General features: G+C 49.6%; 11 protein-coding genes, 1 long non-coding RNA gene and 2 pseudogenes across 31 annotated transcripts; 10 read left to right on the forward strand and 4 right to left on the reverse strand.

Moving 5' to 3' along the window:
* Positions 1-2,903: 2,903 nt before the first annotated feature.
* Positions 2,904-3,428, reverse strand: LOC119037183 (40S ribosomal protein S15-like; annotated as a pseudogene).
* A 4,404-nt stretch (positions 3,429-7,832) lies between these two features.
* On the forward strand, positions 7,833-14,074 carry YBX2 (Y-box binding protein 2). Its single transcript, XM_037129226.1, has 9 exons — positions 7,833-8,124; positions 8,757-8,820; positions 10,375-10,408; positions 11,265-11,354; positions 11,926-12,210; positions 12,396-12,499; positions 12,885-13,062; positions 13,497-13,580; positions 13,703-14,074. The coding sequence occupies exons 1-8, from the start codon at positions 7,848-7,850 to the stop codon at positions 13,545-13,547; spliced, it is 1,083 nt and encodes a 360-aa protein (XP_036985121.1). The 5' UTR covers positions 7,833-7,847; the 3' UTR covers positions 13,548-13,580; positions 13,703-14,074.
* A 452-nt stretch (positions 14,075-14,526) lies between these two features.
* Positions 14,527-20,608, reverse strand: SLC2A4 (solute carrier family 2 member 4). Its single transcript, XM_037129225.2, has 11 exons — positions 20,366-20,608; positions 18,873-18,989; positions 18,585-18,757; positions 18,370-18,494; positions 18,143-18,258; positions 17,711-17,873; positions 17,437-17,624; positions 17,159-17,263; positions 16,932-17,033; positions 16,136-16,339; positions 14,527-15,631 (listed from the first exon to the last, which is right to left on the reverse strand). The coding sequence occupies exons 1-11, from the start codon at positions 20,396-20,398 to the stop codon at positions 15,428-15,430; spliced, it is 1,530 nt and encodes a 509-aa protein (XP_036985120.2). The 5' UTR covers positions 20,399-20,608; the 3' UTR covers positions 14,527-15,427.
* Positions 20,609-28,208: 7,600 nt separating this feature from the next.
* LOC128628487 (uncharacterized) lies at positions 28,209-28,730 on the forward strand. The gene is made up of 2 exons (XR_008392888.1): positions 28,209-28,294; positions 28,644-28,730. It is a non-coding gene; the product is annotated as an uncharacterized LOC128628487 (long non-coding RNA).
* A 5,355-nt stretch (positions 28,731-34,085) lies between these two features.
* On the forward strand, positions 34,086-36,638 carry CLDN7 (claudin 7). The gene is made up of 4 exons (XM_037129194.2): positions 34,086-35,058; positions 35,828-35,992; positions 36,094-36,178; positions 36,268-36,638. The coding sequence occupies exons 1-4, from the start codon at positions 34,836-34,838 to the stop codon at positions 36,428-36,430; spliced, it is 636 nt and encodes a 211-aa protein (XP_036985089.2). The 5' UTR covers positions 34,086-34,835; the 3' UTR covers positions 36,431-36,638.
* ELP5 (elongator acetyltransferase complex subunit 5) lies at positions 35,959-44,434 on the reverse strand. Of its 4 annotated transcripts, none has more exons than XM_037129196.2 (8): positions 42,846-42,953; positions 42,627-42,687; positions 42,461-42,541; positions 40,405-40,625; positions 38,828-39,009; positions 38,140-38,235; positions 37,911-38,011; positions 35,959-37,262 (listed from the first exon to the last, which is right to left on the reverse strand). In XM_037129196.2, the coding sequence occupies exons 1-8, from the start codon at positions 42,889-42,891 to the stop codon at positions 37,148-37,150; spliced, it is 903 nt and encodes a 300-aa protein (XP_036985091.2). In that variant the 5' UTR covers positions 42,892-42,953; the 3' UTR covers positions 35,959-37,147. The 4 variants fall into 4 exon arrangements, with proteins under 4 accessions (XP_036985091.2, XP_053528622.1, XP_053528620.1 ...); XM_053672647.1 differs by having other exon boundaries at positions 38,987-39,009; positions 42,846-42,929; XM_053672645.1 differs by lacking the exon at positions 42,846-42,953 and adding an exon at positions 44,201-44,434 and having other exon boundaries at positions 42,461-42,687.
* CTDNEP1 (CTD nuclear envelope phosphatase 1) lies at positions 43,434-51,365 on the forward strand. 4 transcript variants are annotated; one of them, XR_008392887.1, is made up of 9 exons: positions 43,436-44,224; positions 46,777-46,843; positions 46,940-47,058; positions 47,264-47,335; positions 47,936-48,052; positions 48,279-48,390; positions 49,093-49,177; positions 49,476-49,620; positions 50,130-51,365. XR_008392887.1 is itself a non-coding variant. In XM_037129192.2 (8 exons), exons 1-8 carry the CDS (start codon positions 44,123-44,125, stop codon positions 49,534-49,536), a joined length of 735 nt encoding a protein of 244 aa, XP_036985087.1. In that variant the 5' UTR covers positions 43,436-44,122; the 3' UTR covers positions 49,537-50,128. The 4 variants fall into 4 exon arrangements, 2 of the variants coding, with proteins under 2 accessions (XP_036985088.1, XP_036985087.1); XR_008392886.1 differs by lacking the exon at positions 50,130-51,365 and adding an exon at positions 50,044-50,128; XM_037129192.2 differs by lacking the exon at positions 50,130-51,365 and having other exon boundaries at positions 49,476-50,128.
* Positions 51,257-53,267, forward strand: GABARAP (GABA type A receptor-associated protein). Its single transcript, XM_037129195.2, has 4 exons — positions 51,257-51,441; positions 52,018-52,096; positions 52,217-52,335; positions 52,807-53,267. The coding sequence occupies exons 1-4, from the start codon at positions 51,352-51,354 to the stop codon at positions 52,870-52,872; spliced, it is 354 nt and encodes a 117-aa protein (XP_036985090.1). The 5' UTR covers positions 51,257-51,351; the 3' UTR covers positions 52,873-53,267.
* An 876-nt stretch (positions 53,268-54,143) lies between these two features.
* Positions 54,144-58,881, forward strand: PHF23 (PHD finger protein 23). Its single transcript, XM_037129242.2, has 5 exons — positions 54,144-54,380; positions 55,977-56,008; positions 56,170-56,262; positions 57,167-58,001; positions 58,101-58,881. The coding sequence occupies exons 1-5, from the start codon at positions 54,347-54,349 to the stop codon at positions 58,313-58,315; spliced, it is 1,209 nt and encodes a 402-aa protein (XP_036985137.2). The 5' UTR covers positions 54,144-54,346; the 3' UTR covers positions 58,316-58,881.
* A 472-nt stretch (positions 58,882-59,353) lies between these two features.
* DVL2 (dishevelled segment polarity protein 2) lies at positions 59,354-68,682 on the forward strand. Of its 2 annotated transcripts, none has more exons than XM_037129176.2 (15): positions 59,354-59,763; positions 62,981-63,050; positions 63,365-63,510; positions 63,640-63,749; positions 63,872-64,007; positions 64,136-64,226; positions 64,371-64,440; positions 64,542-64,681; positions 64,760-64,836; positions 65,464-65,531; positions 65,697-65,825; positions 65,940-66,071; positions 66,211-66,390; positions 66,789-67,007; positions 67,152-68,682. In XM_037129176.2, the coding sequence occupies exons 1-15, from the start codon at positions 59,570-59,572 to the stop codon at positions 67,598-67,600; spliced, it is 2,211 nt and encodes a 736-aa protein (XP_036985071.1). In that variant the 5' UTR covers positions 59,354-59,569; the 3' UTR covers positions 67,601-68,682. The 2 variants fall into 2 exon arrangements, with proteins under 2 accessions (XP_036985071.1, XP_036985072.1); XM_037129177.2 differs by having other exon boundaries at positions 63,640-63,737.
* On the forward strand, positions 61,434-62,871 carry LOC119037147 (40S ribosomal protein S3a-like; annotated as a pseudogene).
* On the reverse strand, positions 68,225-73,597 carry ACADVL (acyl-CoA dehydrogenase very long chain). Its single transcript, XM_037129178.2, has 20 exons — positions 73,446-73,597; positions 73,279-73,354; positions 72,931-72,996; positions 72,771-72,843; positions 72,609-72,673; positions 72,365-72,499; positions 71,813-71,957; positions 71,401-71,530; positions 71,182-71,307; positions 70,631-70,829; positions 70,281-70,385; positions 69,759-69,845; positions 69,613-69,675; positions 69,409-69,510; positions 69,238-69,335; positions 69,095-69,167; positions 68,927-68,999; positions 68,768-68,840; positions 68,603-68,678; positions 68,225-68,529 (listed from the first exon to the last, which is right to left on the reverse strand). Exons 1-20 carry the CDS (start codon positions 73,490-73,492, stop codon positions 68,389-68,391), a joined length of 1,953 nt encoding a protein of 650 aa, XP_036985073.1. The 5' UTR covers positions 73,493-73,597; the 3' UTR covers positions 68,225-68,388.
* Positions 73,598-74,592: 995 nt separating this feature from the next.
* Positions 74,593-98,179, forward strand: DLG4 (discs large MAGUK scaffold protein 4). Of its 11 annotated transcripts, none has more exons than XM_037129165.2 (22): positions 74,593-74,626; positions 74,816-74,914; positions 75,193-75,233; positions 83,845-84,009; positions 87,416-87,469; positions 87,607-87,666; positions 87,860-87,984; positions 88,081-88,250; positions 88,343-88,479; positions 88,626-88,770; positions 91,842-92,137; positions 92,270-92,372; positions 92,514-92,628; positions 93,968-94,144; positions 94,442-94,478; positions 94,570-94,597; positions 94,718-94,765; positions 94,847-94,948; positions 95,274-95,446; positions 96,415-96,524; positions 97,077-97,168; positions 97,430-98,179. In XM_037129165.2, the coding sequence occupies exons 1-22, from the start codon at positions 74,608-74,610 to the stop codon at positions 97,534-97,536; spliced, it is 2,403 nt and encodes an 800-aa protein (XP_036985060.1). In that variant the 5' UTR covers positions 74,593-74,607; the 3' UTR covers positions 97,537-98,179. The 11 variants fall into 11 exon arrangements, with proteins under 11 accessions (XP_036985060.1, XP_036985061.1, XP_036985063.1 ...); XM_037129166.2 differs by having other exon boundaries at positions 87,616-87,666; XM_037129168.2 differs by having other exon boundaries at positions 83,845-83,910.
* Positions 98,180-110,414: 12,235 nt separating this feature from the next.
* On the forward strand, positions 110,415-113,852 carry LOC119037180 (asialoglycoprotein receptor 1-like). Of its 3 annotated transcripts, none has more exons than XM_037129245.2 (9): positions 110,415-110,611; positions 110,849-110,949; positions 112,035-112,151; positions 112,266-112,361; positions 112,441-112,512; positions 112,805-112,891; positions 112,992-113,143; positions 113,217-113,323; positions 113,456-113,852. In XM_037129245.2, exons 1-9 carry the CDS (start codon positions 110,478-110,480, stop codon positions 113,628-113,630), a joined length of 1,041 nt encoding a protein of 346 aa, XP_036985140.2. In that variant the 5' UTR covers positions 110,415-110,477; the 3' UTR covers positions 113,631-113,852. The 3 variants fall into 3 exon arrangements, with proteins under 3 accessions (XP_036985140.2, XP_036985139.2, XP_053528619.1); XM_037129244.2 differs by having other exon boundaries at positions 110,521-110,611; positions 110,860-110,949; XM_053672644.1 differs by having other exon boundaries at positions 110,531-110,611; positions 110,866-110,949.
* The last annotated feature ends 21,005 nt before the right edge of the window (positions 113,853-134,857 follow it).

Raw genomic sequence — 134,857 nt, forward strand, 5'->3', positions numbered from 1 at the left:
TTCCTGAAGGTAAATGCAGTCATACAGGAACTGGGAAATCCTTTTAAGGTTCTGGAATTCTGAGAGTCAAGCTCAGCATTGGATAGGGTGAGCACATTAGTCTCAGAGCAAAGCTGGGCTCAGGAAGGTAGGCAAGAATGGGCTAAGGACAAACCAGCTATTTTTTTTAACTTGTCCCTTACCTGGAAGGTAAAGGGTTCCAGTTTATCAAGAACAATGGTTTTACACGATTAAAAACATTCTGCCAAAATTTCTTTATTATGAAAACAGGAGTCCATTGTAGAAAAATTTTGAAAAACATAAAAAAAAAACCTAACCATAAACCCCACACCCAGATGCAACTGCTATTAATGTTTAACCATATTTCCCCCCAAACTTTTTCTATGCCTTTAAAAAAATACATCTGAGATCATAGTGAACTGTCTCTGTGTTGCATGTGAAGGTAAATTAAGTTACCTGATGGAAAGAATTCCCAGGTAGAAAAAGAATAGGCATAGGTTGGGGTCGAGGTGGGAGTTCTCTGTGGTACAAATATTTCACAGTGAATTGATCCTTATCTAAGGGACCTAGACACGGGCTATTCTTCCTTTCACCCTTGAGGGCTTGCATAAAAGTCAAACACATCAAATGGACCTTGAGAATAAGCAAATAGATGACTCTTGGAGGAAGTGGAGGTCTTAAACCTGCTCTCACAGCACTCAGCTGCTGGGATCGTATCAGAAATCTAGACTGCACTCATCCATTCATTCAGCTAATATTTACTGAGTCTAAGTACTAGATATTTGGGCTATAAAGAGGGTAAACTAGACAGTATAATCTGTGCCCTATGGTTGGGGAGGGTTGGGGGGAATTTTCAGATAATAAATAAATATCCAATGTTGGCCTGTGTGCTCAGGCCAGTACCTAGCTACCACCAATGAATGATGGGTTTATAAATGAGTTGACAGAAGAGGAGGAGGACCACCCTGAGGATGCCTGAGGATCTTTGTGATTTTGACTTTGCTTCTTTGGAAGTTAAAGTGAAAAAAGATGGTGTGGGTGAGGAAGAAAGAGACTTCTTATCCCAGAGGAAAAACCTTATCCAAAAGTCCTCCCTACCCTCCACTCCCAGTGGTCTTGTTCAACCTGGATGGTACAAAGAAGTCAGACAGTTTCTTAGAAACTGGACCAAGTAAGTAGGAATAAGGCTGAGGGAAGACTATAGACCCAGCTCATAGAGAAAGGAAACTCAATAAGCCAATCACAAATGACTATATAACGTTGACTATGATGATTCATTTGCTCATTCATTCACTCATTCTCCAGATGGTCACAGAAAGCTTGCTCTGTGCCAGGCCATATGGCCAGTTGAGGGAATTCAGACCTAGTCAGGCAATTGCAGAAAAGTGTGATGTAGCCCACCACAGAGAATGTGGGTTTGCGTGAACACCACAATGGGGCCAAAGCCAGCCTGGAAGCCTGGCAGATCTTTTAGCAGTGGAGACATCGAAGCTGAGGATTTCTGAAGAAGGATCAGCTCTCAACAGGGTAAGGAAGGGTCTAGGACTTCTGTGGGCAAGAGACAAACATCAACTAGCCCCTGGCCAGGTAGTTCAGTTGATAACAGCATTGTCCCCATATGCTAAGGTTGTGGCTTGGATCCACACAAGAAACAACCAATGAATGCATAAATATGTAGAACAAATCAATGTTTCTTTCTCCCCCTTCCTCTCTCTATCTAAAAACCAATCAATAAATTTTTAAAAGTGTTTTCCATAAGATTTTTTTATGATTTTATGTGGGGGCGACTACTTCATGAGAGGTCCCCCCAGTGCCACGGACACGCGTGAATGAGTAAATATGTGGCTGAGAGATGATGAGATCTGTTTAGGGGATGGTGGCGTGGGCTGTGGCCAGTTTCTCTGGGGAGAAAAAGGCCCTGAGCGCCCTCTTCCATAGTTTTTTATTGGGTTGTAATACATAGGAATACAGGGCGACAAGGATCAAACAGTAGATAACATTATAAAGAGATCTGAGGGCTTCAGAGTCAGTGTCTGTCAGGAAGAGAGTTGCAGAAACTTTGGGAGACATACTTATTTCCTCTCGGACCCTTATATGAATGAAAGCACTCTTAGCAGAGCAGATTTCACAGGTTTATCAGCAAGTCTTTGTGGTGCCAGATTTTTCCCCAGGGCAAGGAGCTGCACCTCTCCCCATCAGGTATTCAGGCTTAAGAGGATTAGAGCCAGGAAGTGCTTCTCCCAGAGGACATGGGGACTCAGGCTTTGACAAAGCTGTGGGGCAAGAGTCCATTGCTCTCTGTTGCAGCCCCCAGAGTCCTTCCATGAAGGCCTCCCAGGTGATCAAGTCTGTCTTAGGTTGCCCCCCCCCCCCCCCCCCCCCCCCCCGCGCTGTGAGGGGTCTTACCCATCACTGACTTCCAACCAAGCTCTGGGGGCAGGGAGAGGAACTGAGGCAGCATTTGCTACCAGAGACAGGCTTTGTCTCCTGTGGCTGGCATTCCAAAGGTCATCTCTTGCCCTTATCCACAAGGAGTAGAGATACAATTCCTAAAATCAGGCAGAGCGGTCTACTACAATTTTATTTATTCACTTTCAAAGAGAGGGGAAGAGAAGGAGAGAAACATAAGTGTGTAGTTGACTTTTGCATGCCCCTTACTGGGAACCCAGCCAGCAACCCAGACATGTGCCCTGACTGGGAATTGAACTGGTGACCCTTTGATTCACAGCTTGTGCTCAATCCACTGAACTACACCAGCCAGGGCTAAATAAATATTTTTTTAAAAGGAAGAAACATTAGTTGGTATCAACCCTGCACTGTGGGCTCTCCTATAGGGAGATGAAAGCTCAGATTGTTGTTGGTTTTTAAAAAAATTTTTTTAAGTCAGTCTGTGCTTTTATTGGCTACTTGAGAGGGATGAAGTGGGAAGAGTGGGTGGCCCCAATGCGGGGGTGGGGCATGCTTTACTGGCTTATAGGTGAGGGAGAACTCACCCAGGTAGTGGCCAATCATCTCTGGCTGTGGGAGGTGAAGAATGGACCAGTGTTAGGTGACCATGGGTGGAAGGGCCCACACCCACCCAAGCAGCACAGCCTCACAAACACCTTGATTTCCACCTGGTTGAAGGTCTTCCCATTGTACACACCCACCATGCTGCCCACTATCTCTGGCAGGCTGATAAAGTCCTGCAGGTGTGTCTTCACCACTTCGGGCTTCTCCTTGGGGGGCGCTTCCTTCCTGACCTTGCGCAGGCGCTTTAGCAGTGAGTGCTGCTTCCTCCACAGGCTGTGGTTCAGCCGCCACCACTGTCTGGCACTCTAGAGCCGCATCAGCTGCTGATAGGACATGTCAAGTAGTTGATCGAGATCCACACTGTGGTAGGTGAACTTGCGGAAGTTCCGCTTCTTCTTCTGCTCCACTTCCGCCATCTTGGTTCTTCGGAAAGGATCACCCACTCTGCGTCTGCCAAAGCTCAGATTGTTTATGCATCAGTTTGACAACCAATGATACATAGGAGAACTAGTAATTACTGTTTTGTTTTAGAAGGTCCAGACACGTAATAAAAGTCTATTTGAGAAACCACTTCTGGGAAGCCTAGTCTACACTTGGACCGGATTTAGAGGATGAAGTCTGAAACTCCCGATGCCATATGGATTGAGACTTTGGAGTTCTTAGGGAGGGTATAGTACATTTTGCATATGGAAATGATGTAATTGTTGTGGTCAGATGGCAGACTATGTTACCCTATATTATCCAAATATTGTCACAGTAGCATTTCTCATTTCACATGCTCTTATCCTGTGTTTGCCATTCCCCATCAAAAGGTCTGATGGATCTGGGCAGGCTTGTGTCTGCTTTGGCCAAGGGATTGTTGAAAAAGATGGGAAAGTGTAGTCCTAGCACAGTGGATGGAAGTTGGTGACTTGGAAATTAGGCTCTGATGTTAGGTTGATCTGCATTTGAATCCCAGCTTAGCATGTTCCACAGTGGTGTGAGTTTAGGCTGGTTGCTTCACTTGACTATACCTCAGTTTCCTTATCTGAAAAACTGGGATAATTAACATACTATCCACTTCCCAGGGTTGTTGTAAGGACTAAATGACTGAAAGCATCTAATATACATAGAATGGTATATGGCACATGGTAAATGCTCAACAAATATTAGATCCTACTGTGGTATTTTGTTACAGTAGGTTAAAAAAACAAGGAAAGATGTTTCAAGAAGGAGGTAGTAAGTAATAGTCCTATGGTAGATAGGACAAGGAGGTAGAGGGTGGAAAAGGATCAAGGATTCAGCAGAGTGCTAGCAGAGCCTGGAAAGGGGAGGACCGAGGTAAGTAATGGTAGCTAAAGAGTAGATGGGAGAAGAGAAGATGGAGGCTGTAGGTATCAACACTCTCTCTCCAGCAGTTGAGAAATGACAGAGCAGGAATTCAGAGAAGTAGTAAACTCCAATTTGAGCTGCAAGAAGAAAGTCAGAGGGGAAAGTTGTTGGGAATATGTGGTACTAGTGGACAGAGGGGACACCACCTTTTAAATCTTTCAAATATCACCTCAGTTTGATACCATAAATCTCCACTTTTGCTGTGCTAAGCCTGGACATCCAGGAGAAACTGTTCTACAAATGAGAAATGGGCACTAAAGAATGATCCCTTGTGGGAATGTGGTGATAAACTCAGGAAGAAAGGGGTGGGAGGAGAAAAAATAGAGCTAAGATGCGAGCCTGTCACACTTCAGAAAGCCTTCAGAACAACTGGCTAGAGAGTCTGATAGAGGTGGGAATACCCTGGCTGGCATGTGGATTGAGTGCTGGCCTGCAAACCAAAAGGTAACCAGTTTGATTCCCAATCAGGACACATGCCTGGGTTGTGGGGTGGGTCACCAGTTGGGGGCATGAGAGAGGCAACCGATTGATGTTTTCCTTGCACACCGATGTTTCTCTCCCTTTCTCCTTCCCTTCTGCTCTCTCTAAAAGTAAATAAATAAAATATTTTTTTTTAAAAAAAGAGGAAGGACTCAGGGCTGGAAACATGAGTTTAAGAGCCAGTCATCAGCCCTGGGTGGTGTGGCTCAGTGAATTGAGTGCCAGCCTGCAAACCAAAGGGTCGCTGGTTGGATTCCTAGTCAGGGCACATGCCTGGGTTGCCAGCCAGGTCCCCAGTGGGAGGCACGTGAGAGGCAATCACACAATGATGTTTCTCTCCCTCTTTCCCTTCCCCATTTCTCTAAAAAATAAATCCTAAAAAAAAGAAGGGACATTAATAAAGAGAGAAGAGAGAGTGAAGGGGTTGTAGACCATTGCTGAAGCCAACTCAGTGGAGTTGGTGAGGTGTGAAAGAAAGATGAGGGAGTAGAGACAGTCAAGATTGATTTAAGGAAGTTCGGTGTTAAATTAATAGAGATGTACTACTGGGCAATACTTAAGGAGGCAGGGTGGGGCTTTCTGTTACAGTGACAGGAGAGAGAGACAACTTCAGGTGGGCAGGAGCAAATGAAAAGACAGTGACAGGGAAAGCAGGAAACCTTTTCCCATAGAGTGCCTGGAGCCCATAAAAATATTTAAATAACCAGAAAATTATATGCACCCTTCAACTGAACAGGAAAATTAATCGCATCTTTCTGTGGCATCTGCTAATTCTTACCCACGGGAACAGAGAACATGTAACTGTTGTACATACACATGTGTTGTTTCATGGTTCAGAGGCCTTGGTGGGAGTACTTTTCCCTGCAGCACCCCACCCCTGGTCTCCTAGCCAATTTTAATCTTACTACAAACAGGGCTCACCTTTCCCTTGAGCTTCCTCTCATTTCACTCGCAAAACTTACAATTAAACTTAGTCTACACCTGAGCTCTTTCTGTACCTTCCATGAGATTTTTTGTTGCCAGGGATACGTTGTAAAGTATCTTGCTTGCCTTTCTGCCAGCCTTGGTCTCCTGCTTCTGGCATCCCTTGAGCTTAGGTGTGGACACAGGTAAATCGGTCCTTAACAGGCTAAAGGAGGGTAGTCAGTTCTGTATCTTTCACAGCCTCGCCTCTTGATTTAGCTGTTTCCTCATCTTTTCTTTTCTTTTTTCCTGGGAAACAGAACTCTGAAACTGTGGGATGAGAGGGGCACACGATTAAATAACCGCAAGGAAGCCAGTGCAGGCGGCCCCCCCCGCCCCGAAAACGGCCAGGAGAGGGCGCTCCAGGACAGGGATTGGCGACGGCTGCCGCTGCGATTTGTGGAGAGCTAAGGGTTGGGTCTGGCAGGGGGACACCTGGACTAGGGAAGCGCACGTGGAGAGGAGCGGCGCGTGGAGGCACGTGTGCTGCCCCGGGCACTCCGTCCTGGCTAAAAATACGAACTGCCCAGAGCTGACCACATCCTCCATGGGTCGCGCAGGCGGCCCTCTGGAGGAGCGACTTCTAGAGCCGCGTTATTCTGGAAAAGAGATTGCGCCTCCCAGGACGGACCTCCCGGGCTCCTGAGAACCCGAGGCAGGCTTCCCACCAGGCCCCAGTCTTCTCAGCTGTGGAATGGGGACCATTCTTTCTTTTCCTTTTTGAAGAAATATGGAGAGCCTTTGTTGCGTCTGACACTGTTCCAGGCATCAGAACTGTTATTGCTGTGGAATTAACAGTCTAATGTTGCGGAGGGGACGGAGGGGGGGGCGGTTAGGGAGGCTGGGGAATAGAATAAAGAAGCAGAAGAACAAACAGATGTTCTCATATTTTCAAAAATGCCATGAGAAAAAAAAAGGATGATGTAATAGAAGTGATATGTAAGCTTGTATTTGAAGAAGTCACCCTGAGAGACACAGAGGGCATGTCTAGGCAGAGGAAACTACCTGTGCAAAGGTCTCGAGTGTCTCGAGTCTGGCTAATTGGAGAAAAGAAGAGAAGGGAACGGCCAGGGTGAGGGAGGCCCTGCCTCACCGGAGATTACAGCGCCCAGCACGACTGACCCTGAAACTGCTCTAGGGTGATAGACATCAGAGAGCGAGGGAAGAATAGCTTGATTAGAGTACCGACTACCTGGATTAACGTTTTTCAAACTCAGGGAAGAGTTGTGCATTTTGTTTACATGTAAATTTTACCTTAAAAACAAAAGGTGAGAGTCCCCAGCTTGTGACAGCTACCATGAGCTAGGAAAGTCGTTCTGTGTCTTCCAGCTTGCAGCGGGCAAATACCGCAGTCGGGGCTGTGTAGGCATACTCTAGAGAGAGGGTGGGGGCGGGCAGGGGGAAGGCATTCTCACCCAAGCAGCGTACGAGCAGGGCGGTCTCGAGGGTGGAGGGGGTCCGTGAGCTCGAGGCCAGACAGAGACTGCAGAGTCCCGGCCCCGACTCAGGTCGTTAGGGGCAACCTTGGAGGGGCCAACCCCACCCCGCCCTTCGCGCTGAGGCCAGGTGGCAGTTGGGGCGCCACCAGCCCGTTTGATTTCCCGCGGCCGGTGGAAAGGGGCGGGGGGAGGGGGGAAAAGGGGCTGTGGACCAATGGGTGTGGCTGCGTACAGTCACGTGACAACCTCGGGGCGGGGCCCAGGTGTACTTACGGGGCGGTGGGCGAGGGCCTCAGCCTCGACGCGCAGTCCGGGAGGCGGGGCGGGCGTGTGGGTCGGGGGGTGGGCTGCTCCGCTAGGATTGGCCTGTGGCCAGCAGGCGGGGCCTGCGCGCGCCGCGGCTGCAGGCTGCGATTGGCCTGGGTTCAGGGCCCGCTGCCGGCTTGCGGGCGAGCCTCGGGGCGCGAGGACCTGGTGGGGTGGTGGGTTCGCGAGCCGGGGGGAGAGGCTGGGGCGGTGGTGGCGGCGGTGGCGGCGGAGGAGGAGGTGGTGGCGGCGGGGGCCGGTACTGGACCCGGCGGGATGAGCGAGGTGGAGGCTGCAGCGGTGGCGTCAGTGGCCCCCGCGGCCACGGTGCCCACGACGGCGGCAGGGGTAGTAGCGGTGGTGGTACCGGTGCCGGCGGGGGAGCCACAGAAAGCAGGCAGCGGGGCGGGGGGCTTCGGGGTCGGAGCCGCCTCGGGCCCAGCTGCTGGGACCCCATCAGCGCCGGGCCCCCACACCCCTGGCAACCCGGCGACGGCGGCCTCGGGAACCCCCGCGCCCTCAGCCCGGAGTCAGGCGGACAAGCCGGTGCTGGGTGAGGGGGGGACGCGTGCCAGGGCGGTTCTAAGGGGGTGGGCGGGCTGGGTGAGGGGCGTTGTGGAGCCTGGTGGGGTCCAGAAAACCGAAGGCGGGCCTGGCCCGGAGGCTCAAAGGACTAGCTGGACTGGGGGCAGAGGACTTTACTGGGTTCCTCTAGTGGGAAGTGTTGACGTGCCTTCCTGGGTGGGAGGGCGTGGTAAGCAAGTCCTGCTAAGGCCTTGGGGTGGAGAATGAGCCTCAGGGTCTGGCCACGCCCCCGAGGTGGGAGACTTGGCCTAGGTGATTCAGGTTAGTACCAGGTAAATCTCTAAGCTGCGAAGCAGGTGCACTGGGGACCCTTACTTTAAGAAGGCTAGAAAACTCCTCAGGTATGACCTGAGGGCCCCCTTTTGTAGACTAGGTGAGTATGCGATCCTCGGTGAAGGGCCTGGATTTGTAGGCTATGAGGATCATGTCTTAGAGTTGGAAGGGTTTTGAAAGCCTGAGCTTGGCTGTGTGGGCACTTCCATTTGAAGTTAAGCTTATTAGACAATAGGGAGGTAGGTTAGATTTTGGAGTTTCTCAAGACTGAGTCCAACTCCATCTCTTCCCCCATCTTACTGTCCCTACTGCATCTCTGCCTGGCAGCAATCCAGGTCCTGGGCACTGTCAAATGGTTCAACGTCCGGAATGGTTACGGATTCATCAACAGGTATCTGAGGAACTCAGGGAGGGTGTGGAATGGGTGTCTTCCAAACTGGCCTGTGGGACTGGACACCTTCCCAATCTCATTTCTACCCTGGCCAAGGCACATGGTTGCAATCTCCAGCTGACACTGATTGAAAGTCTTTAAATCGTAGCACAAATGTGGGCAAGAAGATGTTCCTCATCTTCAAGGGCAGAAGAGGGTTGATTTAGGAAGTTGGCAAACCTGGCTCTGACCCTCCCAGCTTGTTTGTCTCACCTTCTAGTTTAGTTTGCCTCACCTTTGGGGCCGAATGTACCTGCTCTGTACTCCAAAGCTCAGGCCTCACTCATTTCCTCTTTAGGGCAGCACACATAGCATTCTTATAACTCATCTTCCTTAGAAAGTTATTGGCTCATTTGAATCCTCCCACCTAATGGGACTGAGGCTGGTGGGGGTTGGGGAAGGAACCAGCCTAGCCAGAGGCTGCTGCTTTGCTTCTCTTTGGCAGCCTTACTCCCTCCGGGCACTGGGAGGGGCCCTAGTGGCAGATTCTGAGCAAAGCCAGGTCTTTCCCTATGGCCCCTTCCCCAGCCAGGGCACCTTGCCCAACGCAGACCTCCTGGGAGACATTAGTTCCCTCTTAGCAGGCTGACCTTTGTGCAGATCCAAGTGCTTTACAGCTAGAATATTTGTTCTAAGGAAAGGCTCTTCTCTAATTCTGAAAACTGAGGACTCCTGGGAGGTTCTGAAGGAAAGCTTCTCCCCTCCTCCACATTGGGGTGGGATAAACTGGGGTAATAGGCTAGTAGTAATAGAGAATGATCGGATATTATCTTCTCTCTCACCCTTGGTCCCTTGGTGTGTTGAAAGAGGGCCTCACTGTGGGCTTCATCTCCTGGTTGAGGCTGAGAATAAAGTTTGGGGGCTGTTTAGAGCTAGTTCTTGACACATTGTCCCCATCTCAAGCTTTTTCTGCACCTTTTCCCCATCCCCACTTTCTTGCTCCTTGACTCTAGAAGGAAGGAGTCAGTGGAATTTTTTTAAAGATTTTATTTATTTAGAGAAAAGGGAAGGAGAAAGAGAGACAAAAATATCAATGTGTGGTTGCTCCTCATGCACCCCTACTGGAGACCTGGCCCACAACCCAGGCATGTGCCCTGACTGGAAATGGAATCAGCAACCCTTTGGTTCACAGCCCACACTCAATCCACTGAGCTACACCAGTGGGGGCAGGAGCGGAATTTTCCAACAGTGTTGGGGGTTGGGGGAAAGGAGGTGTTGACCAGGGGCAGTTACACCCATCACTACCAGGTTCTAAGTGGTAGACGGTGGAGTGCTCAGTGCCTGCAAGGTGAATTTGCCTTCGCTCTGCACCCCTCACGAAGCCCAGGTTTCCTTCCAGGGTCTTAAGTATACTTCTTTTCGTATCAGCTTCTGGGGGTCTTGCCAACCTCCAAGCTGCCATAGAAGGCTGGAGAGGATGAGCCTACTGATTTTAGGACTAGGCAGCTAGGGAGCCCTTGGGGGAGGTGAGTAACTCAACAAGGCCACCTCCTAACAATGCATCCTGTTCTGCAGGAATGACACCAAGGAGGATGTCTTTGTTCACCAGGTAAGAGTTAGGTTGGCTTTCTGAGGGGAGGAAGCTGCCCTCTCTTTAAAGACTTTTGCCATAATTCTTAGCAGCACAGATCGTGCTTCTCCAGCTTTGACCTCAACAGCATGCCCACCAGGAAATAGTTTCCCTCCCTGTCCACATCAGATGCCTGAATTACTGCCATTGGCTCCACTTGTGTTGGGTTGTTTCTCTAAGAAATATATGTGCTGCCCTCTGGGCATGGCGAGCTCAGTACCTACTGGAATGTGTTAACACCAGGGGAGTGGATCACAAACATTGTTCAGAGGAAAGGATACAGGCTTCAGACATTTGAGTGCAGTGGTTCTCAAAGTGTGGCCCCCGCACCGGCAGCATCACCTGACATCCAAAATCTCTGGCCCCCGACCTACTGAATCAGTCAGACCTACTGAATCAATCAGATCAGGGGCCAGCGATCTGTTTTAACTAGCTCTGCAGGTGATTCTGATGCAGGCCACAGTTTGAGAACCACTATTTTGGTGGAAAGAGCTCTCAGTGGGTTTGAGGTTAGCAGTACAGTACATTTTACCCATTTTGCAACTTAAGACTGTCTCGTGTTTCATGTCTCCCTTTTTAAAATCCCTGAGGGGTAAAGGGAGGAGGGCGTGTGTCCTGGAGACAGACCCCCTCCTCCGGGAGGTAACTGTACAATCATTCTTGAGGCCCCTAGTTTATGGCTTTTCCCCTATTAACTCTTGACTACCTTCTCCTTGCTCCACCCTCCAGCCCTAGCCCACAAGTAAAATGGTGAAAAGAATAAAGTTGGGTGGTGGGCCCAACAGGGGTGAGAGAGACTAGTCCTCACCTTTCTCATGGCCTTTCCCCTAACCAGACAGCTATTAAAAGAAACAACCCCAGGAAGTTTCTGCGCAGCGTTGGAGATGGGGAGACTGTGGAGTTTGATGTCGTGGAAGGAGAGAAGGTTTGGGGGCTGTGATGGGATATAGAGTGGGAGGGTGGCCTGGATGTCATCCCAGGCTTTGCCCCTCCTGAGGCCAGCTCCTTCCTCAGGCTTGTCAACCCAGACTGTGTTCTCAGGCAGCTGTTGTCATTTTTAACACTTTGGCTGATCTAAGGGATATTCTAAAGAACAAGTCCCTGTTATCACTTAGTAATTAATATTAGGTTTCTTTGTAGTTCAAGCACATGTCTGTTCTCCACATGGGACCCTGTCCGAGGGCTCTGAGTCAGCCCTCTAGTAAGATGGACAGTTGCTGCCAGACCTTTCTCCATCCACACCCCCCACCTCCCATCTTAAGCTCAAGAGGGCCCGGTAGCAGCTATTTCAAAAGGACAAATTGCAGAGGTAGACCCTCCTAGAAGGGTCCAAACACACCATTGCCCCCCCTGGGGGAGGGTGAGAAGAAGTTAGAGGGGCTGAAGAAAGCTGAAGAGAGGATTTAGCTGGAAGAAGGAGGATACTAATGATTCGAGCCACTTTGGGAATGTTGTGTGTTTGTTGTTGGAGCAAGTTCTCTCCACCCCTTTTCCAGGGTGCAGAAGCTGCTAATGTAACTGGGCCTGGGGGTGTGCCAGTGAAGGGCAGCCGCTATGCCCCCAATCGACGTAGGTTCCGCCGATTCATCCCCCGTCCTCGCCCAGCTGCCCCACCGCCCATGGTGGCGGAGGCCCCATCAGGTGGGACAGAACCAGGCATCGAAGGGGAGCGAGCTGAAGACCCTGGGCAAAGGCCCAGACGACGGCGCCCACCACCCTTCTTCTACCGGCGTCGCTTTGTGCGAGGCCCAAGGCCCCCCAACCAGCAGCAGCCTATAGAGGTGAGAGGGGAACTGGGAATGTAGAACCAGCTACTCACATCTTAGGGAAGGCCTGGGAGTTGGGGAAGAGAGAGAGCACAGGGTCCCCAGAGGAAGTGGAACCCAGGGTTGGGAAGAACTGTGGGCACCTGGGTCCTAGGCAGCCGCTGTTACCCCAGCTCACCAGGGCCGCTGTATGTTGCCAGGGCACTGATGGGGTAGAACCTAAAGAGACAGCCCCATTGGAGGGGGACCAACAGCAGGGAGATGAGCGGGTCCCCCCACCCAGATTCCGGCCCAGATACCGCAGGTAAGACTTCCTCTACAGGGTCCTCTTTTCCAGGGTTCTACCTTTTCCTTTGCTGTCCAGTACTGGACAGGGGTGATAGGTATAGGGATATAGGAAGGGTAAGGAGGATGGGAAGGGGAAGAGCTAAGCTCTCAAGACAAGCCTGAAGCTAGTGATGCAGGAGATGGGGAGGGGAGCTGAGAGGTCACTGCATTGGTGCTCTGGGGAAGCAGCGCCTGGGGCTGAAAGCTTGGCTCCTGGGGGTGGAGTGGGGGGATGGAATGGGGAAGCTGGCTGGTCCCCACCCCACATATATTCCTCTCCTAGGGAGGTCCTGGGAGGAAGGGAGGGAGGTAGTCTGCACGGGGCTTCCCACACTCTTTGGTGTTCACACTTCTCTCCCCAGGCCTTTCCGCCCCAGGCCACCCCAGCAGCCTACCACAGAAGGTGGGGATGGCAAGACCAAGCCCAGCCAAGGACCCTCTGATGGTTCCCGGCCTGAGCCCCAGCGCCCACGAAACCGCCCCTACTTCCAGCGGCGACGGCAGCAGCCCCCTGGACCCAGGCAGCCCACAGCCCAGGAGGTGACCTCAGTTTAACTGTCCATCTGCTGTGGGACCCACTTCCCCCTTTACTTTCTTTCCTCTTTCCCCTTTCCCTTCTCCCCCTCCCCAAATTACTCTATCCTTCTGTTCCCCTATCCCTTGGCCCTGCCCCCACCCCACCCGACCCTACCCCCTTTCATGCAACCTGACACTAGAGTCAGTACTGCTGGGTGCACCTCTGGCAGGCACCCCCCCCCCACCAGGAAGCCCCAGCAGAAGCAGTCTGTCCCATGTCAGTCCCTGCAGACACCCTTCTAAGTTCTGCTTGAGCCACAGCACCAGCTGTGGATGTAAACTGAGGGAGGAATGGGAAGGGGGTGTGGGAATGAACGGGAAGAGAAGAGGTGGAAGAGGGTTGAAGTTGGAGGACTCTGAAGAACAAGAGGGTCTCAACTGACCACTGTCCTGTCTAGACCTCAGCCGCCATCAACAGTGGGGACCCCCCCCCCACCATGCTGGAGTGATTCCAACTCAAGGACACCCAGAACTACCATCTGGTGAGTGGCTGCTTTCCGAGAGGACCCAAGGTGGGGAGCCAAGAGGGCGAGGAGCCAAGAGGGTGGGGAACAGGGTCCGGATAACTTACTAGTCATGACTGTCCTTTCTTCTTCTCTCTCAGGTATCTGCCAGTTTTTCCAACTGACCTGCACCCTACCCAGCACCCCCTGCCCCCTTTCCCGTAATTCATGACATCAAAACACCAGCTTTTCCCCATTTTCCATGAGACTCAGGAGGGCCAAAGCAACAGCCTTTTTTTTTCCTCTCTCTCCCCTACCAAGGGTTGAAGGAAGGGGTTCATCCTTTTTGTTCAGAGGCATCAACTCCCTCCCCTAAGTCAGGCTGAGAAGGAACCAGCCAGCTCTTACCTCCTCCTGGTTGTTTTTCTTTCCCACCCCAGTTTATTTTTTGTTTCCCCTCTGCCCGCTCCCTCTGAAGCCATTTTATGAACTGTCATGTGCCACCTGAGCCTCCAGTAAAACCAAAAACAGGCTTTCTTGTGTCTTGGTCTCTGCCTCATTTCTGTTCTTCGAATTACTGGTAACTTGCTGGTAAACTTGGGGAGGAGGAGAATGTGCCGGGGGAAGTGGGCAGGGCCTGGTCATGAACATTGGCCCCGTGTTTCTATCCATGGAGCTCTGAGCAAGTGCTTTCATCCCTGTGAGAATCACCTTCCCCATCTGTAAAATGGGGATAATGTGTCCCTTGTAGAATGAGTGTTTTGTAAAGTACCGAGAATGCAGTCTGTCCCTTGCAGCTACAGCTTATTAGCATTTACTGCTAATTAAAGCAATGACTAGAAATATAAGCGGGGGGCATGAGTGACAACAGCCAGAGGATCCTTCAACCTAGAGCTGAGGTGGGGCAGAGACGGAGGGAGAGAGGGGAGGGGAAGTTATGGTCCCTGAGCCCAACCTTCAGTGCCTCCACGACAGGACACTCATCTCATACAGTAATTTTATATTCGTATCTGTATATTTACATTTAGTACAACAGACTTGGTTTCTTCTCCCTACCCCTTCTTTTTAAAACAATACAAAAATATCTGAAGATTACTCCCAGCCCAGTGTTTACAGGCAGTCTTTCAAATCTCTTTCCCTTAGTTGGTCAAAAGCCTGTGGGCACAACACCCTCCTAGAATGGGAGAGGAAGGGAGAGCTGGGGCCTTGGAGAGCAGTCAGGGTACAGCCCAGAGCCCTAAGTTTAGAGGCAGGAACTTGCTGTTCCTTTCTCTCACCAGGTATGGGCAGGTGTTCCCTCTTGCCTTAGAAGGTTGAGCAAGAGGACTGAGCCTGCAGTGAGAGAGGTGAGGTTAGACATTGGGAAGGTGCATCCTTTGCCTTGGAGGGGTCCAGAGAGAGCCCTCTTCACCCTGAGTCTATGTGGCAAGAACTCAGAGAAAGTGCCAGAGAGTAGGAGGAGTCCAAGGAGACAGGAAGTTGTTTCCCTTCTCCATTCCTGCTCTGTACCTCAGTTCACCCACACTAAAGTCAGTTGTAGAGCCTCTCCTCCAATCCCTCTTCTCTAGCAGAGGGGCACAAGTAAATTCTGGAGCTGAGGAAGGATGGGGGTGAACTATGGAGAAAGGAGGAGGGGGACAAAAGGGGAGATGGCCCACCCTGATGGCCACAGCCTAACCATAACACATAAATAATTCAAGAGTCACACGAGGGGAAAGAGGGGTGCTCAGACTACACCTGCCCTCCAGCTTCCCAATTTCACCAGGCTGCAGGGGCTTTCTCCACCCCGGAAGTGACGGGGAAGAGAGGGTTAAAGTGCCACAAAGGAAAGGAGGGGGTCTCCAGGGACATAGAGAGGACTGGCTCTCCCACCCCTGCCTGGACCCTCAGTCATTCTCGTCTGGCCCTAAATACTCAAGCTCTGTGCTGGGCTTCACCTCCTGCTCTAAAAGAGAGGGTGTCCGACGGAAGGCAGCTGAGATCTGGTCAAACGTCCGGCCTCGGGTTTCAGGCACTCTTAAGAAGGTGAAAATGAAGAAGCCGAGTAGGAGGACAGCAAATAGAAGGAAGACGTAGGGACCCATAGCATCCTGGGACAGGCAAAGAAAGAGGTGTGACAAAGGGGAGGGGAAGCCAGGAGCTAAAGTCTCTTGCAGGGAGCCCAATACTGCAGAGGGCAGAGGGCTGCTTTTCAGGGCAATGGAAATACCCAGGAGTGAGAATTTAATGAAGAAACAGATCCTTTGAAACCCAATTCTTCTATAGTTTTTCACCCTCTTACCATCCTGAGTTGCTATACTCAGAGTGGACTCCCAGCCATTCACTGTATTAGTATGAAGTTTATAATTTTATTCCTAGTCTAAATAAATTATGCCGCTAGTTTGTTTTGAAGACACCTCTGTTGTTTTGCGATCTAATTCAACTCCCTTCTTTCTTTTGATTCTGGTGGAGCGGGTGGTCTTCAGGGCCCACATCATCCACTAATAGACCAGCAGGGCTAGGGGAGTGCCTGACTAGAAAGCCAACGGGCTAGCCGAGAGTCGTCCCCCTTTGGCCTATGGTTGTGGGAGAATGGACAGGAGCAGACCACCTACCGCAACATACTGAAAACACATGCCAATCAGGAAGTTGCACGTCCAGTTGGAGAAACCGGCCACAGCCATGGCTGCTGGGCGGGGTCCCTGGCTGAAGAGCTCGGCCACAATGAACCAGGGGATGGGGCCAGGGCCAATCTCAAAGAATGCCACAAAGCCGAAGATGGCCACGATGGAGACATAGCTCATGGCTGGAACCCGCTCCTGGGGACCAGGCAGGGAGGGTGGAAATTCATGTCAGATCTTTCTGGATCTTCCTTTGTGCTCAGCCCAGAGACTGAAACCAATCCCTCCCAGCAGCTCATGGGGAGGGAAGCTGCCACCCTCAGTTCAACCAGGCTCTTGAGCACTTCTGAACACTGACACTGAGCTGGCTGCCCCATGCCGACTGGAAGCAGAGGGAATGTTATGGACTTTCAGCTATTAAGAAAATTAATTCCCAAAGACAAGGAAAAAAAAAATAAGAGAATAACAAAAACAGTAGCAGCAACAACAACAAAAAATGTAATCAATTCCCCCTTGGTTCTAAAGCTGGGTCCTTAGGAATTATTGCTCCCAGGGCTGGACAGCGGCTCTCCCTCCTGGCTGCCAGAGTTGTGCTGCACTACTGCTTCCCCCCAAGCATGGGAGGAAGTGCTGCCTGGGTCCTTTGGGAGCACAGACCACAGTCCTAGCACACAGGCTCGCTCCAGGATCAAAGGCACATATGTTGAGGAACAGCCCTGACTGGACACAGCCTCTTGGGGAGGTCCCCGTGGGTTGGGCCACTGGTCACCTTCCCAGTCCCAGGCCTCACCAGCAGAAGCAGAGCCACAGTCATCAAGATGGCACAGCCACACATTCCCGCCAGGCCCAGAAGATGGAGGGTCCGGCGCCCAGCACGCTCCACCAAGAGCACCTGTGGGGAGAGTCAGGGCTTGGCAGGGAGCTTCAGGGCATGGGAGGTGGGAGGGAGTGGGTGGGTGGAGACAACAAAGGGATGTGAAGTCAATGGTGATAGCCATTTCAGAGGCCAGCAGTTACCGAGACCAAGGTGAAGACTGTGTTGACCACACCCGCTCCTATGGTGGCATATGCTGGCTGTCTTACCCCCGCCGTCTCAAAAATGCTGGTTGAATAATAGAAAACCTAGAAGTGGGGGGGGGGGGAAAGAAAGAGGATGGCAGGGATGTCCATCCCTCCCCTGCAGGCACACCAAGACGGACTCACCCTGAGTTTTAAGGGAGGGGGCTTGTTCCCTTCTCCTCTCCTCTAGGGCTGTTCCCTAACCCTGTCCTTCCTGGAGGCTGTGGCATACATACGGCATTGATGCCTGAAAGCTGCTGGCTCAGCTGCAGCACAACTGCAATGACTAGGGGCTGCCGGTGGGTACGGCTGCCCAGGAGCTGCAGCAGGGATAGTGGCCGCTCACACTCCAGCTTCCGCTTCTCCTCCTTCAGCTCAGCTAGCGCTCCAGACACATCGGCCCAGCCTGTCAGGCGCTTCAGACCTGGAGGTGAGGTGGGTCAGGCCTGAGAGGACGAGGAGAAGGTCTGGGAGGGGGGTAGGCACTAGCAAGATGGGGTAGAAGCTCACTCCTTTTGGCAGGCCCCTCCAGGTTCCGGATGATGTAGAGGTAGCGGGGGCTCTCTGGGCAGAAGGGCAGCAGGATCATCTGCAGGAGGGCAGGCAGGATTGTGATGCCCAGGAGCAGTGGCCATAGAGTGGCAGTGCCCAGCATGGACTCCAAGCCCAGCACCTGTGAGAGAAGGAAGGCAGGCCATTCAGCCTGTTTCCCATAGCCCCTCCCCAAACCCCTCCCTTCTCTATCTCTGCCCCAGTCTCCCCTCCCTCTCTAAACCCCAACAAAGGGCAGGGGACCTTTCTGGCTTTTGCCTGGAAGAGCCATGCCCAGGGGAGGGAGCAGGAAAGTGGTGTGAGGGGTGGTGGCTGTGGGGGCCTCTCACTGGAAGCACAGACTGACTCCGAGCATGGGTCCTATCTTCTTATGAGGCCAGTCCCAGTCACCTGGGCAATCAGAATGCCAATGACGATAGCTAGTTGGTTGAGTGTCCCCAAAGCACCCCGCAGGTGAGTGGGGGCGATCTCCCCCACGTACATGGGCACCAGCCCTGACGTCAGCCCTGCACAGAGGGAAGAAGAGAGGGCTGAGGCAGCTGCGCACTCCTTCCCCCCAAACCCGGGATGGTAAAGGAGAGCAGGGCACTGGGCAGGGCCATGGTGCCTGTGGGTACCTGAGTAGGCACCAATGAGGAACCGTCCAAGGATGAGCATCTCATAGGAGGCAGCAGCGTTGGCCAGGCCCATGAGGGTGCCCCCCAGCACTGCCAGGGCGTTGTTGACCAGCATCGCCCTCTTCCTGGCAGGCAGAGAGTGGGGCTGTGAGAGTTAGGGTGCCTGTGCCGTGGCTCCCTTCCTGTCCCCTACCCTTGTCCTCCAGGCCCCATACCTTCCCAGCCACTGAGAGATGATGCCAATGAGGAAGGAGGAGACCATGCCGCCCACAGAAAAGATGGCCACGGAGAGAGCCCAGAGGGTTGTGAGGGTGCCTGGGGGGATGGAGCCAGGTCCCTCTGGCCCCTGTCTCCCCAGCCACGTCTCATTGTAACTCTGTTCGATCACCTGGGAAGACAGCAGAAGAGTGAGTTCCCACAGACCCTCCCCTCTCTTCTCATCCCTATTGTCCCCTACCTTCCTTGTTTGGGCACCCCCACTCTGTCAGCCACAGGACCCTCACCTTCTGTGGAGCATTGATGACCCCAATGTTGTAGCCAAACTGCAGGGAGCCAAGCACAGCAGAGAATACCGCGAGGACCAGGGTCCCAGTGACTCGCTGCCGAGGGGGTTCCCCTTCCTGGGCAGGCAGAAGTAGAGAGGAGGCGTGTCACATGGAAACACAGTTTCTTTCCTTCCTTCAGGGGCCTGGGCTTGTGCCCAGCCAGAGCCTTATGTTACTGGGTTCCATCCAACGTGCTGGGTGAGGGAAACTGGGCCATATTAGGACTTGTGGGAAGATCTGAGTGTAAACAGGAGCAGAAAGAACCCCACAGTAACCAGGGCACAGAGGAGAAACTGAATGTTTGAGTCCAGCCAGCAGAGAAATGTTTGAGGACCTAGGTCTCACAATTCCTCTGTGACCTTGGGACAGGCTTAGCCTGAAGAGACCTGAGTTCAGTTTGTGTGACCTTGGGCAAGTCACTTCCCCACTTTGAACATAGATTTCCTCTAGGTTAGGAGAGGTAGAGGGATTGTTGCTCGCTTTGTCTACCTGTCAATGAAAGTGTGAAAATCAAAATAAAATGTTAACAGCATCCTGGACAGGACTGGTCTTATAAACTGACAGTGCATTATCATCAGCAGCCTCTATTCTCTTCCCTCCCCTCTGGGGGTTCTCTCAGTTAGCTCCTGGAGGCCCCCAACAGGCTCAAAAAGAGCAATTCCAAAAAGGACATTGCGGTCATTTCTTCCGGCCTGTGGCCCTTGTGGTGGCCTTCTCTATCTACACACACACACACACACACACACACACACACACACACACACACACACCCCACCCCTGTCTCTCCTCCTCTCTAAGCCCCAACAAAGGGCAGGGGACCTTGTTGGCTTCTGCCTCCAAGAGCCATGCCCAGGGGATGGGGGCGGGAAAGTGGTGTGAGGGGCGGTGGCTGTGATGGCCTCTCACTGGCGGCACAGACTGTCTCCAAGCAGAAACCTGAGCTGGGGGAGTGGGGGGCAGGGAGGGTGCCGATCCTCTCTGCCCCTCCACCAACCATGGGGCCAAGGGAAAGTTCAGCGTTCTGGAGAACCGCCAGGGGTGGAGGGGGGGGGGCAACGGAGGGCCTCTGGTACTCTAAAACTCCCCAGGAGCCGGAACAGACAGAGAGCTCCTGGAGACCCGCCTGGATCTGCTTTCTCAAACTGGATCGAGGACAAGGTGTCCCTGATTCTGGCGCAATTATCCGTGCCCTAGAGAAGGGGGCGAGCTGTTGTCTCAAAAAACCCAGCTGTGGTCCGTGCCCCTGACCGGTCCCCCAGACCCACTCAGCCTCTTAGAGGGACTGGAATACGACAGTCACGGGTTGTCCAGCCCGAGTATAAATAGCCAGGTTCCCACCCCCACCCAGAGCCTGTGCCGGACCGCGTCCCTTGGCTGATCCCAACTTGCGACCCCAACCCGAGGAAAGCCAGACCCATGCCCCCGTCCCACCATCGCATGCTGAACCCTACTTCTGAGCCGATCTGTTGGAAGCCCGACGGCATCTTGTCTTAGGAGCTGGAGCTGCAGTTAAGGAGAGGGAGGCGACTGGGGTCTGCGGCCCAGCTTGGCAGGCAGAGGGTGCGGGGGCGACGGGGGTCCCGGAGTAAAACGCGGAGGGTGGGCCTAGCGGGACCCACAGCCAAAGCCAAGGAGCCCGAGAGCGGCAGGGCTCCCGGGGATCTGGCGGAGCCGGGCCTGATGGAAGAGACCTGAGGAGCCCCCACAGCCCCCACGGGCCACGCCCTTCACAACACCCATTGGCTAGGAGCCCGCACACCCCAGAAGGCCACGCCCCCCTAAGCCTGGGGTTTAGAATTTGGCTCCAGATAGCGGGTTGCCCAGCCAGGTCACACCCCTCAGTGTGCCCGACGAGACACTCCCCTCAGGTTCCTTCCAGCTTCTTGCTGGGAAGTTTTGAGAAAAATTACTTGGAGCATAGAAGGCCTAGTCTCCGTCGTGTGAAGATTATTCCCATCAGCCAACGTTTTGGGCAGAAGAGGCGACTTAAAACTCCTTTGCCGTGGGTTGGGACGGTGGGGTCCGAGAGGAGGGGATGGGCCAGGTATACTTGCCGGGGGTGGGGTGGGGTGGGGAACTGGGGTGGCCTGAGACAGCGGGTGAGACGGCTCTCGGGGTGCGTGAGGAGCAATGGCCTAAAGTAACCCGCGGTTATTTTTAGCTCACACTTTGGGAGAAGCCAAATGTCAGGTCCCGGGTGTCCCGGCCTGTCCCAGGCTGGGAAAGCCAGGGAGATGGAACCTTAAAGGGTCCGCAACACGTTTCCCACGCGGGGGTGGCCCTGGAGGACAGGAAATTCCGTTCCTAACAGGTCAGGTGACCCTCTTTGTATTCATCCCTGCTCCGGGAACTGCCTAGCTGGCCTTTCACGTACTCCTCCCCTGTTCCTCACGTTGGTTCCTGGAGTAGGTCCCAGGGACAGGTGGTCACACCAATCACGCCACCAGTCCTGAGGTCTCTGAGCCCCCACACATGTGCTGGTCGCGTGGACAACTTGGACACGCTTTCTGGAGGCCACTCCCAGTTTGAATCTCTTGCTAAATCCTGGCAAGTGAGGAGGACGCGACCTAGAGTGGGCTCCTCCAGGGGAAAGCGGAACAAGGAATACAGAAGGCTCTCAGCTCACTAAACAGGGTTCAGAAGCGCGGGACTGTAGTGCCACCTGGAGGGAGAGCGAGGACCCGCTAGCAGATGGGGCCCATCGTCCCTGGCCATTCTACCTCTTTAAGGCTTCTGTTACATCCAACTGAGGCCTTTTCTTGGAGCTCCAGATCCGAATGTTCAGCTACCGCCTGGATGGAATCCAAACTTGCTCCTCCTAATTTTCTCATCTCAGTGAATGGTTTCAATAGCCACCCTGTCACTTCTATCAAAATCCTGGAAATCGTGGTTATTTTCTCCTCTCCCGCAGCCTCCTTTATCCAGTTAGTTACTAACATTGGTGTTTTGACTTCCTAAACTCACAGTCGTCTGATTTTCTTCACCTGTTCTGCTGTCAAGTTGGTCCAGATCAACCTCACTCTGACTAGGGTTCCTGCCCCTCCTTTTCCCTTACATGGAGGGTAGAGTATGATACAAAAGAATTCACCCTCATCACTCTCACCTCAAAAGTCACCGGCTTTTTGTTGCCCCCACTTTCAATTTCAAATCCCTTTTCAGAGTGCACAAAACATCCTGCCTCTCCTCTCCTGTCTCTTCCTCACCTTCTATCTTCTCCACTCAATATCTGACTACTTTCTGTGCCCAGGACACAGTGCTGTTTTATTCTTGGTGTCTTTGTCATATTAATAATCCCTCAGTCTGGAATACCAGAGGACTTCTATTCATTCTTTTAAAAAAAACCTCACCCCTCTGTGAAACCTCCGGAAAGCCATGTGTTCCCAATACAGTATATCATCATCATTTCTTTTCTGTACTTCAACCACTGAGGGCAGAAGGTCACCTTGTTTACTTTTGTATCCCCAGCACCCAGCCTAGGGGCAGGCACTCAGTAAATGTTTGTTGAATGAATAAAATGAAGGTCTGCTCCTAATGGCCAACCAAGAACATAGGTTGGAGAGCAATCACAAAGGAGGGACCCATTTGCTAAATGGCTCCACCTATCTGACGAGGGGGTGTAAAGGAAGAACTAAGGTGTGAACATTAAGCAGAACCAATCATATGTGAGCAAAAATGGAGCAGAAGCAATGGGTGGAAGCAGACAGGACCATTCAGAAAGGTAAAAGGAGAACCAAGGAATGTGGAATATCACAAAGGGAGCAGGAAAAGGAGGGAGAGAAGTGCAAGGGGAAAAAGAAAGAAGGAGGGAGGCACAGGTTGGGGGCAGATGAAAGTGAGTGCAGGTGAAGTACAGGGCTGAGATCCAGCACCCTGGGCTCTGTTCTGCCCCTTGGGTAAAGGTGCATTCCTGCTCTCAGGCAGATGCTTTGTTTTCTGATGCTTCTCAGGGACCAGTCTAAGGGGTTTAACCCCAGGAAAAGCAGAATTTTAAAAAGTCAGAACTAGATATAAGAAGAAGAGTAGTTTAGAGAATGTGGAGAAGCGATAGAAGTAGAAGAGAAGACAAAAATAAGGAGAATATTGGGAGAGAGAAAAATGGCATGGAAGGTGGGGGAAAGATGTTGATTGACAGAGGATTGGAAATGAAGGAGAGACAGTGGGAACTTTGAATTGGAGCTCATGAGTGTGTGTGTGTGTGTGTGTGTGTGTGTGTTGATTTTGCATAGTAATCCTTGGCCCATGTAATTTCAGAACAAGTTGTAGCCCTTCCTAAACTCTGCCCTGTATCATGGGAAGCTAAATCCTGCAGGCTTTTGTTATCCAAGCTCCTACGTTCACTGCTTTCTGGTGGGGTTCAGCCCATGGTTTGGTAAGGAGATTGGCAGGCAGGAGAATGCCAGCATATTCCTTCACAGGACACCCCCCATTCTGCCCCCAGCTACTACCGTACAGGCCCACTTTGCTTCCAGGTTCTGGAGGGGAACCTGGACTCCTGAACTTCAGTAATGCTATCTCCTCCCTTTGTTCTTGCACTGCATTTTCTCTATATATTAGGGTCTCAGGTGTGGAGGATTGAATGCACAACAGAGTTGTTGGTACATTTTCTTCATTGACCTATGCCTTATTTTAGTTTTATGTTTAAAACTATTCCCTTCTACTTACATATCCATTTCTTGTTTGTCCCCTTTCAAAGGCAACCCTTGCAATGGCTTTAATGCTCATTTTTTGTTTGTGCTCCTGTAAACTACAAATTGTTTTGTGTGTGTTTTAAATTCATATAAATAGCATCTTGTTATATCTTTTTCTTTAATTTATTTTTAAAAGATTGTATTTATTTATTTTAGGGAGAGAAGAGGGAGGGAGAAAGAGAAGGAGAGAAACATCAATGCATGGTTGCCTCTTATGTGGCCCCCACTGGGGACCTGGCCCGCAACCCAGGCATGTGCCCCGACTGGGAATCAAACTGATGACCCTTTGGTTCACAACCCATGCTCAATCCACTGAGCTACACTAGTCAGGACTCTTTTGTTCTTTTTCAAAATCCTTTTTAAATTTGTTTTTATTGATTGATTTTAGAGAGAGAGTGAGGAAGAGAGAGAGAGAGAGATTTGTTCTTCCACTTATTTATTAATTCATTGGATGATTCTTGTATGTGCCCTGAGCTGGGATCGAACCCACAACGCTGGCACATTGGGTTGATGCTCCAACCAACTGAACCACCTGACCAGGGCTATTTCTTTCATTCTGATCTTACTTCTTTCCTTTTCTTTTTAATCCTCACTAGAGGACATTTTCTCATTGCTTTAAGAGAGAGAGGAAGGGAGAAAGAGGAACATTGATGTGATAGAGAAATATCACATCATATTCCCCATGTGCCCCGACTTGGGATAAACCTGCAATCTAGGTATATGCTCCAACTGAGAAATGAACTCACAATCCTTTGGTTATTGGACGACACTTCAACCAAATCAGCCACACGGCCAGGAAAAGACCTTGCTTATTTTGAAAAGCACTGTTTTAAAAACTCACTCATGCTCTGTGATTATCAAATTTATTGTTGCATAGTACTCCACAGTATCAGTCACACCACATTTTATAATCCTTTTGATGAGCACCCTTGTCACTTTAGCTCCCAACCACAACAAAAGGATGTGACAATGAACATTTCCATACAAAGTTTATTATGAACTCCTATGAGAACTTCTTTTGGAGAAATATCTCTGCCTTTGCCTGTATCTATATCTTTATTTATCTCTCTCTCCACAAATGGAATTGCTGAGTCATAGGGTATACTTATGTCTAGTATGACTAAGTGCTACCAGCTTGCTGTTAAGAATGACTGTTCCAATCTCCACTTCCATCAGCAATGTGGAAGTGTTCTGTTACCACCACACCCTCTCAGTCACTATCCACCCAGAGGCATAATAGTTAGGAGTATGGACTCTGCTCCGGCTGAGTTGCTCAGTTGGTTGGAGCAGTGTCCCATGCACCAGAAGACTGCAAATTCAGTTCTCAGTCAGGGCACATACCTGGGTTTCAGGTTAGATCCTTGGTCGGGCATGTGTGCAAGGCAACTGATCGAGGTTTCTCTCTCACACTGATGCTCCCCTCTCTCCTTCTCTCTCTCTCTCCCTTTCTCTTTTTCTCTCTCCAAAATCACTCAAGTGAACATATCCTCAAGTAGGAACTGAATGAAGAAGAGTATAAACTCTGGTCCCAACCAGCCTGAGTTTGAGTCCCCACTCTGATGTTTAGCTAGCTTTGTGCCACTGGGAAAGTTACCTAAGCTCTTTGGGCCTTATTTACCTCATCTGTAAAATGAGATGGGAGATAATAATAGTATCTACATTTTAGGGTTTTAATGAAAGCAAATAATGTACTATATAGTACTTAGAATAGATTAAATTGAATGAGGTTTTAAAAATATTTTTTTCTTTTAATGATTCTAGAGAGAGGGGAAGGGAGGGAGAAAGAGAGGGAGAGAATCATCAATGTGTGATAAAAACATCAATCAGGTTGCCTCTTGTATGCCCCTCAGCTGGAGTTCAAACTCACAACCCAGGCATGTACCCTGACTGCGAATCAAACCATTGGCCTTTCCGTTCGCAGGACAATGCCCAACCAACCGAGCCACATTGGCTAGGGCCGAATGAGGTTATTTGTTTCTGTTTTTTAAAAGAGCTTTATTGAGGCATAATTGACAAAAAATAAGCTGCATGTATTTTAAGTGTACGATTTAATTTAAACTTTTAAAATTAATTTTAAAAAGAGAGAGAGAAACACCGATTTGTTGTTCTGCTTACTTATGCATTCCTTAGTTGATTCTTGTATGTGTCCTGACTGTGGATTGAACTCACAACCTTGGTGTGATGGTTTAACTATCATTGGGAAGATGGTTTAACCAACTGAGCTACCCAGCCAGGGCTACAATTTAAGTTTTGGCATGTGTATACACCCATGAAACTGTCTGAATAATCAAAATAATGAACATATTCATCCTTTCCCAAAGTCTTCTTGTACCTCTTTGTAATCCTTTCCTTTAGCCCTTTCTCCACCCCTTAGGTAACCACTAATCTGCTTTGTTATTATGGACTAGTTTGAATTTTTTAGGACTTTATGTAAATGAATAGAATGTACCCTTTTGTCAAGCTTCTTTCACTTATCAATTATTTTGAGATTCATCTATGTTGTTCCACGTATCAATAATTCATTCCTTTGTATTGTTGAATATTATTGATTTGATTGTCAATAGTAATTAGTCTGATTATCCACTCACCTGTTCATGGACATTTGGGTTATTTCCAATGTTAGGCTATTACAAATAAAGCTGTTGGGAACATTCATGCACAAGTGTCTTTGTATGGACATGTGCTTTCGTTTCTCTTGGAAAACACTGAGGAGTAGGATGGCTGGATAGTGTGACAGGTGTCTGTTACTTTTTATGAAAGTGCCAAGCTGTTTTCCAAAGTGGCTGTAGGATTTTACACTACCATTAGTATGAGAGTTCTAATTCCTCTACACCCTCACCGACACGTGAAATGGTTGGTCTTTTTTTAATTAAAAAATTAATTGCATTTATTGGGGTAACATTGGGTAATAATATTATATAAATACCAGGAGGACAACTTTATGATAATACAACATGCGTGTGCTCCATTGTGTGCCCACCACCCAAAGTCCGGTAGCCTCTGTCGCCATATAGCTGACCCTTTCCCCTCAGTCCTCCTTCAATTGCCCTCTGGTAACCATCATTCTCTTGTCTGCATTTATGAATTTATGTGTGTTTTCACTCATTGCTTTTTGTTTCATGTTTCACATATGAGTGAAATCATATGGTTCTTGTCCTTTTCCACCTGGCTATTTCCTTTAGTGTGATACTCTCAAGATCTATTTATGTTGTCACAAAAGTCAATATTTCAAGTTGGTCAGTCTTTTAAGCTCCAGAGTGGACTATGTCAGGTTTTAATCAAATACACGAGAATTGGTCTGGATTTCTAATATTCGTCAGTTCAATAAGTGAAAGATCATATCTTACTGAAGTTCTGATTAGTCGTGGCTTGAAGCATTCCTTTAAATACTTGTGAATACTTTGGCTTTCTTTTTAAATTTTCTCCTTACAGTCTCTGCCTGTTTTCTCTTGGAGTATTTTTCTTGTTGATTGCAACATTAAAAAAATCATATCAGTTCTTCGTCAGATTCAAACGTTGCAAATATTTTCTCTCATTTTATCATCTGCCTATTAAATTTTCCTTGATGAACTCCATTGAATATACACCCTATTTTTGGTGTAATCAAAATGACATTTTTTTCCCTTTATGGTTAATGATTTCGAAAGTTTCCATATGTTCTTTTCCATCTTTGCACAACAAAGATTTAAAAAAATATTTTCTTTCAATAACTTTATAGTTTTACTTATCACGTCTAGGTCATTTTATCATTTATTTACTTTTGATGTGTTTTATTGATTTGAGAGAGAGGGGAACATTGACTGGCTGCCCCCCATACACACCCCAACTGGGGATCAAATCCACAACTTAGGTATGTGCTCTGATGGGGAATCAAACCTGTGACCTTTTGATGTACTAGCAACACTCAACCAACTGAACCACTTGGCCAGGGCATATTTAGGTCTTTTTAATTCATCTGGAGTACATTTTTGTTTTGGGCGTTAGGGACCCAATTAATTTTTCTCTTACTAAGCTACATTTACCACATTTATCAAATGTGGTAAATTTTTGATAAATTTATTACCTTTATCAAAATCTGATATATAAAAGTATCTGTCTCTGAGCTCATTTTGTTTCACTGGTATATATCTCTGTTCTTATATTAACACTGCACTGTTATTTAATTTGATTTATTTACTTTTTTTTTTTTTTTAGAGAGGAGAGAAGGGAGAGATAAATAGAAGGAGAGAAACATCGGTTGCCTCTCATACACCCCCAACCTGGGACCTGGCCCGCGACCCAGGCATGTGCTTCAACTGACGAATCGAACTCATGACTTTTCGGTTAGCAGGATAGCACTCAGTCCACTGAGCCACACCAGCCAGGGCTGTATTGTCATGACAATTACAGCTAATACTGTAATACAAGTTTCTGTTTTTCACAATGTTTTGTAGCAGGTTTAAATTTCTGGAAGGGCAAGACTTCTCTTGTTACTCTTTCTTTTCAATGTCAACTTACCATTTGTGGTCTTTTATTGCAAAAATGTGTTTTGTGGGTAAACTTATCAAGATCTTTTTTAAAAAAATATTTTATTTATTTTTTATTTTTTATTTTTAGAGAGAGAGGGAGAGAGGAAGAGAGGAAAGGAGGGAGAGAAACATCAATAAGTTGCTTCTACACTCTCAACCTACCTGTGATGAACCTGCAACCCAGGTATGTGCCTTGACTGGGAATTGAACCCTTGACTTTTTGCTTTGAGATACAACACCCAACCAACTGTCACACCAATCAGGATTCAAAATCTTTTTTTAATTGGTAATATATCAAATTATAAATTTCTCTGGGAGAAATTGTAATATCTTTGTAATGAACTATTTATTTATTCAGTCCATCTTCTATGCTGTTTATTAGAAAAAAAATTTACACTGAGGTCTTATGAATACTTGGCTAATTCCTAGCTTCTCTATGATTTTGTCACGGATGCAAATTGAATACTACTTTTGATTATATTTTCTAACTTGTTATTACTGGTGTAGTAAAATACTAATTATTTTTTTTGTAGGTTGATCTTGGGTACAGCTACCTTGCTGAACATCCTTGCTGATTCCGTTCACTTTTCCGAATAGATGATTAAATCATCTGTAAATCAGTTTTATGCTGTTCCTTTCAATCTTTGCACTACTTATTTATTTTATTTCCTTGTAGTATTGATCACGACCTTCAGGACTTTGTCAAACAAAAGGGGCAACAGTGAACATCTTTGTCCTTTACCCCCTCATAAAAGAGTTGAGTCTAAAATTTCTTAAGTATAAGAATTTCCTGCCCTGGCTGGTGTAGCTCAGTCAATTGAGCATGGGCTGCAATTTGAAAGATTGCTGGTTCGATTCCCAGTTGGGGCACATGCCTGGGTTGTGGGCCAGGTCCCCAGTGGGGGATACATTGCCCTTGTTTATAATGTATTGCCTTCAAATACACTTTGACATCTGATTAAGTAATATTTGATTAAGGATTTTTGTGTCTATAGTTACAGATAAAATAGGCCTTTAATACTTCTCTCACAGTATCTTTAGGTGATTTCAGAGGTAAGATTATTCTGGCCTCATAAAATGAGCTGGTCACTTTGTCACTCCTTCTCTACAACTGTATCTCAGAAATGCACTCCGGGAAGAACCACAGGAGGTAATTTGGCCTGGACTCCTGTTTCCTAAGCAGGCAAAATATCTCCATTCCTCTTTTATAGATAAGACAGTTGAGGTTCAAGAATATGAGGTGAAATTAGCCCTGGCCAGGTAGCTCACCTGGTTGGAGCATCATCCTGATATCCCAGGGTTGTGGGTTCCATCCTGGGTTGGGCACATATGGGAATCATCAGTGAATGTATGGGTGAGAGGAACAAGTCAATAATTTTCTCCCTCTCAAAAAAAATATCAATAAATAAAAAATTTTAAAAAATAAGTGAGGTAGAATTAGAATTTGTAATGTTTTATCTGCCATGAGACTATCACTTCTTGGCTTAACCAGTAAAATAATAATCAGTGATCGGTATAATAATTAGTTTTTGATTAATAATGCATAATATTAAAATAATATTGCCAAGTTTCCAAAGTTCACTCATTTGTTACTTTTTCAGAACTCAGAACACACTTTCCTATGGAAATGAACAAGTTGGTTGGGTTTCCATACCAGGCTGCTTACCTCATCCTGTCACCTGTCATCCCCATGCTGTGGTGTATGTCCCCTATTCTGACCCAATCCCCTTACCACACTTGATCTTTCAAACCCTTCCTCTGTGACTTTTTGACTCGTCTATGATTATCCTTATATTCCCAGCTTGTCTGGGAAAACTGGCTGTCTTGCAGAACACACATCCCTGGCAGTCCTCTTAGCAGAGGTTTATTTTTGGTCTTATTTCTTAAACTTTAGGGTCTGGAGCTAGAAATATTGCTCCATGATGCTGCTTTTAACATTAGACCTTTTTTTTTTTTAAAGATTTTATTTATCTATCTTCAGAGGGGAAGGGAAGGAGAGAGGGAGAGAAACATCAATGTATGGTTGCCTTTCATGCATCCTCTGCTGGGAACTGGCTTGCAGGGAACCGGCCTGCAACCCCAGTATGTGCCCTGACTGGGAATCGAACCGCGATTGTCTGGTTCGCAGGCCCGCGCTCAATCCACTGAGCTACACCAGCCAGGGCTGATCCTGCTTTTATATAAACCATTATTTTTCCTTCATCCTTCAATATTGTCTGCTCCAAAGGTAGTGTAAATTCACTACCTTTAATTGTTGCTAGGGTCTTTCAGCCTGCTCATTCACTTATATTCACTGATAACTTTAGCATTTGGCTCACCATCTTCCTCTTTACACATATGTTCCTGTCATTATTGCTGTTGACTTAAAAATCCATCAGGGTACTCCATTTCATTGTAGCCTCCAGTCTCCAGTCTCATCTCCAATGATTTTTCTCTGTAGCCCATCCCCAGGCTTTGTCATCTCCAAAAACAACCTCCTTCATTTTATTGAACTCGAGCCTCCCACTTCTAATGATGACCTCCTAGCCTTTCAGCTCATTTACTCATGTCTCTACTCATGTACTCCTTTCACTTTTAAACCATTGACCCTGTTAGTTGTTTACCATCTACTAATCCTTTTTTATGCTTACTCTCCTTCTTACCCTATATATCAATGATCTAACACAGAAAACACTCTCTTGCAAATACCTTAAAGACCCTTCTCTCTCTTTTTTAGCTATCAACCTTGGTTAATTCTAATCATTAAACTACTTGCCCCTTGCACTCATATTTTTATTGTCACACTGGGGTTCAAGGGAAGATTCTACTGGCATCTGACCAGTAAAAGTTAAGGATGCTAAATATCCTATAATGCGCAGGACTGTCACCCACATCAAAGAATTATCTGGCTCCAAATGTCAGTAGTGTGAAGTTTAGCAATCCTGCTTTAAATTAATACAAGTCTTATCGAGCATGGGCTGTGAACCAAAGGGTCACTGGTTCGATTCCCAGTCAGGGAACATGCCTGGGTTTCGGGCCAGGTCCCCAGTGGGGGCCACCTGAGATGCAACCACACATTGGTGTTTCTGTCTCTCTTTCTCCCTCCCTTCCTCTCTGTCTAAAAATAAAAATAAATAAAATCTTTAAAAATAAAAAAAAATACAAGTCTTAAAGGGGCAACCAACACAGGGTCTTAGAACTTGCTGCTTTTTCTGTCTCTAACATGGTTCTTTCACGGCTGGCTCATTATCTGCCCTACCTAGAAAGGTCTTCCTGACCTCACTCTGGAGTGGATCCAAACATATCAAATTAACCTGTTTTATTGCCTTCAAAACATGTGCCATTTTGTTTATGTGTCTTTTTTTTTAGTATTTATTTATTTTTAGAGAGAGGGAGAGAAACACCAATGTGTGAGAGATAGAACAATTGATTGCTTCTTGAATAACCCCAGCTGGGGACCTGGCCCCAGGCTAGACATGTGCCCTGACTGGGAATTGAATCAGCGACCTTTTGGTTTGCAGATCGGTGCTCAGTCCACTGAACCACACCAACCAGGGCTTGTTTATGTCTTTATGGTCTGCTTCCTCTCCCTAGAATCTAAGTTACATGAGTACAGTGTCTTGTTTACAGCTGTATCCTCAGTGTACAGGTGCCTGGCACATTATATAGACACTCAGAAAATACTGGTTGAACAAGTGGATGAAAATATTGTTAGTTTTCAATATTCATTTATTCATCAAATATTTATTGGTGATAAACCCAGACACATCTCTGCCCTCTTGGAACTTAGTACAGTGGGAGACTGACATTGAATAAATAACCACACAAAGTAAATAGTTTCACACTATGATAAGAGCTTTGAAAGCAAAGTGTAAGTAGCGGTCAGAGCATTCGGCAGGTGATCTGACTCAATTCAGGGTGGGTAGTCAGGCCAGGCTTCCTAGGAGAAGTCATTCTTGAGCTGACTGTTGAAGAATTAGTTGGCTAGCTGGGTAGAGGAAGGTGGGTGGGGGTAAATGGAGAACATCTAGGCATAGAGAACAGGGTGTGCAAAGGCACTTTGGCAGGAAGTCTGTTTCAAGAACAGAGAGATACCAGTTTGGCTGAAGCAGAGTCTGGTAAGGCATGGTATGGCATTTGCCAAATCTAGTAGAGCAATAGGAACAAAAGACTGCCACTGGGAGATATTAAAGATTTTCAACAGGAAGTGACAAGATCTAAGTTTTTTTTTTTTTTTTAAAGAAAAGTCATGTCTTCGCTGGTGTAACTCAGTGGATTGAGCACTGGCCTGTGAACCAAAGGGTCACCAGTTAGATTCCTGGTCAGGGTAGGTACTTGGGTTGTGGGCCAGGTCCCCGGTGGGGGGCAAACAAAAGGCAACCACACACTGATGTTTCTCTCCCTCTCTCCTTCCCGTCCCCCTGTCTAAAAATGAATAAATAAAATATTTTTAAAATAAATAAATCTTTTTTAAAATAAAAAAAAAAAGGAAAAAAGTCACTTCCAGAGACTAGATTTTAGGAAGACAAGAAGGGAAACAGGGGGATTGCTTTGGAGGCAGTTACAGTGTCCAGGCAAGAGGTGATGGCAGTGAGCTTGAAGAGAAGTTAAATAGTCTATGGCCATAACACCCTGAATGCACCTGATCTCATTTAAGAGAAGTTAAATATACTTAAGTAATGAAGAACATGGAATTTCAGAGCTGGAAAGCACCTCTGAAAAACACCATTAACCAAAAAGTAGGAAAAAATGAATAAAAGAGTTCATTAAAATCTGCATTTTACAGAAAAAAGGGGTTACTTAGCTTAGTATGAGGGGCCCTTTAATATGTTTATTGAATTCAAGAAGGAAAGTTCTGCAGAGAAAGGTTTGAGAGGAAGGGACAAAAATGGGAAATGCAAGACAGTTGGGGGGAGGGAAGGAGAGAGAAAAATAAAATGAGACAATAAGAAATGTGTGCGAGTCTGGGTGTGTGACAAGGTGGGAGGACAGGAAGATTGGGAAGAAACTGGGCAGGAAGATGAAGAGAAGCTCACTGGCGGTGCTGGTCTAAGGGGCTGGAGATAGGAAGGGAATACAGGTAAAGTAAAAGAGGGAAGTGGAACAGGAAGTGGAAAGGCAGGAAAGGGGAGATGATAAATGATGAGGGAGGAATGAGTGAATGGGGGACGCTGGGAAGAGACATCCAGAGGAAGGATGGGGCAATGGTTTGGAGAGAGTGAAAAACAAAACAAAACAAAACAAAACAAAACTGGAGGAAGAGGCGAGAGTCTGAGCGCTGAATCAAGTCACTTTAGAGCCAGATATTAGGGAGGGCACGGGATGGGAGAACGAACCCAAATAGAAATAAGTTCAAGCTCAGAATGAGAGAGAAATGTGTGCATAGCCGGGGGCAGGGAGGTGAGAAGAGGGAAAGGTGAACGAGTTTCAAAAGACTCCAAGGGAGTGAGTGACGGGTGTGGCCAAGGCTGTAATGGAAGCCTTACCCTGCTCCCCATCCTCTGCTGACTTCTGGTCTCAGTGGTTTCCTCCTTCGGTTATGTTACAAGGACCCTTGCGGGAGGGGATAGTGACCTGGGAGGTGGGGTGCTAAGGGCCCAGGCATTAAGTCATGTCAGGGATTTGAATGGAGGAGAGCAAGAAGGTGGGAAGTCTTGTCTGAAAGCTGGGTGTCTGTTGGAGGGCAGGGTAGAAAGGCGACCGACAGGGGACCGGGAGGGTGCGCCGCAGCGGGGGGGACCCCGGCGGCAACTCCTACTCCGCTGCCTAAGTAAGATTCCAAGGAATTGGAGCCAGGGTCCCTGAAGGTGGAGTCGGCTAGGCTAGGAGACAAGAAAAAGGAGTAGAGGAAGTACCTCCACCCCCACCTTCTTGGTGGGGGTGGAGGTAAAGTAGGGCAGGACAAAGAGCACCTAGAGTTGAAGCTAAGAGTCCCTGCGGGAGGTGGGGGGAGAAGGGCGGCGCAAAGGCTGGCCAGGGGCGTCCCCCGCGCTCTGGCTCCCCAGTGTCCCTGGTACCCCTGTTGGGGAGAAGGGAAGGGGTATGTATCCTGGTGCCCAAGCGAAGTCCGGTCCAGAGGGGCTGACTTCTGAGAAAACTCCGCCTTCTCCCCACCTGCGGTCACAGACGGGCAAGTGAAGGGGCGTGACCCTGGTGCTCAGGTTTCTTCCTCTACACCTGGGGCCAGGACTTCCGGCCCAGGTGAGTGTCCCTTCGGTGACGTCAGGTCACCCTTGGCCGCCCCTCCTGTTCCGCTCCCCCTCGAGTTCCCAGTGCCGGCAGGGGCGCGCCACCAACGCCCTACATATACTCAGGTGCGCCGCACCTGTCTGCCCTCATCTGCCCGCTCGCGGCTGCTTATTTGCACCTTAACCTCGGGGCGGACAGCAGAGGGTACTTTGGGGAATTCCAGCTCCCAGGACCGCCCACAAGGCCCCTCACCTTTTGTTTGGGTAGCGTCTCCGAGAGTGCCGGAGGGAACGGCCTGGCCTTTGAGAGTCGCCTTTGTAGGCTACTAGTCCTCCCGACGTAGTCTGCTCCCTCTGCTGTGAGACCCTCGCCAGGCCGGAGGGGCAATTCGTGTTTACTTCGGGTGGTAAGAAATTTGCAGTCACTTGGCAAAAAATTTTTTTGCTCTTTGGGCAGTTTACAACTCTACCCCAAGTTGTCTTGTGGGGTTGCCCCTCAGTTTGTTTGCTTTACTGCAGAGGGGCCAGCCCGGCGCCCCCAGTCTCTTCTGAGGCGGAATGGCCAATTCGGGCCTGCAGCTGCTGGGCTTTTCCATGGCCCTGCTGGGCTGGGTGGGCCTGGTGGCGAGCACTGCCATTCCGCAGTGGCAGATGAGTTCGTACGCGGGCGACAACATCATCACAGCCCAGGCCATGTACAAGGGGCTGTGGATGGACTGCGTCACGCAGAGCACGGGAGTGATGAGCTGCAAAATGTACGACTCGGTGCTCGCCTTGTCGGGTAAGACCGTGAGACCGACGGGGCGGACGCGCCTAGAGGGCCGAGGTCAACGGGCGGTTGCTGGGCAGAGCCCGGGCCCAGTGGCCCGACACCTGGTGTTGCCCTGGAGGCTAAGGGGAGAGGAGGGAGCGGAAACAGTCAGGACAGGGCAGTGAAGATGTTGGGGTTTCAGCGGCTACACGCGGGCCCGCACCCAGCCCGCTGCATCCTTCTTCCGAGCCCAGCTCCTCAGGGGGTGGCCGGGTCCTGGGCCTGTTCTTCCCTACAGCCCTAAACTGGCAGTGGCCTCACCCACTCCCGATCTTTTCTTTTGGACAAAGGGTGGCTTGGGTATAAGGCCATGGGATCCGGCGGCGGAGAAGGTGTGCGCTCTTGTCAGTTGTGGGTAGATGCCTGCGGTCTCTAATCTTATCCGCCGATTAGACGAAGCCACAAACCCCGTGGCCTCCATAGTGGGGTCAGAACTGGGACTCGGGCCATTGTTTGTGGGCCCTGCGGAGGCTCCGCCGCTGTCCCCTTTCACCCTTCCCCCTACCTGGGGCAGTTTCATCGAAACTTGGGCGCCCCGGGCGGGTCCGAGAGCAGAGATAGGGTGGGGCGGAGCTGGAAGGCCGCGGAGTCGGGATCCACCCCAAACGGGCCGGACGTGGACACCGAGTGTACTGCAGGCCCGCTACAGGCAGCTTGGGCAGTTACACAGCTGAAGGCTGGAGCCAAGGGAGGGCTGCCTGCACTTCCAGCAGTGAAGGTCCTTCCCCCTTCCCCACAGCGGCTATTCAGGCCACTCGAGCCCTAATGGTGGTATCCCTAGTGCTGGGCGTCCTGGCCATGTTTGTGGCCACAATAGGCATGAAGTGTACACGTTGTGGGGGAGACGACAAAGTGAAGAAGGCCCGTATAGCCATGACAGGAGGCATCATTTTCATCGTAGCAGGTGAGTCACAGGTCCAAGGTGACCTCAAGAACTCTTTAAGAGTGAGGGTGGGCGAGGTGCTGGTTTGGGTCTCACAGTATCTAATACTCCTGCCCCTCTAGGTCTTGCCGCATTGACAGCTTGCTCCTGGTATGGTCATATGATTGTCACAGACTTTTATAACCCTTTGGTCCCCACAAATATTAAGTAAGTACGGAACTCCTGTCTCCTAAAGGAACAGGTCTGGGGTTGGGAGGCAAGCCAGGGTTTCTGACCCCAATCCCCTCTCTCCGCAGGTACGAGTTTGGTCCTGCCATCTTCATTGGCTGGGCAGGGTCTGCTCTGACTCTCTTGGGAGGTGCACTACTCTCTTGCTCCTGTCCTGGGAGTGAGGGCAAAGCTGGGTACCGTGCATCTCACTCCTACCCTAAGCCCAACTCTGCCAAAGAGTACGTGTGAGCTGGGAGCCCCTTGCCCCAGCCTCGCAGCCTGTGAGTGTGCCCAAACACTTGAAAAGGACCTGGGGCAGAGAGCTCAGCCTGTGCAGCAGATGCCTTAGGGTCACTGCAGTCCTGCACACCATGTACAGTTCCCTGGGGGCTGGGTTAAGGACACCAAAAGAGGGGTAGGTGTGTTTTTTGTACAGTAATAAAAAATATGTTTTGGAGAGTAGCCTTCTTTCTTCTCCCTTCAGGGCCTATTTCTTCCTACTGAGATCCTTGCAGGGAGTCTGGAACCTAAAATATGCCTAGTTCAGCTAAAACAAAACAAAACAACAAAACAAAACAAAACACTGTGTATCAATGATGTGCCTGGTCACCCTTATTTCACCGTTTCATTATTTGGGCCCACTTAGGTGCCTGGCTCCCCATCCTCAAGTCCCTTCCACTCCCAACTCTTGCGTAAATAGCTGCCACTTTTTTTTAGTTGAACTAAAAACAAAAAAAAACTTTATTAGGCCCAAGGGGCAGATTTCCTAGTCGCTCACCTTCCTCTCTACTCCTATCCTTTTTCTCCTGACTGGATGCTACTCTCTGCTCATGAGTCATAGGAAAGAGCCTCCAGAGATGGAGGAAACAAAGATGGGACAGGGTAAGGCCAACTCAAACAATAGAAGGATGGTTATGGGCCCAAGGTTTCCCTACCCACCCCAGTCTAATCAAATCTCATGGCCAGTCAAATATCTAGGTCGTCATCTGGGTCCTCTTCGTCCATGTCATCGTAAGCATCTGGTTCATAGAAGATTCGGCTGGTAGCCTGGCCGAGACCATGGCACAGGAGAGCCTGCTGTCTGGGAGATAAGAGAAGAATTGGTGTTGGGAAGGGTGGGTAACAGGCCCTGTCTGAATACCCTGTACCTAGTGACTATGACTCCCTCTTTGTCCCCCATGTTTTCTCTGTCCAAGTCCCTTTCTCTGACCTCATGGTTCAGTTGTTACTGAAGTACCATTTGGTACTGGAACAGATACTCTTACACTGCTCCCCTAATAATACTCTTTAAGTTCTTATTCTTAGCAGCTTGAGGACAAGGATCCTGCCAGTCTTGTTTCATCCACCCACACACTGGGCACCTAAAAACAAGCACCTAAGCCCTTACTAACCTGCCTTTGCCCTCCCCAACTAGTTTCCTGTCCTAGCACCATTGCCTGGAGGTCAGGACATCTCCTGAGGGTCTGGTCTGGCTCAGTCTAGACCCACATTGCTCTAGGGACAACTGTGGAGCTGGGACCCAAGGCTGTAATGGAGAGAAGAGACAAAGGCTCTTTGCCATTGTTGGGTTATAGGTGGGTAAAGAACCACTCCCCAGACTTGGCTCTGGAGATGGACTTCAACCTCTATAAAGTCTGATATGTTAATCAATAACTAGTTGTTGCCCCACCTCTCAAGCCCAGATGCTGGGCTCAATTCAGGGACCCAGGTACATAGGCCCCAATCTTACTTTTCAGAGCTGAACTGGAAGGGCAGGGTCAGGCTATCTTTGGCTTCCTTCTCTTTCTTGGACAGGTGAAGGTTAAAGGTCAAGTGAGTAGTGGGATCCACCTGTAGGTACAAAGGATGCTGTCACTGAGCCCCATTCCTGTTATCTTTGACTTCACCCCCAACCTGTGTTTTTATTCTCGCCAGACCCCAAACTCCATTCTCTCATTCCAGCCCCAGCACTTAGATACCAAGGGTGTAGGAGGATCTGGGTGGGGCTGGGACTTCAGGGGAGACACTCCCTGGAGATCCAGGCTGAAGTCAGACAGGATGGAGAACCAATGAGTCTGGTGGGAAGAAAGGAGAGTAGTAAAGTTTTTCTTTCCATCTTGCTGAAGAAACCAGAGAGATCTATACATCTAATACCTCTGGTCCTAATCAACTATGTAAATGGCTGCTTTCAGCTCTTGCTCTCCACTTCTCACCCCTCCTTCAAACATCTCTGTTCCATATGGACTTGTTCCTTCTCCCTCCTAGTAACCAGTCCTAGTCTTTTCTCCTTTTCCATCTCCTAGAAGGCAGTATTTTTCATTGGTTAAGCTCGCAGGATCTGAGTTTCACAGGCCCTGGCTGGTGTGGCTCAGTGGATTGGGTGCCAGCCTGTGAACCAAAGGGTTTGGGTTTGATTCCCAGTCAGGGCACATGCCTGGGTTGTAGGCCAGGTGCCCAGTAAGGGGCACTCAAGAGGCAACCACACATTGCTGTATCTCTCCCCCTCTCTAAAAATAAAATCTTTAAAAGAAAAATTATCTCATAGGTTAGCTGTGAAGATTAAATGAGGGAAGATAATGAAATGATATAAGCACAAAGTGCTCCATCACATCAGTTTTGTTACTGCTGTTCCCCTCTGTGACCCCAATCTCCTACCGAGCTTCTAACCTCATGTGTTGGACGCTGTTGGGGCCTCCTATAGAGAATGTGAGCTGAGGCCTGGCTTCCGGTACCGCTCAGCGTCACCTCGGTCTGAGCAAGGGCACTCAATGTTCCCATGGGGCCTGGACCATGAAGCTCTCCATGTAGCAGGCCCAGCACACGCACCTGTTCTACTGGGGAGCTGTCACCTGCAGAGGGACAAGACACATAGGTCAGAAAGGGAAGTAGGGACCATCATTCAGAGTTGAGACCTGGGATCAAATAGTGAAGAGGGAAAAAAGGAGAGGCAGGCCCCCATTCCATCACAGCTCTGCCACACTCCCAACATATTTTGCCCAGTTTCACGCCCTTCTCTGAGCCTCTTTCGGTTCTCACCTTTCATGTACTTTCTTATTCCAATGTAAATCTGATTAAGGCACCACTCTGATTACAATTCACAGGCCTTCAGGATGAATTCACACTTTCATCATCTGGTCCCTGTTATCTCTTACGTACTGAGTAACTTACAGTTTTTGGAACTTGCTGAGATCCCAGTCAGTGCCTTTGATTCCTTCCTTTTTGGATGGGGCAGCATTTAGAGTGTCAGGCACTGCACTAAACACTTTAATGTAACACTTCAATCCTTCAAAGGTATTAGTAGACTGAACCATGTGAAGTTGCTCATATCTGACATCTGACTGTATCTGAACTATAAAAGTGGCAATTCCACACTTTTACAAAGGAAACTGAAGCAGAGAGATCAAATACCTTAATACAAAGCTAGGTATCTGACTCCAAAGCCCATGTTTGTTAATACCCATAGTACGCAGGGTGGGTCAAAGTAGGTTTATAGTTGTTCCTATGGAAAGTAAGACAACAAATAATACAAGAATAAACTCTTGTTTCATGCACTCACAATAGTAAACCTACTTTCTGCCCCACCCTGTACTTCAAGGCTAGTCCTAGTGTCACGGGCCAGGCCAGATTTGCAGGGCTGATCTCTTGCTCTAAGACAGTTCCTTCCTTCAGGTTGTCTGCGTGCTCCTTTATCATCATGGCTCTTATTAAAATATCTGGTAATTGCTTGCTTACTTGTCTGTATCCTTGATAAAACTTTGAGCTCCTGGAAGACAAGGACCTGACTATCGTTAGTCTTTATTTTCCCATTATCTAAAATTACATCTGACACATTGTATAAAATTAATGTTTGCTGAATGAGTGAATAAAATAGAAGACTAAAAAAGAATTTGGAACCCTAGCAGGCAGCTCAGATGATTGGAGTGTCATCCTGTACACCAAAAGAGTTGTGGGTTTCATTCCATGTCAGAGCACATGCCTGGGTTGCAGGTTCAATCCCCAATTGGGGTGGGAGGCAGCTGATCGATGTTTCCCTCTCAGGTCTCTCTCAAATTAAGAAACTTATCCTCAAGTGAGGATTAAAAAAAAAGAGCAAACAAACTTGGAAACAAAAAAAGTGATTGCTGGGTAGCATTACAGAGAAGTCAAGAACTAGTATAAAGGTATGTTTTGTCTTAGGGTGGAAAGTGGCACATTCCTTGGCAGGGGGAGATGTATAAGGAGAAGTAATGGAGGAGGAGTCTCACCAGGGCGGGAGTCCTGATGGCTCAGAGCATGCAGCGTCTGGCAGAGTGTGGTGCAGGGAAGGTGAAGCAGCAGCCAGCTAAGTGAATCAAGAGCAATGGTGACAGGACCAGGACCTATCCTCCTGCACATGGCTCTCAAGACTCCCAGGGGTCCCACAGCAAGGGCTTCCCTAGTCTTTGACCAGTTGAGAGGGTCTCTGAAGAGGTCATGGTAAACTAGCCTGCAAGGGGGGGAAAAAAAAAAGACAACATAATACTGTCACTTACCCTTAATCTTGAAATTCATTCTCTGGTATCTGTGGCTCAATCTTCTCAATTTTCACTAATCTCTTGAATACCAATGAAAGATACTAAGAAGTAGAATATAGTCGATGAGTGCACAGACTTTGGCACTAGACAGTCCTGAGCTCCAAGCTTGAGTTTGCTAATTGCCCAAGGTCACCTGATGGATAAATTTCTTAACCTAAGACTCAGTTTCTTCATTTGTAAAAGAGGGATACAAACTCTTGACATTTAGCACAGTGCTTGAGACACACTAAATACTTGATAAATAGGTCAGCTACCATCACTGTCAAATATATCCTGAGTGGCACCTAAAGTGTACCATTCTCTGAATGGAAAAAGAGAAAGGAAAGAACATGAGAAATGGTCCAGCGTGTAGAACAGCTTAACAAAGGTCAAGAATTAAGTTATGTGGTACTACCAAGAATTAAGTTATGTGGTACTACCTATATATAAAACAGCAATTCTGGAAAGACTGGTGTGGGCTAAAAATCCTGGGAATGCTTCATGGTGGCAGAACTTGTTCCTACACACCTTTCTATCTTCTGCTTCCCTTGCGCATGTCATCTGAACATAACAATGGCTGGTTCAAAATTAAGGTTGGACAAACAGATATAAACTGTTATAATCTACAGAGCTACCCTGACCAGGAAGTAATCCTTCTTAACCAGGCAACATAGGTGGGTTCATGGACCTCCTGATCTGGATGCTTTCCTTTACCCCACATCTGTAAGTCCTGGAAGTCCACCTGCTAAAGCCCTCTTACATTTGTCCTAAACTCCCCATCCCTTTTGCCACTCCCTCAAGCCAGGCCTCTGTCATCTCCTACAATTATTTTCTAAGACTCATTAGAACAGGAATCGTATCTGTTTCATTCATGGCTGTATCTCCAGTGCTTAGCACTGGTTCACAATTGGTGCTCAGTACATACCCAAGTGAACCTGGATTACTGCAACAACTTCCCATCTGGTGTCCTTATCTCCAGACCCCTGTCAACCCTTCTCAACAATGCAGTCACTGAATCTTTCTAACAGGAATGATGGTACTACTCCCCTACGAAATTTTCAAAATGACTCCCCACTACCTTAACAATATCTAAATTCTTTTTTTAAAAAATATTTTATTTATTTATTTTTCGAGAGAGGGGACGGGAAGGAGAAAGAGTGGGAGAGAAATATCAACGTATGGTTGCCTCTCATGCGTCCCCTGCTGGGAACTGGCCTGCAACCCAGGCATGTGCCCTGACTGGGAATCGAATATCTAAATTCTTTTTCGGACCTTTCACTATCAGGTTTATTTTTTTAAATCTGATTTCAGGAAACTCTTCCACCTTCATTAAGAGGTATGCCGTCCCCTATCTCCCTAATTCTGCGTATGCTGTTCCCTCTGCCTGTAGGACAAGTCCCTCAGGAGCTTGCAGTTAAGCGATGATGCAAGTCTGGAATCCATGTCTGAATTAAACTCACTAGATTCTGAGTAACACAGAGGCAGAACATGTTTATGTTTCTTCTCCAGGACAGCTTCCAGTGTTAAACTGTACTGTTGGCCTTTACCCTCTAATTTCTCTCTCACTCTATTATCTCTGCTTTGGATTCTCCAGATACGCACCACTCCACATTCCTCTTACTAATTCTTGCTTCCTGAAAGGCCCATATCCATTTACTCAATGAATAAGTAACTACTACTACATACCAGGTTCTTGCTTGCTGCTGTAAGGGACATTCCTTAGCAATAGAGATCGCACATCCAATTAATTCTTCCAATTTGTACTTACTGGCTATTGATACTGGAGTCAAAACCTTCACGAAACTCTTCCTCGCTCACTTCACAGCCCAGGATGTGGACCTCCTCTCCACTGAGGCACATATGAGGAACAATGTCAGAGTGGGGGCCCAGGCTTCCGTACCGCGGAGGACCGGAAGACGCTGCGGGTTACTCACCACAGCGCAGATTTCTTGATTAGCGCCTTCAACAAACTGCGGCCCTCCCACTCCACAGAGTCTGGGGAAGAGTGAGAAACGGATAAACAGCATGAGAACAGAGGTTTCCACCTTCATGAGCCCGTTGCAACCGCGCCCCTAGCCAGTGACCCTTGGTCCTTCCTCTTCGCTTCCACCCTTTAAGCCCGGCTCCAAAGCCCCCAGGCCTGTGACCCTCACCCCGAAGCAGCACCAAGCCGCCTAGACCTAACACAGACTCCAACATCTTCAACCTGCGTCCAGGCCTTTCTCCGACGCCCTTTGATGGCGTCACGGCCTGCTGCTCCACCCCTCCAGGGGAAAGGGGCGGGGCATTCATGATTCCTCCCACCACTAAAACCTGGCAGTCAGCAATGGGAGGTGCATAAATTCAATGTTCCCAAGGCGGCTCACGTGGAGGGGCCCTATCCCAAGCCCTGGCTCAGAAACGTACGGATGTACGGACGACGTCCCTCTCCACATTTTTACAGTGACTAGGGCGGCAAGAGCAGTTGTAAATGGGGGACCGCTGCACGAGCCCATCAGTCCGCTCGAACTCCGGGTCAACTGACATCACTGCCCAATTCACCCCATTCCAGGGAGGGCCTGCAATCGCTACAGGTCCCGCCCCATCGCCACCTTCCGCGCCTGCGCGGTATTGCGGTCTTGCTGGGGGGGGGGGTACATTCTCCTTTCCTCATCCCCACCCCCATAGACCGAGTCTCGAACAAATTCCCGGTGAAATGAATACACGTCACCACCGGAAGTAGTGTCAGAGGGGAAGAGGAGGGGGAAAGGAAGGAGGAGGGAGCCCTTTGGGTGATAAAATGGCGCCTATCAGAGTGGGAAATCCAGCTGTAGAAACTGCGGCCCCACTTCCCAGCGGCTAAGGGATCCCTGACCTTGGGGAGGGGGAGGCCGCTCCGGTTCATCCATCCCCGCTTCTCGGCTCCCCCTCCCCCTCCTCCCCCACTCCCCCACTCAGCCTGCCCGTACGCCGCCACCGCGGCCCATCGCGCGCCGCGGCCCCCGCCCGCCCCTTTTCCGCGGGCAGCCCCCTAGCGCGCCTGCGCAGCGGGCCACCCTCCGCTTCCTCCTTCCCCTCCCCCTTCTTTCTCCCTAGCCCCCTCCCCCATTACCCCCTCCCCCAACTCTCCATCCCCTTCCCTTCTGGTCTCGGAGGACCCCGTCCTATCCCGATCTACCTGGGCCCGCAATCTCCGCGAAGCCGTCGGTGCCACTCCCTGCCCATGTGGGCCCCTGCGGGCTGCCCACGCTTGTCCCCTAGCTCCTGGTTCCGCTGGGCTTTCCCCTCGCCAGGGGTGGCTGTCTGAGCCGCCCGCTCCGTGCCCCTCTCTGCAGCCTCTCCTGCCATTCGGGGCCCCCGTTCCCCCTCCCGGCGGCGGGGGGCTGCCCCCGGGGGGCTGGCGGAGCTGGGCCGCGGGGGCCCCGGGGCCGGCGGTGCCGGGGTCATCGGGATGATGCGGACGCAGTGTCTGCTGGGGCTGCGCACATTCGTGGCCTTCGCCGCCAAGCTGTGGAGCTTCTTCATTTACCTTTTGCGGAGGCAGATCCGCACGGTGAGCCTGGGTGGGCGCTGGTCTTGGTAGGGACCTCTGTCTGCGGTGCTCACGGGTTTTCGGAAAGTGTCGGGCCTCTGGTCCTGGCGGTGGCTTGTGTCCTTAAACAGTTAGGGCACCTTTAGCAAGGTATGTGGTGGGAAGGGGAGAAGGGAGACCCTTGTAGAAGAACGGAGATCGGGGAACTTAAAGACAGGATTTGGCAACTCTTGGGGGCCAGGATGGTGGGTGGGGCGCTCTTAAGAAAGCTGGAGTTGCTGCTGAAGAAACCGAGAGGCAGGGAACACCTGTTTGATGGCAGCAGATCTGTTGATGTCGGCTTGTGAAAGACCCTCCTGTTATTAGGGAAACTCCATGTGTGTTTGGTCATATAACAAGGGAGAGACAGGCTTATGTGTCAAGAGTGGAGGTGGGTGGGAGGGCATATGTGACAAACAAGAATGGAAACCCAGGAAAAGCCCTGGGTTTGAAGAAGAAACCCCTCAGGTTTGCACGAAGGGAACTCCTCCAGAAAGGCCCAGAAAACTTACTTCATAGTGTGAGTGTCTGGATTTACTGAGATCCTGGGACTAAGATACTTTTCTATTTTGGGGTTCTTTAGTAGTGGAAAGGAGCACATTGAAGTTAGAGTGTTTCATTCAGGAGACCATGTTTGTCAGCTGCAGGCTAGAATCCCAGGGCAAGTCACCCCTGAGACCCCTAGCATTGTGAGGGATACTGTGGGCAGTGGAAACTGTGCACGTATACAAGTATCTCTGGGTTTCCTCCCCTGTAGCTTTTTCCCAAACTCAGAGCTCCTTAGGCTAACATTGTGTAATGAATGGGTTCTTGTGTTCTCATCATAACTGGGGAGAATTAAGTGAGCTGGGCTTCGCTGGTCTGTACTCTTTGGCATACCTTAGTAAAAACTGAGAGAATAAAACCAGGTAGGGGCTGTTTAGGTCAAGGAATTTCCAGAAAACCCTGGGTGGTACTGCTAGTGGACTTACTGATTTGGGGGGATGGGCCTGGCCTTGCATTTAGTGTCTCTTTTACCATTCTACTCCTTCCACTTCCTGAGTTAGCGTGAGAATTGTTCTGGGTAGTCATGGTTGTAAGCAGGGCTGTTACCTCTGAGACAAGAGTTAGAAGCCAAGAAGAATTTGGGGTCAGAGATGTTGATATGTGTGTAGAGCTAGCACCTGGGGTTTTCTTCACATGTTACTTGCCATCCCTCTTTGCCTGGACTTGCTCTAAGCAGCCTACCTTCTTCCTCTAACACATCAGTTTTTGTTCTGGGTGCAGGGAGCAGTCTTTGGCCACCCAGAGACTAGTTGCTTTCCTTTGAGTGGCACTGACCCCACAGCCTTTTGTCTTCCCTTCCCATACAATCTGGTCTCTTCCCCCACCCCCTTTCTGGCAGTTGCTTGGAGCAGTCCCTACATGCCCAGTATGTGCAACCCGAGATAGCAGGGCAGGATACCCGAGCTATTGCTGCCCTCATCATGGCCCAGGAAGAGAAGAAGGGCAGATGCCTTGGGATGAGGGGTGAGGGCTCTTTGGTTTGCAAGGGGAAGTCTAGTTTTCGTGAGGCTGAGGGCCTATGAATGGACTGAAGAGCATTTGTTTGTGCCTTAGAAGAAAAGAGCAGAGGAGGGAATTGCCAGGCTTTGCATGGAAGAGATATGAGTGTTAGAAATAAGAGTCTTTGGAGAAACTGGAAGGCTGAGTTCGTGATGTCCTTGGTCCATCTTCACCTCTCACAGCCCTTACTGCACTCTGGCCATCTCCACACCCTATTAGTCAGCTTGGTGGGTGGGGCTTTTCCGGTGTCCTCTGCCTTGCCCTAGGTACCAGGAAAGGAGGCTGTTCAAAGGGCTGAGGTTCTTTGCAACTTGTGACTTGGCTAGTAGAGACAGAAATGGACAGGTGGCTGGTTAAAATAGATAGGCCTGGTGGCCCCTAGCCAGAGGAACTTAGCTGACCTGACAACCCCTGGATTCCCTCATCTTCTGTTCTGCCTAGGGATCCAAGGACCTCCCTTGACTCCTATTCTGTGTCCACTAAGGAATCTCAGGCTGATGGGAGTTGTCACAAAGAATCCTCAGGTTGGAGTTGGGGAGAGCTGTGCATTTCTTTGTTCAGTGTAGCAAAATAATATATTGGTTAAGAGAGTAGGTTCTTGCATTAGACTGCAGGATACAATCCTGGCTCCACCATTTTATCGATTCTAATATTAACTGACCACCCCTGCTACAGTGTTCTAGGAATACAGCCATGATGGAGACAAAATCCGTGCTTTTATTCTAATTGGGACAAATAACTAAATAAGATAATTACTACCTGTGTAACCTTAGGCAAGGTATTTATCCTCTCCAAGCTTCAGTTTCTTTATTCTTAAAACAGAGATATTATTATTACTATTATTATTGTTGTTGTTTTGAGTAATAAATGACATAATCCTAAATCATCACTTCATGGTGCCCAACATACGGTAAATGTTCAACACGTGCTACCTGTTGTTACTGTGGAAGATTTCCTTGGCAAGTGTTCTAATCCTGTCTTGTTCTCAGGTGATTCAGTACCAGACTGTTCGATATGATATCCTTCCATTATCTCCTGTGTCCCGGAATCGGCTAGGTAAGTGTGCTGGCTGGGGAGATCCTTTAAGGTGAGGTAGGTTTCAAGGTCTGGGCTGGAGGTTGGTTGGTATTATTCCTTCCTGTTGTGGTTCAGGCCAGGTGAAGAGGAAGATTCTGGTGCTGGATCTGGATGAGACACTTATTCACTCCCATCATGATGGGGTTCTGAGGCCCACGGTACGACCTGGAACACCTCCTGACTTCATCCTCAAGGTGTGTAGGGGTGGAAGGTGGTGGAATCATTATGTCTGTTACTGTACTTGGACCTTTTCTAATCCCAGAATGTGTTATGCCCATCCCCATCCCTTGGTACCAGCCTCAGCCTGAAGAAGGGAAGCAAGCAGTGGGAAGGTGGGGGGTATCATTTAGGTACGGTGGTGCTGAGGACTTCCCCCAGCCCTTCCTTGTTCCTCTACAGGTGGTAATAGACAAACATCCTGTCCGGTTTTTTGTACATAAGAGGCCCCATGTGGATTTCTTCTTAGAAGTGGTGAGTTTGCAGAAGCCAAAGGAAGCTCTGTGATGAAGGAATGGTTTTAGGGTTTTGGGAATTTAGAAGATTTGGAGGAAGTAAGGGGTGAGGAGAAATGGGTAAGGGCAATTTTGGAGAAGGGAAGTTGTGGAATGGTTGGAGAATGACTTTTGGTAGTTTTGGTTCATTTGCTTTGCTGGTATAACTATTCTTTCACAGGCTTCCTGCTCTTTTGTTCTTACATCTCTGAATCTTAAGGGTGTTTGGTACCTAAGACACTTGAGTTCAGAATTTTTGTGTCCTCAGAGACATTTGATAATTGCTAAGTGTCCTGAATGACAAGGCTAGAGTTCTAGTTAAAGGGAACAGTATGTGTAAATGAGCCCTGACTGGTGTGGCTCAGTGGGTTGGGTGTCGCTCCACAAAGCAAAAGGTCACTGGTTTGATTCCTGGTCAGGTCACATGCCTGGGTTGTGGGCATGTTTTTTGCACATCAGTGTTTCTCTCCCTTTCTCCCTCCCTTCTCTTCTCTCTAAAAAATAAATAAAATCTTTAAAAACAATAAAATAAATGAATGATCACTCTTCTGTCACCTCCTTCTTCCCCTGTCTACTTCAGGTAAGCCAGTGGTATGAGCTGGTAGTGTTCACAGCAAGCATGGAGATTTATGGCTCTGCTGTGGCAGATAAACTGGACAATAGCAGAAGCATTCTCAAGAGAAGATACTACAGACAGGTAAGGGGCTAGAATCTAGGTCTAAGATTGAAGCTCTGGAGGCAGGCCACCAGGGAGGGATTTGAATTTGAAGCAGTTGTCCTGGAATGGGACCTTCTGGGGACATGAGGGAGGCATATTGCGTGATCTTCTTTGTTGGAATTTGGCTGCCCATGGTGTAGTTAGGATTGGGGGATCAATCAGAGGAAGAGTCTCCTTTTGATACCCAGCTCACCCTGCCTTCCAGCACTGCACTTTGGAATTGGGCAGCTACATCAAGGACCTCTCTGTGGTCCACAGTGACCTCTCCAGCATTGTGATCCTGGATAACTCCCCCGGGGCTTACAGGAGCCATCCAGGTATGGGGGAATGTGGTGAGTCTGGCAGTACGAGGAAGTGGTTCTGAGGTATCTTGAATGCATGGAACTGGGGTATCTTGTTCTACTGTAAGTCAGGATGGTATTGTTCCTCTTTTAAGTGAGATGTTTCCCCCCCTCCCCCACATATCCGTTTCATAAATCAGATTTAGTTCAGGTGAAATACAATGGCACTATTTGACTAGAAGCTTCACACTATGAAGAAATGGTGATTAAAATTTAATTTAATTTTGGAGTGTAAGTCAGGAAAATTTTTGCTTAGATTTTGACTTGGGTGGGTGAGTGGTGGTGAGAAACATATTGGTAGGCAAAAGTGGGTTTGTAGTTCATATGAAAAAAGACATGCGGGTTACGATTATTACAATAGCTTTATTAAGTCAAAAGAATGCTACTCAAACTAAACCTACTTTTGCTCACCCCTGTGAAGTAAATGATCCCAACTCCCAAATAAAAGAAAAAACACCACAGGAACTAGTATAAAGGACACATGGACAACAACTAAGGGGGGTGGAAATGGGAGGGAGGTGGGGAGCACTGGGGGGGTGGGCTGGGATGGGAGTAAAAAACAGAAAACTACTTGAACAATAAGTAAATAAATTTAAAAAAATTAAATTAAAAAAAGAAAAAACACCATCCCTCTTGAATTCTTTGTTTCTTCTCATGCGCATTTTTCACTCAATCTAGACAATGCCATCCCCATCAAGTCTTGGTTCAGTGACCCCAGCGACACCGCCCTTCTTAACCTGCTTCCCATGCTGGATGCCCTCAGGTAAGGGTAGCTGGACACTTAGATTTCAGAGGAAAGGACGTGGTGGGGGAGTCCTAAGAGGGAATAACAGTGTGTCCTGTTTTACTTATCTCTCTTCCCTTCAGCATTTAACATTTGAACCCAGGTCTTATTCTAAAGTTGATCACTTTCAGTGCTTGGCTTGGGTTTTGGGCCAACTAAACCTCAGTTGCATCATGTGAAAATGGTGACTGCCCCACGTCTCCAGTGAGGCTGCCTGACACTAGTGCGGGGATATGAATTATAAGGACTCTACCAATGCAAGTTATTGTCATCCCAGGTTCACCGCTGATGTTCGCTCTGTGCTGAGCCGAAACCTTCACCAACATAGGCTCTGGTGACAGCTGCTCCCCCTCCACCTGAGTTGGGGTGGGGGGGAAAGGGAGGGCGTGCCTCAGGATGCCTGTCTGATGCTCTGTCCAATGGTGAGGACTGCCTGGGCAGGGTCTGCCCCTCCCGCCCCTCTGCCCTGGGAGCCCTGCACTCCATATGGAGTCTGGATGGACACATGGGCCAGACTGTGAAGCAGCCTCTCTCTAACTTCGTGTTCGCACTCCCTGGAAACCCCAGATTGGGTCATGAGCGGAGGACTAGGAGAGCTGAAACCCTGTCTGTGGTGGAGAGAGAGGACTGGCCAGAGTGAGAGACAGACATTTAATAATCTGGGAGGCTCAGAGAGAAGCCAAGTCAGCTTTGTTGTGATTTGATTTTTTAAAAAAACTCTTGTACAAAACTGATCTAATTCTTCACTCCAAGGGCTGGGTTGTGGGTGGGAAGCCGGGATTTGGGCCACTGGATTTCACCCAAACTTGTACCCCCTTACTTTTCTCTATATTTTCCTTTCCTAGACTCCTTCAGACCTGTAACCAGTTTACTGTTTGTTTTTTTCCCCCTTCTCTCTTTTAAACCATTCATTATAACTTTGAAACCAAAGCTGCCCCAGGTCCTTCTCTGGGGTTTTGGGAAGTTGAGGGGAGAGACTGCTCTTGGTAGGGGGGATAGGTGGTGATGGCTTTGCAAGGATGGAGTAGTGAATGACCACATTGGATGTTTCTGACAGGATGGGCATCCTGGCTGGGAGGGAAAGGACAACTGTATGGCCTGAGGGAACTTGAAGTTTTCAGAGCCATAGGACACAGATATATGAAAGGAGGAGAAACCTAGATGCTAGAAAAGGCATACAGCTGGAAAGAAGCCAGTTAGGGGGGCTGACTAGACAAGCTAAACGGGCTATTCCGCCAGGCACCCAGTGCCCCCAGCCTTACTCTTCCTGGGTTGCTAGCCTCCAGCTCCCGCTCCTGCAGCTGCAGGTTCCACCCCTCAGGGTCCTCCTCCCAGAAGCCGGCTCTACTTCCTTAGCAGCCGCCACGTGATGCTCCGCCCTTTCAGATCACATGATTCTGTTGCTATAAGTGCTGGAAGTGTTCCTCCGCGTTGATGTAGTCCCCACCTTTCGGACCTACCCGCCAATCCCTATTGGTTCACTCTACTGAAACCTAAGCTTTCTGTGCGTCTGTCCAAACTTGTATTTAGTTTCTGCCCTATATTTCCGAACCACCTTCTCCATTTGGGTACTACTATGTTTTGGTGTCAACGGCCGTCTTGAGCTTATCAGCACGGCCGATAGCTGCCCTTGTAATAGTTATTCAGCTATTCGTGAGTAGCTGCCCTTGTAATTATTTTAGCTTTTCCTTTACCTTATGTACAAAAAGAAATTGTGGCGAGCTGAATCTCAAGTTATGATTACTATCTCCTAGCTGCTTTTTATCCCTACCTTTGTGGGGGAAGGTTAGGAAATGGGTTTTCAATTATTTTCCACGGTAGAAACACCAACTACCCTTGCTACGTCGCCGGCTTAGCCCACAAATAGATTCCAAAGTGATTACGCTGATGGTGGTGGGGGGAGGTGTCGGTAGGTGGTGGAAAGTTAGCAGCGTTAGAGCTGCTACGCCAGTAGCGTAACTACCAAGCAAGACGGCCCTTGATGGGCGGGGGCGGGGTTGGCGAATAGGGAAGTGGCGCAAGTGCTGAGATCCCTCCGCTGAATCCGCCTGCGCCTTCGCCACCGTCGTCGCTGCCACCGCCCCCTGTCCCGGCCTCCCCCCCTCCCCCCTGGTTCCCTCAGTCCAGTCCGGTCCAGCCCGGTTCCCGGGAGGATGAAGTTCGTGTATAAAGAGGAGCATCCGTTCGAGAAGCGCCGCTCTGAGGGCGAGAAGATCCGAAAGAAATATCCCGACCGGGTCCCGGTGAGGACGGTAGCCAGGGCCGAGGGCGCGGGGCGCTGGCACTGACGCCACAGCCTGGGCTTATGTTTGGAGCGGGCAGCACAGGCATCAGGCTGTCGGCCTTGGTGGGGTTGGGGACGATCCTGAAACTGTTGTCTTTGGAACTGGAGGTGAAAGGGGATAGTGGTAGTAGCTGCGGGTGAGGGGGGTGTAGATGGGAGGGATAGGCCTTGGGATTCAAGTTGGAGGCTATAAGGATTTGACAGTCTGAATGTCACATGGTCATTCCTCCCAGCTGGCTAGATTTTGAGATTGAAGCTGTACTTGGGCTATACAAGTGATTCTCGTCTGTTTAAGATAGTTGTTTATTATGATCCCCCCTAGTCAGGGTCCGGGAGGTTTAGGTAAGTCGAGTCAGTGGGCTCCGGCTGTCTACTCAAGGCTACACAGCATGTTCAGAGACAAAGAGAAATTAATTTGGAGTAGGTTTGGGTGCTAGGTATATTGTTGCTTGAATTCCTGACAGGTGGAATTAGATATTACAGTTGTGGGGCTGTAATATCTAATGTCTTCTAATTTTTATTTTTCCTTTATCAGGTGATAGTAGAAAAGGCTCCCAAAGCTCGGATAGGAGACCTGGACAAAAAGAAATACCTGGTGCCTTCTGATCTCACAGGTGGGGACCTGACCCCAATATCCAGGTTTGCTCTCTGTGGGAGGAGGCTCCAAATAGCAGCTGTTCTTTTGCGGGCATTTGTGATATTTGTGAGTTTATCAGACTTTGTATTTTTGGCAGTTGGTCAGTTCTATTTCTTGATCCGGAAGCGAATTCATCTCCGAGCTGAGGATGCCTTGTTTTTCTTTGTCAACAATGTCATTCCACCCACCAGTGCCACGATGGGTCAACTATACCAGGTATGGTGACTGGGAAGTAGTGGAAACTTTGGAGAGGGAGTTGGAAGAACTTGAGTGGAAGAAAGTTTTAGGTCAGCAGTTCTTGGACCAGCTGGCTAGCTTAGCTCTCAATTTCTCCTTTGGCCTTAAAATTCTTAGGTAGTTCTGGGTTGGGGTTTTGGACAGGGTAGTGGGAGACTGAATGGAGAATAGCGAGCTGAAGCATATGTTCTGAAATGGATTCTCCTCAATTCTAGTTCCCTTGTCATTCCAAGACTACAGAGAAGGATTGGAGGTCTTTTTTATTTTTTACTTTTGTCTAGGGGTGTTCCTAGAGAATGCTGTTAGGCTGACAGGTCCTGGAACAAGTGAGGGCTCTGGTTTTGGGGTTCTTCGAAAAAATGGTTTTTGAAGAATATATTTGGGCAGTGGGTGGGTCAAGTAACTAATGGCCAGATGCCTGAGTACCATTGTTTTCTGCTTTCACCCCAGGAACACCATGAAGAAGACTTCTTTCTATACATTGCCTACAGTGATGAAAGTGTCTATGGCCTGTGAAGCTGCTGCGCCTGTGGTGGGGGGGTCCCATTCTACAAAGAGAGGTGGCCCCCCCCCTTCTTGACCTCTCTTTCGGACCTGCACTTCCTAATGTTTGAGGCTCTTCTCCAGAACCTCTTAGCAATAGGGTCAATGGAGAAGATCGCTTCTAGTACCTCTCCTTTCTCCTTCCTTCCTCTTTCTTTACCACCTTATCCTTTTTTGCTCTACACTTGATTGTCCATCTCTGTCACATCAAGTGATTGTTTTGGTTTCTGTTCCCTTTCTAACTGCCAGGGGGCTCAGACCCCAGCAATCTTTTCCTTTCACTACCTTTTTTGGGGGGTAGATGGAAGGGCCTGAAATTGTTGGAGAAGGTAGGAGGCACATCAATAAAGAGGAAACGACCAAGTGAACTGGATTTTGCTTTGTGTTGCTACTCTCCCCCTTTTGGTTTTTGGTACTTTGGTGGGAAGAAATGAGGTTGGAGGGGTAGTGATATGTTTTGGTTTATTCTGTTGATGTAGGGCTTTGCCTTGTGCACAAAAGGGGTCCTTTTGTTGTGATGGATGGGATACTCTGAGTATTGATTCTTGAAACTAAAGTTGTAGATATGTGTTCTGGGTTCTGATAGAGAGAGTAACTTCTTTACTGTGGGTTCCTTTGGAGAAAGTTTGAAACTACCTGCTTTAGATAAATACATCCCAATTCATTATAACCTTTTGCATGAAGAAGAACATTTTCATGTGTGGAAGCTGGTAAAAGTTCTTAATCTTCAGTTGCATGTCACTTGGCCAGATTTTGGGGGGGCATGTAGTAATGGAATCCAAGGTAGGGAGGAGGCTAGGAGGAGGGACTCCACCGTCACCACGAGAACTTCATCTCCCAGCAACCACTTCCCTGTCGGGCCGGAAGTAGGTCGGTCTTCTGGGGAGGGAGGGAGGGAAGGAGAGAAAAGCAGCAGAATGAGCCAGTATGGTGGCCGAGAGTTGTAATCCCCTCCCCCCACATCTTTCTTAGTCCTGCCCAGCCTACATTTCCCAGGAGCCTTCGCGCGCTTTTCCTCTCTACTCTGCTCCCAATGTCCCCGCCACTCCCGGTGGGGGGAGGGTTTAGTGCGCTTGCGCTAATTCGTGGCTTGCTGGGAACTGAAGTTCCCAAGGCTTATGCCGTTCTCTTCCTGTTGTCCCCAGATGGACTACAAGCCCCTTGATGCATTGCGCGTCGGCGCCCGCGAAGGGAGGAGAGGGAGGGAGGGAGTGGAGAGGAGGAGGGAGCAGGCGGCCGGCGGCGCGGGGGGAGGGGGTTCGGTCCGGGAGTGCGGGAGGCAGTGGTAGAGGGAGGTGGCGGCAGTGGCTAGCGGACTCGAGTCACAACCGGGTCGAGGCAGACATCTCTGCGGACGGAGGCAGCAGGAACACCGAGCACTAGAGGCGGCACCGGGATCCCCGGCTCAGGGGAGGGGGACGCCGGACCGGGAGGAGGGGAGGGGGCGATGCTGGAAGCCATGGCGGAGCCCAGTCCCGAAGGTGAGCGAGCTCTCGACCGGCACCGAGCGCTGAGCTGGAAGGGGGCGGTAAAGGAATCAATTGGCAAACTTGGAGGTCGATGCCCGGAGCCCAGGGAGGGAGCGTGGGGAGGGGTTCGGGGGCCTGCCCCTGGAGGTAGGAGAGCAACGACGAGTTGAGAGACCTTGGAGAAAGAGGAGTGGGAGACTGAGCTGGGGATAGTTGGAGATCAGATGCTGGGCGGGGGAGGGCAGAGGTAGGGAGTGGGAGCTGAAAATCCGGAGCTTCGGGGGTTAGGGGCCGAAAGGGCCTCCGGCGGGCTGGGGCCCTGAAGCTGAGTGGTTGGGGAAAGCCGGGGGCCAGAGAGTTGTTGAGGAAGGAGACGGCAGAAGAGGACTGAGTGAGGAGCCCGGTAGTTCGCCTAGGTGGGGGAGTTTGTGGCGGTGGTGCCGGAGCTCCGGGTAGTTGCCGCTGGAGATGGCCCGGTGATTGTTGGGAGGAGTGGGAAGATAGTTGTGGGGAGAAGAGGGAGTCTGGGTATTGTCTGCGGTAAGGGACCTGTACCGGGTGCTAGTTGTGGGGAGAGAGAGCCGGCCGGGAAGCGAGGAGAGCTGGGTAGTTTAGGGGCGGTGGGGGGGGGATTAAGACCCGCGGGTTGAGAGGTGGAGTGGGGGAGTTGGTCGGAGAGGGTTAAAGCTTGGGAGTTGCGGAGGGAGAGGGGGCAGCGGCAGCAGCAGCGGAGGGTTACTGTGGAGGGGGAGAGTAGCTGGGTGGGGGACTAGAGTTTAAGGGGTCTTTAGCCTAGTGACTTGGTGGTGAGTACTGGGACGTGGGTGGGGGTGACTTCGTGGTGAGTATGGGGACGAGGGTGGGGGGCGGAGAGAGCTCGGAACTGGGTCCGGGGGCCCGGCGAGGAGCCTGAGAAGCTCGAGGCGGGGAGGGGCCAAAGCCCCGGATGGGGGCGGAGGGACAGTGAAATTGTGGGGACCGAGCTATGTGGGGGCAGGTGGGGCCGCGTCCGGGTTAGAGCTCTCTGGTCTGTCCCGGACGCAAAGTGGCGCTGGATGTGTGAGCCTGCGTGTGTTTAAGGTGGGGGTGAGGGGCGCGCCGAGCCTCGTGCTCGAGTAGAAGGGGCCGGAGGGCGGGGAACGGCTCAGCGTTGTCATCCTGGACCCGGGGGGCCGGCGGGCGGCAAGTGCGGTCTTGGAGGGACCAGGGTGGTTCAGTGCGCCTCGGCAGGAACTCGGGGTACTGGGCGCCTATGAAGGGTAGGGGCAGGCAACAGCCCGATCCCAGGAGCGGTATGGCGGGGTGGGGCGCTGAGAGATCGGAGTAGACAAGTCTAGAGAAACGGTGGGGGGGCGGGGCGCTAGGCCTTCGGTGGGGGGGGGAGGGGAGCGTTATATCGGGACTCGAGAGGGCGCTACGCCTAGGCTCCGCCCCTCGAGGGTTGGAGCCCGGAGCTGGGGCGGGCCCAGCGCCGCAGGGTCTTGCTGGCCAAGCCTGAGGGACGTGGGAGAACTCAGGGGGGTTTACTTGAGATCTACAAGGTTTAGAGGTGGAGTTTTTACCCAGACTCTTTACTAGTGCTTGACTCAGCTTTTATTGCTTTCACAGATCCACCTCCGACCCTTAAGCCAGAGACTCAGGTGAGGTTCTCCTTACCTTTGCAGCCTAGAATTATTGTCCAACCCTCTTCTCCCCAGCCTCTGGCTCTCCCTCCTGCTTTCCAGGTTCCTCATTTCTGGGATTATGCATTTGGAAATGACCCCCTTTAAATTGCATGTAATAAAAGTGTCGTCCTTTTCAGCCACCAGAGAAACGGCGGAGAACAATTGAGGATTTCAACAAGTTCTGCAGTTTTGTATTGGCCTATGCTGGTTACATCCCCCCTAGCAAAGAGGTAGGAACAGGAGGTTAATTGACTTGAGTGTGGTTGCCTAGGACTATAGAGGGTCCTTTGAACAGATGGAACTGTATTTATTTATAGAAGCCTACCAAAAATTATATGTAAGACTAGGGTGATTAGAAACCCTAGTAGGAACACCAGTATTTGGGGTGGGTGTGGGATTAATAGAAATAGGTGGCTTAAGCGGCAGTGAATCATTTTGAGCAGTTGTTAATGGAAGGTGCTCTGGGTAAATTATAGGAAGCTGAAAGAGATAACCAATGAGGCTGTAGAATAGGGGTGTCAAACTCATTTTCACCAGAGGCCACATCAGCCTCACAGTTGTCTTCAAATGCCTTCGAATGTAATTTTAGGAATGTATAAATGTAGCTACTCTTTAACAGTTAAGCTAGAGCTCTGTTGCCACAGGTAGAAACAAGGTACAAGGTGGGATAAAACAAGGTGGTGGGCCTTATGTTTGCCACCTGTGCTGTAGAGAAACACCTTTTGTTAGGGAGATACAGTGTTGCAAAGGCAGTGGGAATTGGAGAGATGACTAGAACTTAAAGGCAGATGTAACATGGGAGGTGCTTAAAAGGAATGCTAGTAGGAGTTGGGGTGGGATAAATTTTTAAGATTTTTATTAATTTATTTTTAGAGAGAGGGTAAGGGAGGGAGGGAGAGAGGGAAACATCAGTGTATGGTTGCTTCTCACACACCCCCTATTGGGGACCTGGCCCACAACCCAGGCATATGCTCTGACAGAATCAAACCAGTGACCCTTTGGTGCACAGGCCATCACTCAATGCATTGAGCCGCTCCAGCCAGGGATTCTCTAGTCTTTAAGCTGGGTTTGTAGAGGAACTGAATGAAATGACACTAGGCCCCCTTTTGACCCTGGTCTTGTCTCCCTTTTAAGGAAAGTGATTGGCCAGCTTCTGGCTCCAGTTCTCCATTGCGAGGTGAGAGTGCAGCAGACAGTGATGGCTGGGACTCGGCCCCCTCAGATCTCCGAACTATCCAGACCTTTGTTAAGAAAGCAAAGTCATCCAAGAGACGGGCTGCTCAAGCAGGTCCCACCCAGGCAGGACCCCCAAGGTCCACTTTCTCTCGTCTGCAGGCCCCTGACAGTGCCACCCTGCTTGAGAAGATGAAGCTCAAGGACTCTCTCTTTGATCTAGATGGGCCCAAAATGGCATCTCCACTGTCCCCCTCATCCCTTACACATGCCTCCCGGCCCCCAGCTGCTCTCACCCCAGTGCCCCTTTCCCAGGGGGATCTTGCCCAGCCTCCTCGAAAGAAGGACCGAAAGAACCGAAAATTGGGGCCAGGAGTGGGGGCTGGCTTTGGGGTGCTTCGGAGGCCTCGTCCAACCCCTGGGGATGGGGAAAAGAGGTCTCGAATCAAAAAGAGCAAGAAACGGAAGTTGAAAAAGGCAGAACGGGGGGATAGACTCCCACCTCCTGGGCCTCCCCGGGCGCCTCCCAGTGATACAGACTCTGAAGAGGAGGAAGAGGAGGAGGAGGAGGAGGAGGAAGAGATGGTATCAATGGTAGGGGGTGACGCCCCAGCCCCAGTGCTGTCAACACCCCCTGAGGCTCCTAGGCCCCCTGTCACAGTGCACCCTGAAGGAGCCCCTCCCACTGACAGTGAAAGCAAGGAGGTGGGCAGCACTGAAACAAGCCAAGATGGAGATGCCAGCTCCAGTGAAGGCGAGATGCGGGTCATGGATGAGGACATCATGGTAGAATCAGGTGAGAAGTTTGGGGCTGCCCAGGGACAGCAGGGATGATGGGTATGGAATAGTTGTCAATGCAACAGCTTACACAATACCAAACCAATTTTTTCCCCAGGTGATGACTCATGGGACCTGATCACGTGTTACTGCCGAAAGCCCTTTGCTGGGAGGCCCATGATTGAGTGTAGCCTCTGTGGAACATGGATCCACCTCTCCTGTGCTAAGATTAAGAAGACAAATGTCCCTGACTTCTTTTACTGCCAGAAGTGCAAGGAACTTCGGCCAGAGGCCCGGCGGTTAGGGGGGCCTCCCAAATCTGGAGAGCCCTGACATCACTGTCAAAACTGGACCTTCCAATATGACTTGGGAACTGAGCCTCAGGGTCCTCAGCCTATCCCCTGAAGCTTGGATATTGTTCCACTTCAAGGCAGGAATTCCCAAGGGAGACTGGTTTGGAAATGAGTTTTTACTCTACTCTTCCTTCCCACCTTGTGGATTTGAACTGGGACCCATTACAGTTGGGGGTGGGAGGCTGTCTGGGTTCCTAGACACTTAATCTCTGTTCCTTGGACCTGCCACCTCATTTTCTGGGCCAGGGTTGGAATTGGGATGGAATGGGACAGTTGGCTATAAAACGCTAGTGTAAATATAGCACTTCCCTCCCTCATCTTTTCTTGCTCCCCATTTATTCTACACTGGTTTTATTTTTAATTTTGGACTTCCCCTTTTGGGCATGGCTGCTTAGAGGTGGAGTACCAACCAGAGAGGCTGGTAGAGGAAAGAAGGGAAGCAGGTGACCATTCTCACTCACCTCTTGTTTTTAATGATACTGGCCAGCTGTTTGTGCAGATAGCCTGCGCATTGTAAATAAAGCAGAGTGGGCTCTTTTGTGTTAATAGCCCTCACTGACTATCCTGCTTGGGAGGGGAGGCTTTGGAAAAGCCGCAGAAGATGGCTGGGGGTACCTCTGTTCACAAATGTTCAAGCTGAAGATCACTGGGCTCCACGTCTTGCCCAGCAATTACATGACTCATTGGCTTTGCACCATGTAACTCCCAGTTTAGGACCCCCACAACTACACCCTCCCTACACGCTTGCCCACTCTGGCGGATCAGAGTTGGATAGAGCTTCCCGCCTGAGGGGTTAGTGGAGAGGGATATTGTCTGCCTTCTGAGGGCAAAAGCCTAACCGCTAGGGTACTCGGAGGATGCGGGTTGGGGGTGGGGGACACATTTGGGGGCGGGGCCCTTTAGGGTTGGGGAACCGTTGCTGAAAACAATCACGTGGCGGGGATATGGGGGGCCGAGTCACGTGACGTGGGTGGGTCCGAGTCCGGGTCACGTGACGTGGGGAGGTGGGCGGGGCGCTGAGGGGTGTCGGAGGTGGTGGCTGCTCAGCCTGCAACTCTGGATCGCGCCCCACAGCCCTTCACCCTGCGGACTCCCGGTCTGCCTCTTACATTTCTCTTGCACTGGGGCAGTCCAGTCCGGGCTCGCACGTCAGTTTGTGGGTGTGCGCAGGCGCGGTAGGGGCGGTTAGCCCAGTTGGGTGGGTGGTGGAGCCGGAGAGCGCGCGGGCGAGACCATGGCGGGCGGCAGCGCGGGGGGCGGTAGTGTAGGGGAGACGAAGGTGATTTATCACCTGGATGAAGAAGAGACTCCCTACTTGGTGAAGATCCCTGTTCCCGCCGAGCGCATCACTCTCGGCGATTTCAAGAGCGTCCTGCAGCGGCCCGCGGGCGCTAAGTACTTTTTCAAGTCTATGGATCAGGATTTTGGGTGAGCGCAAGGCCTAGACTGGGACAGATGGGGGCTGTGCTGGAATTCATTGGGCGATATTGAGAGGCACAGGTTTAGTCTGGGCCATACTGGGATTTTTCTGAGCTACCAGGAGCAGATCGTGGGCTCTTTTTTTTTTCTTTTATAGCAAACTACCATGTTGAGGTAGCTTGGATATCCCAGGGCGGGACAAGGTTATGCTTGGGCAGATTGAGGCCCAAGAAGCTGTAGGAGGAAGACCGGGCTATACTAAACCATAAACCAGATTAGAGAAGATCAAGCTGTACTGGAATAGAGTGGGGCACACTGGTTTATTTTGGGATGTTCTGGTCTGTGCCAAGGTAGATCGGCACAATTAACTAAACCAATCTACTGGTTTAGTTAATTCTGAGCAGCCCTGTAGCACACCAGGGGTATTGTGTGATTCTATGGAATCCCCTGATGTAGATTGGGCTATACTGGGGCAACTTGAGACATTCTGTCCCATATTAGGGCAGCCAGAATTATTTTTGGACATTGCAATCTGTACTAATGCAGAGGGTGCTCTTTTGAGGTGTTCTAGGCTGTTGTAGTGTAGATTGAGCTATTCTGGAGAAACTTGGGCCATTCTGGTCTCTACTGGGTTGAGTTGGTTGATCTTTGTATTGGGGCTTGGTTTTTATTGGAACACTCAGTACTAGGCAGACAGAGCTTTAAGTGTCTACAGTAATACAGACAGCTGTGTGGGGATATTCCAATCTATATTGGTGCAGACAGCTGCATGTGTGGACATTCTAGGCTGTACTAGAATAGATTGGACTATCCTGGGGTAGTTTGGGACATTTTGGGCTAAACTGGAACTTTAAATAATGCAGAGTAAAGCCCTTTTGTGTTGACAGTTTTGGTTACTGACCCCTCTGGGTCCTCAGTCTCAGCTCTTGAAGGCAGGCTGAATTAGGCTGGGATAGCTGGGTTCTAGGAGAGCCGAATCTACTGGGCTCTATCTAGAAAGACTGTTGGCCATTGGGAAAGTGGTACTGCCTTGGGAGTTACCTTGTATTTAAATGAAGGTTCTATTTGTCAGCAGTGTAACTGGGCAACCTTTAAAACTTTTTTGCCTTGATCTCATCTGTGAAATAGAGATAGAGTGAAATGCTTAGTATAGGTACATTTTATGGCACACTGTAAAATCTTGCTTAGTGGCAGTTACAATATTGAGTCTGACTAGTCCATAAACTAGGGTATGGAAATACAGACTGGAATAATTTGGCAGGCTAGGCCATGCAGAGACAGATTGGTAGTATGTTGTAAAGAATACTACATTATACAGACAGATTGGTAGTGAGTGGGTCGTGTTTGTGACATTGAAAGTAAATGGGATTAAGTTGGCATATATATCCAGGCTTTTAGAACCATATTAGGCTACAGGGTTGATAATCAGACAGGAGGTCCTAATTTGAGGGTGAGGGTGTGTCTGAGAGAGAGGGAGGGGGAAGGAGGGAGAGATTGATTCTGTTCAGGGCAGAGAGCCTGATAGTTCATGTGTATTCCTTTAGTCAACAAGTATTTGTTGATGTTTATAAAGTGTCAGGTCCTTTGTTGTGTGGCCAGGACATGGGGTTGAACATTAAAGATTTCATATGGTGGTTGAGAAGAAGGGGTAAGTCCAGTCCATTCATTGCAAGGAACCCATGGGAGAGGTAACCCCTAGTGCTGGGCACTGGAGTCAGTCAGGTGGAGCAGATTACCCAGTGCAGAGTTTTGTGCCAGGTGAGGCAAAGAGGAATGGGAAGCTGAGCCTCATCTCTCCTTGGGAGCTCTCAGCCTAGTGAGGAAGTCCCATTCTTTGGTTTAATGGGTATTTTTACTTAGGCAAAGACAGTGTGTTTGGGTAGCTCTCTGGAAGTAAGAGAAAAACTAAGGAAAGCATAAGAGTAGAGTCTTAGATGAGGACCAAAGACTTCTTTTTGGGAAGGTGTGTGAGGAACCATGTAGAGGTCGGGAGAGGCTGCCAGCAAGGCTCCTAAGGTTAAATAGATACATTCTGGGTCAACTGGGATAACCTTAGGGAATGGCCTTTGAAATTTGGCCAAGGGGTTTGAATCAGACTGGAGGAGATCTTTAGAGCAGCATTGGAAGAAGGAGGAATAAGGAAAGGGAACTGAGTTTGGAGATATTTTAGGTGTAAGAATGAAGTGTTTTAATGTGAGAGAAGAGAACTTGGACAGGGCGGGAGAAAGTCAACAGCCTTGAGCTGGATGGAGATTGGGAGAACCTGTTTGGCTCTCTGAACAGCACCATGGCTGGTCAGCAAGATCAAGCACCTTATGAAAGGTGGCACAAAGGAAGCCAAAAAAAAAAGTGGTTGATCCATTTTCCAAAAAAGATTGGTATGAGGTGAAAGCTCCAGTTGTGTTCAATATAAGAAATACTGGAAAAAGTCTAGTTAAAAGGACTCTAGGAACCAAAATCACATGTCTCAAGGGTCGTGTTTTTGAAGTGAGCCTTGATGATTGCATAGTGATGAAGTTGCATATAGAAAATTCAAGCTAGTTACTGAGGACATTAGGGGTTAAAAACTGCCTGACTGATTTCCATGGCACGGATGTTACCTTTGACAAAATGTGCTTCATGGTCAAAAAGTGGAAGAACACAGTTGAAGCTCATGTTGATGTCGAGACTAACGATGGTTATTTGTTTCGTCTGTTCTGGGTTGGTTTTACTAAAAAAAGGCAACACTCAGATTTGGAAGACCTCTGAGGCTCAGCATCCACAGGTCTGTCAGATCTGAAAGGAGATGATGGAAATCATGACTTGAGAGGTGCAGACAAATGACTTGAAAGAAGTGGTCAATAAGTTGATAACAAATAGTACTGGGAAAGGCTTGCCAATCTATTTATCTGCTCCATGATATCTTTGTTAGAAAAGTCAAAATGCTGAAGGAGTCCAAGTTTGATTTGGGAAAACTTCTGGAAAAAACTTCTGAAAACTTTTTGGGAAAAATTCTGAACGTAGCAGTTCTGGAAAGCTGTTGGGGATGACACAGGTGCTAGACTTGAGTGAGCTGATGGGTATGAGCCCCCAGCCCAAAATCTGTTTAAAATGCAGACTTTTAATAGTGACAATTGAAATTCTACTTGTGATTAAAAAGGAAAAAAGGAAGATTTGGAAAAACCTTGGGGGCAGGAGTTGGGGGAGCTAGTCCAGGCTCACTGACTTTCATCCTGTCTCTTTGCAGGGTGGTGAAAGAAGAAATTTCAGATGACAATGCTCGCCTTCCCTGTTTCAACGGAAGGGTAGTCTCTTGGGTAAGGGGCCCAGCTGTGAGGGCCCAGTCCCTCCTGTATTCCCAAGCTTCTCCAAGCATTAGTCTGGCCTTGTAACCCAGTCCCTGCTTAGTTGTTGGAGGTCCTAGCTCTTTGCTTCCCTACCTGGTTGGAGAGCCAGTTGGAGCCCTTCAGCCTTCTTCTGTAGCCTCTAATACTTGCTGCTGCTTTTTTGTGTGCTTTTCTTCAGGCTTTTAGATCCTGTCTCCTCCTTTTCTAGTTTTTTCTCTTTCTCCCTTGTCATATGCCTCACTTCCTGGTAGAGTTTCTTTTTTTAATCACTTGTACCCTTCCAGCTTGTGTCTTCAGATAATCCTCAACCCGAGATAGCTCCCCCAGCCCAGGAGCCTCGGACAGAATTGGCACCTCCAACTCCACCATTACCCCCTTTGCCACCGGAGAGGACCAGTGGCATTGGGGACTCCAGGCCTCCATCCTTTCAGTGAGTCCTTGGGATTCTTGAGTCCAGGGGTGGGAGGTGAGGAGGGAACCCAGGCTTCTTAGGAGGCGAAGCCAAGGATTTGGAGCTCTGTCCCACTGACTCGGGTTGGCACCATCTCTGCCCACCTAGCCCTAACGTATCCAGCAGCCGCGAAAATCTGGAGCCTGAGACCGAAACAGAGTCAGTAGTGTCTCTGAGGCGGGAGCGGCCTCGCAGGAGAGACAGCAGTGAGCATGGTGGTGAGGGGGGTTGGGCTCTGAGGCTGGGTACACTGGAATTGGGAAGGGGTTGGATCAGACCCAAGACTTGATGAGGGTTGGGAACCTAAGGCCTGGTTCCTGAAGTTGCTATTCATATTCAGCTGGTGGCCATAGGCCCAGTGGCCCCTCAAGGTTGGAGCGCCACCTGGCCGGGTACGAGAGTTCCTCAACCCTCATGACCAGTGAACTAGAGAGCACCAGCCTGGGGGACTCTGATGAGGATGATACTATGAGCAGGTATGGCTCCATGGATCGCTCCCCTGGGCATCAGCCCCTTTTCTTTCCTCCTTCAGCCAATCCTCTCATTTTCTCTTGGCCTATGATAGCCTCCGCCTACAAGTGCTCCCTTTCCAACCTCCTGACAGGTTCAGCAGCTCCACAGAACAAAGCAGTGCCTCTCGCCTCCTCAAGCGCCACCGGCGGCGAAGGAAACAGCGGCCACCTCGCTTGGAAAGGGTGAGAGGGTCTTGTGGGACAACTGGATCTTGGGGATGTTGGGGGCCTGGGTCTTGGTTCAGTGGGTACAAGGGCCCAGACAGTCCCAGACTTGGCCCTGGGTTGTTGAAGGCAGTCTAGCTCCTTCCCCTTTTCCCACCACAGACCTCATCCTTCAGCAGTGTTACGGATTCCACCATGTCTCTCAACATCATCACAGTCACGCTCAACATGGGTATGGAGGGAGCTGGGGACTGGGGGATTAGGGGACCTGGTTTCCAGGGCTTGGGGTCATGTGGCTTGGGCTTCCCCTCATCACATGGACTTCTTCCACAGAGAAGTACAACTTCCTGGGCATCTCCATTGTGGGCCAAAGCAATGAGCGGGGAGACGGGGGCATCTACATCGGCTCCATTATGAAGGGTGGGGCCGTGGCAGCTGATGGGCGCATCGAGCCAGGGGACATGCTTTTGCAGGTGCGCTGGGCAGGGTACGTGGGCAGGGGCTCTCAGCCTCTCCCACCCTGGCTCTGACCCACTTCCCCTCACTTCCAGGTGAATGACATGAACTTTGAGAACATGAGCAACGATGATGCAGTGCGGGTGCTGAGGGACATTGTGCATAAGCCGGGGTGAGCCTCTGCGCTGGTCTCAGGTCCTCAGTCTTCTTGGCTTTGCCTTTTCACCTTTTTGTCTTATAATTTTAAAAAGTAGTGTAATAACACTCATTTAAAAAGTACATGAAACAAAAAAAAACAACGTATGATGTAATGAGTAATTCTAGAATGAATGAGTATGCCTGTTACCATTGCCTAGATCATGAGATAGAAGATTGCTGACACCCTACAAGTTGCCCTCAGTGTCCCTTCTGGCTCCCATCTTCCTCACTGCCTCAGGGGTAATCACACTCCTGATTTTGTGGTCATCACTGTGACAAAGTCTTCGCTTCACTTGGTAGTTTTACCACTCATGCCTGTATCCTTGAACAGTGTGGTTTAGTTTTACCTGTATTGGGGCTGAATAGAGTACATTGTGTACTCTATTGTTTGACTCAGTATGTTTTTAAGAGTTACGCATGTTGGTGAGTCATGCACATTGTGGATGGAGCCTTCCACCCTCACCTTCTTGGACGCAGCCATGTCTGTGCGCTTTTTCTTCTCTCCCTCTTTCCGTCCTTCCACCCATTCTCATTCTGGGACCCCACCTCCTGAGGCCTCTCCCCGCATCCTACTTGACTGGCCTTCTCCTCTTCCCCACAGCCCCATCGTGCTGACTGTGGCCAAGTGCTGGGACCCCTCTCCCCAGGCCTATTTCACTCTCCCCCGAAGTGAGTGGTGCTCAGAGGGCCTGCAGCTGAGAGGATGGGAGGGCTGGGTCTGGGTCCCAAGGCTATGGGGAATGGGTGAAGAAAGGTCAAATTGGTGTCAGGCAGGGACAGGGATGGCTCTCTGGGACTAGGAAATGATCGTCTTGGTGGCTTTCTGTATTCCAGATGAGCCTATACAGCCGATTGACCCCGCCGCCTGGGTCTCACATTCAGCGGCACTGACTGGCACCTTCCCAGCCTATCCAGGCTCCTCATCCATGAGCACCATTACATCTGGGTCCTCTTTGCCTGACGGTGAGCCCCCAGGCCCGCCTCATCCCCCCTTCCCAGAAGGCCCCTCAGCAATGTTGTGACCCCATTGCTCCTTGGGAGTAGACTCTGTCTCTCATTCTCTCTTTCTCCTGTTAGGCTGTGAGGGCCGAGGCCTCTCCATCCACACAGACATGGCATCTGTGACCAAGGCCATGGCCTCTCCAGAGTCTGGACTAGAAGTTCGGGACCGCATGTGGCTCAAGATCACCATCCCTAATGCCTTTCTGGGTATGGCTGGGCCCTGGGCAGGTGGCATGGGAAAGGGGAACGGGACGAGGTGGCCAAATGTGGGAATGGCCCAGGCCAGGGGTGAAACAGAAGTTGAGGAGGAGAGCCTGAGGCCTTTTTCTGCCCTGGGTGGTCCCAGGTTCCGACGTGGTCGACTGGCTCTATCATCACGTGGAGGGCTTTCCTGAGCGACGGGAGGCCAGAAAGTATGCCAGCGGACTGCTCAAGGCGGGCCTTATCCGGCACACCGTAAACAAGATCACCTTCTCCGAGCAGTGCTATTATGTCTTTGGAGACCTCAGTGGCGGCTGTGAGAGTTGTGAGTGCCCCTCTGGAACTCCAGACCTGGCCCAGAGAGCAGCTGGAGCATTGAGCAGTATGTGCCCTGCACTAGGCTCTGCACTGGCCCGATGACATAAGTTGGGGCTCATGTCCCCAGTGTTGTGCTGGGCAAGTTGTGTACCAGGCACAGAGCTGTGGTTTGCTGGGGGCAGGAGTGCCTTTTTCTGAGTCTCATAAAAGCATATGGGACTTGTGGTGGCCCTGGCTGATTTCCTGCCCTGATAGCAGTGGCAGGTGGGGAATTTTAGGGCCCTTGTTTTAACCCCCATCATGGATTGTCCTGAGGAAAAGGTTCCCAGTTCCTCTACATTATCAATGTCTTGGTGTCCTGGCCCCTTGAAGCAGTGACTCTTAGTTTCTTCATCTCCTTTCCAGATCTTGTTAACCTGTCTCTGAATGATAATGACGGCTCCAGTGGGGCTTCGGACCAGGACACCTTGGCTCCTCTGCCTGGGGCCACCCCTTGGCCCCTACTGCCCACCTTTCCCTACCAGTATCCAGCCCCACACCCATATAGCCCCCAGCCCCCACCCTACCACGAGCTCTCATCCTACACCTATGGTGGAGGCAGTGCCAGCAGCCAGCACAGTGAAGGTAAGTAACTGCCAGCTATCAGTACAGTTGTGTGGAGGGGAGGGGGCAAGGGGATACCAGGGTGGAGAGGCAGGAGCAGGGGCTAGGGAGGCCAAGGAACGCTGGGCTAGGGCTCAGTTGCCCCCCTTCCCTCTCCCCCAACAGGGAGCCGGAGCAGTGGGTCCACACGAAGCGATGGGGGGGCAGGGCGCACAGGGAGGCCTGAGGAGCGGGCCCCCGAGTCCAAATCTGGCAGCGGCAGTGAGTCCGAGCCCTCCAGTCGTGGGGGCAGCCTTCGGAGGGGTGGGGAACCTGGTGGGACTAGTGATGGGGGCCCTCTCCCTTCCAGGAGCTTATCAGGGGGTGCTCCTAATCTCCGAGCCCACCCAGGGCTCCATCCCTATGGACCACCCCCTGGTATGGCCCTCCCCTATAACCCCATGATGGTGGTCATGATGCCCCCACCTCCCCCACCTGTCCCTCCAGCAGTGCAGCCCCCAGGTGCCCCTCCAGTCAGAGACCTAGGCTCAGTTCCCCCAGAGCTGACAGCCAGTCGCCAAAGCTTCCACATGGCCATGGGCAACCCCAGTGAGTTCTTTGTGGATGTCATGTAGAGCCAACAGTGGGCCATCTTGGATCTCTGCTCTTGGCCTGTCCCGTCAGTGCCTGGTGCTCCTGTCCTATGATTGGATGTTGTATCATGTTCTCATTACTCCTCCCGTGGTGCCTGGGCTCAGCCTGTGGGCTGCCTGCTGCCTGCTAGGAGGTTACCACTGTGACTTAACCAGCAGTGCCTCGCTCCTGCCCCTTCCCCCAGGGGTGTTCAGGGGACCTTTGGTTATTTTTAGCTTTATTGTTATTTTGTAAGTCTTTTCGAAGGTTAAAATAGACTTTTCTACATTTTTAGGCTATGTTTTAGTAGGTATTTCCTCTTTTATATGAAGAATCCCTGTCTTCTGGGCCCCTTCTTTTAACCCCCAAATGTGACCTCCTACTCCATTCACCCAGTTAGTTCTGTCCTGCTCCCCTGGGAGGAGGGGGTTGGTCCCCCTTGACAACGGTCAAAGGAAGCTGGGGTATGTGCTATTGGGGCCATGTAGCTGCTTTTGTTGTTCTATTTATTTTAGCTACTGTATAAAACAATAAAGCAATAGGGGCAAATTCCCTACGCCTTTGGCTCCTTTCTTTGGGAGGGAGGCAGGCAGTGAGGAAAAGGACTCAGACACGGTAGCAAAGCATGACTTGCTAAAGACTTTATTTGTAAGGCATGAGTGCTCCCTCTGAGAGCAGGCACAGTCCTGAGGCAAGGCCCCTTCAAGGCAGAGCCAGAGCCTGCAGGAAAGGGGCCTGGGCTTTGGCTTGAGAGAAGGCACACTCCTGGCCAGGCCCTGGCTCAGAATATTCAGAAGCCAAGGGGGTTGCTGGTGACCACGCCACCCCGCTCTACCAAGGCCTTGGAGATGCTTTTGAAGTTACGGAAGAGCTCCTGCTGCTGGGGGTCAGACTGCAGAGCAGACATATTTTCCCGGATCCGGGCTGCAGCCTGGGGAGAGGGAAGGAGGGGTTCAGGACCATGCCTTGAACCCCCACCTGCTCTTGGCAACCCCGAATCTCACCTCAATACACCAGCTGTCACAGAGCATTTTCTCATGCTGGGCTGTGGGGTGGCCCTCACTCAGGGATCTTGAGGCTCTGGTGGGAAGCAGGAAGAGATAATAAATCAGGGCTGTGACCCTGTCCCAGGACCCCCTGCAGCTCAGGCCTCCCACACTGCCTCTCACCTGGAAAGAACCACCGCCATGGCATAGAGGTCAATGGCACTGTCTGCCAGACGCTGCAGCACAAACTGTTCATCTGTCAGGTAGATGGGATGGGGGGAGGGGTGTTAGTCGGAGGGAGAGGAAAAGGAGGGCGGTGGGAATGCGGTAGGGCTCACTCACTGACAATCTCCTTCTTGTGCTTCACCAGCTTGGCCTCCACCACAGTGGCAAACTGCTCCAGAGCCTGTACTGCCTGAAGGGATGAGGAAGGTGCTCAAGGCTCAGAGTGGGACATAACCTGCTCCTGATGCAGGCTGTCCCCCAGCCCTCCAAGTCTTGACTACTTACCAGTTCACCACTCCGACTCAACTCTGGATGGATGGTGCCACTGAGACTCAGACCACTGCTCAGCCCTGCCCGCCTTAAAGGAAAGGAAAAAGTGAGTGGTTAGTTGCCATACACTTCCCTGCCCTGCCACAGCCCAAGCTTACCGTCTCAGCTGTTTGCCTGCCTCTCCTAGCAGGAGGCCAGCATTCCCAAAAGGATTCTTTAGAGCTTTGCCAAGCCCAGAGAGTTCCTTTCCTTTGTCCTGTGGGGATGAGGTCCAACAGTCAGGATTCCCTGTCCTCCCTATGTCCTCCCCTCAGTTCTCTTCTCCTTACCATACAGCCCTGCAGAGCCACAAACAGCCGGAGAATGTCATTCGTTCCCTCAAAGATCCGAAAGATGCGAAGGTCTCGGAGTACGCGCTCTACCCCAGGCTCCTAGCGTGGGGAAGGACAAATCATATACCCCTGTTGAGCAAAATGTGTCTGCCTACTCCTCCCAGCCCAACTGGCTACCAAGGGCAGAAAACCATCCTGTACCTTCATGAATCCCATGCCTCCCATAATTTGGATGCATTCGTCTGTCACCTTCCAGGCTGCCTCCTGGGGATAAAGAACCACGCAAGATTGGTTTTGAAGGCTGGCACCCAAACTGGGTGTCCCTCCCTGCAGGCCTGGAATCTCACCGAGCCAAATATTTTGCTGATGGCAGCCTCTATCTGGAAGTCCGTGGATCCCTGGTCCATGTTGGCACTCACCATATAAGCCATGGACTGAGGTTGCATGGTTGGGAAATGAGAACGAAAAGGGCTGCATCAGATTTGACCCAGTCACTCAAATCTCCAAGAACAGATCTGCCCCAACTCCCTGTGGCCTTTGCCTTCACCTTCTAACTCCATGTCAGAGATACTGAAATACTTCATGCCCTGAGTCAGTTCATCAGGGGCGTCTAGGCATTTGACTTCTTGAAAGGGGTGAAGAGGAAAGCGTGGGTGTGGGCATAGAATAAACTTCAGGTACCTCTGGAAGGCACCTCAGCAGATCAGCATGGCTCTTCCTCTTCTGCAGCAGCTGAGCTGACTATGCCTCCCCGCATCCCCTAGGGCATTGGTGTAAAGCTGGAGACCCACTGCCCCAGGTGCTGCTGGGGGTTGTAGTCTGACTCAACCGGGAAGAAGGCCACAGGAGAAACCTGGGAGGATTCTCACCTCTGTCACATACTGCAACATAGCCATTCGGGCTAGCTTCTCCTGGATCAGCCCAAAGTTGTGAATTTTCTCCCCAAACTGGGTACGATTTGCAGCATGATCCACCTGGAAAAGGGCACCTGTGTCCCACTGTGTTTCTCTTCTCATCCCAGGAGAGGGGCTGGGCTGGGCTTCAGCCACAAGCAAGGAGAGTTCAGTCTAGGCTAGATGGGGACCTAAGTTAACAAGTCTAGAGCTGCTGGTGGGGGAGGGGTCTCTAGTGGAGGGAGTGCCACAAGGAACAGGGACACACCATTGAGGGACTCAGTGTGACTTGGACTTCTAACTAGGGACTTAAGTGGGGTACTTACCGCTTTAGCAATGATGCCCTTCATAGTACCTGCAAGGGCTGCAGCCATGCCAAACCTTCCATTGTTGAGAATGTGCATGGCGACCTTGAAGCCGCCCCCCACTTCACCCAGCACGTTCTCTGATGGCACCTGTACTCCATCAAAGTACACCTCTGCTGTGTTCGAGGCTTTGATGCCCATTTTCTTCTCGGGGGGCCCACTGTGACAGGGCAGGGCAGAGAAGCAGAGGTGGGTTAAACAAGTTGCAAGTAAAACTGTCCCTTCACTCCTTTTGAACCTGGAGGAACTATTCCCAGCCTGTAGGCAGCAGTTTCCTGCCTGCCCAGAGCGCTGAGGAGGCCCAGCTCCCTCTGGCTGCCATGTGCTGTGCTCACTGGTTGCTGGAGCCAAAGCTTTAGGTCTGTTCCCTATGTCTTAGTCCCAACAAGAACACACTGTCCCACTGATTTGGCTTTTGCTCACATCCCCAGAGTGCCCTGTTGACAGCCATCAGCTGTAGCACAGTACTGTCCTTCCTGGCTTAACCTTTCTTCCTCCCCAAACCCACTCACTGGGTAACACCTCCAAAGCTCCTCTCCACCACAAACGCTGTGATCTTCTCCTTCACGCCCCCTGTGGCTGGATCTGTAACTGGTGTTTTGGCAAAGACTGTGAAGATGTCTGCCAGGCCCCCATTACTGTGGAAAAATGAGGGCAGTCAAGGCGTGGAGGACAGCAGTGTGGCCTGGAATTGGAGGTGAAGAGGAGGAGAGAAATGGGAGGAAGATTGCCTGATCCAAATCTTGCTTCCGTTGAGGGTGTAGTATTTTCCACAAGGACTGGGTACAGCTGAGCTTCGGATGGAGGCTGCATCTGACCCACTCGAGGGCTCAGTTAGACAAAAAGCTGCAATAGTCTCCCCTGTTGGACAAGAGCTCCTTTACACTGGGCCCATCACTGGATCTTCATGGGCGTCGAAGGCCCCCTCAGTGCCAATCCACCCCCCCCCCCCCGCCCCGCCGCCAAATTACCCCTTAAATGCCTCAGGCAATATTCAGTTTCTTCCCAGTTCTCTACCAGCACCATCATGCCTTCCCAGAATCTCCCTCAACTGACATGTCCAACTATGTGGTTGTCTAAGCGGCAGCACAAGCCTGACCAAGCCCGACACCACTAATCCTTGGGACTATTGGCTTGCCTTACCTGATGCCAGTTTGGGGAGGTATTTTTCTTTCTGGGCCTTTGTGCCAAAGAGCAGGATGCCTTTGAATCCGATGCTCTGATGGGCCCCCAGGGTGATGCCCACACCCAGGTCATGCATACCCACGATCTCCACCAAGCGGGCGTACTGGAGGGGAAGCAGGCATTTGCTGTAACTGGCCATGCAGACCTGCCCTTAGGAAGGCAGCCAAGAGGGCAGGGTCTGACATGGGCATTCCCAGGTGAGAGGAAGTGGGACCACAGCAGAGAAGGATGCTGGCTGGTGTCCATCCCAGGTTTTGGTGGCTTCCTAACCTGTCAGGTAGTTCCCACCTTAGTCATTAGGATTTGGGAACCTGGGTGAGGTCCATGGCCCTAGGGGACTGGTATGTAGTTCTGTGGTGTGTTTGCAAGGGATGTGTACTTATGGGGAGAGTCAACATCCCACAGGCCCTCAGGGCAGATGCTTGGCAGACAACTGTGAGGAAGGGGCTGAACTGGCCAGCTGAGCAGATTAGACTGGGATGCTGGGAAGTGACAGCGGGGCTCCCTCACCTGAGTGTTGCAGAGGCCCACACCTCCCAGTTCATTGGGCACTTGCAGACCAAAGGCCCCCAGCTCCTTGAGGCCCTGCATAGTGGTCTCCTCAACCTGCTCCAGTGAGTCATTCTTGGCAGGATCATTCACCTCCTGGGGAAGGCACAGGATCCCACATCCTGGCTCCTTTAATCGTCCTTACCATCTCTACCACCCCATTAAGGACCAAGGTCTCTATTTCTCAGGCTCAGTCATTCCTTACCTCGAAGAAACGGGACACAGGCCCTACCAGCTCTTTGAGAAACTGTGTCTGCTCCTCGTTGAGCACTGCGGGGGTGGGGGTGGGTGGGCAGAGACAGGCAGGTCAGGACAGGTGGTCAGGGGAATCTGCCCTGCCCACCCGGCTGACTACCCCTTCCCTTACCTGACGGGTACGGGAACACCTGATCTGTGGTGAGCTGGCCCTTGAATATTCCCACAGCAAAGGACTTAGATTCCTGCAACAGGAGAAGGGGGTTTCAGGGAGCTGGCTGTGGTGGGTCTGCCCCAGGCTGAAGCTCCGCCCGGCCTCGGGGGCCACATACCGCCTTGGCTGGTTTTTCTCGGGTCAAAACCTCAGAGGAGACCGCATCTGACTTGTCCAGAACAGCCTGGGGAAAGGGATAGTTACCGCGGCTGGGGAAGGGGCTGCCGAAATGCCAGAGAGCAGAAGGGAAGAGCTAGGTGCCGGGAAGGGCAAGTCTGGTGACCTTTCCCCTAGTTTCTCGCCTCTGGACACCCTGGCCTGCCCTTTCCCCTACTTTTGGTGCCAGGCGGGTCGGTAGGGGACAAGGACCAAGAGGGAGATTCCGGTCAGCTGCGGCAGAGACGCAGGAGCCTAGGCGGGAACCCACTCCGACCGAGCTCCCCACTCCAAAGTCGTCGTCACTTACCTGAGCCGCCCCACTGGCATAGGGTCGTCGGACTGGGTAGGGCCCGGGCTGCCCCAGGAGAACACAGGGCCGAGAGCTGTGGGGAGTTAGTGTTCAGTCCTGGCCCAGTTCCCAGGCCCGCTGCCCCCATCACTGCTAGCATATACACACACTTTCCGCCCCCCAACCTCAGCAACTGCCGCCCCATGCTCGGGGCCATCCTCGCCGCCTGCATCTCTGAACCACTCCGGCCACCACTCGCCGCTGTCTTGAGCGTTGACCTAGCGCTCAGGTCTGTTCCGTCCGAGTCTGGGTACCCCACAACCCCTGAATAATCTTCCACAATGCACCGGGAGGTGGGCGGAGCTTCCGGCCGCCTGTGCATGCTGGGAGGTGTAGTCTCGGGGCTCCCCGCCTACGGCCCAGCATTTTGGTTGACGTAGGGTGATCTCCAAACGTCTCTTGTATCCCCCAAACTATTTCATCCCACCTGTCCGAACTACAGTGTAGTCCTCAAAAGGGGTTACGGGATAGTCCGGGACTGAAGAGGGAGGAGCTTAGGTAACTGCAGCCAGAGGGATGGAGGATAGACTGAAAGGAAAACTTCCCAGGTGGAGTTACAAAGGTGGGAAGACAAAAGTATAGAATAGTTGCCAGAGGCAGAGGCATGGGGAGAAGACTCTTTGGTATTGCTTGTGAAATCTGCAAGAGGGAGGGAAGTGGTGGGGTGGGGTTTGGGACACTCGCACTGGTGTGTGAGTGTCCCAAACGTATTCTGAGACCTAGGAGGATCTTCTCTTCTTTCTTGGGGTTTACTGCCTCCCCTTTAGGCCTCTCAAACCTTCAACACCCACCTCACTCTGCCTGCCTTCTGTTTCTTCCTGAGACTGTGCTCAGGTTAGATCTCTGTGCAGGTGGAGTTTTCCCAGGACTGAGAGGAACTGTAGGAATTCTCAGATGTCTCTTCCCTCTCCTACACTTCTCTAATCTTAGGGCAAGAAGTCTCAGGCCATTTATGTCCCTCTTTCTGCCATTCCCACTGGGGACGGCCCAGGAGGAGACAGAGAGCTGGGCTCAGCTTCTTTTATTTTTGAGCTCTTGGAGCCTCCTAGGGAGAAACCCTCTTCCTCAGTCACTTGGGAAGGTGTAGCTAAGTTGTGCCTGGCTTTGGGAAGGGGCCATGGTGTGTGGAGCGAGGTAATGGTGGTGGTGCCTGGGGACCTGGAGGAGGATGGGGCATCTGGGCGATTCAGAGGGTGCCTGCTTTACCTCACAGCTGGAACTGGGCGGGGAGAAGACAGCTCAGCTCTAGTCCTGGAGGATTAGGGAGATTAAAGTAAGAGAAAAGAGATGTCGGAAAGACCAAGAGGTGAAAAACAGGAGTCCTTGCGGAGGAGAGGCCTGGGGGTGGAGTGGGAGGGGGCTGAAATTCTGGGAATTCTTCTTCCTGAACCTTTCCATAGAGTCTGGGGTGAAAGGGCAAAGATTGGGAAGATGAGGTGAGTACGTAGGTTGGTCTGTCTCTTGTCCCAACCCGCCCTCACTTGCATTTCACCAGCTCCCAGGTCAGCCCTCTGGTTCCTGGCCCCTCCACTATTGCGATGGGCACCCTCTTTCCTCACAGTGCTGCATAGTGACCTTTTCCAGGCCTTGCTGGGTGAGTAGTCCCAATTTTCCAAGGGACAGTGGTGGAAAAGGCTGGCCTGGGCCTGTGAGCCCAATTACTGAACCTGGGGGCTGGTTGGGAGCCTGGAGATTATTTGGTCCAAGAGGAGCCTCAGGCAGGCGTCATCCCCACAGTGTCCCTCCTCGGTGCCCACCAGTTTTGGCTGGAGGAGCTCCTCCCTTACCAGACAGCAGGAGGCAAGGTGATGGCTGGGGTGGCCAGGGAGGCAGGGGGTGGGGGAGGGTAACTCCCTGCTGTTCCTGTGACAGACATCCTGGACTATTATGAGGCTTCCATCTCAGAAAGTCAGGTAAGGGGGCAAGAATGGGGGCCCAACTACCTGCGGGAGAGGGCAGGGCTGGAGGATTGAACAAAGTGCTGCTGATATTGAATTGAGGCTTGGGGACCCAGGAGACAAAATCCTGAGTCAGGGGCCCAGAGAATAGACTCTCCTGTCCTAAGGCCCCTTCTCCGTCTTGCTTCCCTCTTTTCTCTGCCTGCCCCAATTTCAAACACTAAAGAGTTTAGGATATAATTATTTTTCAGGCTTCCTCTTATGAATTTTGAGGAAGAGCTAGACCCCTGGTATTCCCTCTTGCCAACCCTCCCTCACTCCTAACCCCTGCTATGGTCGCTCTCCAGTATTTAAACAACCTTGGGTGATCCCAGCCCAGCTATGGTGCTTCCTCCTCTAAGAAATAAAATTCATCCTCATCATGTCTGCTGTCATCTCTGGTAGCTGGCCAGGTCTCCATGTTTGCTTCAGGGCCTTTCTGCTTCTGCTTCCATCTCCTTTCCCATTATCCGGGTTCCTGCCAGTACTGAAGGAGTTAACTCTGCCAAGGCACCCCCCCCCCCCCTTTCTGGCTCCTCGCTCCCTCCCTCCCTCCCCCTGCTTCCTCTCTCCTCCTCTCTCCCCTTCCCTCCTCTGGCTCTACGGCTCCCTCGCCGCTGCCGCCTCCAATCCCCCCCCCCACTCCTCCCACTAAGGCCCCTAGCCCCTGACCGGTAGGCAAGACACCCCCTCCCTGGGGCTCCCCGAAATCCAGTTTTCTTCCCCCACCTCAGCTCATGCCCCAGCCCCCGAACTCCGGGGCTGCTAGCCCCCGGTGCCCCCGTCCCTCCTGAGCACCGGGGTGTGCTCCCCAAGCCCCCCCTCCATTGGGGACCCCCTTTTAGGGCCCCCTTCCCCTCCCTCCCACGCTCCCCTACCCTTCCCTTCTCCAACCCCCTCTTTCCCCTCTCACCCCTCCCCCCATCCTGGCCACCCCTGCAAAAGTGGGGTGCGGAGGGGGGAGGGGTGAGAACCCACGGAGGGGAGGAACGAAACTCCGATGAAGTCAGAGCCCCTTACCCGCCACAGAGGCCAGGCCCCCCAACATGGACTGTCTCTGTATAGTGACAACCAAGGTAAGCATGATTGGGGGGTCTAAACTGGAGGGAGGGTATGAGTTTATGGGGAGAGGTTAGGCAGGCCTAATCTGGGGCTGGGGGCCCTGGGGAGCATCAGAAGATGTGTTTGGGGTCCTAATTTAGTTTTGGGGTTCACGTTTGAGAAAACGCTGGGTTTGGCCACAGGTGCCCCCTGGAGTCATCCCTTTGTACCTGTAAAGAAATGGAAATTTGGGGGTACTCTGTGGTTTGGGGATCTGCTGGGTGTTTGGGGTTCACCAACCATGTTTGCGAGAGACTTATTTAAGAAGAAGCTTGGCTCACATGGGAGTCCTGCTCGTGTATGTTAAAAGGTGAACTATGTGTGGGGGTGCCCTCTTTCCTCTTGAGGGCATGCTGGCCTCCAGGTACCATGTCCAATTTAAGGAGGCTTCTCACATGGGGGGGTGGGGGTAGAAGGTTATTGGTTGTGAGTGCCTGAGAGGTCTGGGGGTGTCAGCTGGTGGGAAGGGGTGGGCCTTCAGGCTATGGAACCAGCGTCTTCTGGTAGATACATTTTGGGGGTGCTTGCTCAATTAGAGAGAACTCTTAATTTAGGGCTCAATCATATGGGATGGGGAGAGTTGGGAGTTGTCAGAGGGCTGGGGCCTTATGTAGGATTACCTGAGGGAATGGACCAGGTGAGGTTAGGATCTGGGTTACTCCCATGGGAGGTAGAAGGACACAGCAGCTGAGGTTGCCAGTTTCTGAGGAGGAGGATGAGAGGTTTTGGAAGAGAGGGGAATTGAGGAGGGGACCAGGTGGGTGGTGCAAAATTTGGGAATGGCCCAGGGAGGTGCCTAATATCCCCTCTCTTCCCACACTGTATTTACCCTTGGTTCAGAAAGAGGGAGAAGAGTAGATGGAGGGGAACGTTCCTGTTACCCCTGACACTTGGGATGAAGGTGAGGGAGAACACCTGGATTTAAGGTGACTGGGGTGAAAAGGAGTAGGAGGAAAGCAGCGAGGATCTGTACCAGGGTGTCCCTGTGGTTGGAGTTTGGAAAGGCTGGTAAGGGCAGGAGATCAAGGATGGGGAGCACAAGTAAGCTCCTGGTGGATGCAGAATACCTAGGTCTTGGCTGTGAGACTCTGGGACTTGGAAGCTGGATGCCTGGGGTGTGGATGGGGGCCTGGGCTGGTGGCAGGCAGCTGGGGGTTGGGGGGGTGGGACAGGAAGTGGGGGCCGGGGAGGCGGGGTCCGGGTGAGTCACAAGCTGGGGAGGGGGTTATATTTAGTGGGAACTGCAGCTTTTCACGGGAGGGAGCTAAGGCCACACATGTTCCTTGTCATAAACTCACACATGTGTGTACACATGCATCGTGGGTGTGTGAGCATGGATGGAAGAGATTGGGGGCTGAGGAGGACCTTTAGGTCTGGAGCCCCCAGCCCCTCTCCAGGTGTACTTGCTTGTCCTTTTTTCTGTGAGATTTCTCTCACGCTGCTTCTTGGCAGTGCCCTTCCAAATCCTCTGTAGTTTCAGTACATTTTGGGGGCTTCAGTTTCGCTGGCCCGCTCTCCTTTACTGTCCTCTGGTCCTCAGCTCCTCCTGTGTCCTGCCCTTAGCCTGCCTCTTAGACTTAGGCTCTCTGGCTGTGGTCCTGGGTACAGGTGTACACAAAAAGCCATTTGGAATGTGTGGGCTCTGCTTCCAACACATGAACACATATGTGAGCGAGGGTGAGGGGCCTGCTTGCATTGGGAGCTATTCTGGGAGGGGGTGACTTATCCATCTCCCTTCTAGACTCCTACTTCTTCCATGGAGTGCAGGGTTGAACATCCCTGAAGAAAGGAGTCTTGCACAGAGATTATGCATTTGGGATTTTACAGAGGCGTGGAGACTGAAGCTTGCCACATTCCTTGGCCGGAAAACTTGTCAGTTGCGGGATGGCAGGGACTCCAACTCCCATAAGGCCTTGAAGTATAAGATCACTCAGTGTTAGAGGATTGCTGCCAGTGGGGCTGTTGGGAGTTGTGGTTCATCTCTATCCAGGGCAACGGAGGATAGCCTTGGAGGAGCCAGCAGGGGGCACAGGGCTCTTGTCCCCACCCTTCTACCCCCCAAATACTGGGTGGGGTAGGGGGTGCTCAGGTAGTTGAGCTTCCCAGCTCCGTCTGAGAGTCCTCCATCTTTATATGTCTATATTTAGACTCCTGCTGCAGTAATTTAAGGAACACTTATTGAATGCCTACCGTGTGCCAGGCCGCCCTGTGCCTTTATAGCTATCACTTACTCTTACTTTGTGCTTGTCTCTGCAGGAGTCTCTCGATCTCTGAGCATCTCTTTCTCCCACTCCACCCCCGTCCCTCCCCCTTCTCCCCGCACTGCTGCCGCCGTTGCCATAGTAACCGGCGACGACTGAAGTTGCGTGGCGGAGTTGAGGGCCGGGCGAGGGTGGCGGAGGGCGGAGCAGAACAAATAGGGGAGGAGGAGGGTGGGAAAAGACTAGGGGCATTTGACCACCGGAGGCGAAGCGGTTAACCCCTCCGGGTGGTCCTTATTGGGCCAAGCTAAGTTGACGGGGGCGGGGCAGTGTGGCCAACAGCCTCATTCATTGGCCGACAGGGGCGTGGCGAAGGGACAGTATGGGCGAGGCTGGGGGAGCAAATAGGCGGGGAGTGGATGGGGGCGTGGTCTCCTGGTGGCAGGTGGGCGAGGTCTGGCTTACTCTAGGTTGGCGGGCAATGGCCCTCGGGAAGGGGCGGGGCCATAGGGCCGAGTAACCGGACTGAAGGGAGGGCGGAGCTGACCTGGCAGGGGAGTGTGTGGTCCCATGTGCCAAAATGAGACAGGGTTTGAGGGACTTGTCCAAGTAACTGAGGGGCACGGGGGTCTTTGGAAAGGAGAATCCGGGGGTTGGGCGATCTGACGTCTTAATTTTCCCAAGATGGAGGCCTGTTCAGATTTCATCAGAGCACAACCTCCTACCTCAGCTCTCTGTTCCAAGGAGACGGTTGCTAGGCGACAGCAAAGTCCTTGATAGCTGTGTTGCTAGGCAACCAGGAAACGGAAAATGGAGGGAAAAAGGAAATGGGGGCTGGGAGGAGGGTCGTAATGGGCCATAGCGCCTACTGGTGGAGAACTGTGATTTTTCCATTCTAGAAGAAATTTCGAGTCCAGCCCCTTCCTCACTGGTTTCCTTTGAGGATCCAAGCATTCTACCCAGATACGAAACTAGGGCATTGGGGTCATCTTGGGGGTGCATCCATCAGACTCTGGTTAACAGGATAGAGTCATAGGCGGGATTCTAGGGAAGTCTGTCCATTGTGCCATGTGTGAGCATTTTAGAGAAGCCAAAGAACAAGATTTGAAGAGACAGGGTTCCAAGAGTTGGAAAGGTGGTCGTTCAATGATAGATTATTCCCAAGAGATGTTTTCAGGTCCAGTTGTTTGGGAGAAAATGGAAGCCTCTGAAGACACTTGAGGCAGTTGGTTTTAGGTGTTTTGGAAGATCTGTGTGTCACTGCAAGTTGCAGGCTGTATCTTTGGTGGATATTTTTTGAGGCTGGAGTGTGGGACAGGTTGATAGATTTGGGAGCAATCTTCCAACACAGAATTCGGAATCATGAAGGGGATGTTGAGATGTAGGGAGGACAGTCAGAGAAGGGAATGATGTTATGAAACTGAGGGGTAAAGAAAAGGAATAGGGAAATGGTCTCTTAATTTAAGGGTTTGGGAATAAAGTGAAGAGGTTTCAGTTTAATTTGAGAGTCAGCTTTAAGGTACATTAAGTATCTCCTAAAATTGGGGTGTGGTGGTATTGCGGACTGGTATATTAGAAAGTCATGAGTGTTTCGTTAGATTCGGGGATTTGGACAGGGGACCCCAAAAGAATTTGAGAACTGCTTATTTGGATGTTTACATTAGAGCAAGTACACTAATTTAAAGATCTCTGTTAGTGGATGGAGGGATAGGTATAATTTTAAGACGTATGATTTAAGGGGAAGAAGATGAATTCAAGGCACAAGGACCTGTAGTCCTTAAACTCTTGAAAAGCCTTGTCTGGCTATCAGGTGGGGCTGGACTGTTGGTTAGAATAGGAGATGTCTTTGCATCTGATGGGATGCTGTCCATATTAAGTCTTTGGGGGGAGGGGCTTGTGGGAGCAAATTTAGATCCCTTGGGGGTCCTGAAGTGAAAGAAGTGCTCCTTCCTTCCTTCCCTGTACCCTGGGAGTCCGGTAGTGATGAGCAGTCTGGTGAGGTTTTGGGGTGGAAGATTAGATAGAAAAAGGGGCCTCTGAGAACCATAGCGATAAATTGGCAAATTGTAAGAGTGTCTCTTATTTGTAGAGGGGTCGGAATAGGAGTAGACTGTGAAGTCTACAAGAAACAGCTGGAACTAGGAAAGTTGATGGCCAAGAGGGTCTCCCCCTCACCTTCCCTCTCCCATCGTGACGCTCTCCCGCACTGCGCAGGCGCTGTGCCCCCCCCCCCCCGTCCGGCCGCAGCCTCCAGTTGCCGCTGCCGCCGCAGCCCCCGCCCCTCTGCCCCTCCCCCTCCCCAACCCCGGGACCCTTGCTCTCCCACCCACCCCACCCCTCAGCCCCCCTCCCCTTCTCCATGTCGGCTCGGAACAGATTCGCCTCCATGTGTCTCTGCGTGGTACGTGCCGCGGTACGGGCTTCGGCCCGCTCCCCTCTTCCCGGACCCTCCAAATCTCAGGGTGCAAGCTTCAAGCGCTGTCGCTGTTCCTTCTGCTTGGCTCAGGGTCTCTGGGTTGCAGTGTGTTGCTGACAGGCGCAGTGGGTCGCCCCTCTTATCATCATTCACTTTCACACCCCTCTCTTTTGGGGGTGCAAGCCTGGGTTCCAGGTTATTTTGTGCTGCTGGGACTACAGTGAGGAGGGGCCAAGGGGAGAGGATCAGCAGTGACCCCCAAGCCTTTTACTTGCCTTGTGCCCTAATATTTTGGGGGTTCAGACTTGGTCCCATTAGCAGCTGAGCTGTCGCGGGTCCGACCCTGAGTCCCGGCAAGGTAAAAGAGGGGATCCTTTTTGTGTGTGTGTGCTTGTCCTGCTTTAGTTGCCCTGTAATCTGGGAGTGAGAGGTGCTGGCCACAACCCCCACCTCCTAGTTTGCAGTTTCAGAATTACTTTCCCCTGCCCCCAAGGCTCCAGATTTCCATCCCCCCACCCCCACCTTGCTACAAGCACTGAAAATTTCCAAGGGCTGAACATAGGCCCTAACCTCCTTCAGCCACATTCTGGGTACTTTGTACCCTTTCCTTGGTCCTGTTTTGGTCACATTGTCTCCCAATCCCGAGGAGACTTTTCCTCAGTCCTGGACCCCCTCTCCCTTCATGAGGCGGGACAGGGAGATGTGTCTATAGCCTCACTGTGATGAAAATTTACCTTCATTTCCTGTCTAGAATAAACGATGAAATGCCCCCTTCCATGCTTCCATTTTCTTTATGTGCACCTGGCATTTCATCATCAGATTTAGGAATTTTCGCTGTGAGATGGGGTGAAGATGGAGGGGCATTGGGCTCAAACCCCCTTCCAGACTCCTAAACTTGAAGCTGCAACCCTTGGCCCTGCCTCATTTATCAGAGGATTGGGGGCCTTGTGAAGAGAGAGGAGAGCTGCTTGGACCCTCCAGTTTCTGGGGTACTGTCCTCCAGCTCTTGCACTGTCCAGGCTGATGACCACCTTTTCAGGATGTGGAATGAACAGCCCTTTTCAGTTCATTGAATTCTGTTATCCAAGATGGCCCAGTCTTTGAGGAGGGCTATTTAGCTTGTACTCCCCTGTCCTTTTCCTTCTTCTCTGTTTTTTTTGTGCCCATGGAATTGAAATCAGAGCTCAGGATACTACTGTCTTCATGTCTGTGGGCCAGAAAATGGAGTGTATCTTCACGAGCCCTATTTTCCTTCTTTAAGTCTCTTCAAATATATCAAGATACATCTTGATGCTATTTGTCTCTGTTTCCTGGGTTTAAGCATCGTCCTCATGTCAGCACCTTGTCCCTCCTCCCATTCTTTTCCTGCACCCTGAGCTAAAAGCCAGTTGAGTTGCACCCTCAGCCACAATTCATCATCCTGAGAAATTTCAGAATCATACTCTAGTATCAGGTACTGACTTTGATAAGCTTCCTCCAGTTGGATCTTGCATCTGTTGCCCTCCAAATGTTGGGGTACTCTCAGCTTCTCAGATACTTTTTTGTGAGGGAAATTCTTTTTTTTACCCACGTGTACTGGGGAGTATATTCTGTCATCCTCACTCCCTGAGGGAGCCCTGCACGTGGCGCCCTTCTCCTCAGTGCCTGAGCCTGGAGTTAGGGAGGGCTTCCTTCTGTCGGGGGGCACCTCCTGAGGAGAGGAGCAGCATGAGGTCAGAGGCAGATGTGGGAAGACCCTGGCATGGTTGCTGCCCTTCACTGCTGTCTCCAGTTGCCCTTTTCCTTGGTGTCTGACCCCCAGTTAATCTCATTTACTGGTGTCCCTGCTAAGCTAGCACAGGAGGCCCTTGAGATGACCAATGGTTAGTTGGGAAGAGAGCCAGGGGTAATGTTGGGGCTTTCACTCCAAAATGCCAGAGGGAGTCCAGAATTTCACCCTGAGGCTCAGCACTCTACCCTCTTCAGGGAATCTGGAACCTGGAACTTACACCCATTCTACCTACTTCCTGAACCCTGTTGCCTATGTCTTCCCCTCTTGTCTCCCGTCCCCTTCTAGTACATCTGATTAGCTGGCTGGGCTACTGGCATTTTTTATGGTGGGGCTGGACTCTCGGGAGCCCTACTGCTGACTACTTGGGAACCAGTGAGGCCTTTGGAGAAAGAACTGGCTAGGTTTAGCTTCATTCTGCTTGGGGGGGGGGGGGCTGCTGCCAACTACTTGCTAGTTGAAGGGCCTGAATGCAGTCCCTGCCTCCTTTGTGGGAGGTGCTGGAGAGCCAGTCTCATGAGGTAGAGGCTGCAGTGGGGAGACTGAGGCAATGAGAGTGGGGTGCCCATACAATGAAGTAGAGAGCAGGAGCAGCAGCTGGAGTATGGAGGAAGGAGGTCATAACGTGGGGAGTGGGATTAAAGTAGTTAGGGAAGTGGCATGAAGATGATGAGAGAAGCAAAGACTTTTGGGATAGATGTAGAGAATATGGGTACCACTATCAGAAGGGTTGGAGCTCTGGAAGAATGGAGGGACTTACAATGGAGGCCTGGAAAAGGGGTGAAGAATCAGAGGCCAGAGGAGGGAGTATGCTGGGTAGAAGAAGGCTGAGGGTTCTAGGATGGAAGGAAGAGGAGTTGGGGGATGGAGCTGGGATTTGGGAAGAGATGAGAGGTGCCAAGGCCTGGCAGGAGAAGGGGCTGTGGGAAGGGTGGAGAGAGGGGAACCAATGGGCTGGAGGAGAGGGAGGGGGAGGAGCTGGTCAGGCCCAGGGGCCTTCCTGCACTGCACTGGCTGGGGGAAGAGGAGGCCCCGGGGCTGGCAGCCTGCAGCCCTGAGGCACTCGGTTGGCCCCAGTGACACTTCCATGCCTGTCCCCAGAAATACCGCTACCAAGATGAAGACACGCCCCCTCTGGAGCACAGCCCGGCCCACCTCCCCAACCAGGTAAACGCCCCCGAGCTGGTGCACGTGGCGGAGAGGAACTTGTCCCACCTCGAAGCTGTCCACGGGGTCGTGGGTCACACCCACCTCTCCCCCCTCAAGGTAGGAACTCAGGCAGCTCCCCTCCCCAGTGCTGCCCCCTTGGAGCCTCGGAGCTACAGCCACCCCCAAGGGCCGGTAGGGCTAGAGCCCAGCTGAAGGAGGAAGGCTGGGACTGGGGGGCTTGGGGCTTAGGCTCCCCGGGCCTGGGGAAAAGGGTGTTTGGGGGGGGGGCTGGAAACACCTTGTTCCTACAGAGGAGAAACAGAGGCCAGGCTGTGGGAGCGGGTGTAGAGCTTAAAACCAGGATGTGTGCGCATGTGTGTACATGCCTGCGTGTCTACTCGAATATGTGTTGAGATGTGTGGAGGATGCTCGCCAAGCCCAGGCCTTCCTCGTCCCTTTACATTCCCTACCTCTGTTTACATTCTGTGTCCAGAGCTCTGTTCAGAGCTCCCGCTGCTCTCATTTGCTCTTGTCCCTTCCCTGCCTTCTCCCTCCACTTCTTGCTCTTGGGCCTGGCTCTCCCTGTCTGCTTAGTCTCCAGCCCTTTCCATCTGTCAGGCGAGAGACTTCTACTTGTGGGGCCCTTCTGCCTCTGTCCCCTGACCCAGCCTTCCCTCTGCTTCTGTGCTTCCTCCCCTCTTTGCTGCCCTTCCCTCCCTGCTGGCTGGCTGGCTGGTTCTTGATATGCTGTCTCTCTCTTCCTCCCACGCACTCTCCTCCCTCTCCCTGATTCCCCAGCTCAGGCCCTCTGTGGCCTGCTCAGTCCTCTTCATCGGTCAGCCAGCACCCCGAGCCCTCCCACTTACCTTCACTGTTCATCATTTCTCTCCGGTCCTTTCATGCTCCCCTCTCTCATCCTCTTTGGCTCTCACCTCTGCTCAGATATTTTTCCTGTACCCTGTCTGTCCTCCATTATTATTATGACTACCTGTTTCCCCTCCTCCTGTGTCCTCACATCGGATTATCCTCCTCCAGTCTTGGGGAGGACTTGTTTCTGAGGCCTTCCACTCTCCACGCCACTTTACATATTCCCTCGCAGTCTCCTCTTCTGGGGGCACAGGATTGGGAGGGATGGAGAGTACCAGGCAAGCTGTGAGATTGAGGGGAGCATTGTCGGGTCAGGGCTGGGGTTTAGGATCTTGTGGGATGCCCCGGGATGGGGAGACTGCTGAAAGTACCAAGAGGTGGGGATGGGGTTTCAGAGCCCAGGGATAAAGAGGCAGAGAAAGGCAGCAGCAGGGTCTGGTGAGAAGGAGGTGGCTGGCAGGAGAGGAGTTGGAGAGAGAATGTTCTCTGGCTTGTAGCAAAATGGAGAGACAAGAGAAGGGTAAGAGGTCCCAGGGCAGGGGACAGACTGGGATGGGACTGAAATCAGGGCAGCAGGTTGAGCCGATTGAAAGGAAGGAAAGTAAGGCCCTGGATATGGGGAAATGGTGCAGAGTATTCCTGAGAAACTCTGGGGGCTGCAAGGAGTGAAGGAAAGAAGACTAGAGATTTTTCTTTTTGAGATGGGGCCATCAAGTTTCTGGAGAGGGAAGGTGGGGGAGAAGGGAGGCTTGAGAGGTGGCAGTAGGCACAGTGCTGGGGAGTGCTGCAGCTGGAGCTCAGGAAGCAGAGGGCAGTGGAAGGAGCGAGTAGTGGAGGCCTGAGTGTTTGGGGGAGGTCTTACGACAGAGCCTGAGCCGGCAGCTAGGAGGAACCCCATCTTCAGAGGCCATGGAGAGTGAGTTAAGAATGAAGTGTAGTGAGGTGGGGATGGAATCTCGAGGGTTTGAGGATGAGCTGAGGGAAGAGGCACTGACCTTCCTGGGGAATCAGAAATTAGGGTGGGGGGAAACGGCAGGAGACTGCTAAGGAACGAACGGGGCTGGAGGGTGGGAGAGAGACAGGGAAGCAGATGGAGGCTGGAGGCTGGGGTTGGAAGATGGAAATTGAAGGATGGGACAGGGATGTAGGTGGAGGATGTGGGGTGGAAGTAGAAAGATGTGAATGAAAGGGTCCTAGGGAAGGGGTTCTAGGGTGGGCATGGGAATTCAGGGTAGGCCACGGGATGGAGGATGGACAAGTAGATGAGATTTTGGTGTCTGGCTATTGGAAAACAGCATTTGCTGAGATGTGGAGGGTCAGCGCACGTTGTCAATAGATTTATGATTATGAAATCTATTGCAGAGCTTGAAAATGGTGATGTGTATGTAGTATTAAGAGACAGCGGCAAGAGAGAGAGGAGACCCCTTTGGAGGGGGAGAAAGAGGAGCCTGGGGAATGCCTCGTGTTTGGTAAACTCCAAATAAATATTTGTTTAAGGAGGCGGGGACAGGTTGGGGACCCCAGAAGGAGGCTCTGGGCAGCCTCCTCCATTGCCATGGAGACGTGGCTTCGGTTGCCCTGGCAATTGGGGAAGCCCCTAGGACCGGCCTAAAGCTGGCCCCGCCCCAGAGTCTAGAGACCCTGCTATTTCGAGGCTACTGACGTCAGGGGCCTTGGCACACCCCACTTTAACTCTTTCTTTAATGAAGTGTGTTGGGGGCAGGAATAGATGGGAGGATAGGACCCGGATGTCTTTTCACTCCTTCCCTTCCTGACGTGCTTTGCACTGCATAGGGTGAGGGGTACAGGGGAGGGAGGAAGGGAGGTTGGTTATTCAGAATGCGCTGTTCCCACAGACCTCTCCAGCTTGGACTTCTCTCCGCCTAGCTTACTGGGGGCGGGGTCCAGGGCAGGAGAGGCGTGGCTAGCTGATCTTTTCTGCATTGGGGAGTCTGCTGCCTCTAGGCCACGCCCCCACCCCTCCTGTTGTCTTGACGACAGGGCCTCCTGGAGGTGGGTCTTCCCTGGCCTTCTCTGGGTTTAGATAACTCCTGCTAGGCAACAAGGTCCCTAGAGGTAGGGGTGGGTTAGATGTTGAGTGGGTGAGAGAGAGGGAGGGAGGGCTTGCATCTGGGGGAACCCCTGGATCTTGTGTACAAGGATTTTGGGCATATGTATATAAAGGTGAGGTGCAAATCTGAGGGAGAGTTGTGAAGGTATCGGTGTGTGTGGGTGGATAGACAGGGCAAGAAGAGGGGAGCAGGACACTGTACACATAAGCCCTGGGGTTTATGTGTGTAGCACGCATGTAACACCCTGTGGTGTTACATCCGGTGAGAGGCTCCCCCCAGCCAGTCTCCCTACCCCCACTCTTTACCATCTGCTGCTCCCTGTCTGGCTGTCTCTCCCTTCCGGCTTCTCGAATGTCTCCTTCTACATGCAGGGGGCCTGGGCTGGGCAGAGTTAAGTCCATGTGGGTGTGCATGTGCGAATGTAATATGGATTGAGGCTGGGTTCTTGAAAGACCGTAAGGTAGCAGAGCGGGCTTGGTTAAAAGGCTGAAAGGGTAGCCAGGCTGGTGGGAATCTTAATTATGGACTCCCTCTAGAGCCAAGGCTCAGGAAGCTTCTCATTTCCTTCCCCCGCCCCCCCACAGGCCAATTCTCCCCCTGTGATTGTCAACACAGACACCCTAGAAGCTCCAGGATATGTGAGTTGTTTAGATTTTGGGGCCATTGCAGAAGGAAGGAGGGAGAGAGGGGTGGCCTGGGTTCCAGCAGTAGGGGAGGGGCAGCTTCTCTGGTAGCAATGTCTGTCTCACTGTTTCTGTGTTTCTGGTCCGTGCTGGAGTTGCAGGTGAACGGGACCGAGGGGGAAATGGAATACGAGGAGATAACTTTGGAAAGGGTGAGCAGGCTTCCCCATCTGAGGTCCCCTTGCTCCCTGTGTTTCTCTCTGTGCCCGTGTTTTCTAGGTAGCCAGCCTTGTAAGCCTGTCCCTTCCTGCTCTGATCACACAGCACCCCAATCCATTCTTCCCATTCACTTTGCTAGAAGCAGGAAGTGAGGGGAGCTGACCTTTTTCCCCTTCTTCTGCCCAGGGTAACTCAGGTCTGGGCTTCAGCATCGCAGGTGGCACCGACAACCCACACATTGGTGACGACCCGTCCATTTTCATCACCAAGATCATTCCTGGTGGGGCTGCCGCCCAGGATGGCCGCCTCAGGTGGGGAGAGGAAACGGGTTAGGGTGCTGGTTCCCTTGAAAGGGAGGGCCAGGGCAGCAGGAGGCTCGTGGCTCAGGCCCACCTTGCTGCTCTCAGGGTCAACGATAGCATCTTGTTTGTAAATGAAGTGGATGTGCGGGAGGTGACCCATTCAGCTGCGGTGGAGGCCCTCAAGGAGGCAGGCTCCATCGTGCGCCTCTATGTCATGCGCCGGAAGCCCCCGGCTGAGAAACTCATGGAGATCAAGCTCATCAAGGGGCCTAAAGGTAGTAACCCATTATGTCATCACCCCAGTGTCAACTGTCCACTGCCCAAGGCTTGCTTCCCAGGCATCTACCTCTGCCTTTCCTCCATGTAGGTCTCGGCTTCAGCATCGCAGGGGGTGTAGGGAACCAGCACATCCCTGGAGATAATAGCATCTATGTAACCAAGATTATCGAAGGGGGTGCCGCCCACAAGGATGGGAGGTTGCAGATTGGAGACAAGATTTTGGCGGTGAGGGCCCTGTCACTTGCCTAGCTCACACTTGGGTCTTGCCTAAGGCCCTGAGTAGACCCTGGCTTCCTTATCTGCTCACTCCCAATGCCTTTGTCTTGAGGCTGTTTCTGGCCCTGTCTGAGCTGTGCTTCCCTTGACCCCAGGTCAACAGTGTGGGGCTGGAGGACGTCATGCATGAGGATGCTGTGGCAGCCCTGAAGAACACGTATGATGTTGTCTACCTAAAGGTGGCCAAGCCCAGCAATGCCTACCTGAGTGACAGCTATGCTCCCCCAGACATCACAACCTGTGAGAGTCCTCTAAACCTAAAGTTCCCCGTGACCCATCCCATGTTGCCCCCCACCCCTGACGTTCCTGGTGACTGTTCCCCTTCAGCTGCTCTCCACAAAATAGCCACAACCCCTGCCACTTACTGTGGTTGGAGAATGGATGGAAAAATGGGTCACCATGGAAGAACTAGAAAATATTGTCAAAAGTCTCCCTAGATGGTTTTATGGCTAATTTGATCAAATCCTTAAGGAATGGATTATTATTATGCTCTCCCTGAGTGTGGGAAAAGAGAAAAAGTTTCACATTTCATTCAGTTCAAATGGTCACAAAGATAATATAAAAGAAAGTGCAGGCCAATTTTGCTTCTGAATAGAGATTGTTATTAGAGATGTTACTAAAAGTTTATAGTAACATAATAGCAAACCAGACATAGCAGCAGATTAAGGGAATAGCATTGTCACAAAGTAGGGTTTAGAGCATTGGCTGGTGTGTTTCAGTGGATTTGAGTGCTAGTCTGCGAACCGAAAAGGTCACCCGTTCAATTCCCCGTGAAGGCACATGCCTGGGTTGCAGGCCAGTTCCTAAGTGTGAGGCAACCAGTTGATGAGTCTTTCACATATTGATGTTTCTCTCCCTCCCTTCCCCTCTCTCTAAAGATAAATAAACAAAATCTTTAAAAAAAAGAACAAAATAAGGTTTGCTTCAGAAAACTAAAGGTGGTTCCATATTAGGAAACCTCTTAATTTGATTCATTGTATTAAAAGTGAAGGGAGGAAAACTGTGAGGTCATTTCAGATAGATGTGGGAAAAGCTTTTGATGGAATTTAACATCTAGTTTTAGATGAAAACTTAGTAAACCAGGAACAGAGGAATTTTCCTTAATGTGGGGAAGAGTAGTTAGCAGAAAACAACAACAAACATTTCCTAATGAGAAAATCTCAGCAATGTGTACATTCAGTTAGGAACTAGGCAAGCATGTCTCTAATTGTTGCTGTTCCACGTTGCTCGAGAGGAGGGTTTCTTCTCAAGGTTGGTACTGTTGACATTTTGGACTTGATAGTTCTTTGTTGTGGGGGTTGTTTGGTGCATTGTAGGGTGTTTAACAGCAGCCCTGGCCTCTGTCGGATGACAGTGGCACCTCTGCCCACCAGTTGGAACAACCAAAAGTGTCTTGAGACATCGCCAAATGTTCCCTGGGGAAAATCGCCCTGCTTGAGAGTCACTGCTGTAGAGATTTCAGGCAGTGTAATAAGACAAGAAGAAGAAATAGATGCTACATTTGAAAAGGGAAAAACAAACTTCTCTGTATTTGTAAATTATACTCTTGTATGTCTATATTAAAATCTAAGTGAAATAACTAAATAATTTAGAGATGATATGGAAAGTTAATCATGTTGCCATATGTAATATATAATGGAAAAATATGTTAAAGATCTCAACCCTCTCCAAATTAATCTGTACATTTTATGTAACCCTAATCAGAATTTTTTTTAAATTTTTATTTATTTATCCTTAGAGGGGAGGGGAAGGGAAGAGGGAGAGAAACATCAATGTATGGTTGCCTCTCATGCGTCCCCTGCTGGGAACTGGCCTGCAACCCAGGCATGTGCCCCGACTGGGAATTGAACCGTGATTCTCTGGTTCGTAAGCCCGAGCTCAATCCACTGAGCCCCACCAGCCAGGGCCCTAATCAGAATTTTGTCCCCTCCCCACCCCACCACTACCTTCCCTGGAAACTTGGTAGATTGATTCTAAAGTTTAACTGGAAAAATATATTTGGAAATTTTTTTTGGAAAAGAATAATGAGGCAGGACTGACCCTACAGAAACCAAAAGCAACCAGAAGAAACCCCCCAAAACCTGGTGTTGATATTCCCCTTGACCAGATATGAAATTATATTGTAAAACTATATTAAAGTCATGTGGTAGTATTTCTAAATACTCTAACCTACCAAAAGGAACCTTGGATCCTTGGGAAAAAGGGCTGATTCTGAATCTTGGGCAAGAAATGTAGAAGATAAGCTCATAACAGTTTTCATCCCAGAAAGCAAGGGAGCTGTCTAAGACTGCTGGGGCCGTGCTGCAGACACAGGAGCCAAGTTGAAGGGGCTTCTACTGACCATTCAACTAAACTCATTGAATGTGTTAAAATTCATGAAATAATGGTACCTCGAAATAATTGTGTACCTTTGGAGGGTGCTTGGGAACCCATTTCTTCTGAAAATTGACAAATCAAGGGAAAGAGTCAGCATTTATTCTCCTATTCTTGTACAAACGCGCCTTAGAGTCACCAAGTGGTTAATATGGGAAAATTCTTTTATAGAAGAATTTCCACTAATAAATACTCCTCCCTCAAAAAAAACAGGAGAGAACATCACAATTTTCTGTCTTCAGTGATATATATTAGAACCAGGAAGTGGTCATTAGTGGCCACTAAAAGTCTTAGGTGAATGACTCACAGCACCTGAGCTGACCAGTTAGCTTTACCAACGAACACACATGTCCTGTTATGGTGCAGCAGAAAGGACATAGCACCATCCATGAAATATTCTTACTAAAAAGTTGAACTTGAATCTATCTAGGTCTCTAGTATGAATCACCAGTTTATGGGAGATACAGGGCAGGGGCACATGTTACCACCACCAGGATTCAAGCAGTGATTACCCTATCAGAATTTCCCCAATAGAATGTGAGAACTTCTGTTTGACAAATGACCTCACTTTTCCCCTCAATGGATGGCCAAGAGAAAACAAAAGAGGGAGAGGCATTTTATAGATTAAGAGATTCTGCAACCAAAAGAAACCCCCCAAAACCTGGTGTTGATATTCCCCTTGACTTCATTGTCCTGGTGTACCTAGGACATAGAGCCTCAAACCCATCGTCCCCTAGGAGGACCAACCCCTGACGCCACCTGTGAATTTCCACCCCCAGCATCGCTGTGATCTGATTCCCGCCCACCCTAGTATCTCTGGCAGAATAACTCCCATTCACCTGAGTGGCTGTCCTGGTTCCCTAGGGAGAAGTGGGGCGGTGGGTGCTGTCTCCCTCCAAGCATTTCCATGCCACCCTTTATTCCTTGTCTTCCCTCAGCTTATTCCCAGCACCTGGACAACGAGATCAGTCACAGCAGCTACCTGGGCACTGACTACCCCACAGCCATGACCCCCACTTCCCCTCGGCGCTATTCCCCAGTAGCCAAGGACCTGCTGGGGGAGGAAGACATTCCCCGAGAACCAAGGCGGATTGTCATTCACCGAGGCTCCACGGGCCTGGGCTTCAACATTGTTGGGGGCGAGGATGGTGAAGGCATCTTCATCTCCTTTATCCTGGCTGGGGGCCCTGCAGACCTCAGTGGGGAGCTGCGGAAAGGGGACCAGATCCTCTCGGTGAGAGAAGGCCAGCCCCTGCCCGTACCACCCTTCCTCTCAGGGCAGGGCCCAGGGTTCTTGGGCAGGGGCTTGGGTAGGCTGGAGCCTGGCCCTCATCTCCAGGGCCTCAGTCTCTCCTCCTCCCTCTAGGTCAATGGTGTCGATCTCCGCAATGCCAGCCATGAGCAGGCTGCCATAGCCCTGAAGAATGCGGGTCAGACAGTCACGATTATCGCTCAGTATAAACCAGAAGGTACCAGGCCAGACGCTGCTCCTCCTGTGGGCTAAGATGGTCGTCAGGACCCTGCCTCTTCAGCTCTGGCTTCAGTGGGGACAGAGGGAGGGTGGCAGTAGGATGAAGCCAGAGCTCAGGAACCTTCTTGTCCTTCCTCAGAGTACAGCCGATTCGAAGCCAAGATCCACGATCTTCGGGAACAGCTCATGAACAGCAGCCTGGGCTCAGGGACCGCCTCCCTGCGGAGCAACCCCAAAAGGGGTTTCTATATCAGGTTGGATGCTTCCTGGGCTGGGTTCCTCTTCATTCTGTGACACCCCCACCCCCACCCCAGCCATGTATTCCACTAACCCTGCCTTGCTCACACTTCCCATCCAGTCCTGACACTCAGCTGGTGTTCATGGGCTCAGCTCCATGTGATAGCGTTCTGAAGTACTCCGTGTCAGTCGGAAAACAGCCTCAGCCTCAGGGATCCTTACAGCCTTTTAGCCCCAGGTTACCCTGGCCTTTTCTTAGAACTCTGCCCCCACCACAGCCAGTTGCCCAACAATTTGGTAACTCAAAGGTTAATGCCTGCCAGAGTAGGGGGCCCTAGGCTATTCAGAATATTGCCCCAGCCTGCCCCTTCCTCCTAGATGAGGCAGTCCAGGAAAGGTGAGCTGCAGCTCTCTCTCTCATATCGCCCCTTTGCTCTCCAGTGGCATTTGCTTCCTTCTCAGGGCTCCTTCTCCCACTGGCTCCTCTTTTCCACCCTCCCCAGGTATCTTACGCTTTTTTTCTTCTCTTCCTCTGGGCACCTGTGCACTCATTTATTTGGTCTAGTCCGCAACTCTGCAGCTCTGTCTTGGAACCGTCTGCTCTGGACCTGTCTGCTGGGATGTCCCACAGACATCTTCCATTCAACATGTCCCAAACTGAGCTCATCTCTTTCTCCTGTGTACCTATGCTTTCTGTCTTGCCGAATCAGTGTTTTCCCTCTCGCCGCCCAGCACCACCATCCGCTCACACACCATCTTAATCGGGAGCCTTGCTTTACCCTTCCCTCCCTGCTGAGGTCCAGTTCTGACTCACAGATGATGCTGAGCAGCCCTGGCGCCTCCTCTTCTTCCTGTCCCACTGCCCTGCTATTCATCTTTCCTCTCTCAGTGGTCATTTCTCCCCTCACCCTGACGCCAGGGCCTGGGGTTGACTGACAGGAACTTGATACTGTTAAGGGTAACCAGAGTCTGCAAAGAGTGATTTAAGAAAAAAAATTTTATGAATTTGAGCAGATCCCACATCACTTCCATGACTGTGGTGTGCATGGGTATTGCAGGCTGCTTTCCCCGGGGAGTGGGGTTCTAGGTCTTACTTTAGAGATTGCACTGAATCCATGCCCTGTCTGATCGCTGACGTGGCATTGATTGAATGACAGTCAATAGTTGTGACTGTGAGTAACAGTAGAGCTTTTGGTCCCTATTCAGTTCTTGGGTTCCTTACAGCCCACGGCCCCTGTGGGAGTGCCACTGTCAGCTGTGCTTTGCTGTAGACCCCTGACCCTGAACCTCTGGGCTGGGTCTCAGGGTGGCTGGGGTCCTCAGCCAGGCTCTGACTGATGGCTTTCTGCCCTCCAGGGCCCTGTTTGACTATGACAAGACCAAGGACTGCGGCTTCCTCAGCCAGGCCCTCAGCTTTCGCTTTGGGGACGTGCTGCATGTAATAGATGCCAGTGATGAGGAGTGGTGGCAGGCACGGCGAGTGCACTCTGACAGTGAGACCGACGACATTGGCTTTATTCCCAGCAAACGGCGGTGAGGCTCCCAGGCCCTTCAGCCTTCCTGCCACCCACACCAAATCTCCCAAGGTCCCCAGGGTGGGCAGCCAAGAGGGCGTGGGTCTGCCCTCTGACTTCTGGGGAATCTGTCTGCTGGGTCTCCTGGGCATCATAACTCCCATGAGCCTTTTGGGCAAGCATCTTATTTAGGATACAGGGGACCAGGAACTGCTGGGAGATGGGGTTGTTGGCTGGTCCAGTGGGCGGAGGCTGTAGGACCTCCACCCACTGGACATTTCCCTGTCCGTCCTCCTTCCCTCCATGTTTCCCGTAGGGTTGAGCGACGGGAGTGGTCGAGGTTAAAGGCCAAGGTAGGTGGAAGAGGGGCTGAGTTTGGGTGGAAGAGTAGGGACACATGGGGTGAACTCTTAACCAAGCACATGGCTTGTTCTTTCCTCCTAGGATTGGGGCTCCAGCTCTGGATCACAGGGTAGGTAGAGTCAGTTTTGGGAGACCTGGGTGAGAGGAGCCCCGAGCTTCTCCGGGAGGCAACATGGAGCCTCGAGCCCCCTGTCTCAGAGCCCCTCACAGATGCCCTGCCTCTCATCAGGTCGGGAAGACTCAGTTCTGAGCTATGAGACGGTGACACAGATGGAAGGTGAGCCCTGCACCCCGCCCTGGCTCCAGCCGCGCCCATGCCCTGGCTATGCTGTCTGCTGAGCCAGCTCTCTCCCCTCAGTGCACTACGCTCGCCCCATCATCATCCTTGGGCCCACCAAGGACCGTGCCAATGATGATCTTCTCTCTGAGTTCCCCGACAAGTTTGGATCCTGTGTTCCTCGTGAGTGTCGGGGCCTGGGATGGAGGTGGGGGTGGGGGTGGGGGCAGAGCCACTTCTGGGCATTGGCGCACAGGAAGACACTGGGATTTGCAGAGGAGGGGTGCTTCTCAGCCACACTCATGTCCCATGCATGGTTGCTGTTTGAGGCCAGACTGGGAGGACCAGTGGATGATGGGAGGGCGGTGCTGTCCTGGTCAGTCTGGGTCTCCCTAGTGACCCCTTCCGCTGAAGGACAAGCTGAGCATTCTGAGGGGCTGACATGGGCAGCCTTTGAGCTAGAGGGATGGTGGTTAGATCTTCAGGGGGTGGGGTGACTTCCTGGCAGATACGACACGGCCCAAGAGGGAGTATGAGATAGATGGCCGGGATTACCACTTTGTGTCGTCCCGGGAAAAAATGGAGAAGGACATTCAAGCGCACAAGTTCATTGAGGCCGGCCAGTACAACAGCCACCTGTATGGAACCAGTGTGCAGTCCGTGCGCGAGGTGGCAGAGCAGGTAGGGCCTGGCGGGCGCCTCCACTCTTCCTCCTCCCTTCTCCCCACCCCATGGCCTTCCTCCAGCTCTCTCTAACTCTCTTTCTCTCTGTCTCTTTCCCTGCTGGGTCTCGACTGCACTCCTCCACCTCCTCCTCCTCCTCCTCTTGGGCAACTCTGTCTGACCGCCTGCTCTCTGTGCCTTGCTCCCCCTGCCTGCCTCCCCTGCTTCCTGACCCCAAACTCGGCACCGCCATCTGGCCCTGCTCTGCTCCCCTTCCCTCCTCCTTGTCCCATTTCTCCTCTCTCTCTGTGGCCTTGCCTTTGGTGGCTTGGCTTCCCTCGCTTCGATCCCATCCTTCTGCCCGACTCCCCTGTGGCCCTATCCCCTCCTCTCACTTGTTCCTGGGTCTCTGCTTCCCTCTCCCACTCCTCTTCTACCTCCTTTCCCCTGCTGCCCCCACCCTGCCCTCTCTCCCTCCACGGATTCTTTCTCCATCTGCCTCTCCTCCCTCCCATCTGTCTCTCCTTGTTCCTTCCATCTGTCTGTCCTCTGTCCGTCCTCCCCTCCCTCCTCCCTCTATCCTACTTCTTTTCTCCTTTCCTTTGCTTTCTTGCCCCGTCTGTCTTTTTCCACCTTCAATCCCCCCACTGTTCTGCCCCTCTTGCCTTGCTCTCCCTCTTCTTTTGGGTCCCCTCCTTGCCTGCTCCCCACCCTCCTCATCCATCTCTCCGATTCCCTCCTGCTGTGCTGGTCCCTTCCCTTGCTCTCTCTCTGCCACCTCCTGCTTTCTCTCTGTCTTTCATTCTGTCCGTATGCCCTTCCCACCTTGACTCTTTCTGCTAATGTGTCTTTTGACATCCATGTCACTTCCCTTTGGCCATCCTCCTGTTCCTTGCCTTTGCGTATACTGTGTCCTGTCCTGGTACCTCTGTCTGCCCTTTCCTGCCACCTGCTGGTCCCCCTCCGCCCAACCTGCCTGCCCCCAGGGAAAGCACTGCATCCTTGATGTCTCAGCCAATGCCGTGCGGCGGCTGCAGGCGGCCCACCTGCACCCTATCGCCATCTTCATCCGCCCCCGCTCCCTGGAGAATGTGCTGTGAGTATGGTTGGGGGGAGGGGGGCCTCCCCTGCACTCCCCGTTACCTGTGGCCCTAGGCCTCAGAAGGCCTCTGTGTTGAACTCCTTCCCTCACAACCCTGGGCAGTGGCTCTAGCAGCCCTTGAGGGGCATCTGTACAGACAGCTGGAACCTGAGGATGCAGGAAATCTTAGGCCTCTCCCCTCGTCTTCCGTGGGTTAGGCAGGACTACAACTTCCAGCAGGCCCTGGGGCACACGCACCCTGGGGGGAGCCAGAGCCTCTAGGGCTGTTGGGAGTTAGAGTCTGCATCCCTTCACTGGGGTTGAAGGCTGGGAGGATGGGGCTCTAGAGAGGTCCCTGGAGTGACCATACCTGGATGGGTGGGTTGTGGGTTAGTGGGAGTGGAGGGCTGTCATTTGTGGCCCCAGAGGGTATTGGGAATTGTTTATTGTTTTGCTTTGTGCTCCAAATAAGAAAGTACTGTTTGCAATTTAACAGTCCTGGATGGAGGAGGTAAAAGGCAAGGAGGGACCCCTCCCTCAGGTCTGTGTCTCTCTCCCTCTCCACAGAGAGATTAATAAGCGGATCACAGAGGAGCAAGCCCGCAAAGCCTTCGACAGAGCCACCAAACTGGAGCAGGAATTCACCGAGTGCTTCTCAGGTGAGGCTGCTGCCAGACCATTCATTACCAGCACATGATGTGTCCGTCTTTGCTCAGAGTTGAAAAAGGAAAATAAGGTAGCAGAAGAGTGGGAGAGGGGAGTGGAGACCACTGGGTGGATGGTTTAGAAGAGGTGCCCTCTTTAGGAGTTGCAACCCCATGGCTCATGGCTTGGAGAATTAGAGAAAGGTGCCCCTTTGGGCTCTCACCGCGTCCCTGGCCAGGCGTCTGGCCTCACTCCCTGTTCCACCCCACCCCCAGCCATCGTGGAGGGCGACAGCTTTGAGGAGATCTACCACAAGGTGAAGCGCGTCATCGAGGACCTCTCAGGCCCCTATATCTGGGTCCCAGCCCGAGAGAGACTCTGATGTCTGCCCCGGCTCGGCCTGGATTCGCCCCGCCTCCATCGCCTGGGCCCGTGATCTGGACTGAATTGCCCAAGCAGGCCCTTCGCCCTCCCCAGCCTCCCTCCCACCCCTTCTTATTTATTTCCTTTCTAACTGGATCCAGCCCATTGGAGGGGGGACATCCTCTGCATGTATCCCCACACCCCAGAACTGGGCGCCTGAACCCCAGGAACCTGGGGTCTGGGGGGAGCCAGGCTCCTGTTCCCTGGCCCTCGCTCCTTAGGACCCCTTGGTCCTGCCCGCCCCCAACGCACACATGAACCCACCGGGGGCCACCCCTTCCCATCTGCTCCCACACACACATTCCAGAAGCCAGGCCCCCCTCAAGGAGCACCCGCTGCAGGGATGCAGGGCCACAGGCCTCCGCCCTCTCTCAAGGCAGGGCCTGGGGCACCCCTGCCCGCGCAGTGACTCCCGTGTCCCTTGATTTCTCATTTATTTTTTCCATATTTTTCTTCTCAAAGGTGGTTTTTTTGGGGGGATAAGTGGGGGACTCCACTGTGGGCTCCCTGCCTTCCACATGCCCCCCCGCCTTTTTTCTTTGCCGGTTTGCATGAGTGGAAGGTCTAATTTTGGCTTTTTTTTTCCCCTGGGATTTTTTTTGGGGGGGAAGGGGAGGGATGGGTCTAGGGAGTGGGACTGTGGGAGGGAGGGGGGGCAGGGGTTGGGGGTTGGGTGTCCAGGGGAAGACTGGAAATGCTGCCGCCTTCTGCAATTTATTTATTTATTTTCTTTTGAGAGAGTGAAAGGAAGAGACAGATACTTGAAACCTGGTGTGTGGCCTGATTATTTGGGACCTGGGTGAGGTGGGAGACAGGGTTCGAGCACAGCGATGAGTCTGGAAAGAGCAGATCATTCTCTACAACCCCCTCCCTCCCAGAGGACAGAGGGGTCTGAAGGGGCCTTGGAGGAAACCTGCAAATAAAGGGTGCAGAGCCAGTAGTGAGGAGTGGCCCTGGAGGGGCTGGAGCTCTGCCCCGGGTCACCAGAACGAGGACAGACTTGGCACAGGTTCCTGAAAGTGTGGCCCCAGCCCTGGTCACTCCCCTGGGCTGTCTTGGTCCTGTGAGGCAGCAGGACGTGCTGGTAAGGAAAACATAGAGGAAACTTTGTTCGCATTCACAGCGTTGTGACCAGAGCCGGGTCCTGGTGATGATCTTTACAGAGGTGTGGTATTAAGAAATGCTGTGTAAATATTTATTCATTGGGTTTCTTCATGCCTCATCTCTATAGGAAAGATTTGAAGCAGTTCAACAAATAATAAGGGGAGGAAAATGGGACTTAATACCAAAGATACAAATAGGAGAGGCAGTTGCTATAGCTATGAGGATAAAGATGATATATGAGCTTCCTGATAGAGCAGGGAAAAAAGAAAATGGCCCATTACTTCTTACTATATTTCACATACACACACATATATTATTATTATTATTATTATTATTATTATTATTATTACATATAAAGACTAATTTTTAGTCCTATGGAGTCAGATTTTCCTGGCCCTAAGTTCAGACGGAAGCTCCTCAGATACGGCTGGGCTGTGCAGGGCAGTGCTGCTCAGCTTTCCTTGTGCTGCTGTTCAGCTGGACAGGCTCCCACCCTGGAGGCCTCAGCTGCAGCATAAAGGAGCCATTGCTGGTACCAGCTGTGAAATTGCACCTTTCCCCTGAGTCAGGGGCTGCAGTGGAGAAGGCTGAGGCGGAGGATCTAAGAATCACAATGGTCAAAGTCCCAAACAATGCAGAAGGGTGGTTTTTATAGCTGCCCCTGACAGAAGCTGAGAGGGTTAGATGCGAAAGACCGGTCCCCCTGGAGCAGTGGTTCTGGGGATGGGGTGGCTGCCCCAGCCTATAGTGTCCCAAGGACAGGCAGAGTGCTCCAGAGGTGTGTCACTTGGACCAGTGGTCCTCCCTGTGGGCTGCCCTGCACGGTTTTCTGTGTGGTAGTCCATGCAACAGAACCTGAACCTGGGGTGCAGCCCAGGGGTCTGCACTTGAGGAAAGCTCCCAGGTGATTCTAACGTTTTGCTGGGTGGAGAAGCTCTACTTCCCAGGATGTTTTTCAGTCTTGTAGGAACAGACTTGAGGATGTGCTGATGTTCTTCACCATTGTTAGCTGAAGGAGAAATCTGAACGGAGGAAGGCATGTGCAGGTTGTGCCTGGCTCCAAAGGGCCACAGAGAGCTCACTGAGAAAGGGTGAAATTACCTAGTCTTGCATGCATTGTTTTTAAGATTACAAAAGTAATACACGTACCTTACAAAAACTCAAATAAATATAGAAGTACAAGTGACTGAAAAAAAAAAAAAAAACCAAACAAACCCCAAATGTCCTGCCCTGGCCAGGTGGCTCGGTTGGTTGAAGCATCACCCTGTAGGTTGCAGGTCTGATCCCTGATCAGGGCACATACCTAGGGTGCAGGTTTGATTCCTGGTTGGGGCGCACACAGGAGGCAACCAACTGATGGATCGATTGATGTTTTCTTCTCTCTGTCTCCCTTACTCTTTCTCTAAAATCAATTTATATATATGAAGTTCCCTCTCCACGTCATTCCACATAGTCTTCAGAGGGCATGTAGTCATCCAAATGGATAAAGCTTGTCCCTGGCCATTTAAGGTGACTGTGTGGTGTGCGTGAATGGATAGACACCCTGGGTTCCCAAATAGACTGGGGTTCAAATTCTGTCTCCGCCACCCCCATCTATTTGCTTCAGCAAATACTTATTTGGATGTTTCTTGGTGCCAGGTAGTATTTAAAATGCTGGGAGCATAAGATCCTGCCCTCAGGGGAACTTGAGGTCCAAGGAGAGGGGAAGGCAACAGGGAGTAAAGGAATGCAGATAATGTAAGATAATGATGGTGCTATTAAGCAAAGAAAATGACCCCTGGGTATGTGTGTTTGCTAGCTTAGGGTGGCCATGGAGGCCTCTTCTTGGAGGAACATTTGAGTTGAGACTTGAATGACAAGGAAGCCTGGGGACTGGGCGTGTGAGAGGTAGAGAAACAGCAAGATAGGAAGAAGTTTGGAGTGTCGGTGGACGGGAGGAGGAAGAGGACAGGGCATGGTGGGAGGAGGGAGATAAATAGTAATAGGGTCAGAGAAGTAAGCAAGGCCTGACTGAGGGCTTTATGTGAATTTTTAAAATAGTGCCATAAAAAGTCCTGTTGGAGGCTAGAGGAAGGGAGGAACTGGGTTCCCCCAACCGCACTGGTGGAGAAGGTACGGTAGGGGGCAGTAGAGAGCCAGTCCCGAGGTGGTGGGGAGGTTAGAATGAGAGGTGTAGTGTCATTTCATGTAACCAGGCAAAGAGCTTAACTCCCTGGGGCCTCATTTTCCCTAGCTGTAAAATGGGAATATTACCTAACCATCCGCCTCCCAGGATGCCTATGAGGAATAAGGGTAATAGTCCATATAAACTTTTTGGTACTCTTCCTGGCACACTTAGAAAATGGTAATGATTGGCTTCATGGTCTAGTCTCAATCACTGGGTAAATGTGAAAGTTAAATAACACCCAGAAACATTTGAAGTTTTAAATTTTTCTAAAAAGTTGACCCTCTGAATGAGGGTAGGAAAGATGAGCAGAGAGTGTCCTGGGTCACAGAATCCCGGCTATGCCAGTAACTGAGAAGTAGGGGTGTGTGCACAATAGAGAGAGACAGAGGGCTGGGGAGGAGAGAGCCAGGAGGGGGAAGGAGGCTACGGGCTGTCAGGCACCACAGGCAGCAGGGAGTGGACACTGAAGCCCTGAGTGGGTTGTTTGGGTTCCTGTTTTAAACTTGTTTGCAGTGGTCATCTCTTTCTGCCAGCCCTGGGGAGCCCCCTCGTCCCTTGCTGCTAGACCTGGCACCTGAGCCCTTCAGCCCCCAGTGTACCTCCTACAGCATCTCCTGCTTCATTGCCATCCAACCCTTGCTCAGCCTGTCCTAGATTTGGGGAACCATAGGTCACCCTCTTTGGCAAGGAATCACTGAGCCCCTCTTTTCCACTCTGCCCACATCCCACTTGTTCATTCACCTCTCCTTGAGGTGTGCTGGGTGCCAAGAGGAATGAGGGTCTGGGGCAAGAGAAAGGCGGACCCATTCCAAACACAAGGTTGAAAGTACTCTGGGGGCCCTGGCTGCTGTGGCTCAGTGAATTGAGTGCTGGCCTACAAACCCGAAGGTCAGGTCACTGGTTCCATTCCCAGTCAAGGCACATGCCTGGGTTGTGAGCCAGGTACCTGGTAGGGGGCTCGTGGGAGGCAACCACACATTGATGTTTCTCTCCCTCTTCTTCCCTTCCCCCATCTCTAAAAATAAATAAAATCTTTAAAAAAGAGAAAGTGGGGTGAGGGTGGGTAAGCAGAGAGTGCTCAGAACCTAGGGATCCTTCATAATTCAGCACCCCAGGGCCCCACTTCTGTACCAGGGACGTTGCTAACCACCCTCTGGGATGTGGGGAGAGATATCCTCTGCTCTCCTGACCCAATCTTCTCCCACATTCAGAGGCTGTGGAGATCTAACACAACTGTTGGCTGTGCTGATAGTGATGTTAATAAAAATGGAAATAGGATGTGTTCAGCGCTTAGTGTCAGGCACTGTATTAAGTGTTTTTCACCCATTTTCTCACTTAACCTTGACAATAACTCTCTGAGATGAGCATTAAGCCCACTTTCCAGATGTGGGGAAGGTGAACTCAGATCCGATAGTTGCCTTCAGGCTTTTTCTGCTGTCTTCCTAGCCTTTCTCCCCTCCCCATCCTCCCCGGGACCACCAGCGCCTTTCCTTTGCAGCATCAGCACGCTCTTACTCTCGGCCAGCCCCGTCAGTGTTCACCAACTGCCCAGCTTCTCCCCACCTGAGGAGCGCTCTCTCTTCCTGACTCACCCTGGTGAGAGGCCCATCTCTCTCCCTCCTTGGCAGTCTTGAACCTGGCCCTGGGGTCCCCCGAAGGTCTCTTCCTCTTCCAGTGTGTATGACTGGCTCTTTCTTCTATTTGTCCTACTGGCAGGACTCTGTCCTGGGCTGCTATCTTCCCACTGTGCCCTCTCACTTGGTGGAGGTCATCATAGGCCCTTTGCCACACCTGAGCCACACCCAAGATTCTGGCTTCTGTGTCCCCAGCCCAGAAATCTCTGTGGATTCCAGAGCCATTTCCATCAGCTTTCTGGGCCTTGGACAGGTGTACTGCTGTCTTCCCCCTGCCTGACCCCCTTCTCTCTCTCTCACTGAATGTCCAGCAGCCACCAGGTCCACCCCATTCCGCTGCTAAGTTCTGCCCAAGTGGCCTTCCCTGTCTGGCCTTGAGCCTCACGGTTTCTCACTGAGACCAACCCAGCAGCCTCCTGACTGAGCTCCCTGCCTTTCAGTGGCCCACCTCTTACGCACCACTCATCCCAAGGCCAGGCCATTGTTCAGCTCGCAGATGGGACCTGTACCACTATACTGTCTGTAACTCTTCCTGAGCCCCGTAGTCTATCGTCACTCTTTAACTTTGTTGTTCAGGGGCCCATCAGTAAAGTGTTTTGGGGTGTGTGTCCCCCAGTTTATATTCACCCACCTAATAGTTCTGTACCTGTTGTGGTAGCCAGCCTTCAAGATGGTCCCTGATTATTCTCACCGCAGTCACTTACACTCCTGTGCTGTTTCCTTCCACTCGGAGTGGGCTGACTGTATAGCCACCAGTATATTGTGGGGATCAGGGAATGTTACTTCTGAGGCTAGGTCGTAAAAGAAATTGCAGCTTCTGTCTTGTGCTTCGAATCACTCGGGGGGGAAGCCAGCTGCCATGTGAATACACGCAAGCAGTCCTGTGGAGAGCCCTATGGGGTGAGGACTGAGGCCCCCCCCCAACAGCCAGCACTAACTGCCCAGCTGTGTGAGTATCGCCTTGGAGGATGGTCCTCCCACCGGTCAGGTCTTCCAATGACATTCTGACTGCAGCCTCACAAGAGACTCTGAGTCATGACCCACTGGCTAGGCTGTACTCAGGTTGCTGACCCTCAGAAACTGAGTGAGGTGATAAACAGCTCTTATTTTAAGTTGCTAAGTTTTGGGGTGATCATTTTACAGGACTAGATTACTGATACACATGGACCACTGGACACATGTGCTATGTACTTCTTATAATAAAATATATTCTCGAGTAGAAATCTAAAGAAAAGGGATCAAATATGTACATGAGGTTCTAATGTTTTCTTGCCACACTATAGATGCACCCTGGGGTGCGTGTACCCTACTTTGGAGACCTCTGCACTTTTGAATGACATTCAAAACATCTCACCCTGCGGCGATTCAGGGCCCATCTTAGGGTGGCTCAAGCTACCTCTCTGGCCATTTCTCTTCTGCTGCTGTTTCCTCTCCCCAGGGTCACTTGTTTATTCCCACTGATAAAATCCTGTCCGGCCGGACATCCTCTAGGTAGCTGTTCAGTTGCCCTGGAGGCGGGGTTGGCAGGTTTAGAACCCAGCCTTTCTGTGTGAATTGCTCGCTGCACATGCTCCGCATCCTACAGGGGATGCATTCAGAGGGGACAGGGTTGTGTTGTATGAAGTGTGGTAGGAAGAGTTCTAAAAGTGGCCCCCTGGTCCTGGCTGGGTAGCTTAGCTGGTTAGGATGCTGTCCCAATACACCAAGGTTTTGAGTTTGACCCTCTGGTCAGGGCACATGTAAGAATCAACCAATGAAGCCCTGGCTGTTGTAGCTCAGTGGACTGAGTGTGGGCCTGGGAACCAAGCAACCACGGTTCAATTCCCAGTCAGGGCACATGCCTGGGTTGCAGGCCAGTTCCCAGCAGGGGACACACAAGAGGCAACCATACACTGATATTTCTCTCCCTCTCTCCTTCCCCTCTAAAGATAAATAAATAAAATCTTTAAAGAAAAAAAGAATCAACCCATGAATACATAAATAAGTGAAACAACAAACTGAAGTTTCTCTCTCTCTCTCTTACATCGATCAATAAAAATAAAAAAAAAACTGGCCCCCAGTATTCCACAGTTATCCTGGAACAGGTGAATATGATGAGCTATCACTCACAGTTATGTGTAGTTAATCTTATATATGAGTGTATATACAGCAGGTCCTTGAATAATGTTCCATTCAATGTCATTTTGTTATAACATTGATGAGATGCAGTAAGAGTTTAACTCTTGTTTATATCAATTAGCCTATGGTAAAATTGGTTTCATTATACATCATTTCATTTAAAGTCACAGACCTATTGATGATGTTAAGTGAGGACTTAACTATGTGTATATAGATGTTGTATACACAGTTGGCCTTAAGACAGGAAGATTATTTGGGTTGATCTAATCTAATCACAGGAGCCCCTTTAGAAGTACAGAGAAGTCAGAGAAATCTGAAGCATGAAAAAGATTCTGGTCACTGTTGCTGACTTTGAAGATGCAGAGACCTCTGGAAGCAGAGGGTGTCCTCTAGTTGACAACTAGGAAGAAAATGAGGACCTCAGTATTACAGTTGCAAGAACTGGATCCTGCCAACAATGTGAATGGGTTTGGCAGTAGATTTTTCTTCTCCTTTGCCTGCGCAGGAGGTGCTGGATATAGCTCTGTCAGCACCTTGACCTTAGCTCTGTGAGACCATGAGCAGAGAATCCAGTTGTAATTCTGCCCTACAGAACTATGAGCTAATGAGTAGATGTTGTTTTAAGACACTAAGTTTTTGGTAAGTTGTAATTTAGCCATTAGCCATACAAAAAGCATACAAAAGGCTTCGTCCCTGAAGATCTTGCATAATTCAAGGTATAAACTCTTTTTTATAACAATTTTTTATTTTTTAAAAGATTTTTTAAAGTTTATTTTATTTTTAGACAGAGGGGAAGGGAGGGAGGAAGAGAAGGAAAGAAACATTAATGTGTGGCTGCCTCTCATATGCCCCTGACTGGGGAGCTGGCCCTCAACCCAGGCATGTGCCCTTACTGGGAATCGAACCAGCAACCCTTTGGTTTGCAGGCTGGTGCTCAATCCACTGAGTCACACCAGCTGGGGCAATCTCTAGTATTTTAAAGAGGGCTTCCTTGTAAATTAGCAACTGATGTTCCATGTTGTTTGGCTTTTTTCAAAGTGTTTTATTACCTTTGATTCCTATTCTAAAGTTATTGGCTTTGGGGGTATTTTCAGCACTGGTCCAAAAACTGCGTCCTAATTAATGGGCTTAGGGAAAGTGGTCCTAGGCTCTGCTTTCTGCGTACATGTACAGCTTTCCGCACTTCACGAACTGAACACACCTGTGCAACTAGAGTCCAGATCAAGAAACTGAACATTTCTGTAACCCCAGAACCTCCCTGTGCTCCCTTCAGTCACTACTCCTGCAGGGCAACCACTATTCTGCCCCGAACAGCAGCGTCGGATATATTTGTCTGAATAAACCAGATTATAAGTCATAGTATCAGAGTGTGCTAAAGTAACAGCCCAACAGTCACCAAAATTACTGGTCTTTTCAAGACACAGGCCAACAAGTGTGTAGCCAAGGCTTTCATACTTGATGCAAGGGAATGCCTCCTAATGTAAAACTCTTATAACTGAAGTCTAGTATTTTCATGGAATAATTGTAATAGGGTTTGCATGACTTCACATTTAGAGCCTAAAGCGAGACTGACAAATGTTTATAATATTGCCCAATTTCTAATTTTGCACTTTATTTTTTGACACAGAAAATTTTAATTTTCATAATATCAAAGAGCTATTACAAGAAATTTTTTATAAAAAGACAAAAATCCAATAGGAAACTTGGATAAAAGTCATGAATACACAAACAGAACAAAATGTAAATATCTGTACTACACATGTAAAAATATACTTAACCTCCTCAACAATAAAAATTCAACTTAACCCAACAGTAAAATGTCAATACTATATCCTACACATTGGAAAAAAATAAACCGAGTAACAATGGCTTCTAAATGAGTTTCTCTCATCAACATTGGCAGAGTGAGAATCCAACAGCCTTTTTTCACAATGGTTTAGCAATCTCCATTGAACATTTGAAGGTTACATATTCCTTAACACAATGTTCTACATCTAGGATTGTATCCCACATAAATATTTGTCTGTGTGCACAAAGTTGACTGAAAAATTATTTACTGCAAAAAATTTTTAAGAGTAAAAAGAGGAAATTAGTCTAAATATGTCTTAAAGTAGATTATTATTTTCTTTCTTAATTTATTTTTTATTGTTGTTCAAGTACAGTTATCTGCCTTCCCCCCCACACCTCCCCACCACCCTAACCCTCCCCACCTCCTTCCCCTAGTTCCACCCCCCACCCTGTTATTGTACATGTGTCCTTTATAATTGTTCTTGTAAACCCTTCACCCTTTTCCCCCATTATCCCCTCCCCTTTCCCTTCTGGTCACTGTCAGCCTGTTCTCAATTTCAATGTCTCTGGTTATATTTTGCTTGCTTGTTTGTTTTGTTGATTAGGTTCCAGTTAAAGGTGAGATCATATGGTATTTGTCTTTCATTGTCTGGCTTATTTCACTTAGCATAATGTTCTCCAGTTCCATCCATGCTGTCACAAAGGGTAGGAGCTCCTTCTTTCTTTCTGTCATGTAGAATTCCACTGTATAAATGTACCATATTTTTTTGATCCATTCATTTACTGATGGGCACCTAGGTTGCTACCAACACTCGGCCATTGTAAATTGTGCTGCTATAAACACTGGGGTGCATACGGTCTTTTGGATTGGTGTTTCAGGGTTCTTAGGATATAATCCTAGCAGTGGAACTGCTGGGTCAAAAGGCAGATTTGTTTTTAGTTTTCTGAGGAAATTTCATACTGTTTTCCACAGTGGTCGCACCAATCTCTAATCCCACCAACATTTCAAAATTTTGCACACTTCAAATTCACACACTCTTCTACCCTGGCTGGTGTGGCTCAGTGGCCTACAAACCTAAAGGTCACTGGTTGAATTCTCAGCCAGAGCACATGCTCTTGTTTCAGGCCAGGCCCCCATTTGGGCATGTGCAAGAGGCAACCGATTGATGTATTTCTCACACAACAATATTTCTCTCCCTTTCTCTTTTCCTTCCTCTCTCTCTAAAAGATAAATAAAGTCTTTAAAAAATAAATTCAGAGACTTCCGGCCAAGATGGAGGGATAGGTAGACACACTGTGCCTCCTGGCATAACCAAAAGAAGGACAGCAACAATTTAAAAACAGAAAAACAACCAGTACTGACAGAAAATTGCACTGTATGGAAGTCTGACAACAAAGGAGTTAAAGTAGACACATTCATTCAGACCCGTAGGAGGAGTGGAGACTGGGGGAAGAGGACTTGCTGCAGGGCAGTGGCTGGAAAGGTGGTGGCTGGTGGACCCAGTGAGGCAGCAGATTGTGGAGTGAGGTGCGCAAGGCTGCAGCTGGCGACCTGGTGAGGTGGTGGATTGCAAACTGGGTGGTCCCACATTTGTGTGCAGATAAACTGGGAGAAACAACTGGAGAGCAGGGTGGACTGCACAATCCAGGGCCCCAGTGCGGGGAAATAAAGCCTCAAACCACTGATTGAACCACCTGTGGGGGTTGAGGCGGCAGCAGGAGAAACTCCCAGTCTTACAGGAGAGCTCGTTGGAGAGACCCCCAGGGTCCTAAAAGGTACACAAGCCTGCCCATGTGGGAATCAGTACCAGAAGGGCCCAATTTGCTTGTGGGTAGTGGGGGAAGTGACTGAAATCCAGCAGAGAGCAGAGCAAGCAGCATTGTTTCCTCTCTGACCCCACCCCCACATACAGCATCACAATGCAGCAATGTGAGTTGCCCCGCCCTGGTGAACACCTTAGGTTCCGCCCCTCATATGTAACAGGTGTGTCAAGACCAAAAAAAAAAAAAAAAAAAAGGCCCAAATGAAAGAACAGATCAAACCTCCAGAAAAAAATACAACTAAGTGATGAAGAGATAGCCAACCTATCAGATGCACAGTTCAAAACACTGGTAATCAGGATGCTCACAGAACTGGTTGAATTTGGTCACAAATTAGATGAAAAAATGAAGGCTATGCTAAGTGAAATAAAGGAAAATGTACAGGGAACCAATAGTGATGGGAAGGAAACTGGGATGCAAATCAACAGTGTAGACCAGAAGGAAGAAAGAAACATCCAACCAGAAAAGAATGAAGAAACAAGAATTCAAAAAAAAAAAAAGAGGAGAGGCTTAGGAACCTGCACAAGATCTTTTAAACGTTCCAATTATAGGAAGAGCAAGAAATTGAAAACTTACTTGAAAAAATAATGAAGGAGAACTTCCCCAACCTGGCAAAGGAAATAGACTTCCAGGAAGTCCAGGAAGCTCAGAGAACTTGGACCCAACGAGGAACACACCAAGGCGCATTATAATTACATTACCCAAGATTAAAATGAAGGAGAGAATCCTAGAAGCAGCAAGAGGAAAGGAGACAGTTACCTACAAAGGAGTTCCCATAAGGCTGTCAGCTGATTTCTCAAGCATTCCAAGTCATGAAAGGCAAGGACCTACATCCAAGATTGTTCTATCCAGCAAAGCTTTCATTGAGAATGGATGGGCAGATAAAGTGCTTCCCAGATAAGGTCAAGTTAAAGGAGTTCATCATCACCAAGCCCTTATTATATGAAATGTTAAAGGGACTTATCTAAGAAAAAGAAGATAAAAAACATGTACAGTAAAATGACAGCAAACTCACAGTTATTTGACTAAAACAAAAACAAAAGCAAACCAAGCAAACAACTAGAACAGGAACAGAACCACAGAAATGGAGATCACATGGAGAGTTATCAACAGGGGAGTGGGAGGGAGAGAGAAGGGGAAAAGGTACAGAGAATAAATAGCATAGATGGTAGGTAGAAAATAGACAGGGGGAGGGTAAGAATAGTATGGGAAATGTAGAAGCCAAGGAACTTACATGTACAACCCCTGGACATGAACTAAAGGCGGGGGGGATGTGGGTGGGAGGGGGTGTGCAGGTAGGAGGGGAATGAAGGGGGGGAAATGGGACAACTTTAATAGCATAATCAATAAAATATATTAAAAATAAAAATAAATTCATATACTTCTCTGAACACAACCCTATTTGAACCCACCCCCATCCCCATGGAGCTGTGAGGGACCACGTTTTAGCACCTCTGGGACCTCAGGGCCCAGCCATAGTGACTGTGGTGACCACACAAGGTGCCACAGTTGGGCCGCCCCAATTCCAGTTGCCCCTCCGCTGCCTCCTTGCAGTGGGAACCTAGGTAAACTCTTACTTTTCTGGGTCTGAGTTTCCTCCTCTGCGGATGTGCTCTGGGGATTCTGGGAAGAGTTAATGACTGAAGAGCCCAGGTACACAGTAGTAGTCAGTGGAGGTTTGTAGGTACCAACCTCTGGTGAGGTGCAGAAAGCCTGTCCTGCTGCCACTCCCTGCACCCTGTCCACCCTGCTGCTGGGGAACTAGACTGCCTAGGAGACTGAAGCCAGTCAACCTGAGCTGGGGAATCTGAGGGCTGAGCCTCCAAGGAAGCCGGGGCCCAGGCTCAGGTGCCAGGGTCACAGGCCTAGTTGGGCAAGAGTGGAGAATAACAGATCCCTCTGATCTTGGCAGGGGATATTTGGAGGTAGCAACAATTCTGGGAATTTAGTCAGGGAGTGACAGAGGGAGGGACAGAAGGGAAACATTGAATGGGCACCCTGGGCCTCTGGGCTCCCCTCCCAAACCAGGCAATGAGGAGTGAGGTGACCAGTGTGTGGAGGTGAGGGGGATACACCCAGAGACTCCCCCTCCCAGAGAGGAAAGCAGAGGCAGCCCATCCCCCTGGCTTCCACCCCCACACATCCGAGTTCCAAATCCATTCCCACCTCTGTTTAAGTCCAAAGTCTCTGGCATTGGAGATGCCAGGTTTGGCACACTAGGAACACACAGACAAACGGACACACTAGCACAGCGCTCAAGGCCCTTGTATGGACCCTGCCCCTTCCTCCCACGTTGTCCAGGGCTGTCTGCACACCCACTGCTCCAGGCTTCAGCTTCCTTCTCAGCCTGGGACCCACACAGCATTGAGGGATCCAGGAGTCAGCCTCGCAACTACCAGCAAGTAAAAGGCGAAGAAAAGCAGGGGGACTGACTGGGGTGGATTGGGGGGGCAGTGGAGGGAACCAGCTGTCAGGAGGGGACAGGCTGGGTGGAAACACTCAGAGGATGAATTTTGGTGACAGGTCTGGGAGGGAATGGGGGAAAGAAAAAAGGTCTTCATGTAGCCACCGATCACTTAGAAAGGGTCAGAACCCCACACGCCAACTCTGTTCAGACCCAATCTCAACCCTAATGCCAGTCTTGACCTAGTCCCAGGTCCAGCCAGCCCTAACATGGCAAGGGAGTATCAAGATTTTCAGCATCTGGACAACGAGGATAATGACCATCAGTTCAGACAAGGTGAAGGGACACCTCCTCTTGTTTCTGAAAGGCGAACATTAGGTGGCTCTGGCTTTCTTACTTCAGCTCCTGTTTCTTTCTGTGACCCGTGACCTTGCCTGTGCGTCTGCCCCTGTCACAAGTTGCACCTCTTAGGGGAGGTGTAGGGTGTGGGGCTGGAGTCGCTTTCTTGGTGATGGGGACCCAAGGTTTCTGCATGCCGCCCAACCCCTGCCATGTCACCCACTTCTCAGGATCTTGGGGAGGGGGTGGGCCCACAGGCTTGGGGCCATCCTTTCGTTTTCCAATAGTGGTAAGCCTTCGGCGTGCATGTGTGCGTGCATGCACGCACACTCATGCATGCATGCATGTCTGGGGTTTTGGGGATCATTTTGGTCGAGGGGCGAGTAAGATTTCTGTGAAGGGGCCCTGGGATTTCTGATCAGAGGAAGGGTGAGGCCCTCCTATGTGAAAACAAAGCCCTAGTTTTTCTCATGTAAGCCAGGATGTTGTTTGGGCCCAGTGAGGATCCAGTTCCTGGGGGAGGGGGGGAGTGCGCAGTGTCTTTTGATGGGGAAAGGTGATGCAGGGGAGGAGATCATGGAAAGGAGGCCCCCACATTCCAGCTCACTGGGATGGGACTTCCTGGGTGGAAGCAACTTTAGGGACTTGACGTCTTCCTGTGCCCAGGCAAACAGCAGTGAGATTCATGGAGAGAGAAAGACACTGACTTCTCTTGCCCCACCTTCAGGGAGGAGCAGCGATTCCCCAGCTGGTCCCACTCCACCCGACTCCCCAGCTCACAAACTCCATTCTTAAGGTTCTGAGGTTCATCAGCTGCCCTGACATGACTAGGCCACTAGGTGTCAGCAAAGACCCAGGGCCTGGCTAGGGCTAAGGCGGTGGAAGTTTTGCTTCCCTTTGTAACCTCCCCTTTCTCACTTCTAGTTGCTTCTGGCCCCTCAGAGTCACTCACTACTCATATTTCTTAGTCTTTTTGATTCCTTCTAGTCTGTTTGAGAAGCCATAGCCTGCTCTCTTCCTAGGACCCCAGGGCTGTGCAGACTGCCATGTCCCTGAGACCCTGGCACCCTCTCCTTTTGCAGGGCCACCTCCTTCCCAACCACTATTTCAGCGACTCTGCTCTGGACCCTTCCCCCTCCTGCTCTCCCTGGGCCTCAGTCTTCTGCTGCTGGTGGTCGTCTGTGTGATTGGATCCCAGAGTGGGTGCCCCCGGGGGTGGGCAGGGAAGGGAGCAACGTAGGGGGTTGGTGGGAGCAGCGGTGGGGGGGGTGCTGGTAGCTGTGATAGTGGACCCAGCACCCTCTTCTGCCCAGACTCCAAGCTGCAGGAAGAGCTGCAGGCCCTGAGAGAGATGGTCAGCAACCTCACAGTGAGCACAGAGGCTGAGTTCAAGGACCTGCGCACCCATGGTGAGGTGGGCCAGGGCTGAGGTTGGGGGCAGCTATGGGGTGCTAGGGATGTTGGGACACTGAGCAGTTTCTCCCACAGGAGGAGGGGTTGGCAGTAAGATGAAGGCCCTGGAGTCCCAGCTGGAGAAACAGAAGCAGGACCTGAATGAAGGTCAGAGAGGGAGCATGTGTGCCAGTGCCTGTGTGTAGAATACAGGGGTCTCCCAGGCCAAACCAAGGGGGTCTGGACGGCAGTTTTTCCCCCTACAATTCTCAAATGTTTTACTGACAGCAATTTTTATTTCTCCCCTAAACCAAGGGGTCTTGTGGCAGGAGCATCTGTGATTGATCTTCCGTCCCGCGTCCTGCGTACAGATGCAGACCCTTCCCGGCCCCCAGTGTTCATATTGCCCTCCTTGCCCCTCACTCTCATCCTTCCCCTCCCCCACCCTCTGTCTCCCCAGATCACTCCAGCTTGCTGCTCCATGTGAAGTCATTTGTGTCTGACTTGCGAAGCCTGAGCTGTCAGCTGGCCATACTCCAGGGCAACGGTGAGGAGGCAGGGGTGCCAGGCCCTGCTTTTCTGCCTATTTCTCCTCCTGGAGGAGCCTCAGCCCTTCCACCCTCCCTATGTACCTCTCCCTCTCCCAGGCTCTGAAAATAGCTGCTGCCCTGTTAACTGGGTAGAGCATGAAGGCAGCTGCTACTGGTTCTCCAGTACTGGGAAGTCCTGGCCTGAGGCTGAGAAGTACTGCCAGCTGGAGAACGCACAGCTGGTGGTGGTCAACTCCTTGGAGGAGCAGGTGAGGCCTCTGAAGGGCTCATCTGGGAGTCTGGCCATTCTACAGAGAGGTCACCACCCTCCTCTCTCCCCAGAAATTTGTCCAGCACCACATGGGCCCTGGGAATACCTGGATCGGCCTCACCGACCACACTGGACCCTGGAAATGGGTGGATGGTTCAGACTATGAGAAGGGCTTCCAGTGAGTGTGTGCTCTGCGTTCTGTCCCTTCTACCTGGGCCCTGCTCTGCCAGCTGGGTGGGTCCAAGGGCCAGAGGGGCTCCTCAGCTTGGCTGAGCGTTGGCTTCCTAGGGCCGAATCTGTCTCTTCTTAGGAACTGGAGACCAGAGCAGCCGGACGACTGGCACGGGCATGGGCTTGGGGGAGGCGAGGACTGTGCCCACCTCACAGATGATGGCCGCTGGAATGATGACGTCTGCCGGAGGCCCTACCGCTGGGTCTGTGAGACAGAGCTGCACAGGGCTGGCAAGGAGCCTCCTCCCCGCTAATTTGTTTTCTCAGTGCCTCCTCCTACTGAAGGGGACCTTCTTCTCCGGGGGTCTCTTTATATTCTCAGGGGTTTTCATGTAGGATTTTAAGAGAAAGGGAGAGAATGGTATCTGAGGGATGAAAATGATGTCCGGAGGGGTGGGAGCATTGAAACCATGCCACTTTCTGCAGTGTGCAGGTTGTTATGTCAACTTTTTTTCGAGTAAAAAGAAGAGAAATATATGAAACATTCTGATCTGTCTGCTTTATTGGGGATTAGGGAGGGGAGGGGGCTTGTCAGCACTAGGAAGCCTTGGGCAGGTCATGGGTGACTGGGAGAACTGTATGGGCTTTGGGCTGATGGCAGATTCGTTATTTTACAGGCGTGTGGTTTAGGGCCAGTTACTCTGCTCTCTGGGTCTCAGCTGGAAAACAGCGTTGTTATGGGGACCATTGCCCTTTTGGCAATGTCCCAGAATGAGAATCACCCCATGTGCCAAGTGCTTCCAAAGCTTCAGAGGAATCTCCTTTGTGTCTGTTGGAAGCATTACAGTGAAGAGAAGCAGCATCCACAGGCCACAAATACAATGAATCAAAGCTGAGCCCCAAGCAAGAGTCACGAAAAGCACAAGGAAAAGCAGTTCATGGAAGGGAAACCCCAGGTAAATAGAATCTGCAACCCAGGATAGGAGTTAACGGCACAAACAGATCAAGACTTACAGATACTGGTTCATCAACAGAAGCTGACAAAATATTAGCTACAAGTAAGTCCTTAACTAGTTCTAAAAAGGAAGAATGCTCTGACCACAATTAACTAGCAAATATTAATGAACTAGAATATAAAAATATAAGTATGACCCAACAAAGAATTGGGAAAGGCGAACAGAACAATATGAAGGAGACAAAAGGAAACAGACACTCGACATTAGAAAGGAGAGGGTTAGAGCAGCACAGAGTAGAGGACGCAATCATGGAACACTTCCAGATCTGACACAGCAGAGTAAAGACAGTGTTTCTTTCCCTCCACTGTTGTAATTTTTAGGCTAATCCCTTAGAAACAGAGCTGATAACTTCCAATCTTAGTAAGAGGAAGATGAAGGAAAAAGTGTTAATCTAAGAGAAGGCAGGAAAAAAAGAGAAAAGGAAATAAAATTGGTAGATAAGAAAAGGCACAAAGTAAGAGGTTAGTGCTGAGTCTGAATATGCTGCTGATCATGTTAAATGCAAAGGACTAAATTATCTTGTTAAAGGAAAACAGCTTCCAGACAAAATATAAAATAAGGTCCAACCATATGTCCAAGATGCATATCTAAAACAGAGATGAAAGCAAAAGCATGAAAAAGATATGGTAAGCAAGTTCTAATTAAATCAGTTATCATATAAAGTATAGTTTATAACAAAGTGTTATTAGAAATAAAGAGGGTCTCTTCCTAATGATAAAAGGTTTATTCAACAGGAAAGTACATTGGTATTAAATATGTGTGCATGGCCCCCAAATATATTAAACTAAAATTTTGGAAATATGAGAACAAATTGACAAATCTATATTGTGGGAAATTCTAATATATCTCTCTAGTAATTGATAGATCAATCAGACAAACCAATCACCAAGGAAACATGTTTTGAACCCCAGGGTGCACTTTATCACCCAACAGACCTGTTCAGTACAATGCATTCTTTACCTACAGAATATTCATTCTTTTCAAGCACATTTTGAAAAGGGACGTTTTTAAAAAATTGAGCAAAATAGAGAAAATTCACTACAAGGATTAGAAATGTAAAATTCCTAAATAAAACATTAGCTAACCCAATCAAATAGTATATTAAAAGAAATATGTTCAAGTAACATATATGCCAAGATTCAAAGATGATTTAACATCAGAAAACATGTATTAATAAAATAGACTTAGGGAGTGCAAAAGACTAGGTTAATGGTGTACAAAAGGAAAAAAAATCACACAATGCAGAAAAAGCACTCGGCAAAAGTTCAACACTTACTATAAAATCTTTCGGGATCTCGACTGCTACTATTTTGTTGTTCTATTTTTCTCAGCTTGTGGGTTCTGTCACATTTCAGGATGTCTGCCCCACTCCAGCCATGACACCTTATGTTCCAAGGTCATTGCTTTGATTCTTGACTTCATCCACTCTACTCTTGTTTACCTGTAAATTGTTCTTTATTTTAAGTAGTATATCCTTCATCTCTGATTGGATCTTTTTTATGCTGTTAAGGTCCTCACTAAGTTCCTTATATATATATATATATTAAACCATGCCGTACACCTTAAAAATCACATTGTACAACCTAAATACATACAATTTTTATTTGTACATCATACCTCAGTAAAGCTAGAAAAAAACCCTGAGTGTGTCGACCAGAAAAGAAAAAGAAATAGTGACTATGTGCACACACAACAGTGTCTTTTTGTTTTTGTTTTTAAGATTTTTAAAAATATGTATTTAAAAAAATACATATGTATTTAGGTTGTCCCTCTCTATTTTCCTTTAACTAGAGAGGGGAAGGGAGGGAGAAAGAGAGGGAGAGAAACATCAATGTGTTGTTGCCTCTTGCACACACCCTACCGGGGACCTGGCCTGTAACCCAGGCATGTGCCCTGACTGGGAAACAAACCGATGACCCTTTGGTTTGCAGGCTAGTGCTTAATCCACTGAGCCACACCAGCCAGGGCATAACCAGCATTTTGAACTCTGCATCTTGTAGACTGCTTGTCTTCATTTTGTTTTGTTCTTTTTTGAGAGTTTTGATGTGCTCTTTCATCTGGGCCATGTTTCTTTGTCTGCTCATTTTGGCAGTCCCCCTGTGTTTGTTTCTGTGTGTTATGTAGAGCACCTCTGTGTTGGGTCTCGCCATGCTCCTTTGTTTACATGTGACAACCACTGCTTTCAAGCTGTAAGCAGAGTTGGGTAGTTGTGACAAAGCTGGCAAGTGTTTGCTATGTGTCCCTGTACAGGAAATGTTTGTGACTCCCGGTGTAGAGAAGAGGGTAGAATGGATATTGGGGTCAATTAGAAGTCTCTGACACACTTACAAATAAGTGGACAGTTATGCATAGACCATTGTGGAGACAGGCTTTGTGGCAAGACTTATGGGAGTTAGGCCACCAGAAACAAATCACTGTATATCATGTTATTGGACATGACCTCTCACTTCCCCTGGGAATGATGAGACTGACTCTCTAACCAAGGTGCAGTGGATGGAAATGGTACCTGCCAGTCCCTCAGCAAGGGAAGTAGCCCAGCGGCTACACTGTCGCCTCTTACATGCTGTGCAGAAGAGCGTGTGGTCCACTATCAAAACTTGGGGGTTACCTGTTTCAATGGCAGAGGCACAAGAAGCCTGTGAGACCTGTGTTGTCTCGTGAGAGCATCCCCGAAGGCCTGTGGGAACTTCTGGACAGGTAGTGAAGGGACGGGTACTGCTGACCTGGTGGCAGGTGAATGTAATTGGGCCCCTACCTAGTTCAAAGGGATATGAGTATGCTATTACAGGTGTGGACACGGCCACAGGACTTTTAGCTGATTATCCCACATGGCTCCCAGATCAGAAAGCAGTAATGGCTGTGCTGGTGCGGTTATGCGCTGCTTATGGGCGACCCTTAATCATCGAAAGTGATCAGGGGACGCATTTTACTGGAGTCTTGGTACAACAGTGGGCTTTGGACTTGCAGATTGACTGGAAATTCCATGTGGCCTGTCATTCCCAAGCTGCTGAATGATTGAACAGTAAAATGGTCTCTTAAAGCAGGGCCCGTGAGCTGCAACTGCCACCCCTACACTGGCGGGGCTGGACAAAATGCTTATGGACTGTCCTCCACTGGAGTCAGAGGGGGTCCCAGCTCCAGTGGAAGTGCTGCTCCACCAGACTGCAGCTCCAATTCAACTGCAGGTACAGACTAAGGGTACTTTGCTGTAACCAGACATGGGAAAACAGGGGAATATTCTCTTGCCTGCTTCAGAGGGCCTGGAGTGTGGGCAAACAGCCACTTGGACATGGCCTTGGGAAACAAAAGCCTCTCACATGTGTTGGGTGGGCTCTTGTTGCCCCTTGGGGCTGAGGGGTGGAAAGAAACTTACAAATAGTGCCCTGGGTGATTGGGACATGGCCCCCAGTCTAAAGGTGGCATATCCAGGGGCCAGCAGACCACGAAATGCTTCTTTGTGGCACCTTTTTGATTTCCCTATGGCCCATTATGAGTTCTCCCCTGTTACTGCAAATAGATGCTGAGCCCCACATTGAGGCACGAAAGGTCTGGTGTTCATGCCCAGGAAGACCCCCTCTCCAGCCGCTGTCTTATCAGCTAACCAGAAGCTGGCTCGTATATTGCTTGAGGGCCCTAACTTGCCTTTACTGGTACCTATAACTGCTCTGTTTTTTTCCCCCACCTAAGGGTGCAAAGTAACACTTTAGTGGACTGGGTTCCTATGCCTCAGTGGCTAACCAATCAGCATGCTGGGTCTGTACTGAAGTCCCCCTGAGCAGGTTGGTCAGCCTCCCATAGCTCATCTCTCCTGCTTCTGTCTCAAATTGGACTTGGCTTCAGAACTAGTGAAACAGCTAACATCCCCTGTGGAATGCTACCTGGACTGACATCTATGCTGGGGCAGAGAAGCAGTATAACCGGCCCAGGCCATTAAGTGGTTACTCCGTATGGGATGACTCAGCTGGGTGGCTCACAGCTGAGGCCGTGGAGCTAGCTGGATCAGCTGCCCTTTGCATTGAGAACTATGAAGGACAAGCCCAGATGGGCTGGACTCCTACAGGTCTGTGTCAGACCCATGTACTTGGACATGGTCTCTGGGAGGCGCAGAATGATGCGTGGGCTGCTGTTCCCACTGGGACCCTCTGGGTGGGTGGCCCACACGATTGGCCTTACTTGTATGGGGATTGAACTGGCCGGTGTACCTAGGGGTGGCCTGATTGCCTGTGTCTTGAATGTGTGCTGTTGAAGCTTGTACTGCTGCTGCAGTAATGCTTGTGTTTTGCTTGCTTATTGCTGTAGCCTGTACTGCTGTTGTGGATTATAGATGCAGGGCTGTGCCCTCCTCATCAAGTGACCTTGTGGAAGATTTTCTCATGCGATTGTAAGGTGGGGAACCCAGAAGGGGTGGATTGTAGGGTAAGTGGAGGCAGTTGGGCTTTATCACCCAAGTGTCTGGGTAGCTAAGGGAGCAGCGTTCCCATGGCCTTGAGACTGGGTCCAATAAACTGTTCTCATAACATGAAGTGGGCTCATATGTGCAGAATTATGTTATGTTATGTTATGGCAGTTTTCCAGCTGTGTTCCCCTCTAGCGTTTAAACAGGTAGGGACTCCCTGCTGGGGGTGATGATAATGAGAGACACGCAAGGGGACAGGTGCCACAATGGGTGCCACACTGGGGAGCAAGGGCCATGACATGAGACATACAGCTTGCAGCATGCGTGGCTCGCCCACCCCAAGAATAAAGAAATGCCAGACATTCCAATGGCTCCGTGGATATTTTTCTGTCTGCACAAATACCATGAACCTGCCTGGTCCTGAAGGGTGGCAACACATGCGACTTAGTGGATTGAGTGCCAGCCTGTGAATCAAAGGGTCACCGGTTTGATTCCCAGTCTAAGGCACACACCTGGGTTGCAGGTCAGGTCCCCAGGACAGACCCACGCATATATGGGAACCTCAAACAGGTGGAGAAGGGACAATATTGGGAAGACTCATTCTCTGTATGAAAAAAAAACTCCATGCAAAAATTCCATCAGATACAAAGGTGGGCTGGATAGATTCGAGACCTAAACATAAAAGATAAAATTATGAAAGTATTAAAAAAAAGGAAGAAAGAATATTTTCACGAAGAGGTACAGAAACACTTTGTAAACAATGTCTCTACAGCACATAGCAAAAAACAAAGCAAAACAAAAGTAAAATTGACTTCATGGAAATGAAAAATTTTAGCTCGATGACAATGTATGAGCTAGGGTCCCTGCAAGAAACAAATGGCATACTTCAAACAGGTAATTGGAGGATATTAATAAAGAGACGGTTTGTGAAAGTGTGAGCAGGCTTAGGGGAGCCACAAGAAATAGGACAGGGACCCAGGTATCCCTGTAGCGGGGGTTGCTGGCACCTCTGGGAATCCAGGGAGAGAGAAGGCTTCGTGGAGAGGGTCTCCTGGTAGGAGCTGTGAGTGACTCCATCAGTGTGTTGTGACTTCTGGTTACAGGAAGCAGCTTCCCACAGCTCCGTGAAGGGAGGGGGTTGGGGTGTCACTGTCCTTGCTTCACTCTTCTTTCTCCCTCTGATTTCCCGCTGGTGCTGGAAACCGGATGGCAAGGGCCATTTGATGCAGTCATACAGCTCCACCTTCAAGGCCACTGGATGTGGAGGGACAAGTGGAAGACACCCAGCACGGAAGGAACCTAGAGACAAAGAAACACATCGGAAACGCATTAGAGAAGTAGCAAAGGATGTCACCAGGCAGTTCACAGGAGAGGAACCCCTGGGGTCCATGTGCATATGAAGACGTGCTCATAATCACTAGTAGTGAGAGAAACCCAACGTACAGCATCAGTGAGCCATCTCCTTACACCCATCTGACTGACAAAACTTAGTGAAGAAGTCAAGTTTGGCAAGGATGGGGAAATGAGAACCTCATGCGCTGCCGATGGGAGTATGGTGTGGAATAGCCATTGTGAAAGGTATCTGGTGGAATCAGAATGCATATATGCCAGAGTACTCGCCATCCTCCTTCTGCTGCACATACCAGAGACTTCCCTCTCTGGTCCTTTATGGGCCACTGTGAAGACATGTACTGTGGTGCTGTTTGGGAAGCAGGAACCGGAGGTGACTTAGGTGCCTGCTGACACCAGAATGTGGTGAGTGTGTCCGAGGGACTATAGGCCAGCACTTAGAAACAGTGACTACGGCGTAGCCACTGCAGGGAACAGCATGGAGGGTCCTCAGGAATAAAACTAGAACTACCACACGATCCAGCGACTTCTGGGCATATATCCAAAGGAAATGAAATCAGTGTGTCAAAGAGATATCTGCATCTCCATGTTGATTGCAGCATTATTCACAACAGCCTAGGTATGGAAACAGCCTAGCTGTCTGAATGAATGAATAAATAAAATGTGGTGTATATACTGGTACCTCAGCACTCATCTCCACTTTGTTCCGACAAGCGGTGAGCAAGCGATGATTGATGAAGCGTTTTCTCTTGTGGGGTGGCATCATGACTCATACAAGTTCTAGAGTGGCAAGTAAGCGTCGAGTGCTGAAACATCTTTTTCTCATCAAAATGTGACGAATGTCAGGTTTGATGAGTTCTGAAGCCTGTGAGTACCAAGGTACCACTGTATACATGTGAATATTATTCAGTCTCAGAAGAAGAAAACCCTGCCATTCGCAACAGCATGGATGAAACTGGAGAGCATTATGCTCAGTGAAATAATCCAGACAGAGGAAGACAAATACTGTGTGATCTCACTTATATGTGGAATCTAAAAACGTCGAACTCTTAGAACCAGAGGATAGAATGGTGGTTGCCAGGGGCTGGGGCGAGAGAAGTGGGGAGCAGTCAGCCAGGGCACACAAACTCTCAGTTGTAAGGATGGAGTTCTGGGCACCTGCCCAACGCACAGCGTGCTGGTTAGAGTGAATGAGATTTGCTGAGAGCGGATCTTAAGTGTTCTTGCCACACACCAAAAAATAGTAACTACATGAGGAATTAACTTGATTGTGGTGATCAGTTTACATGTATATTAAATCATGCCATACACCTTAAAAATCGCACTGTACAAGCTAAATACATACAAGTTTTATTTGTACATCATACCTCAGTAAAGCTAGGAAAAACCCCTAAGTGTATCGAACGGAAAAGAAAAAGAAACAGTAACTATGTGCACACAGCATTGTGGGAAGACTTAAAGTCAGTGGTGAATGAAAAAAGTAAAAAATGTGGTGCTGTCTGGAGCACAAGAACATTGGTAACCATCAATAGGCCGCGCACAACGGCACCACGCAGTTTGCAAGGATCCATTCAGGTGGTCGCGTGAGGAAGGGAGGAGAGTGGGACGTGCAACCGGCATCAAGGGGAAACGTCAGCGCGAGAGGAGAGAGGTGCCTGGAACGGAGGGAGGCCGAGCGCGCCTCGCGCTGAGGCGCGGGAGGTGCGCGTGCGTGTCAGTCCACATCCCCCAGGGTACTTCAAGGGGAGCACTGAGAGACAGTCCCCGGGGTACCGGCCAGAGAAGGAGGGGGATCATCACCTGCACCACTTCTGGAGGTCGATCCAGAGTGAAAAATGAGAATAAAAATATGAGAGAGGAGAGGTCACTTTTAAACATTGCAGACGTTCGCTATCTCCGTTGTGACACCGTAGGGGCGACAGCATCGCCTGTGAAAGGTTTGTGACAGAGAGCCTTGGCCCTGCGCCTGTTGACACTTCTGGCACAAACTACCAGTCCAGGGAATTCAGGGCGAGAGGAGCACGCCCGCTGGCGCGCACCCCTTCGAACCCAGCGGGGGAGGATGTCACAGGGTCACTATCTGGCCTATTCGACAAAGACAAGGAACAAGGGGGGCAAGTTTCTAGGTTAAAAGAGCCTTACCAGGCCTCGTGCAGACAGTGTGAGGACTTTGGATCCTGATTTGAACAAACCAATTGTAAAAAGATTGTGGGAAAATCCGGTAAATTTGAATACTTACTGCATAAAGCATTGTTGTCAATTATTTTTGATATGCTAATAGCATTACAGTTAAGCTAAAAACAAAATAATCTGTCTTTTAGAGATACGTGCTAATACGATGCATCTGGCATTAGCTCTGGAATAATTCAGCAGGGAGGGCTGGGGGCGGCGGGACGGGTGTACAGGAAGCAAAAAGAGGTCTGCGGGTACCTGCCGAAGCAAGCGATGGGTACGTGGGTGCTCAACATGCTATTCTGTCATGTTCGTGCATATTTTGTTCACCGAATCAAAATCTGCAGGGCTTGAAGAGAGGACTTGAGTGGAACATCGGACATGCGTGGCTCCTGCCTGAGGTGGGTGTGCTGCTGTCAGCAGGAAGACCCGGCTGAGCTCCCGTGGATCCGTCCACCTCTGTCGTGAGCGCCATCAGGTGGGTCGAGGGGACGTGATATGGGCACCTGAGGTTTCCACTCCGAGCCCCTCACCCAGAGCCCAGAAAGGAGGATGAGGATGCCCAGTAGCAACCCATATGTAAAACACCTAGGACCAAACTGAAGAGATGTGCAGGATGTGTGTGGAAACAGCTGTGAACTCTAACGAAGGTCATACGGAGAACTGCATTCAGCTGCCTCGTTCTTGGCTAGGGAGTCCTGACAGTGCGGTGATGAGAGCTTTCCCTGGGTTAATGTGTAAATTCAAGGCTATCCAATCAAAACTCCTATGTAATGTTTCTTTGGAATTTGACAACATGATTCTAAATTTACCTGGAAGAACAAATATATGAGAATAGCCAGCAGAAAAATTTAAAAAGAACAACAATCAGCCCTGACCGGTGTGGCTCAGTTGGTTGGGTGTCTTCCTGTTTGACTCCTGTTCCGGTGACGTGCCTGGGCTGCAGGTTCATCCCTGGTCAGGGCACGTGTGGGAGGCAACACATCGATGTTTCTCTCCCTCTCTTTCTCCTTCCCTTCCCCTTTCTGTAAAATAAATAAGTAAGTAAGTAAGTAAATAAATCTTTAAAAAGAACAATAATCAGGGGACTTATCCTATTGGATATTAAAATATAATATAAAATAAGTAATTAAGACCTACTTGGCACTGGCCCAGGAATGGGCAGATGAACCAATGACATGGAATAGACTCCAAAACACGGATCCCAGGAATTAATTTGGGCTGTTTTCTTTGAAAGTGATGGAAACACAATGAGAACCAGCTTAAACAAAGAGGGGAGTATATCAGGAACGTGGAGCACCTCTTGGGATCTCTGGGCAGGGTACAGTGGGACCTCATGAATGAAAAGGGGGACTGTGAGGGATGAGGGAAGTTCTCTCTGTGAATCAGCTCTACTCCTTGAGAGCATCTACCTCACCAATTTCTCATATTGCAGACTGGCTTCTCTGCTCTTCAGTTTGTCCTTACAACACTCCTGAGTTTTATAGCTGTCATTCTCTCTCTCTTTCCCTCCCTCTCCAGACTCACACGGGAGACGTGGACACTTTTATCCTTTAACTTTTTTTTTTTTAAATGATTGTTTTTTTTTTTTTTGATTTTATTTATTTATCTTTAGAGGGGAAGGGGGAAGGAGAGAGGGAGAGAAACATCAATGTATGGTTGCCTTTTGTGCATCCCCTGCTGGGAACTGGCCTGTGGGGAACCGGCCTGCAACCCAGGCATGTGCCCTGGCTGGGAATCAAACCGCAATTGTTTGGTTCACAGGCCCGTGCTCAATCCACTGAGCTACACCAGCCAGGGCTATCCTTTAACTTTGATGGACTCTCTTCTGGATCAACTGTGTCAACAAACTGAAGCCAACGTCAGGGTTGTGTCAGGCCGGCTGCTGCAGTGACCATATGGAAAGGAGGGGGAGGTTCTCAGAAATAGGATAATTCGGGGGTTGGAGGTGGGGGTGGGCAAACCAAAAGGGGATCTACTACATCTGAGTCCGTAGGGGAATCTAGTGGTCAGCTGCAACACAATAACAAATATACAGTTGGTCTCTGTCCCTAGTTCCTGACACTGAGCTCCTAAATCCCTTGGAATCTTTGGGTGATAGGAGCATCTTTCGTTCCAATGAGGCAGCTGTTGGTGGGCTCCTGAGTGGAGACTGGTCACTAGAAAGACCATGATTAGAAGCTTCGGGCTTTCAGCCCACCCTTCATTCTGTGTAGAAGACTTCGAGATTGAGTAAATAATTGATAACGTCTACATGATTCAGCCTCTTTAAAAATCCCTGCAATATAGGTTTTGGAGAGCTTCTCCAAACCTATAGGTTGGTAAACATACTTATGTACCAGGAGAGCAGAGCCTTCTAAACTCCACAGGGACAGAAGCTCCTGTGCTTGGACCCTTCGAGACCCACCTTTTGCATCTCTTCATCTGGCTGTTCATCTGTACCCTTTATTATATGCTGTATAATAACCAGTAAATGTAAGTAAGTGATGCCCAAGTTCTGTGAGCCATTATAGCCAATTATTAAATCTCAGGAGAGGATCGTGGGAACACCAATTAATACCTGGTTGGCCAGAAGTCCAGGTGACAACCTAAGACTATGAATGGCATCCAAAGTGGGGGTAGTTTTGTGGGACTGAGCTCTTAACCTGTGGGGTCTGCACTAACTTTAGGTAGTAGCGTCAGAATTGAATTGTGGGACATCTACTTGGTGCCTGCAGAGTCGGAGAATTGGTTGGTGTGGACAAACTCTCCACACATTTAGTGTCAGATGTGCTGGGAACATAGAAAACAAGAGTTTTCCTTTAGTAATTAAGTAGGAGCCCTGACCTGTGTGGCTCGGTTGGTTGGGTGTCATTCTGCAAAGCAAAAGCTTTCTGGCTTGATTCCTGGTCGCAGCACATACCTGGGTTGAGGGTTCAGCACCAGGTTGGGGCACATGGGGGAGGCAGCCAGTCAATGTGTTTCTCTCGCACAGATGCTTCTCTCCCTCAGGAATATAACTTCCTTAGGGAAAGGCTTATCTTTGCCCTACACAAACCCTGTCCGTTGTTTCTGTGCATCTAGGTTAATGCCTCTTTTCAGACTCCTCTTTCTTTCTAAAGGGTGATGACCCCAAAGAGAGGGGATGTAGTCTCAATAATTATCCTGTAACATGATCCCTACCTGGCTTTCTCCCATGTTCTTGTAATCTTCCTTAGTTCCCTTCTTAATTCTCCCTAATTCCAAATGCGTAAAAGAAGCCACAAATTTATTCTTTTCTTTTTTAATATTTTATTTATTCATTTTTAGAGAGAGGGGACAGGAAGGAGAAAGAGTGGGAGAGAAACATTATGCAAATTTATTCTTGAAAGCATTTTTCTCAGTCTGTTGATATTGCTTACAAGTATATGCTCTGTTTGACTTGAACTCTTACAAAAATTCTGTACAGGTTTGGACACTTCTTAAATCAACAGGAGCAAAAGTTCAACAGTCGATTTTTAACTTTGATTTGGATTTCGTAGTCCCCCTCTTCCAGCTCCTCCTCCTCGTTGTGGCTGGAGGCTCTATCGCTGCGAGTGACCATTCTGTCTCCCCACCACCTTTCACAGCAGGGTTGTACTTTCTGCTTGTATGGAGCAAAAGAGAACATCTCACAGGTCTGAAATACAAAAGTGGCTCTTTAAAATTCAATCCAATTTACAATAACATTTCTTTGATCTAACAACTGTAGTTTTTTTCTTTGGAAAATGTTTAGAAACATAATAAAAAGATAATTCAATGTCCCTTAACAAGGGGACATTTCTCAGCTGAACAGTATGGTGCATTGTCCAAGGGCGGCGCTAAATCTTGAACAGGTCATTTAGGTATATGGATTAATTGTATTCTTACTGTAGACATTTAAGGACCTCACAATACTGGGCCATGTTCCCAATGATGGAATAAAAACTAGGTTTGTTTTAAGAACAAATGAACTCTTTATTATTGGCACCTTCTGGGTTTAGGGATGCAGAGAACACAGTTAGAAACAAATCAACCTGTTATAAACACTTAAAACATAAATTCTACACCAGAGGTGTAGAATTTACACAGATATTAAAAACAAATCTATTGTCTTTCTAATTTTTGTTAAGTAATTAGCTGTGTTTAAGGAAAAGGTTATTGCCTTGGCTGGTGTGGCTCAGTAGATTGAGCGCTGGCCTGTGAACCAGAGGGTCACCAGTTTGGTTCCCAGTCAGGTCACATTCCTGGGTTGCAGATCAGATCCCTGGTGGTGTTGTTGTGGAAAAAGTCACTCACACTCAGTTAGGATGGCAGAGCACTCTCTTTATTACTCGCGGGCTCAGAGGAGTCAGTCTCCAAATTCTGAGCCTCGTTCTACGGGTTGATCTTACTTTTAAAGGGCGTGAAGCAGGTTACAGAAGCAGAAGGCGGTTAGATATTTTCTTATCTGGGGTGCACACAGTTCGGGAGGAGGCAAAGCACACTCTATCTTACTAAAATGTTACAAAAACATCTTTGAAAAACGGCACTTCCTTGACCCTATCCTGCTTCAGTGTGAGAGGCAGCCGCACATTGATGTTTCTCTCCCTCTCTTTCTTCCTCCTTTCCCCTCTCTCTAAAAATAAATAAATAAGCCCTGACTGGTGTGGCTCAATGGATTGGGTGTTGTTCTGCAAACTAAAAAATATATATATAATTTAAAAAAAAAGAAAAAGGTCATTGCCCAGGCCAGGTGACTTGGTTGGTTGGAGCGGCATCCCATGCACCAAAAGGTTGTGGGTTTGATTTCTGCTCAGGTCACATACTTAGGTTGAGAGTTTGATTCTCAGTTGGAGCCTGAAGCAACCAATAGATAGTTCTCTCTCTCTCAGATCAATGAACATATCTTCGAGTTAGGATTAAAAATAAATGACTTTGAGTCGGATGAATTACATTTATTTTGATTTTCTGTTTTGCTTTTTAATCAGTCATTCACCAGCAAATGTTGCACAAGTCCATTAGCACTCAAGGATAAAATTAATCCTGGCTGGTGTGGCTCAGTGGATTGAATGCAGGCCTGTGAACCAAAGGGTGACCGGTTTGATTCCAGTCAGGGCACATGGCCGAGTTGTGGGCCGGGTCCCCAGTAGGGTGCACATGAGAGGCAACCACCCACTGATGTTTCTCTCCCTCCCTTCCCCTTTCTCTAAAAATAAAAAAAATAATAAAATCTTAAAGAAAAGAACAAAAACAAACACAGGACCATGTAAGACTCCTCTACTAACCCAAACAGACCCATTTCCTCACCACAATTTTAAAGCCACACAGCTAGTGGTGCGAAGAGGAGCCTGTGCATGAGCGTGTGCACACGCCACAACCTGTCAAAACCCTCAATTCCCTTTTAAGGAATGGGTATATAATACAAATCTAACGTGGCTCAGTTGGTTGGGCGTTGTCCCACAGACTGAAAGGTCATGACTTTGATCCCCGGTCAAGGCACATGCCTCGGTTATGGGTTCAGTCCCCAGTCAGGGTGTGTAAGAAGGGAAGCCAATGGCTGTTTCTCTCTCATATTCATGCACTGATGTTTTTCTTCCCCCTTCCCCTCTCTCTAAAATCAATAAGCATATCCTTGGATGGGAGTTAAAAATACATAAATAAATAAAGGAAACTACATTAGAAATGCAGAAAGGTCTGTAAAACCAGAGGGTTCTTTCCTTCCAAAAAACCAAACCAACACACGGGAAAAAAGAACGAGGATGGGTCCTGCACTAGCACAAATTTTGAGGGAAATGAGGGGCTTGAGGGAAGAGAAGGAGAGCAAGCCAGTGTGGGGCCTGCAGACTGCCAGTGTCATCTCCGTTTTGAACAATGTGCCTTTTTCCTCTGGTAAGTCTAGGTTTCTTAATTTTATTTTTATTTTTTATTATTTCTGCCATATATCTTTCCATGGACTCTTTTTAAAAAATATTTTATTTATTTGTTTGTTTGTTTGTTTATTTTAGAGGGGAAGGCAGGGAGAAGGAGAAGAAGAAAAACATTAATGTGTGGTTGCCTCTCATGCCCCCTACTGGGATCTGGTCTGCAATCCAGGCCTGTGCCCTGACTGGGAATTGAACCAGTGACCCTTTGGTTCGCAGCCTGTGCTCAATCCACTGAGCCATACCAGCCAGGTCTAGGTTTTTAAAATTTTTTTGTCATTTGATATGCCTTGCATTTCCCCTCTCTTGTGGGAGTTTGGGGGTTACAGAGACCAGATAGGGAGTTAGAAGGAGGGGAGATGAGAGGAGATGGGGGATGAGTCTGCAGTTACTGGGCAGGGTAAGAACCTGGAGTGCTGCTATACATAGGTACTGTGACCTTTTAGAAGGAGAAGAAGAAGAAGAAAAAAGGAACACCTACCCAAAAGAGCTCCTGGTAGCTAACTGGACTCAAAAAAAAAAAAAAAAAAAAAAGCAAAGCCTAGCAGCCATTTCTGCACAGGGGCCTCTCACACCAACTGCACTTTGCAAAGAAGTTTCTGTGCTGGGCTGCCTTCCTCTGCACAGCTAAACTGTCTGCCTGCACTATGTTTTTCTGGCTGAGCCAGCCCTTATAAAAGTTTCCTGGAGTCATATCCCAACCACAGTCCTGAGGCTTTTCCATCCAAATGGAGCTGTGCAGATCCAACCAATCACAATGGCTCTATTCTGAGCAACCTTGACAGTATGCTTGGACCAATCAATCTGTGAGGATTTGGTGTCCTCATTTGCATGAGGACAAACCAATCAAGAACCCAGGGGCAGGGATTTCTGTCTAAGCCAGCTCCCCTCTGGCCTGGATAGCTCTGTCCAGGAGGACAGAGCGTGTGTTTACCTGGCTGAGACACTGAAGACTTCTCACTGGTGTGGAGCAGGGCAGGTTGGAGTGGACCATCACAGAGGGAAGCCCCCTAGCTGAGGTAGAACCTGAGGAAGACTATAGCTATTTCTCCTAAGCACACTGAGGTGATAGTTCTACATCCAGAGCAGGCTCAAGATTCAGCACCCACCTAGAAGTTACCATCACTCAGCAAACAGGAAGGATCATCTGAGCCAGTTCCTCCAACTGGACAGAATGCCACCATGGACATATGTGAGTGTGCAGTAATGAGATGCTGTTGTGTATTGGCCTCTGCCCACGGCAGAGGCTCTACAGAGTGCCTGTATCAGAGCCCAGCATTGACATTGGTTCTCTGCATCCTGCCTGATGTGGCAGCCTTTGCCTCGAGGTCTTCCTGGGCACCCCTCATCTTCCCCAACCCATGCCGACTGACTCTGTTTTTTCTTTTGTCAACTTTTTCTTATCTTCATTCTTCTTACTATTGTTCTCCCCTTCCCCAGTCTTGAATTGCCTGTATTATTTTTCCTCATCCATTTTTTAGCCCCATCATTTCATTCCTTAACCTCTACTCTCCTCTCACTTTGGCTCCGTTTTCTTTACAGCCAGAGTGACTGGATTTAAACCCAGGTTTGTCATTCATTAGTGTTGGGACTCATTTCTCCCTTCCCTTCCCTTCTCTTTCTCTCTAAAAAAAAAGAGAGAGAGAGAGAGAGAGAGAGAGAGAGAGAGAGAGAGAGAGAGAGAGAAATCAGTTTAGGCACATAAATTGGGAAAAAATGTTTACATTTAAAAAAACCTGGCATTTTTCATGACAATATGTGTGTTATATTATTAGTTCAACTTGAATAGGTAAGTTGGAAATGAGTTTTGAATTAATAATAAAAGACATAATAGTTATAGTAATCTAAAAACAGGGTTTATGACCATGTTAAGAGATCCCTTTCTTAGTCTGATATTTTATTGGTAAGGAAAAAAAATGCTAGCACCAGGCAGTTTTCTAAATTTAGAATAAAAAAAACTATATATAGTTTATACTTCCCATAATAGTATCTGACTTGGAGATTTTATTTCCCAAACTTGTAAGAAAAATGAAAGTCATTTAGCACAAGAAATAAATTACATTAGTTTCCTCTGAGGAGGAGAGGCAGTGGGATATCCTGAAAGACTGTGTAGGAGAAACAACTTTAGATTGTGTACTATATACATTTGGAATTTTTGAGCCATGAGAATATACGTTACATATTTTAAAAATAAGTTGAAAATTAAACATTACTTAAAAAAACCATGTCTATGAGAGTTTATACACAATAACATCAATCTGGTAAGTTTGAAGGTTTCTAAGTCAGCTTGAGATTTATACTTTGTAAGGGAGAGATTCCTGACTTGGGGTCAATGGACTCCCAGGACAGGATTTCTTACCCTTTATGTTTTTTCCTATATGTCTCTTTGGTGATCTTCAGAAGCTTATGTTCTTGGGGACTATGTTTTAAAATAATTTACAAGTTCCTGGATGGTATAGCTCAGTGGATTGAAGGCAGGCCTGTGAACCAAAGGTTCACCAGTTCGATTTCCAGGCAGGGTACACACCTGAGTTGGAGACCAGGTCCCCCATAGGGGGCACACAAGAGGCAACCACACATTGGTGTTTTTCTCTCCCTCTCTTTGTCCTTTCCTTCCCCTCTCTCTAAAAGTAAATAAATAAAATCTAAAAAAAAATGAAAAGATAAAACAACTTATAAGTTAAAATATATAAGAAAATAGGAGGACTTCTGGCCAAGACGGAGGCGTAGGTGGAAAGATTGTGCCTCCTTGCACAACCAAGTTTAAAGACAACAAAGTTTTAATAACAAAAATGCAACCAAAACACAGAAAATTGAACAATACGGAGGTCTGACAACAATGAACCGTTCAGTCAGACTGGTAAGAGGGGTGAAGCCAGTGGCGGAGCAGATCAGGCAGGAAAGATCCACTGGACCGAGCCAGGTGCGAAGACAGCCATGAGCGGATCCCAGGTGTGGGGTAGCAACGGGTGGACCCAGTGAGGGTGCAAGTGGTAGTCTGACTGTGGCCACACATTCGCGGGCAGATAAACCAGGCAAAGGAGTGAGCAGTGAGACAGACTGCACAGGCCCCAGCAGTGGGAAGCAGCAGAGGGGACTGCTATTGCCCTTCTTTGACCCTTCCCCCACATACAGTGTCACAAGCCAGCAAAGTGTGGCCAAGCCCTGGTGAACACCTAGGGCTCCACTCCTCATACGTAACAGGCCCAAACAGACAAAAACATGGCTCAAGAAGAACTCAAAATTCCAGAACCAATAACCCTAAGTGACCAAGAAATAGCCAACCTATCAGATGCACAGTTCAAAACACGGGTGATCAGGATGCTCACAGAACTGGTTGATTTTAGTCACAAATTAGAGGAACATATGAAGGCTAAACTAATTGAAATAAATGGCAATGCACAGGAAACCAATAGTAATGGATAGAAAACTGGGACTCAAATCAAAGGGGACCAGAAGGAGGATGAAATGACCAACCAGAAAAGAATGAAGAAACAAGAATTCAAAAAAATAAGGAGAGACTTAGGAACCTCCAGGACATCTTTAAGCACTCCAACATCTGAATTATAGGGGTACCAGAAGGGGAAGAGGAAGAGCAACAAGTGGAAAACTTATTTGAACAAATAATGAAGGAGAACTTCCCCAGTCTGGCAAAGGAAATAAACTTCCAGGAAATTCAGGAAGCTCAGAGAGTACCAAAGAAGTTGGACCCAAGAAGGAACACACCAAGGCACATCATAATTATATCAGCCAAGATTAAAATGAAGGAGAGAATCCTAGAAGCAGCAAGAAATAAGGGAACAGTCATCCACAAAGGAGTTCCCATCAGACTGCCAGCTGATTTCTCAAAAGAGACCTTGCAGGCAAGAAGGGGCTGGAAAGAAGTATTCCAAGTCATGAAATCCAAAGACCTACATCCAAGATTGCTCTATCCAGCAAAGCTTTCATTTAGAATGGAAGGGCAGATAAAGTTCTTCTCAGATAAGATCAAATTTAAGGAGTTCATCATCACTAAGCCCTTATTATATGAAATGTTAAAGGGACTTATCTAAGAGAAAGAAGATAAAAAATATGAACAATGAAAGGAAAGCCAACTCACAGTTATTAACAACCAAACCTAAAACAAAAGCAAACTAAGAGGACAGCTAGATCAGGAGCAGAACCATAGAAATGAAGATCACATGGAGGGTTAGCAACAGGGAAGTGGGAGGACGAGGAGGGCGGAGAAGGTACAGAGAATAAGTAGCATAGATGGTAGGTAGAAAATAGACAGGGGGGAGGGCAAGAATAGTATGGGAAATATAGAATCTAAAGAACTTGTGACACATGGACATAAACAAAAGGGGGGAATGGTGGGAGAGGGATATGCAAGGTAAAGGGGAATGAAGGGGGGAATAGGATAACTGTAATGGCATAATCAATAAAATATATTTTAAAAAAGAAAGGAAATCTATAATTAAAATACAGTTTTCAAAAAAATTTTAAAGGTTATTGGTATAGTAATAAATCTGCTTTTCTTAACATATTAAATAAGCTACAGTGATAAGTCTAATAACTTCTAGGTAGTGAGGAGAATGAATATATGATATTTTGAGATATTTGCAACAAATATGAGATATGAAAATATCTGTGATTTCTATTGGGGACCAGATTAACTACTCTACTGCTAATCTGCTATGGTTTGTTGCCTACATTCATAATGCATGCAATACTAATTTTAGTTAGCATTTCTTGTGAAAATAGAGATGTAATTTTACTTCTCATTCAGGTTGCCCTCACCCCCAAATTCAATCCATGCAATTTTATCCATTGACCTCAGCCTTAAAGGGATAATCCACAAATGGAAATTACATGCACACTGTTTTGCATGTATTCAAGAAAGTGCAGTTTTCTAGGAAAAAAGTCCATAGCTTTCATGAAATTCTCACAGTCCTCTTGTCTCAAAAGATTGAGTCACAAATGTAGGGGAGAAGAAAGACCTTTCTTTTCCTGCAAAGCTGTTCTTCCCCTCATGAGTGATAATAAGTGGATAATTTTTTAAATAAAGATTTTATTTATTTATTCAGAGAAGGGAAGGCAGGGAGAAAGTGGGGGAGAGAAACATCAATGTGTGGTTGCTTTTTGCATGCCCCCTACTAGGGACCTGGCCCCCAACCCAGGCATGTGCCCTGACTGGGACTTGAACCTGTGACTTTCTGGTTCCCAGGCTGGTGATCAATCCACTGAGCCACACCAGCCAGGGCAAGTGGATGTTTTATTTATTTATTTATTTTAAATAAAAGCAGTATATCTGAAAATTTATACCTGACACTTTCTGAACTCATTGAACATATATTCATGGAGCATCTGCTGTGTGCTAGGCACTGTTTTACACACCACAGTCATAGGCCCAAGGACAGAACAGAAAAAGTACCCCAGCTGTCAAGGGGTTTACAAATATACAATATAAAAAATATAAATTTAATAAATAGATACAATTTCAAGTATCTATAAGTTCTTTGGAGGGAAAGAAAGCTGGGGAAGGAAAATGAATCAGTTCTAGAATGGCTTATTGTTTGTACTATGTGTATAGTTAAGTTCTCCAAAAAACCCCTGAGACCTCTTGATTTTCTAGAAGTTACAGAGGTGGTGGAGCTAAGGATAACTGCCAATAATATGGGCTCAAGAATGAATACTGCGAAATTTAGAAGCTTGTCTCACTTAAAGGAAGCCTGCTCACAAGTCAGACATGGGTATTTCTTAAATGTTAGTTAATACCTGTTTTGATATTTTTATGTTGTTGAGAAAATTTTAGATCTGGCTTTAACTCTGATTCTCTATTGTTTAACATTTTTTGCTTTAGTCAAAATGAGTATTTGGAGTTGCACAGGTCAGTGTGTTTTATTCCAGTTAGTAACTTATTTTGGTGACTGACTCATTTTCAATCTAAACTTTCCTTCCAGGTTTAATTTATTTTGCTATTTAAAAAATTTTTAGTATCCTTTCATCCACACAACTTTACGAAAAGTAGCCCCCACTAATTTGAGACACATACATACCCTTTTTCACTCTGCACCTCAGCATGCTGTTCAAACTCTTCACCAAATAGTCTGACGTGGGCAGCAGCCAATTGGAGATGACTCTGTTATAAACAGCTGGGGATTATTCCCAATTTCTTCTCTGTTCTTATTGAATCTTTGTCATGTTTATATTTTTCAAAGTTATAATTAGTATATACAACTTTAATTTTTGTCTTGATTTTTTTTTCATACACCATTATTTCCTATGACTTTTAGGTATATCAGCTATATTATATACATACAGTTTTGTTAAGAGATATGGAGGTACAGTTTTTTTTCTAAATTTTCATACTCATGAAAAGGATTTCTATAAACATTGTTGGCCTATTGATTTGTTTTTTTCTTTTTGGATCATTTCCATGGAAATATGAAAGAATTACCTGAGGTTGGTGAGAAAACAATCCGTCACAGCATCACCTCTGACCATCCCCCCTTCATACAACTCTGACCATCACTGCTGTTCCTTCTAATGTGGCGGATTTTCAGTTGAGTTCAGGGTCTCTGATGCATTCTTAAGACTCCAAGAGTTCTTGGTGGGAATTATAGTTTTTCTGTTTTTATTTTAATGGCCTTTTAAAAATGTAATTATATTCTGTGTAATATGAACCATCTTATAAGTGAGAAGTGTCCTTGACTTTAGTTGTAGAGTTTCTGGGTAGTAATATTTTG

Source organism: Artibeus jamaicensis, unplaced genomic scaffold (genome assembly GCF_021234435.1).
Source record: "Artibeus jamaicensis isolate MK-2021 breed Jamaican fruit bat unplaced genomic scaffold, CSHL_Jam_final contig_781, whole genome shotgun sequence".
Lineage (NCBI taxonomy): Eukaryota > Metazoa > Chordata > Mammalia > Chiroptera > Phyllostomidae > Artibeus > Artibeus jamaicensis.

Excerpts from the sequence above, each read along its gene's own strand:
- YBX2 (XM_037129226.1), top strand. The coding sequence starts at position 7,848 with ATGAGCGAGGTGGAGGCTGCAGCGGTGGCGTCAGTGGCCCCCGCGGCC. Across the intron at positions 8,821-10,374 it reads GGTTACGGATTCATCAACAG|GAATGACACCAAGGAGGATG; the intron begins GTATCTGAGGAA and ends CCTGTTCTGCAG. Across the intron at positions 11,355-11,925 it reads ATGTCGTGGAAGGAGAGAAG|GGTGCAGAAGCTGCTAATGT; the intron begins GTTTGGGGGCTG and ends CCCCTTTTCCAG.
- SLC2A4 (XM_037129225.2), bottom strand. The coding sequence starts at position 20,398 with ATGCCGTCGGGCTTCCAACAGATCGGCTCAGAA. Across the intron at positions 18,758-18,872 it reads TCATCAATGCTCCACAGAAG|GTGATCGAACAGAGTTACAA; the intron begins GTGAGGGTCCTG and ends CTGTCTTCCCAG. Across the intron at positions 17,034-17,158 it reads CAGTCTTCACCTTGGTCTCG|GTGCTCTTGGTGGAGCGTGC; the intron begins GTAACTGCTGGC and ends CTCTCCCCACAG.
- CLDN7 (XM_037129194.2), top strand. The coding sequence starts at position 34,836 with ATGGCCAATTCGGGCCTGCAGCTGCTGGGCTTTTCCATGGCCCTGCTG. Across the intron at positions 35,059-35,827 it reads CTCGGTGCTCGCCTTGTCGG|CGGCTATTCAGGCCACTCGA; the intron begins GTAAGACCGTGA and ends CCTTCCCCACAG. Across the intron at positions 35,993-36,093 it reads CATCATTTTCATCGTAGCAG|GTCTTGCCGCATTGACAGCT; the intron begins GTGAGTCACAGG and ends CTGCCCCTCTAG.
- ELP5 (XM_037129196.2), bottom strand. The coding sequence starts at position 42,891 with ATGTTGGAGTCTGTGTTAGGTCTAGGCGGCTTGGTGCTGCTTCGGG. Across the intron at positions 42,688-42,845 it reads CGGCTTGGTGCTGCTTCGGG|ACTCTGTGGAGTGGGAGGGC; the intron begins GTGAGGGTCACA and ends ACTCTTCCCCAG. Across the intron at positions 42,542-42,626 it reads ATCAAGAAATCTGCGCTGTG|TGGAGAGGAGGTCCACATCC; the intron begins GTGAGTAACCCG and ends TATGTGCCTCAG.
- CTDNEP1 (XM_037129192.2), top strand. The coding sequence starts at position 44,123 with ATGATGCGGACGCAGTGTCTGCTGGGGCTGCGCACATTCGTGGCCTTC. Across the intron at positions 44,225-46,776 it reads TGCGGAGGCAGATCCGCACG|GTGATTCAGTACCAGACTGT; the intron begins GTGAGCCTGGGT and ends TCTTGTTCTCAG. Across the intron at positions 47,336-47,935 it reads TGGATTTCTTCTTAGAAGTG|GTAAGCCAGTGGTATGAGCT; the intron begins GTGAGTTTGCAG and ends TGTCTACTTCAG.
- GABARAP (XM_037129195.2), top strand. The coding sequence starts at position 51,352 with ATGAAGTTCGTGTATAAAGAGGAGCATCCGTTCGAGAAGCGCCGCTCT. Across the intron at positions 51,442-52,017 it reads AATATCCCGACCGGGTCCCG|GTGATAGTAGAAAAGGCTCC; the intron begins GTGAGGACGGTA and ends TTCCTTTATCAG. Across the intron at positions 52,097-52,216 it reads GGTGCCTTCTGATCTCACAG|TTGGTCAGTTCTATTTCTTG; the intron begins GTGGGGACCTGA and ends TATTTTTGGCAG.
- PHF23 (XM_037129242.2), top strand. The coding sequence starts at position 54,347 with ATGCTGGAAGCCATGGCGGAGCCCAGTCCCGAAG. Across the intron at positions 56,009-56,169 it reads CCCTTAAGCCAGAGACTCAG|CCACCAGAGAAACGGCGGAG; the intron begins GTGAGGTTCTCC and ends CGTCCTTTTCAG. Across the intron at positions 58,002-58,100 it reads GGACATCATGGTAGAATCAG|GTGATGACTCATGGGACCTG; the intron begins GTGAGAAGTTTG and ends TTTTTTCCCCAG.
- DVL2 (XM_037129176.2), top strand. The coding sequence starts at position 59,570 with ATGGCGGGCGGCAGCGCGGGGGGCGGTAGTGTAGGGGAGACGAAGGTG. Across the intron at positions 64,227-64,370 it reads GGCCACCTCGCTTGGAAAGG|ACCTCATCCTTCAGCAGTGT; the intron begins GTGAGAGGGTCT and ends TTCCCACCACAG. Across the intron at positions 66,391-66,788 it reads CAGTGGCGGCTGTGAGAGTT|ATCTTGTTAACCTGTCTCTG; the intron begins GTGAGTGCCCCT and ends TCTCCTTTCCAG.
- ACADVL (XM_037129178.2), bottom strand. The coding sequence starts at position 73,492 with ATGCAGGCGGCGAGGATGGCCCCGAGCATGGGGCGGCAGTTGCTGAG. Across the intron at positions 72,997-73,278 it reads ATGCCAGTGGGGCGGCTCAG|GCTGTTCTGGACAAGTCAGA; the intron begins GTAAGTGACGAC and ends CCCTTTCCCCAG. Across the intron at positions 71,308-71,400 it reads GGAAGCAAGATTTGGATCAG|TAATGGGGGCCTGGCAGACA; the intron begins GCAATCTTCCTC and ends ATTTTTCCACAG.
- DLG4 (XM_037129165.2), top strand. Across the intron at positions 94,766-94,846 it reads GACGGTGACACAGATGGAAG|TGCACTACGCTCGCCCCATC; the intron begins GTGAGCCCTGCA and ends CTCTCCCCTCAG. Across the intron at positions 95,447-96,414 it reads TGCGCGAGGTGGCAGAGCAG|GGAAAGCACTGCATCCTTGA; the intron begins GTAGGGCCTGGC and ends GCCTGCCCCCAG.
- LOC119037180 (XM_037129245.2), top strand. The coding sequence starts at position 110,478 with ATGGACCCTGCCCCTTCCTCCCACGTTGTCCAGGGCTGTCTGCACACC. Across the intron at positions 112,152-112,265 it reads CTGTGTGATTGGATCCCAGA|ACTCCAAGCTGCAGGAAGAG; the intron begins GTGGGTGCCCCC and ends TCTTCTGCCCAG. Across the intron at positions 113,144-113,216 it reads TCAACTCCTTGGAGGAGCAG|AAATTTGTCCAGCACCACAT; the intron begins GTGAGGCCTCTG and ends CTCTCTCCCCAG.